This window comes from Chelonia mydas, chromosome 4 (assembly GCF_015237465.2).
Source record: "Chelonia mydas isolate rCheMyd1 chromosome 4, rCheMyd1.pri.v2, whole genome shotgun sequence".
Taxonomy (NCBI): Eukaryota; Metazoa; Chordata; order Testudines; family Cheloniidae; genus Chelonia; species Chelonia mydas.
The window spans coordinates 10,678,335-10,802,300 of record NC_057852.1 but is presented as its reverse complement, the minus strand read 5'-3'; the positions used below and the strand labels follow the sequence as shown (position 1 = coordinate 10,802,300).

The window sequence follows — 123,966 nt, the reverse complement described above, 5'->3', positions numbered from 1 at the left end:
GGCTCACTCCAGTCAGGTAGAGGAGAGCTAGGGGGGCAGAGGAGAGGAAGTATGGCTGAAGGGCTGGTTAATGAAGACACCCTCAAGCCATCGGTAAGGGAGCCCTAAGGTAAGGGTGAAGAAGAGAGAAGCGGGAGAGCTGTGGGGAAGTGGCCCAGGAAAATGTAGGTTTCAGAGTAACAGCCGTGTTAGTCTGTATTCGCAAAAAGAAAAGGAGTACTTGTGGCACCTTAGAGACTAACCAATTTATTTGAGCATGAGCTTTCGTGAGCTACAGCTCACTTCATCGGATGCATACTGTGGAGACTGCAGAAGACATTATATACACAGAGACCATGAAACAATACCTCCTCCCACCCCACTCTCCTGCTGGTAATAGCTTATCTAAAGTGATCACTCTCCTTACAATAAGAAAAGGAGTACTTGTGGCACCTTAGAGACTAACCAATTTATATGAGCATGAGCTTTCGTGAGCTACAGCTCACTTCATCGGATGCATACTGTGTTTCCACACTATGCATCCGATGAAGTGAGCTGTAGCTCACGAAAGCTCATGCTCAAATAAATTGGTTAGTCTCTAAGATGCCACAAGTACTCCTTTTCTTTTTGCGAATACAGACTAACACGGCTGTTACTCTGAAACTCTCCTTACAATGTGTATGATAATCAAGTTGGGCCATTTCCAGCACAAATCCAGGTTTTCTCACCCTCCGCCACCCCCCCCCCCCCACAAACTCACTCTCCTGCTGGTAGTAGCCTATCCAACGTGACCACTCTCTTTACAATGTGTATGATAATCAAGGTGGGCCATTTCCAGCACAAATCCAGGTTTTCTCACCCCCCCACCCCCCTCCAAAAACCACACACACAAACTCACTCTCCTGCTGGTAATAGCTTATCCAAAGTGACCACTCTCCTTACAATGTGTATGAAAATCAAGGTGGGCCATTTCCAGCACAAATCCAGGTTTTCTCACCCCCCTCCCCCCCCCCCCAAAAAACCACCCACACACAAACTCACTCTCCTGCTGGTAATAGCTTATCCAAAGTGACCACACTCCTTACAATGTGTATGATAATCAAGGTGGGCCATTTCCAGCACAAATCCAGGTTTTCTCACCCCCCCACCCCCCTCCAAAAACCACACACACAAACTCACTCTCCTGCTGGTAATAGCTTATCCAAAGTGACCACTCTCCCTACAATGTGCATGATAATCAAGGTGGGCCATGTCCAGCACAAATCCAGGTTTTCTCACCCCCCCCCCCCCACAAACTCATTCTGCTGCAATGTAGCAACTCTGGCAGTGAAAGGTTGGCTGCTACTATTAGGGTCCCTGGGCCGGAACCCGGGGTAGAGGGCGGGCCTGGGTTCCCCCCAACCTGCCACTACAGAAACACCTCCTGGGAGGGGAAGACAGGCCCCTGTAGGGACAGGAGGCTAAACTGTTTGGGAATAAGCCCATAGGGACAATAGAGACTGTGGGAGTTCTCTCACCAACCTCCTTGCTGGCTTATGATGAAAAGGGCTCAGTAGACTGTATCCCTGGCCCCAGAGAGAGAAGGGCTATGTGGAGGGTCACAGTGAGCCTCTGAGGCTAGCATAAACTGCCTAGAAGCGTGGGACCCACGGGGACAAGGACGGAGCTCTGCCACAACACCTAGAGCATGATTCATCAGAGTATTTAATTTGTACATGTACTTAAATGTTAGCGTGTGATTAAGTCCCATAGGTCACCCGTGGGAACCATAACTCTGAATTTCATAACTGTTATGTGACTAAATCTCAACCTTGAAGAACCAGTGGCCACCAAAGCAGGTTAGAGATGTGTCAATTACTATGGTATTTGGGATTTGTAATACTAGAACTGTGAAACAGGTCTGAAACATGATACCTGCAATTTTCAAACCTACTTTTCTCATTTGTTTGCCACATAAACCTTTAAAAAATTTTTTTGTCAGTTAATCCCCTCAAAAAGCTTTTCTTCTACTTTTTGCATTATGGATAATTTGATTATCAGCTTTGAAAAGTAAAACTGGAACTTGAAACCTTTTTGCCTCCATTAGAAGTGGCTCTAATTTCCCATGGAGCAGTTTATTAAGAGGGAGATTTTCAAAAGCACCTAAAAGATTTAGAAGTACTGCTTTCATTGACTTTCACAAGGACTTTTGCTTCTAAGGGTTTGTCTACACCACAAATAAAAGTATAATTGCAACACGAGCCAGCCACTAGCTTTAATCTACCTACCTTCAGGTAAAAACAACAGTGAAGATATGGCAGCAAGGACCCCGGCGCAGGTCAGCAACTCAAGTATATACCCAGAGTCCCTGGAGGGCTTGTACCACCACATTTTCACTGCTACTGTTACCTGCACTAAAGAGATTAAAGCTAGCACTGGTATGCCTACCTGTGTTACAATCACACCTTAATTTGTGGTGTAGACGAACCCTTAATCTCTTGTCTACATAGGAAAGTTTTACCAGTTCTGTCAATAGAGTTATACAGATATAATCCCCTGTGTAGACACTTCTTATGGTATAGGAATGCCTTATCTTGATTTAACGTAAATCCCTTCCAATGCAACATAAATTAAACCAAAAAAAGACATTGTTATATCAGAATAAGTGTCTACCTGGGTTATAGTGGTATGACAATGTTGATTTAAATTCACACCATAGGTTATACTTTCCCATATAGACAAGGCCATAGCTACTGTTGAAAACCTTGCCCCACGTTCACCTTTCTGGCCTGATTTTAGTGGTAGAATGTGCCCAACATTCTGAAGGTTTTTTATAAAAGGTTGAAATTGAAATGTGATACATTAAGGTCAAAATGTTCTAAAATGGGGGGCTCCTAAGTCTGTATGAAGTGCATAAGTAAGTGTCCTGATTTTCAAAAGTGCTGCAGACCTAGCAGCTCCCACTGAAGTCAATGGGAGCTGTGAGCCACTGAGCATTTCTAAAAATCGTAAATACGAACAATAAGCCATAGTTTCTCTCTGGACTTCAGTGGGGAACTAGTGCGTGCTCAGCACCTTTGAAAATTAGGCTTTTATTTAAGGGCCAAATTTTCAGAAAAACACAGCTCCCGTTTAGGCACTTAAATGAAGTGGCCAGATTTTTTTAAAAGATTCAGCACGCAGAAGTTCCCATGGTTTTCAGTGGAGCTCCTGGGTGCTGAGCATTTTTGAGAATCTGGCCCTGATTTAGGTGCCTAAACTGAATTGACCTCTTCTGAAAATCTGGCCCCAGAAGTAGATACTTAGCACTTGAAAATCTGGCCCTATTTGGCTAGTGGAGATTGCCAGTTACGATGTTCCCACCCATACTAGAGCTGTGGAGATAATCTTTATTATTTAGTAACTGGAGCATAACAAAGCCCTAAATGATTCCACAAAATATTTCCTGGTGCAGATTGGCTCCTTATCATATTACTTTCTTCCTGTTTAAGAGCTCTATTTGGGGTAAACGTATTTAAGCTCCTTTTACTTTTGCCTGATGCACAAGTGCTGCAAGAGCTTCTAAAGGAAAGATCAGGTGAGTAGCAATGGGACAGTGTGTGCAGTGGATAATACAGTAGGTTGACATAAACTGTACTTAATTATGAAGAAAAAGAAGTAATTAGTTAAAAAATATATCAGGATGTTCCGTTAGGTAAGAGATTTTTGCATGATTTTTTTCTGCAACTTTCTGTGCAGAAGTTCCATATTTTGTTTGATTGGTGATATAATTTTATATCGACTTCTTACAGGATCATCTCGTTGAGATATTGATAGGCAAACCAAAGCCCAGACCTTGCAACTGCATCTGTGCTTGCAGGCTCCAAAGCAGGAATCTGCCTAAGAGGAACCAGTTGCCGGATTAGGACCGAAGAAATCTGCCTTCTGGTATATGTGTATGTATCATCTCTTAGGGCTTGCTTACATGGGGAAATTGACCAGAATAGCTCCCAGTTTGGGCAGTCTATTCCAAACTAAAAGTCACTTTATTCTGGAATTATTAGTGGACTTTGTGAGTGCACTGATCATTCTAGAATATAGTGATTTTTATTCTGGAATAGAGTGTCCACAGTGGAGGCTATTCCAGAGTAGCCACTGCATAATGGTAAAATTAGTTAGTGGAAAATCAGGCACTGACAGAATAGTTAATGTTACAAGGTTTGTGGTGAACTGCGTTGGGTATACAAGTGAACCCCACTTGTCTACTTAATTAGTAGCAATTGAAAAACTACCTGTCGTTTATAAGAACTAGGTATGAATTCTGATGATGATGGTAAATGATTTTGATTTGGGATACACTGTACTGTTCCAGGACACTACCTTAATTTGCTTTAGACTCATGGATTTGGGAAACTTTTGTTAATTTAAAAAGTCTGAATATGAAAAAGGCCAACATTTTCCAAATTGGGGATGTAAAGTTAGACTCCTACATCCACATTTAGGCATCTAAATAACTGGCCTGATTTTCAGAGGGTTCAAGCACCCACCACTTCTATTAGAGTCCGAGAAAGCTTCATAAGATAATTATTTAGGTACTTAAGTAGGAACTATGGGGTTGAACTTGTGGTGCCTGTGTTTTAAATGTTATGTGTGAATTACTAGTTATGCTGCATGGTATTGGGAGTAACCAATATTCATGGGTGTTTACTGGGGCTCAGAAGGACATGGCAGTCAGAAAACATTGTTAAATCAGCCTCTGTACTAGATGACTGGAGGAGAGCTAATGTAATGCCTATTTTTTAAAAAGACTGCAGAGGTGATGTTAGCAATTCCAGGCCAGTAAGTCTAACTTCAGTACTGGGCAATCCGGTCAAAATGGTAGTAGGGAACAGAATTATTAGACACACAGATGAACACAATATGTTGGGGAAGAGTCAAGATGGCTTTTGTAAAGGGAAATCATGCCTCACCAATCTATGTCTTTGAGGGTGTCAACACCCATGTGGACAAGGGTGATCCAGTTGATGTAGTATACGTGGACTTTCAGAAAGCCTTTGACAAGATCCCACACAAAAGGCTCTTAAACAAAATAAGGAGTCGTGGTAAGAGGGAAGGTCCTCTCATGGATCAGTAACTCGTTAATAGATAGGAAACAAAGGGTAGGAATAAATGTTCAGATTTCCGAATGGAAAAAGATAAATAGCAGGTCCCCTAAGGATCTGTACTGGGTCATGTGCTGTTCAACATATTCATAAATGATCTGAAAACAGGAGCAAACAATGAAGTGGCAAAATTTACAGACGTTACAAAATTCAGTGTTGATAAGTGCAAAGTAATGCACATTGGAAAACATAATCTCAAATATACATACAAAATGATGAGGTCTAAATTAGCTGTTGTCACTCAGGAAAGATCTTGGAGTCATCTTGAATAGTTCTCTAAAAACATCCGCTTAGTGTGCAGTGGCCATCAAATGTGCAGCGGCAGTCAAAAAAGCTATTGTTATATAAGGAACCATTAGGAAAGAGATAGATAATAAGACAGAAAATATCATAGTGCCACTATATAAACCCATGGTACACCACTATCTTGAAGACTGGAACTGGAAAAGGTATAGAGAAGGCCAACAAAAATGATGAACAGCTTCCGTATAAGGAGAGATTAAAAAGACTGAAACTGTTCAGCTTGGAAAAGAGATGACAAAGGGGGGATATGATAGAGGTCTATAAAATCATTACTGGTGTGGAATGGGAATAGGGAAGAGTTCTATACCCCTTAACATAACACAAGAACAAGGGGTCACACAATTATATGAATAGGCAACAGGTTTAAAACACACAAAAGGAAGTACTTCTTCACACAACACACAGTCAACCTGTGGAACTCATTGCCAGGGGATGTTGTGAAGGCCAAAAGTGTAAGTGGGTTCAAAAAAGAATTAGATAAGTTCATGGAGTATAGGTCCATCAATGGCTAAACCCAGTGGTGAGCTGGAGCCGGTTTGCACTGGTTCGCTAGAACCAGTTGTTTAAATTTAGAAGCCCTTTTAGAACCGGTTGTTCCACGAGGGACAACCGGTTCTAAAAGGGCTTCTAAATTTAACCGGCCCAAAGTGGCGCCTTAGGCGCCAACTCCACGGGTGCTCCAGCCTTGGAGCACCCAAGGGGAAAATTTAGTGGGTGCAGAGCACCCACCGGCAGCTCCCCAGCTCCCCTCCCCTCCCCTCCTCCTCCACCTCCTCCCCTGAACGCGCTGCCCCGCCCCGCTCTGCTTCTCCGCCCCGCCCCCAGGCTTCCCGTGAATCAGCTGTTCGCGCGGGAAGCCGAGGTGGGCTGAGAAGCAGGCGGTGGCTTCGCACTCAGGCCCAGGGAGGCGGAGGTGAGCTGGGGTGGGGGGGCGAGGAGGGCCGCCAGCGCCGCAGCTGGTAACCCGGGGGCTGGGGCGCAGGGGAACCGCTCCCCCGCCCCAGCTCACCTCCGCCTCCCTGGGCCTGAGCGGGAAGCTGCTGCCTGCTTCTCAGCCTTCCCTGGCTTCCCGCCAAACAGCTGATTCACGGGAAGCTGGGGGGGAGGGGGTGGGGGGGCGCGGAGAAGCAGAGCGGGGCAGTGCATTCAGGGGAGGAGGCGGAGTGGAGGTGAGGTGAGCTGGGGCCGGGCACAGGGCGGGGAGCTGCCGCTGGGTACTCTGCACCCACCAAATTTTCCCTGAGGGTGCTCCAGCCCTGGAGCACCCAGGGAGCTGGCGCCTAAGGTGCCACTTTTGATGTGATCAGTGGGGGGAGTGGCTGCTCCCCCGGCTCCTCCCTTGGCTACGCTCCCCCGCCTCTAGGAACCAGAGGGATCTGCCGGATGCTTCCTGGGAGCTGCCCTAGGTAAGCACCGCTGGGACTCCCCACCTTGCCCCCTGGCAGGTGCCTCTGGCTTTTAGGGGTGGGGTGGGCACTCACTACAGTGGCCCATGAGACCCTCCTGCCTGGTTCTGGGGGCAGTCAGGGGAGGGGGGTGGATGGGGCAGGGGTCCTGGGGGGGCGTCAAGGAACGCAGGGGAGTTGGATGGGGCAGGAGTCCTGAGGGGGCGGGGGTGGGCAACAACCCCCTCGTGGGGTGAGGAGGGAACCCGTTGTTAAGATTTTGGCAGCTCATCACTGGCTATACCTCTGAGTGCCAGAAGGTGGGACTGGATAACCAGAGGTGGATCGCTTGATAATTACCCTGTTCTTAAAAAGAAAAGGAGGACTTGTGGCACCTTAGAGACTAACCAGTTTATTTGAGCATGAGCTTTCGTGAGCTACAGCTCACTTCATCGGATGCATAGCATATCGTGGAAACTGCAGAAGACTCCTTTTCTTTTTACGAATACAGACTAACACGGCTGTTACTCTGTACCCTGTTCTGTTCATTCCCTCCAAAGCACCTGGCATTGGCCACTGTCAGAGACAGGATACTGGGCTAGATGGACCATAGGTTTGACCAGCGTGGCCATTCTTATGTCCTTACGTACACAGTGATGTGTGTTGGTAGATAGCCAAACTATCAGTGAGTAAGGTTAAGATGGATCTTAGTGTGTTTCTGCTCTTCAGGCAGCTAATAGGGATGAAGGGTGGGGGCCCAGGTTACTGTGGGAGCTGCTGCTGGCTCTCCTTAGGGAGGAGGAAGCCCTCCAGCCGCCACCACTGGTCCTTCAGTGAGCAGGCAAGGCTCGCTCCTCCCTAACCCACCACAACTGGTGCTGCCACTCATGAGACTTTGAGGGGAGGGGGCTACCCTGGCCCAGTATTCCTCTTCTATGGGTCACCCATCCTCAGGGCAGAGGACCAGGAAAGTGGTGCTCTCCCCACCAGCCTTGGAGCACATGGCAATGGGAGGCACCAGCCCCTCCTCATTGCAGAGAGCCCTTTGGGGGATTCACCAACTCTGACCCCTGCTACAGAGGCCTCTCCCCACACAAGGCTCTGTGCTGTGGTGGCCGGTTGCCTCACCATTGCCAATAAGCATTTCTTGAATAGACCTTATCACACCGCTTGTAACAGCGCCACCTTCTGGCTGCCACTAGTGTCACCACATCTTTTTTTTTAAAAGCGGGGGGCAGGGTGGGAGAAAAGAAAATATTTAGACCAAAAGAAAAACCTGTGTTAAACTAAAGGTAAAGTTGCTATGGTAAGTAACACAAACATTAGAACAAATAAATACTAATCATGTTACAGATAAAAAAGCAAACCTTCACAGTCCTGACATCATGATATGCTTTCCAGTGGCCCTGCATGGGAAAATTAACAGGAGGCCAATCATCATACTTCCCTAACAAATTGACAAGTGAAGAGCATCATGAGACATTCCATACTTACCCTCATTTCCATGATTAATATTTTTGTCTGGAAATGCCTTAGTACTGCCACCGATAAAGCCAAAGTGTTAAATTCACCCCTATGCAGAGGGATCAACACAAGGCTCATGCACTCCTTAAGTTTCATTTGAAGCCCTATTTTTGAAGACTTAACTAATGGTTAGGGTTTCTACTGGCCCTCTTTCTCCTCAGCGGAAACTAACGATTAAAAAACAAGTGGAAAGAGAAGGGTTAAACAAGAAAGAAATACCATAACCCCTTCTGTCTTTTTAATCCAGACACCTAAACTGTTCTTGTGTTTCAGGTGTATCCGTCACCATACAGGTTTGGAAAACCCACTCTTCTGGAGCATGTCTGTTCGTCGTTAGGATACTGGTCAAGTGGCTATTCCACATCACTGAGAGACTGAGAAAGTGATTGAGAGGGAAAATTTTATTCCTATCCAGTCACCAAACCCACCATGGCTTTCGCCACCAGTGTGTCAAAGAAGCACATCCAATTTATAGCCTTTCAGGTCACTCTGATAGGAACGGTCTTCTGTGGGAATGTGCTTATTTGGCATACGGAAGCCAGTCACTGGCTAAATGTTAAGATCATTATACAGGAACTGATACGCCGAGAGCACAATGTCACCATCCTAGTATCAAATGCTTCCCTCTTTATCACACCGCATGCTGAGATGTCTGAGAGGTTTGAGGTGTACCCTGTGCCCTTCGGAAAGAACTACACTGACTCCTTGATCAAGGAGATTGTGAACTTGTGGCTGTATAACAGACCAACCACACTGACCTTCTGGAAGTTCTACAAAGAGCTCGGAAAGCTGATCAGCAAAGCGAATAAGATGAATAGACAGCTGTGTGATGGTGTGCTAGCCAGCCAGGACTTAATGGCACGGCTGCAGAGGGACAAGTACGATGTGCTTCTGTCCGATCCGGTGACTATCGGTGGTGACCTAGTTGCTCTCAAACTCGGAATTCCATTTGTGTACTCTCTGCGGTTCACACCAGCCTCAACAGTGGAGAGGCATTGTGGGAAGATCCCCTCTCCGCCTTCGTATGCACCCGCAGCCTTGTCTGAGCTCACAGACCAGTTGTCATTCAGTGAAAGAATAAAAAACATAGTGTCTTACCACCTACAAGACTATGTGTTTCAGAGCTACTGGGGAGAATGGGATTCGTATTACAGTGAAATTCTAGGTAAGCATTTCACTCTTTCATTCGTATTCTCACTGTTATTTAAAGTCTTAAATGATATTACATCCAAAAATCTATGTCAGAAGAATGTTCATGTGGCAAAGACAAGCACTTAAAAGTTAGGAGGTGACAGAATTAAAGTTGCCCCATACAACATCCGTCCGGCCCCACTGTGCATCTGCATGGTCATAACTGAGCCTTGCCCCCCACCACACTGTGGCAGAGCTAGGAATAAAATTCAGCTCTCTTAGGTTCCAGTCCAGTGCCTTGACCATGGGAGAACAGCCTTTATTATTATTTATTATTATTTTATTTTATTAATTGTTATTTGTATTACTGTAGTGCCTGGGAGGGAGCCCAACTCATGGACCAGGACCCCATAGGGTGACCAGATGTCCTGATTTTATAGGGACAGTCCTGATATTTGGGGCTTTGTCTTATATAGGCTTCTATTACTCCCTACCCACTGTCCCGATTTTTCACACTTGCTCTCTGGTCACCCTGGGACCCGGTTGTGCTAGGCACTTTAAGGACCTTACAATCTAAGCTTTCCAACTGTCTGTCTCATTTACTGTCCCGCTGATGCACTCAATGAGGTAGGGGTCCTATAGAACAAATTGCATGTGATTATGTAATTAAAGTGCTTTATAATGTATACTTACAAGAGAATAGATGAGAGACCAGGGTTTTATTCCCAGCAGTGCCAGAAGTGAACTTGTGTCTCCTGTGGACTACAGTTATCCCATCTCTAAAAGAGGGCTAATGATGCTTGTTTCTCTTCCAGCACATGGACACAATGACTAGCTCAGTAATAAGGGGTGTGAGGTAACTACTAGTGCCAGGTGTTGGAAGAGGTGACACTAGAAGTCCTAGTCCCTAGCCCAGTGCTGCTCCTAGACCAAAGGATGTTTGATGGGAGTATATAAGTGTAACCCACTGGTTCAGTGCTGTTATGTGTCCCCTTCAAGTGGCTGGTCCCCATAAGATAATAAAACCTACAAGTGCTGCTAGCTAATTGAGGTAGTTACTGTTTTAGCTCATGTGGTAAAGGTCTGTACTGTGGAATTGGAGGTCCTGGGTTCAAATCCAGCTGAGAAGCAAGCAAGCACATAATATTCCCCATTCCCTCTGTGCTTTTTGTTAGGTTCAGAGGAGACCTAGTGATGAACTCAGTCAGGAACCTTCACACAATGCTTGTGAGCCATATATCCATAGATTTTTAAGGCCAGACAGATCCCTTAGTCTGACCTTTGTCTATGGATCACCAGCAGTCCCTATGGCCTTTCCATAGCTCCTAAAAAAAAAAAAAAAAGCCTAATACCTTTCTGTATTTTATGTACCAAATTTTCTTTGTGGCCCCCGGCACAAGATGTCAGCCACAAAAGCACAGGGGTAGACATTTCACCCCTCACGAAGGGTGAGCAGAAAATGTTACAATCTTTTTTTTATTTTGAAAAGAGTCAATTTTTTAGTGTGCTGTTTCTTAGGAATCCCTAGTTCAACTGACTTGAGATTCTCCCTATGAAGCCAACCCTGGCCCACGGCACAACCTGCCAACATTCAGAATGAACTGTCATTGCTGGGGCATTTTTAGAATCTTAGTTACAGCCTAAATTATAGAGAGACTACTGCCACGATGTTCTAAACAACCACCATGGATACTCTCCTTCATGAACCGCTTCCGTATTGGGTAGCATTAACATGACCCAGAACCCAAGCCATATTTTCCCCTAATGGCAAGATATGTTAACTTTGGAGGCTCTTCTGTGATATAAGGCTCAATACAGGGGTAACTGGGTGAAATTCTCTGGCTTGTGTTACATAGGAGATCAGATTAGATGCTCTAATGATCCCTTCTGGCCTTAAAATCTATGAATATAGTGAAGATGACTTTCAAGTTTTCTCTGTGTCAGTGCTACAGATCAGTTGTGGATAAACGGCTGAAGATAAAATATACTCTGCCATTCCTTTCCAGCATGGGCAAGTTGGCTGGGTGAGTGAGAGGAAAATTCAGAGGTTCTCAGTGGGTATACTGAAATCAGGCATGGCTTTGTAACCAAAGCCCATACGTACATCACAGGTTAGTTAAAACCAAGCCTCTCTTTTCAAAACAAATTATGCTTACATACACTGCATCCGGTAATAAGCAATGAGGGCACTGCAATTTCTGTCATTTCACATAGAACCCTTGTTCTGAATTGTTGTCAGTGGAGCTAATCTGTGTTGTAACACTGATAATTTACTTAAATACTAATTACATATGATCAGTGGATGACATTTTAATAGGTTTGAACTGCACCTTCAACTCCCACTGACTCCAGTACCTGACTGAGCCTCAGTGCACCTTGCAAGATTGAGCCCTTAATGCTTCAAGAAAATGAACCTCTATTGTCATATTGCAATCTTGGCAGATCACTTGACTCACCGTGGTTTCCCATAGCTATTCCATTACAATATCTGTCTGCTTCTGTAGGGGAAGAATGGACAGAGAGAATGAAAAAGGAAAGAATGATCCAAACAGTACACATAAGCTGCAATGAAAGACATTAGGGCAACAACAATGCAACTTGGCAAGCAATGAGAAATATTGCCAGGCAGAAGCTTAGAAGCTATTTTTCTCTCACAGTGAAAGGGACTTCAAGTGATTTCTTAAGTGCAGAGAAAATAGGTTACCAGGAAAAAAGCTACAGGCTTTACTAAAGACTTTAAAATCCAGTCTACGGTACGTTACTGTCACCTAGGGGCATGAAGAAGAGCATACAGCTCTTATACCAAACATCTCATTGCATAGTCTAGTTCCATTTCAGGTACTTATTTGTCCTGTGTTACTATAGTATCTGAGCATCTCACCATCTTTAATGTATTTATCCTCCCGACACCCCTGTGAGATAAGGAAGTGCTATTATCTCCACTGTACAGTGTCTGGGTCACCTCAGATCCCAGGGGGTCAGGGAAAGGAGCTCAACTCCCCTTCCCCCAAAGGAGCAGGGGCCCTCAGATCCTGGCTCACATATGTGGGGCAGGGAGAGGAGCTCAGACCCAGTGTCAGAGGGGCAGAGTCCCCCAGGTCCCAGCTTGCACGGCGGCTGAAGGAGAGGGGCCCCAGAAAAGTTAGAGCCGCTTCTAAATTAGCTGTACTACTCAGGGGAATGTTTCCTAAAAAGAGGGAACCCATTTATCAGAGGCAGATAGTAGCAACAGGCCTGTAGCTCATTCTCCAATTTCTGCCAAGGGCATTGAACTTGGAGTGCAGTTCAGGTTCAATGGCCACAGCATGCCTCCTTCAGCCACCCAATTGCTGAGAGAACAGGCTACCTGCAAACCCTTTCTTTTCAGCAGAGCCCTGGTCTTGCTGCACATGTGTATTTCATTCTCTTCAGCAGGTGGAAGTGGGTGGGCATTGTTTGCTGCCAGGGTTATTTGGCCAGCCAATAACACGGAGGAGTCCAGAAGGATCCCAAGCTGCAGACCAATTTAACCATCTGAAAGACATCCTTGATCATTGGGGATGCTGTAGAGGAGGCAAGTTCTTCAAACCATTTCCCTATTTGTGTGTGTGGTCAAACAGTGTTGCTTTAGAGCTGTTTCATTCTAAGCAGGCTAGGTGCCTAACACCCTTTGAAGCTAAGGGGAGTTAGGCACTTGTCTAAATACCACTAGGCACCTAAGCAGTTTACGCACCTATCTGCCTCATTAGGCACCTAAATATCTTTGTAAATCTGGCCCTTATCTCTGATTAAAAGTCAGTGGGTGCCTAACTCCCTGTTGTGCCCTTAGTTTTAAAATCACATGGAACAGCAAGTTCAGTGTTCACTGCTTGTACCGTCTGATAGGGGGATCTGCAAAGTTATTCCAGGCTGAATAGAATTTCCATCCAGGTTTTCCAGAAAGAGATGGGTGTTTCGTAAATCATGGGATGTTTCTTACTGACAACATGAATTTTGTATGACTCACCCTTTTAAGGCGGATCCCTGTGTGAACACAGCCTTTGTCTGCTGATTCACAGCTGCTGCAGGGATGCTACATTTGCAGTGCATCTGCAAGATATTTCTTTGCCTCTCCCTGCTGACAGAGAATGTGCTTTCTGGGAAGGTGCTGGTGTGGCCTGCAGATTACAGCCACTGGATGAATCTGAAACTGGTGACTGAAGAATTGGCAAGCATGGGCCATAACATTACAGTGCTGGTCCATTCAGCATCCCTTTCTGTCAACACTACTTCAGCTTCCGCTCTTCATTTCGAACCCATTGAGGTTGGATTTACATCTGACGGGCTGCGATCACTGTGGGAAAAATTCCTGCATTTCTGGGTCTATGAGAAAGCTCAGGTCTCCTTCTGGGAAATGCATAGCACAATGAGGAGCCTCTCGCGTAGCATTTCTCACATCCAGAGGCAGATATGTGATGGGGCAGTAAAAAGCAGGAAGCTGCTGGAAAAGCTGCGGTTGTCCCAGTATGATGTCCTTCTCTCAGACCCAGTGCTTCCCTGTGGGGAGCTGCTGGCGGAGCTGCTGAGGGTGCCATTTATCTTCACCCTGAAGTTTTCCCCAGGCTTTGCATTTGAGAGACTATGTGGTCAAATATTGACTCCTCCTTCTTATGTGCCAGCTGCCACTTCTGAACTACAAGAAAAAATGTCCTTCTTGGAGAGGACTGAAAACCTATTGCTCTACTTCATTCATGACCTTCTGCAGCTCCTGGTTTGGAAGGAATGGGACTCCTATTATAGCAGTGTATTGGGTGAGTTTCTGTAAGTACTCACCCCTATTTTTGAAAGGGATGGGTAACATAAGGTGACAAAAAATGATTGAGTGCAGGGCCAGATCCTCAGCTGGTGTAAATGGACTTCAGTGGAGTGACACTGGTTTATATGAGCTGAGTATGTGGCCTTGTCAATGTAGAGGTTTCACTGGAGGGTAAACATCTGTATATCAGAAGTAGGGAAACATAATCAACGGTCTCTTTTCTCTGAGACAGAGGAAGATATTTGATGAGTCCATGGGGCTGCCTCTCCTCTGACACTGTTGTAACTCAGGAATGACTCTACTGAAGTCAACAGAGAGACATTGGCCTAAAACAGGGATAAATGAGGTCCAGGACCCTCTGATTACAGCAGCTTCATTGAATCCATTCCGACCTCTCTCCTCCTTCCCCTTCTCAGCCAGTGACGCTGTCCATTCTGATGACGGAAGTGTGTGGCTGGAATCTCCTCTGAAGCACTTGTTGTGAAGACCTTGCAGGAATGAAGACTCCTTTTGTTATATATGTACCGTGGTGGCACACATGGCTGCTACCAGTATGTTTCACCAAACCACAACTGGCCTGGAATGCCATTGAAAGAGAATAACAAGAGGATCCATGAGTAGTTCACTTCTAATTATTTTCTTTGTCATGGTGCAGCATTTCTTTAGAGCAGGAGGAAGCCATCATGCACATGGTTTGAACATTTGCTTCCTCAGTCAGACACTTCTCGTTTCTCATGTCAAATGCAGCACGGTCCGCCTCAATTATCCAAACTAGGGTCATGTCCATCTTTGGTTAAACCAACTTTGCACATAGACAAGCCCTTACACCAGAAACTCTTCAGCTATCTGAAATCTCACTTATCTCAGTTTATTCTTGCCTTCATTACATTCAGATAATGGAGGTTGTACCTAATTTTGAGACTGCGAGATACATCTGAGAGTATATAATGCCTATGAAGGAGCTGGAGCTGATGACTGCTATTGTTCTGTTGCTCTTCTGCATGGCTTCTTCGAATAGCCTCATGAAACTGCATTTATTTTCTTTTGGTGACTACTTACAATTTTAGGTCTGATTGACAGCCTGTTGGAAAGACTCCCATTGACTTAAGGCATAAGAGGGAAACCCTTGCATGAAGAGGATTAAAGGCTGTATACTCCCTGCATAAGGGGAATTCCCAGGTGGCCAGGTCAGCTGGCTTTGGTGCCCTTTTATGCCATAGAGTGATGGAAGGAGGGCATCAAGGAGTGAGAAGAGGCCCAGGGTATTTAACCCAGCCTAATAGCCTAGAGAGAAGCAGCCAACATAGGAAACAAGACAAAGCAGACGGAAGAAAAAAACCTGGTGAAAACAGAGGCCAAAAGAATCACAGGTGAACTATCGCAAATAGAAAGGGCCTGTCCTTGTCTTCTCTAGACTTTTGTAGCTGGAGATAATTGATTGACAATTAACTTGAGGTAGTTGATTGTCAGTTAACTTGTTAACAGGTAATTAACGTTTCTAAAGGCTTAGTGTGGACACTCCCCACTGCAGACAGGCTATGCTGATCCCTAGAGAAAAGAACAAGGCCGTGTAACATGATGAAATGTGTGCCCTGTGTCCACATCAGCCTTTACAAATCTGTTAATTACCTCAAGTTAACTCCAGGTATAAAATTTGGCCTGGTCTACACCAGCGGGGGGGACTCGATCTAAGATACGCAACTTCAGCTATGAGAATAGCGTAGCTGAAGTTGACGTATCTTAGATCAAATTAGAATCACTTTCTTCGTGTCCTCGCGGGGCAGGATCAACGGCCGCCGCTCCCCCATCGAGTCTGCTTCCGCCTCTCGCCCTGATGGCATTCCGGAGTCGACAGCAGAGCGAGCAGGGATCAATTTATCGCATCTACACTAGATGCGATAAATCGATCCCCGATAGATGGATCACTACCCACATATCCAGCGGGTAGTGTAGACATGGCCATGTGAAAGCAAACCCCTAACTGTACAGACTGGCTGTAGAAGACATGCTGTCACTTTCCTGGCTCCCCTATCACAGCTCCTATAGGATCTAGCACTGGAAAACAGTTACAGAAACCCATATGCTGCAATCCAGTTGGCAATGCATTTCTTTCTTTCTCCTTAATGCTCTTTTTCCTACAGTAAGTCAATATTATTTTTCTCGAGTCCCTACTCTATCTGGTGGCTAGTTCTTTCTCTGCAGTAGGGACAGTAGCAGTTTGTAAGAAGAGCAGTAATTCATCCAGAGCAAGAATTAATGTTAGTGATTGCTCAGCAGAGGGAGTGATTGGACTCGAATCTTGTTTCCTGCTGTGGATTGAAGCAGGCGATTCATACTGTCTTATCCAGGACAGGATTTTGTGCTAGCACAGGTTGATTTTTATTGCCAAGGTATTCCCTGTACTCTGAGATAACCAAGGTTAATCGATGTTGGAAGTTTTAGAACATAACCTCCTCCGTGGGCTGTCCTCTTACGTACTGGCACCTGGATCAAAAGAAGCAGGCAAGCAAGCAGGCAGAGTGGAACAGCTTACAAGGAAACGCAGCCACATGATGTGTGGGAAGTGTATGACAGCACTCTTTTTGGTTCTGGGCTCTGGCTTGATTTCAGGGTCCTGTGGGAAGGTGCTGGTCTGGCCAGCTGATCAGTCACTGGCTCAATATAAAGTCCATTTTAGAAGAGCTCACAGACAGAGGCCATGAGGTGACTGTGCTGTTGCCTTCATTCTTTCTGGGCACAGATCCCACCAGACTTTCCCCTTTCAATTTTGAGGTGATCCCTGTGCCATTCACAAAGGAGAATATGGCGTCCCTGAAGGAAGACTTTCTCCACATGTGGCTTTATGAACTGCCCAATTTTTCATACTGGGAGACCACTTCCAGGATGTGTAACTTAATATCACAGGTGGTGTCTTATAAACAAAGCAACTTGTGATTTGGTGGTGTGGAAGGAGGAGCTGAAGATGCTGAGGGTGGCTGCCTTCGACATTCTCCTCGCAGATCCACTAGTGCTGGGTGGGGAGCTAGAAGCAGAGAAGCTTAGAGTCCCATTTGTCTGTACTTTCCAGTTCTCTATGGGGAACACAGTGGAGCGGCTATGTGGGGGGGCTTCCAGCCCCTCCTTTGTATGTGCCTGCCAACATGGGCAGCCTGACGGACAGGATGCCTTAATGGAGAGGATGAAAAACATGCTCTTTTACGCTCTTCAGGATGTTCTGTTTCACCAGGTTTTCTGGAGAGAATGGAGTCAGTACTACAGCGATGTTTTAGATAAGGCTGCTCTTGTTTGCCATGATTGTGTCTTTACTGTGGGCCGCATTGTGTGAAAGGAAGCCTAGTCCAGTGGGTGAGGATTCCAGGCACCTGGCTTCAATTTCCTGGGCCAAGTGTAGCCTGCAAACTTTTGCTGGCAATAGTGATGTCCATCAGGGCTGTGAGGAGGTGTGATCTCTGCCGACAACTGTACTGGCACTAGCCCCTAGCATAAACAAAGTTGTATCGGCAAAACTGCCCTTTTACTTGTATAGCTTGTTTTGCTTAGAGGGGCTGGAATAAGCTACACCGGAAAAGCCCAGTTTTGCTGGTATAAGCTGCGGTCTTCTAAGGAGCACTTGCCAAGCTAGCATACTGGCAAAACACTCCTAGTGTAGGCCTGGCCTAAGGCACCTTTTATATCAGTCTAACTGTGTCCGCACCAGGGGTTGTACCAGTATAGGTATTTTGGTAAAAAATCACATCCCTAACTGAAAGTACATCAATACAAAAACTGCATGGAGCCCACACCTTAATCTCTCTGTGCTTAGTTCCCCAGCTGAACATTCTTGTGACATTTCCAGCCTTGCCATGTCTCTTCACAGCTAGAAAGGGGAGTGAGAAGAAAAAGCCTTGGTCTCAGTGCCCAGCTGTGCCAACTTCCTGCTCTACATGGTGCAGCTGAGAGGGTGGGAGGCAGAGGAGAAAGGGAAAGACCCTAGGAAACTCTGCTGGTTGAAAAACACAGCTGTTTCTCTCCCCTCCATAGATTATTCCCCAGGAGAGGAAATCGGGGCCTAAAATCATTCCATCCGTTTCTTTTGGCATGATCCTATAAGGCAGCCCAACAAGTAACCACTAGGCCTTATGGTGAAAGCACTGGACTGGGGAGGCAAGAGATCTGGAGTCTAGTCCCAGCTCCGCCACAGACTACCTATGTGACCTTGGGCAAGTCACTTCACTTCTTCATGGCTCCATTTACTATGGGTAAAATAATCCTGCCTCTCTCCCATCCATTCATCATCTCGCCTGTTTAGATGGAAAGCTTTCCTGCTGTATGGTTATACAGCTCCTAGCACAATGGGGCCTGATTCTCAGTTGGGGCCTCTAGGTTCTATTGTGACACTGGTAATAAGGTGGCTCACAATAGAATCATAGAATATCAGGGTTGGAAGGGACCTCAGGAGGTCATCTAGTCCAACCCCCTGCTCAAAGCAGGACCAATCCCCAACTAAATCATCCCAGCCAGGACTTTGTCAAGCCTGACCTTAAAAATATCTAAGGAAGGAGATTCCACCACCTCCCTAGGTAACGCATTCCAGTGTTTCACCACCCTCCTAGTGAAAAACTTTTTCCTAATATCCAACCTAAATCTCCCACACTGCAACTTGAGACCATTACCCCTTGTTCTGTCATCAGCTACCACTGAGAACAGTCTAGATCCATCCTCTTTGGAACCCCCTTTCAGGTAGTTGAAAGCAGCTATCAAATCCCCCCTCATTCTTCTCTTCTGCAGACTAAACAATCCCAGTTCCCTCAGCCTCTCCTCAGAAGTCATGTGTTCCAGTCCCCTAATCATTTTTGTTGCCCTCCGCTGGACTCTTTCCAATTTTTCCACATCCTTCTGGTAGTGTGGGGCCCAAAACTGGACACAGTACTCCAGATGAGGCCTGACCAATGTCGAATAGAGGGGAACGATCACGTCCCTCGATCTGCTGGCAATGCCCCTACATATACATCCCAAAATGCCATTGGCCTTGGCAACAAGGGCACACTGTTGACTCATATCCAGCTTCTCGTCCACTGTAACCCCTAGGTCCTTTTCTGCAGAACTGCTGCCGAGCCATTCGGTCCCTAGTCTGTAGCGGTGCATGAGATTCTTCCATCCTAAGTGCAGGACTCTGCACTTGTCCTTGTTGAACCTCATCAGATTTCTTTTGGCCCAATCCTCTAATTTGTATAGGGCCCTCTGTATCCTATCCTCACCCTCCAGCGTATCTACCTCTCCTCCCAGTTTAGTGTCATCTGCAAACTTGCTGAGGGTGCAATCCACACCATCCTCCAGATCATTTATGAAGATATTGAACAAAACCGTCCCCAGGACCGACCCTTGGGGCACTCCACTTGATACCGGCTGCCAACTAGACATGAAGCCATCAATCACTACCCGTTCAGCCCGACAATCTAGTCAGCTTTCTATCCACCTTATAGTCCATTCATCCAGCCCATACTTCTTTTACTTGCTGGCAAGAATACTGTGGGAGACCGTGTCAAAAGCTTTGCTAAAGTCAAGGAACAACATGTCCACCGCTCTCCCCTCATCCACAGAGCCAGTTATCTCGTCACAGAAGGCAATTAGATTAGTCAGGCATGACTTGCCCTTGGTGAATCCATGCTGACTGTTTCTGATCACTTTCCTCTCCTCTAAGTGCTTCAGAATTGATTCCTTGAGGACCTGCTCCATGCTTTTTACAGGGACTGAGGTGAGGCTGACTGGCCTGTAGTTCCCAGGATCCTCCTTCTTCCCTCTTTTAAAGATGGGCAATACATTAGCCTTTTTCCAGTAGTCCGGGACTTCCCCCGATCGCCATGAGTTTTCAAAGATAATGGCCAGTGGCTCTGCAATCACATCCGCCAACTCCTTTAGCACTCTCGGATGCAGCGCATCCGGCCCTATGGACTTGTGCTCGTCCAGCTTTTCTAAATATTCCCAAACCACTTCTTTCTCCACAGAGGGCTGGTCACCTCCTCCCCATGCTGTGCTGCCCAGTGCAGCAGTCTGGAAGCTGACCTTGTTTGTGAAGAGAGAGGCAAAAAAAGCATTGAGTACATTAGCTTTTTCCACATCCTCTGTCACTAGGTTGCCTCCAATCTTCCACTTCTTGTCAGCTTCTTTTTTGTGTTTAAGATCAGCAAGGATTTCACTGATAAGCCAAGCTGGTTGCCTGCCATATTTACTATTCTTTCTACACATCAGGATGGTTTGTCCCTGTAACCTCAATAAGGATTCTTTAAAATACAGCCAGCTCTCCGGGACTCCTTTCCCCCTCATGTTATTCTCCCAGGGGATCCTGCCCATCAGTTCCCTGAGGGAGTCAAAGTCTGCTTTTCTGAAGTCCAGGGTCTGTATTCAGCTGCTCTCCTTTCTTCCTTGTGTCAGGATCCTGAACTCGACCATCTCATGGTCACTGCCTCCCAGGTTCCCCTCCGCTTTTGCTTCCCCTCCTAATTCTTCCCGGTTTGTGAGCAGCAGGTCAAGAAGAGCTCTGCCCCTAGTTGGTTCCTCCAGCACTTGCACCAGGAAATTGTCCCCTACACTTTCCAAAACCTTCCTGGATTGTCTGTGCATCGCTGTTTTGCTCTCCCAGCAGATATCAGGGTGATTGAAGTCTCCCATCAGAACCAGGGCCTGTGATCTAGTAACTTCTGTGAGTTGCCGGAAGAAAGCCTCGTCCACTTCATCCCCCTGGTCCGGTGGTCTATAGCAGACTCCCACCACGACATCACCCTTGTTGCTCACACTTCTAAACTTAATCCAGAGACATTCAGGTTTTTCTGCAGTTTCATACCGGAGCTCTGACCAGTCATACCACTCTCTTACATACAATGCAACTCCCTCACCTTTTCTGCCCTGCCTGTCCTTCCTGAACAGTTTATATCCATCCATGACAGTACTCCAGTCATGTGTTATCCCACCAAGTCTCTGTTATTCCAATCACATCATAATTCCTTGACTGTGCCAGGACTTCCAGTTCTCCCTGCTTGTTTCCCAGGCTTCTTGCATTTGTGTGTAGGCACTTGAGATAACTCACGGATTGTCCCTCTTTCTCAGTAAGAGGCAGGAGCCTCCCTTCTCATGCTCTCCTGCTCGTCCTTCCTCCTGGTCTCCCATGTCCCCACTTACCTCAGGGCTTTGGTCTCCTTCCCCTGGTGAACCTAGTTTAAAGCCCTCCTATCTAGGTTAGCCAGCCTGCTTGCCAAGATGCTCTTCCCTCTCTTCGTTAGGGGAGCCCATCTCTGCCTAGCACTCCTCCTTCTTGGAACACCATCCCATGGTCAAAGAATCCGAAGCCTTCTCTCCGACACCGGGAACCATTTTGAAAGTGAATTGATCAAATATAACACTCTGGGCTCTAGTTTCTATTTTGAACCTTTTTATAAGAATGACAAAATGAGGCCTGATTTCGAAAGGGGCTAAGCATATGCAGGTCCACTTGACGTAAACGGAGCTGCCAGGGCTTATCAATCAGGTCCTGACTACTCTACGTTTTCGAAGAATGTGTTTCAAAAGGCCCAGATGAAGGTGTGATCAGGGCAAATACTGCAATGAACAATAAGTAGCTAGTTATAAGTGACTAGTGCTGTTGAAATGGAGACTTTTGGGACATCACCCAGTGAAGGTGCAACATACTGAGTTTCCCAGATGAGAAGGGGTAGCAGTGGAGTTGTTGAAACATTCATCTGGTTTTGTCTTTTGAGACTGTAATCTCTTTGGGGCCCAGCCTGCTGTCCTATGTGTCTGTATAGAATCTAGCATACATCAGGAGCTGCTGTACTGCAAATAATGCTGATATGCAAAGGGGGAGAAGATAAATCATTCCCCATGTGAACTCAGGTATAAAATGGATTCATGCTGGTTTGCTTTCCCTGGTTCGATAGGCTGACGTTGCTCACCAAAAAAAAAAGAAAAAATAATTTAAACCTACTGTTATAAAGTCACTAGTTGTTTGGCTCTTTGTCTTTATGTACAAAGAGTTTAAACTGTCTTTACAAAATAAAAAATCTAGACCAAAAGAGGTTTTCAAGAGTGTGTAAGGGATGTAGGAGCACAAGCACCATTGAGGGACTTGAGCTTCTAAATCCTTCGGGTGTTTTTGAACCGCTTCCCTCCTCCCCCCCCCACCCCGGGTTCTTTATTCAAATCACCTAATTACTTTTCTAGATACCAGTCCAATTTATTATGCTCATGGTAATTGGTTGTTTATTCTATGGTAGCTCCTGTGAACCACAGTCAAGGCCCCTGTGGTAGGCCTTGTACAGATAAGTAACAGAAAAGATAAGCCCTGACTCAGAGATCTTGCAATCTGGGTGTCAGACCTGATGTGAGAGGTGGACAAAACGGATGCATGCTATTGGGAGAATGAGGTAACAATACATTGACATGAGTTCAACAGAGAAGCGAAAGTGTCAGCTTGCCATATGCCTAAGAAGTGCCAGAGAGGAGTGATTTGTTGGCATCGTGGCAGAAGTAATTAAAACTTGTTGGAGTTTGATTTTTATCAGAGTTTTGTGAAATAAACTACAGTCAATATTATGAGGAAGCCGTGCATTGACAAGGTACCTGTGTAACCCACACGCCTCCTGGGTGTGGTGTTCTGTCCCATGTGGTGAGACCACTTCGCGAGATTGAGTCTGCTCTCCAGCCTCAGCTAACAGCCACGTGGCTTTTAGCTCATGCGGTAGAGGCTCATGCATTCAGCTCCAGAGGTCCCAGGTTTGATCCTGCCTGATAACGATGGAGGGGTCTGTCAGTGTTACACCTGCTCTGAGAATGGACACTTCCACGAAACTCTCTCCTCCCAAAGGCTTAACTGGTTGATCCAGGGCATTCCTCGAATGGCAGAAGAGAACATTAAGCTGAGAGACCTGGCTCCTAACCAATTTCCCTCTTAATGATAAAAGCAGGCTCTCATGTTCAAGGTGGAGTATGTCATGGCTGCTTTATTATCTCGAAGCACTAGCAGTATCATGCTTCGCAGTGTATGCAAAAAACTTTGGCCCTGAGGGTGCCCTAGTGATGGAGTGGGGTGGGGCAGAGGTAGAGGTGATGCAGTATCCCATGGAAAGATAATACAGTGATCCATGCCCTATCCTTCAGTTGCCTTCACAGCCACCTCCTCCCAGAGCCGGCAAAGGGCTCTCTGTGGGTCCAGGGATCTGCACGCACACACAGCTGGGGTAGGGTGATTAGGATTGTCCCACCATCAGCCCTGCAGTTTCCCAGAGAAAGATAATACAGTCCCCAGCTCTATTATCATGCCGCCCCTTCCCCACTGCGTGAGACTCCCCTTACAGGAGGGATCCTGGAGACAGCCGTGTTTGGTGGGGTCCCTGTAATCCTGGCTCCACTGCACCATGACTCTGAGTCCCTCTGTGGAAGTGCGGAGGCACAGGGCTTCCATGCAGATTGCCCAGGTCTCTTGCTGATTTGGTGAGATCCACGTGGCTCCTGGGGGATCATGGGGTTAGTGGGCTGCCCCATTCTGTGTGGGGCCATCCTCCACAGAGCATCTCATGAGAACCCGTTCTCCCTTTGCTTTGCCCTGGGGGTTTTCCCATAGGGGGAGGGGCAATCTGGCCCTATGCTTTGTGTGTAATAGGTGCTGGCCCGTGTGACATGGGGGCTCTGCAGCCCTGCCCCCACCACCATGGAGAAATGGGAAGCCAGCAAGAGCACTTCACTTGGAAAGCAAGAGAAGCCGCAGCAGCAGCCAAGTGGGCAAGAACTGCGACACTGTGATGTCCTAACGCTTCCTCTGCCTGCCCGTCTCCGGGAGTGCCTCCCACCTTTGCTGATTCTCCCCAGGGACCTCCTCAGGAACTACTCCTATCACCCAGCGCGGAGGCAGAAACCAGATGACCAGTCACACACTCACATTCAGGACAAGTGTTCCCAAATGCCGCAGACCCAAGTGGGTCTGTAAAACTATTCATCAGCCAATCACAAATCATGAATAAGTTGGTGACAGTGAGTCATGATTGGTGAAAGAAAAACCAGTGATTACAGGGTCAAGTCCTGGTAATAAGGGTCTGATCCAAAGCCCACTGAAATCAGTGGAAAGACTCACATTGATTTAGTGAGCTTTGGACTGGGGTTGTAGTTTGCAATTCAGAGACTGTAATTTTCCTGCAGATCTGGAAATGCACATTGTGTAACAATAGCTGTCCAGCAGAGGGAGCAGGTTGTTTTCACTCCTGCAGGAGAATCCATCAGTTTCATTCCGGAAGGAAAATCCTAGGTGATTCAGAACAGGATTTGGTACTGGCTGAGTCTTTCGCCACATATGGTAATTTTGCACTGAAATGACCTTATTCTTCTATCAAGATCGGAGTGTTCAGGATCCAGTCTTTGTGGGCCGTGCTTAGAAGTGTTTACACAGTGGACTTTGGAACTGAACTGAGTTCCAGTGAGAGTCGCAGACGTGCAGCCATGATTTTGAAGAAGTGGCTTTTGCTGGTGCTGTGGGTTCACATGAGCTGCTGGGGCTCAGGATCATGTGGGAAGGTGCTGGTCTGGCCCACTGATGGCAGTCACTGGCTCAACATAAAACTGGTGCTGGAGGAACTCTCCCTTCGGGGCCACAATGTGACTGTCCTGGTGCCTTCAACAAGTTTGCTCGTCGATTACAATGAGTCCTCTTCCCCATTTGACTTTGAGGTCCTGCCGGTGCCCTTTACTAAGCAGACCGTGGAAGCCCTGTTGGAGGACTTCCTGCATCTGTGGATGTACGAGCTTCCCAATCTATCCTACTGGGAGGGCCTGGTGAAACTGACGGAAAGCATGGCAGTCCTTATCAGGATGATCAAGCAGACCTGTGACAGTGTCGTGCTGAACCCCGGGCTGATAGCAAAGCTCCGGCAAGCGGGGTTTGATGTCCTAATCTCAGACCCTCTTTCTCCGGGCGGTGAGCTGATAGCAGAGTTGCTTGAAATCCCTTTTGTCTATACTTTCCGGTTCTCTGAAGGGAACACAGTGGAACGGCTGTGTGGGGGGCTTCCAGCCCCACCTTCGTACGTACCTGCCAGCACGGGGAGACTGACGGACAGGATGTCCTTCATGGAGAGATTGGAAAACATGCTCTTTTATGCTCTTCAGGATGTTCTGTTTCACCAGGTTTTGTGGAGAGAATGGAGTCAGTACTACAGCGATGTTTTAGGTAAGACTGCTCTTGTTTGCCATGATTGTGTCTATACCATAACATCAAAAATGTAGGGCTGCATTTTCTAAAAGGAAGGCTAATCCAGTGGGTAGGGTGCTACCCTGGGGCTCCAGACACCTTGCTTCAACTTCATGGGCTGTTACACATTTCCTGGGTGACCTTGGGCAAGTTACATAGGGCTTGTCTGTAGGTAAATTGTACTGCGTTAGCGATACCATTGTAGCTAAAATGGTACCACCCCTGGAGTGAGGAGGGATGTGTTAAGGTGTTTATAGCAGCATCGCCTTTTCCCATGTGGAAAGGGGAATAAGTTATGAGTACAAGGCACATTTCAGTCAACATCACTGAGTCCACATTAGAGATTATACTGGTATAGCTATTTTGTTTTGTTTTTTTAAAAAAAAAAACACCCAAAACAGACCTTCATGGAAATCGATGTACTGGTTAAAAACAAACAAACACAAAATACCTGTTTAGACAAGGCCTCGGTCTCTTTCTGCCTCAGTTCCCTATCTGTATATGGGGATACTAGGACTGCATTACCTCACAGGGTGTTGTCAGGACAAATACAGTTAACATTGTGAGGTGCTGGTCAGATAAATACTCTCATAGGTTGGGTTAAACCTTGTTGAAACTGGTGGGTGTATCAGTGCCCCTCATTCTGGATAAATGTAAAAATAAAAATATATAATAATTCAACTTCTTTATGGAACCAGATAGCTGAAACAGTTAGGGGCCTCTGCCCAAAACAAAGTCACATGCAAGGCTGGAGTAGGCGTTGTCATGTGACCCACAGTGTTCCTCTGTGATCTGATAACAGTCTTAGGGGCAGGGGATTCATTGGATTGGATTGTGTCAGAGAAGCTAGGAGAAAAGGAACAGAAAGCCAAGGAGACAGCTGAACAAGCCCTGGGACTGGGAGAATGGCCCCTAGGGGGAAAAAAGCTTCTATAGCGAGCTTTTTTGAGCAGAGTGCTGGCTGGAAGACACTGCATCCTGCTGTCTGATTCCTCCTGTGTTGAAGGAAACAGGGCTTTGTGTACTCTTTACAAGTAAACAGGATTGCTTCACAGATACCTGTCTCCGTTCTCAATTTCTCTTGCTAACGGAAACAACCCACAGGACCCTGAACTTTGGTTAACCGTTCAGGACAAAACATGGGACGCAGTTTTCAGGGAGAGAGCTTGTGAGCTGGCCTTTCTGTTGAACCAAGATGGAACAAATAATGGAAGTGCTCAGAGAAATTGAAGCTGGACAAAAAGTATAACAAGGCCTAAAACAATAGGAGACTTTGCAAAAGGAATTAAAGCAGCATCTAGAGTCTTTCCAGAATAGCCTGAGGGATGAGTTGTAGGCAGAAGTGAAATCTCGACTGGAGTGGCAACTACAAAGAGTCTGGACAGTCTGGAGTTGCAACACTCCCAGTTTGCAATAGTAAGACAGATCAGTGAGGTGATCAGCAACTTGACTGCCATAGACCAGAAGGTTTTCTATGAATTAGTGGAGACCAAACGAACTCTGGCCAATTTGGAACTTGCTAACAGAGATGAGCTGCAGCAAGGACTTCAGGATCTGAGAAATCACCTTGAAAAGAAAATCAAAGGGTTACAGACTACAGTGAAAGGTGGCCGCCTGGATGAGCTTGAGGAGTTGGGTAAGACCAGACATTAATGATAAATGCCAAGAAAAGGTGTCTTACAAATTCTTTAGGTGGAAATTTCCTTTAAAAATGTGGCTCAGGTAAAACAAATATTCACTGCAAACAAGTAGCTGAAGTAAAAGGTGCCTATGCAGAGAAGTAGCTGTTTCAGTTTGTCATATGCCTAAACCGTGCCAGAGACAAGTTATTTGTTGGCATCATGATAGAGGCAGTTTAAACTGTTTGAGTTTGTGAGATGGGTGGAGTTCTGAGAACACCCCACAGAGACGGCATTTGCCCTCAAGCAAGATAACGAGGAAGCTGGGTGTTTGCCAGCTACCTGCTCTGAGAATGGAAACTTCAACTCCCACAGGTTAATTGGTTGATCCAAAAATGGCATTCCCTGAGTTGCTGAAGAGAACACTGAGCAGAGAGGCCTGGTTCCTCACCACCTTCCCTCTTAAAGATAAAAACAGGCGCTCATGTTCAAGGCTGTGAGTGTGTGATGGCTGCTCTGACCTAGATGCACTAGCAGTATCGCGCTGGGCATTGAATGCAAAAAGCTCTGGCCCTGATTGTGCCCCAGTGATCCATGAGTAGGGCAGGCGAGGTGGTAAGGGTGATGCAGAGTTTCCCGTGAAAAGATAATATAGTGATCCATGCCCTATCATCCAAGGATGTATCGTTCTCTTCTCCTTGGAAAGAGGCCTCAGCTACATCCACAGCCACCTTCTCCACACAGTGCATTACAACAGTTGTCCTGCAGAGGAAACAGAGCCTTCTCCTGTAGGAGAATCCTAGGCGATCCACGACAGAGTTTGGTACTTGCTGAGCCTGTCCCCACCCACATATGGTAGTTTTGCATTGAAATGACCTTATATGAAGATTGGAGTGTTCAGGATCCAGTCTTTGTGGGCCGTGCTTAGAAGTGTTTACACCGTGGACTTTGGAACTGAACTGAGTTCCAATGAGAGTTGCAGACGTGCAGCCATGATTCTGAAGAAGTGGCTTTTGCTGGTGCTGTGGGTTCACATGAGCTGCTGGGGCTCAGGATCATGTGGGAAGGTGCTGGTCTGGCCCACTGATGGCAGTCACTGGCTCAACATAAAACTGGTGCTGGAGGAACTCTCCCTTCGGGGCCACGATGTGACTGTGCTGGTGCCTTCAGCAAGTTTGTTCGTCAATTACAATGAGTCCTCTTCCCCAATTGACTTTGAGGTCCTGCCGGTGCCCTTTACTAAGCAGACCGTGGAAGCCCTGTTGGAGAACTTCCTGCATCTGTGGTTGTACGAGCTTCCCAATCTATCCTACTGGGAGATCATGTTGAAAATGAAAGAATCCATTGAAGTCTTTATCAAGATGTCAAAGCAGACCTGTGACAGTGTCGTGCTGAACCCCGGGCTGATAGCAAAGCTTCGGCAAGCGGGGTTTGATGTCCTAATCTCAGACCCTCTTTCTCCGGGCGGTGAGCTGATAGCAGAGTTTCTTGAAATCCCTTTTGTCTATACTTTCCGATTCTCTGAAGGGAACACAGTGGAGCGGCTGTGTGGGGGGCTTCCAGCCCCACCTTCGTACGTACCTGCCAGCACGGGGAGACTGACGGACAGGATGTCCTTCATGGAGAGATTGGAAAACATGCTCTTTTATGCTCTTCAGGATGTTCTGTTTCACCAGGTTTTGTGGAGAGAATGGAATCAGTACTACAGCGATGTTTTAGGTAAGACTGCTCTTGTTTGCCATGATTGTGTCTATACCATAACATCAAAAATGTAGGGCTGCATTTTCTAAAAGGAAGGCTAATCCAGTGGGTAGGGTGCTACCCTGGGGCTCCAGACACCTTGCTTCAACTTCATGGTCTGTCACACATTTCCTGGGTGACCTTGGGCAAGTTACATAGGACTTGTCTGTAGGTAAGTTGTACTGCGTTAGCGATACCATTGTAGCTAAAATGGTACCACCCCTGGAGTGAGGAGGGATGTGTTAAGGTGTTTATAGCAGCATCGCCTTTTCCCATGTGGAAAGGGGAATAAGTTATGAGTACAAGGCACATTTCAGTCAACATCACTGAGTCCACATTAGAGATTATACTGGTATAGCTATTTTGTTTTGTTTTTTTTAAAAAAAAAAAACACCCAAAACAGACCTTCATGGAAATCAATGTACTGGTTAAAAACAAACAAACACAAAATACCTGTTTAGACAAGGCCTCGGTCTCTTTCTGCTTCAGTTCCCTATCTGTATATGGGGATACTAGGACTGCATTACCTCACAGGGTGTTGTCAGGACAAATACAGTTAACATTGTGAGGTGCTGGTCAGATAAATACTCTCATAGGTTGGGTTAAACCTTGTTGAAACTGGTGGGTGTATCAGTGCCCCTCATTCTGGATAAATGTAAAAATAAAAATATATAATAATTCAACTTCTTTATGGAACCAGATAGCTGAAACAGTTAGGGGCCTCTGCCCAAAACAAAGTCACATGCAAGGCTGGAGTAGGAGTTGTCATGTGACCCACAGTGTTCCTCTGTGATCTGATAACAGTCTTGGGGGCAGGGGATTCACTGGATTGGATTGTGTCAGAGAAGCAGATGAACATACCAGAGAAGCTAGGAGAAAAGGAACAGAAAGCCAAGGAGACAGCTGAACAAGCCCTGGGACTGGGAGAATGGCCCCTAGGGGGAAAAAAGCTTCTATAGCGAGCTTTTTTGAGCAGAGTGCTGGCTGGAAGACACTGCCTCCTGCTGTCTGATTCCTCCTGTGTTGAAGGAAACAGGGCTTTGTGTACTCTTTACAAGTAAACAGGATTGCTTCACAGATACCTGTCTCCGTTCTCAATTTCTCTTGCTAACGGAAACAACCCACAGGACCCTGAACTTTGGTTAACCGTTCAGGACAAAACATGGGATCCAGTTTTCAGGGAGAGAGCTTGTGAGCTGGCCTTTCTGTTGAACCAAGATGGACCAGATAATGGAAGTGCTCAGAGAAATCGAGGCTGGACAAAAGAAAGTATAACAAGGCCTAAAACAAGAGGAGACTTTGCAAAAGGAATTAAAGCAGCATCTAGAGTCTTTCCAGAATAGCCTGAGGGATGAATTGCAGGTAGAGGTGAAATCTCGACTGGAGTGGCAACTACAAAGAGTCTGGACAGTCTGGAGTTGCAACACTCCCAGTTTGCAAAGCGGGGTTTGATGTCCTAATCTCAGACCCTCTTTTGCCGGGCGGTGAGCTGATAGCAGAGTTGCTTGAAATTCCTTTTGTCTATACTTTCCGGTTCTCTGAAGGGAACACAGTGGAGCGCTGTGTGGGGGGCTTCCAGCCCCACCTTTGTACGTACCTGCCAGCACGGGGGGACTGACGGACAGGATGTCCTTCATAGAGAAGACGACAAACTTGCTGCTTTATGTTTACCATGATGTGTTTTTCTTGCATTTCTGGGTGGATGAGTGGAATCCGTATTACAGTGATGTCTTAGGTGAGACAGTGACTGGACAGACATAGCTTTTTTGCCCAGGCCAAGACTTTAGAAATTGGAGCCCTCAAGTTAGGAACTGAATTTAGGTGCCTAAGTGGCCTGCTTTTTCAAGAGAACTGAGCATCTTCACCTCCAAAGCCAGATACAAATATTGAAAGAAATTTTAGATGTAAATTTATTTTCACTGTTTGATCAATTTTTGCATTTCTCTGAGCTGGGACAATTAGTTTTATAAAAGTTTCTAATACATTTCACTTCCTGGTTTTCCCATGTGAGCACAGTCCTGCAGGGACCACAGAGGATTCCTTAAGGATAAGTTGTTTACATTTTAAATGAAATTTAACATCATAGAAACATTTTTACTGATCCTAGGTTTTGTAGAAACTTGTGTTCAGAAAGCCTAAAGTGTCAGCCAAACATGTCCTGGAACGTGGGCACAGTCCTGCTCCCTTTTTAATAAACAGGAGCTAAGCTTTACCACTGATCTCCAATAAACTGCCTCTGCATTCTTAGTCCCATTTCCCTGGGAAGTATCTAAATGAGGCCCGGGTCAAAGTTAAGCCCCCAATTCAGTGAAGTATCCCTACTCAGGAAGGGTGCTTAAGCATGTAATTTAACTTGAAGACAGTGGAACCTAAGCACATGCTTACATGCTTTCCTGAATTGGGGCCAGATTGTGATGATATCTTAATTACCTTGTATATTATAAGAATAATGTTTGTTTATTATATGGGTGATGTAAGAGGTGTGATCTTAAATACTCATTTCCTTGCTCGTAAGTGCTTGAGTTTTGTAATTGACATGAGAGGTAAGACCACTGCTCTCAGATGGCAACCTGATGACTTGATCCTGCAAAGACGAGGACCATGTGCTAGTTCCAGTGCAGTGAACAGGTAAAATTTTCAAGCACATTGAAGTCCCATTTTTGAAAGTGACTAAGGAATCGATTGGCAAAGGGAATTCAGGCGCCTAGCAGGATTTACAAAAGTGCCTCCATGAGTTTGTCCCTTTGAGTTTCAATGGGAATTAAACACCTAACCTGCCTAGGCACATCTGTAAATTCCACACTGCCACCTAGCTGCATCTTTAGGCACTTAAATACCTTTGAAAATCTAACCCTAAGACACTTAAGATATGTCTACACTCCAGTTAAAAACCCATGGCTGTTCCATGCCATCTGATTTGGGCTTGCAGGGGCTGTGGGGCTGTTTAAGTGCAGTGTAGGTGTTTGGGCTCGGGCTGGAGCCTGGGCTGTAGAGTCCTGTGAGGTGGGAGCTTTTGAAGTTTTTGCGAATTGAGACAACTTCCTTGGGTAAATTTGTATGTGCAGGCTTGAGGCCTACACTGGCGAGGCATGCATGAGCAGCACATCCTGCATTTCCTCTCAACATCTGTAAAAAGTGATCAATGATCAGAGCAAATTAAGGATCAGACAGAAGGCAGCCAATCATAGAATATCAGGGTTGGAAGGGACCTCAGGAGGTCATCTAGTCCAACCACCTGGTCAAAGCAGGACCAATCCCCAACTAAATCATCCCAGCCAGGGCTTTGTCAAGCCTGACCTTAAAAACTTCAAAGGAAGTAGATTCCACCACCTTCCTAGGTAACGCATTCCAGTGTTTCACCACCCTCCTAGTGGAAAAACTTTTTCCTAATAGCCAACCTAAACCTCCCCTACTGCAACTTGAGACCATTACTCCTCGTTCTGTCATCTGCTACCACTGAGAACAGGCTAGACCCATCCTCTTTGGAACCCCCTTTCAGGTAGTTGAAAGCAGCTATCAATCCCCTCCTCATTCTTCTCTTCCGCAGACTAAACAATCCCAGTTCCCTCAGCTTCTCCTCATAAGTCATGTGTTCCAGTCCCCTAATCATTTTTGTTGCCCTCCGTGGGATGTTTTCCAATTTTTTTCACATCCTTCTGGTAGCGTGGGGCCCAAAACTGGATACAGTACTCCAGATGAGGCCTCACCAATGTCGAATAGAGGGGAATGATCACATCCCTCTATCTGCTGGCAGTGCCCCTACTTATACATCCCAAAATGCCACTGGCCTTCTTGGCAACAAGGGCACACTATTGACTCATATCCAGCTTCTCATCAACTGTCACCCCTAGGTCCTTTTCTGCAGAACTGCTGCCTAGCCATTCGGTGCCTAGTCTGTAGCGGTGCGGGGATTCTTCCATCCTAAGTGCAGACTCTGCACTTGTCCTTGTTGAACCTCATCAGATTTCTTTTGGCCTAATCCTCCAATTTGTCTAGGTCACTCTGGACCCTATCCCTACCCTCCAGCGTATCTACCTCTCCTCCCAGTTTAGTGTCATCTGCAAACTTGCTGGGGGTGCAATCCATGCCATCCTCCAGATCATTAATGAAGTTATTGAACAAAACCGGCCCCAGGACCGACCATTGGGGCACTCCACTTGATACAAGTTGCCAGCTAGACATGGAGCCATTGATCACTACCCCTTGGCTGACAATCTAGCCAGCTTTCTATCCACCGTATAGTCCATTCATCCAGCCCATACTTCTTTAACTTGCTGGCAAGAATACTGTGGGAGACCGTGTCAAAAGCTTTGCTAAAGTCAAGAACAACATGTCCACCGCTTTTCCCTCATCCACAGAGCCAGTTATCTTGTCATAGAAGGCAATTAGATTAGTCAGGCATAACTTGCCCTTGGTGAATCCATGCTGACTGTTCCTGATCATTTTCCTCTCCTCTAAGTGCTTCAGAATTGATTCCTTGAGGACCTACTCCATGATTTTTCCAGGGACTGAGGTGAGGCTGACTGGCCTGTAGTTCCCAGGATCCTCCTCCTTCCCTTTTTTAAAGATGGGCACTACATTAGCCTTTTTCCAGTCATCCAGGACCTCCCCCAATTGCCACCAGTTTTCAAAGATAATGGCCAATGGCTCTGCAATCACATCCGCCAATTCTTTTAGCACTCTTGGTTTCAGCGCATCCGGCCTCATGGACTTGTGCTCGTCCAGCTTTTCTAAATAGTCCCGAACCACTTCTTTCTCCACAGAGGGCTGGTCACCTCCTCCCCATGCTGTGCTGCCCAGTGCAGTAGTCTGGGAGCTGACCTTGTTTGTGAAGAGAGAGGCAAAAAAAGCATTGAGTACATTAGCTTTTTCCACATCCTCTGTCACTAGGTTGCCTCCCTCATTCAGTAAGGGGCCTACACTTTCCTTGACTTTCTTCTTGTTGCTAACATACCTGAAGAAACCCTTCTTGTTACTCTTAACATCTCTTGCTAGCTGCAACTCCAAGTGTGATTTGGCCTTCCTGATTTCACTCCTGTATGCCTGAGCAATATTTTTATACTCTTCCCTTGTCATTTGTCCAGTCTTCCACTTCTTGTAAGCTTCTTTTTTGTGTTTAAGATCAGCAAGGATTTCACTGTTAAGCCAAGCTGGTCGCCTACCATATTTACTATTCTTTCTACACATCGGGATGGTTTGTCCCTGTGACCTCAATAAGGATTCTTTAAAATACAGCCAGCTCTCCTTGGCTCCTTTCCCCCTCATGTTTGACTCCCTCAGGAAATTGACAGGCAGCATCCCCTGGGAGAATGAGTCTGCTTTTCTGAAGTCCAGGGTCTGTATTCAGCTGCTCTCCTTTCTTCCTTGTGTCAGGATTCTGAACTCGACCATCTCATGGCCACTGCCTCCCAGGTTCCCCTCCACTTTTGCTTCCCCTACTAATTCTTCTCGGTTTGTGAGCAGCAGGTCAAGAAGAGCTCTGCCCCTAGTTGGTTCCTCCAGCACTTGCACCAGGAAATTGTCCCCTACACTTTCCAAAAACTTTCTGGATTGTCTGTGCATCGCTGTATTGCTCTCCCAGCAGATATCAGGGTGATTGAAGTCTCCCATCAGAACCAGGGCCTGCGATCTAGTAACTTCTGCGAGTTGCTGGAAGAAAGCCTCGTCCACCTCATCTCCCTGGTCCGGTGGTCTATAGCAGACTCCCGCCATGACATCACCCTTGTTGCTCACACTTCTAAACTTAATCCAGAGACTCTCAGGTTTTTCTGCAGTTTTCATACCAGGGCTCTGAGCAGTCATACCGCTCTCTTACATACAATGCAAGTCCCCCACCTTTTCTGCCCTGCCTGTCCTTCCTGAACAGTTTATATCCATCCATGACAGTACTCCAGTCATGTGAGTTATCCCACCAAGTCTCTGTTATTCCAATCACATCATAATTCCTTGACTGTGCCAGGACTTCCAGTTCTCCCTGCTTGTTTCCCAGGCTTCTCGCATTTGTGTATAGGCACTTGAGAGAACTCGCTGATTGTCCCTCTTTCTCAGTATGAGGCAGGAGCCCTTCCCTCTCGTGCTCTCCTGCTTGTGCTTCCTCCCGGTCTCCCACGTCCCCACTTACCTCAGGGCTTTGGTCTCCTTCCCCTGGTGAACCTAGTTTAAAGCCCTCCTATTTAGGTTAGCCAGCCTGCTTGCCAAGATGCTCTTCCCTCTCTTCGTTAGGTGGAGCCCATCTCTGCCTAGCACTCCTCCTTCTTGGAACACCATCCCATGGTCAAAGAATCCAAAGCCTTCTCTCTGACACCACCTGTGTAGCCATTCATTGACTTCCACAATTCGACGGTCTCTACCCAGGCCTTTTCCTTCCACGGAGAGGATGGACGAGAACACCACTTGTGCCTCAAACTCCTTTATCCTTCTTCCCAGAGCCACATAGTGTGCAGTGATCCGCTCAAGGTCATTCTTGGCAGTATCATTGGTGTCCGCGTGGAGAAGCAGGAAGGGGTAGCGATCCGAGGGCTTGATGAGTCTCGGCAGTCTCTCCGTCACATCGTGAATCCTAGCTCCTGGCAAGCAGCAGACTTCTCGGTTTTCCCGGTCGGGGCAGCACATAGATGACTCAGTCCCCCTGAGGAGAGAGTCCCCGACCACCACCACCCGCATCCTTCTCTTGGGAGCGGTGGTCTTGGAACCCCTATCCCTAGGAGAGTGCATCTCATGCCTTCCAATCGGCGGAGTCTCCTTCTGTTCCCTTCCCTAAGATGTATCATCTAGTCTACTCTCCGCATTAGCACCTGTGGAGAGAACATGAAAACGGTTGCTTACTTGTATATGCGTTGCTGGTACCCTAACCCCTAGGCCAGTGGCCCTCCCAACCAAGTCCCTGACCCTTGCAGGGCCTTAGTTAACCCATCTGAAAAAGATAAGGTTACTCACAATGTTGTATATATCTGTAGATCTCAACACACTTTAAAGATGTGGGTAAGCCCAATAGAACTCTTGGCCCAGCAAAGTACAGATGTACAGATGATTTGAGAGGTCTTTATAGTGTTGTCAGCTGTGGGCTGTTTTCCAGACTGTGTCTATGCAGAAATGAGAGCAAATGCCTCTATGATTATCAGCTACCCAGCAGGGGAGCAGTTTGCTGGGACTGCTGTTGAATTTATTGGCTCCTTTAGCAGAACAGTCAGGCACCCGGGACAGGATTTGGTTCTTGCAGAGTCTTCCCTGCCTTCCCACCACTCCCTGTCTCCAGTTAGGTGAGTTTTGTGTTCTGCAGTGAGATCAGTTGTTCAGGGCGGGGATGCCCCACGGGCTGCCTGTGGGGATGGTGTTACTAACTCGGCGTAGAGAGGCATTTAGGTCAGCTGAGCCAAATTTAAATGAAGACACTTCCACACTTGGGTTGATGCAAGGCAGCTTAAATTGACCTAACCGTGTAGTGTAGACCAGGCCTGAGTACCTTTCCCAGACCTGAAGGAAAGATCTGTGTAGCTCAAAAGCTTGTCTCTCTCCCCCATAGAAGTTGGTCCAATAAAAGATATGACCTCACCCACCTTGTCTCTCTAATATCCTGGGACCAACATGGCTACAACAACACTGCATACTAACTAACCTGTGTCATGATCAAAGTTTACTGTATCAAGGTGTCATGTGGGTGTGAAAATCCTATTAGTCAGCACTGCAGCTCTGAACAGGGCGGGACATGGGGCTGCATCATTGACAATCTTCATTCCTAGCTGTGATCAACGTGATTGAGACTCATTCCTATTATTTATCAGAGAGTAGCAGCTAGAGTGTCCCCTGTGCTAAGCCCTGGACAAACGCATAATCCCTGCCCTGAAGAGTTTGCAATCTAAGGCCTGGTCTAAACACACAGTTGTCGTGATTCAGCTAAAGGTGTAACTTTATACCAATTTAGTTAAACCTCTGTAACTTTGTGGAGCCACTTATATATGTAAAGTGAATCAGTTGAAGTGTACAGGCACCAGTTCAACTGAGAGATCTGACTAAAACAAGTTATAAGAAAGTCCCAGACACACAGTTGCACCATTTGAACAAACCCAATTTAAGGTAAATCAGTGAAGCTGCAGTGTGTCAGACTGAAGGATGGGAGGGGAAAGAGAGTTGAGGTCACCTGCCCAAGGTCATGCAATAGGTCAGTGGCAGAGGTGTGATAAAACCCAGGTCTCCTGAGTCCCAGTTCTGTTCACTAGGCCATGCTGCACTGAACAGTGTCCAGGAGTGCCAGGTCTCAGATGTAGGGCTGGTATGTTTCAACAGACTATGAGCAAGACTGCTCCCTCCTGGGCTAATTTTAACTCCCGATCTTTTGCTTGCAGGAAGGCCCACGACGCTGTGTGAAACGATGGGCAAAGCAGAGATGTGGCTGATCCGAACGTACTGGGATTTTGAATTCCCTCGCCCTTTCCTGCCTAACTTTGAGTTTGTTGGGGGACTCCACTGCAAGCCTGCAAAGCCTTTACCTGAGGTACCTTAATACGCTCCCTTGGTCTCGTCATCTGCCCATCAGATCAACAGCTGTTTGTTTCTCTGATTTCCACATGCAGAGTATGCCATATCCTGAGACGCTTGCTGAGAACAATGTCAGCTTTGGGCAAGAGAAATCTTATGCATCACTGCAATGTTGGATGATGCTCCATTGCGGATTGAAAATACAGGGCCAGTTCCAGAGCTGTGCTGATTTACACCAGCTCAGGAGCTGACCTGTAGTCAATTACCTGTCTGCCTGCTGGTGGGACAAGGTGGGTGAGGTAATATATTTTATTGGACCAACTTCTGTTGGCGAGAGAGACAAACTTTCCAGCCACACACGGCTCTTCTTCAGGTCTGGGAAACAGAAAGAGTCACAGCTAAATGCAAGGTGGAACAGATTGTTTAGCATAAGTAACTACCGCATTTCAAGTGACCATTTGAGGTGAAGTGGCCTGTTAACATCTCTCCAGTGATAGGGAGGAAAGGAAGGGGGAGAGGGGGTCATTTAGGAGGTTACAGATTGTTGCAATAAGCCATAAATCCAGTGTCTCTGTTCAGTCCATGGTTTTTAGTGTCTAGCAGAGTAATGAATTTAAGCTCCCAGGCTCGTCTTTTGAAAGTATTGGGCAGGTTTCTTTTGAGGATGAGGACTGAGAGCACAGATATGGAGTGATTGTTCTGTGAAAAATGTTCACCCACAGGGGACGGGGTGTTTTTGTCTTTTATCATTTTCCTGTGTGAGTTCATTTGAGGGTGTAGCGATTATCTGGTTTCACCCCCGTAGCTGTTGTTGAGGTATTTAGTGCACTGGATGAGGTACACCACGTGTTGTGATAGGCATGTGTAAGACCCACCTGTGGATCCTTACGGGGGGAGGTGGTAGTTAAGGCGTAGCAGTAGTGAATCTAGTGCTCAGCTTAAAAAATAAAAACCTCAGGACCATGTCAGATCATATTATTAGTTGAACATAAGTTTTAATTAATTCTAAGGAGCAAGTATCAGTTTAAATGCTGAAATATGCTATGGAAAACAGCAGTGGGGTAGGCCAAAATAATCAGAAAAGCAACAGCACTGTAAAAGTCTCGGCCATGACTCGCCAAAACGACCAATGATCTTGGGTGTCGAGATTTTTATTTTTATTTTGGTTCTCAATTGAGACACTTTGAAGGAGCCTGATCTTTCTGAATGTGCTGAGCATCTGCCTTTTAAGATGTCTCGAGCTAGGCTCCCAAACGCTGAGGCAGCCAAACTCACGAGTCGCTTTTGAAAATCTGGGCTGTAGTTCTTGGACGTGTGCCTATCTTTTCAATGACTTGGCCACTTCTTGGGGTTCAGACCTGATGTCCGTTCCAGGAGCACTTCCAATTCAAGAGGACAAATGTCTCCGTTGGTGGTGGAGACTGGGAAAAATGGAGCTATGGGTATTTATATTGCTCTCCTGTGACTTCAAGGCTTTTGTTGCATATCTGTCAAAGCTTCCTTAACTGGCATTCTTCCATCAGCTGTCTCTGAGTAACTAGTGAAATGACAGCTGTTGTTCTGAGTCTCAGAATAATGATATTGTGGTGGTATCACAACGTCTCTTCTCCTTCATGCATGTGCTTTACCATGAAGTCAAGGGAAATGTATCATTTAGATCTGAAGACAATCTTCCTCTGGGGCAATGGGATCTGATGGACAGGGTGCAATTATCTGGCCTTGGAAACTCATGGACCCTCCAGTATTTCAGGGGTGTCCTTCGGTGGGATATTGCTGCTGTGCCCGTGGGCCAGGACCCTGATGGCCTGTTGGGATCCTATAGTTTACTGAACACGTTTCTGATCTGTGGTCCATACCTGGTGCTGGCTACTGAGCTAGCTAGTTGTGTTGGGTTGAAATTCCAAGGTTCAGATGACTAGGCCCTGGTTCTTCTAAAAACCCTCTCTCTCCATGATCCACCTTGGCCTGAACATGAGAGGAGCTCACGGGAGCTGCAGGCAAGGCATTCTCAATGTAGGCCACCATCCCTAGAACCAGCTGCAGCCACGAATCTGTCTGACTCTGGCTAATTACAAACGGCAGGTATTAAACTATCCATGGGGAACTAGTCTTCTGGACAGATGTAGTAGCCTCCAGAATCATGGCATGTGCTCCCTAGTTTGAGGGCAACAGATCCGTTGGTCTGCACTCTGAGAAGTGCACCCAGAAACCAGGGAGGGGTGCCTCATTGCAGGTAATACAGAAATAAGTGAATTATTAATAACAATAATGATAACGCAGCAGCTCCCAGGAAATCTGCTGAGTCAGGCAGGAGACCACAAGTCTCACTTTCCGCTGTGGTGGTGTCATTTGCCCCCGAACTGCATAGTGCAGGGAATGGGTTTGTCCTGCTGAAGTCAATGGAATCACACTAATATGTTACAGCTGAGGAGCCATCCCTCTGCCTCTAATCTTTGGAGTCTTGCTCCTGCCTTACCATGCTTTGACTTGTTAGTTGTCTTGACCCGACTGGGGGGAAACAGTTTTCCTGTCCTGGGAATCTTTGAGATTTCAAAGCTTTTCTTGTTGTGCATGAGGAGGAGACAGAGCTTTGCAACAGTGTCTTGTGAAAAACCAGAAAGACTCACTAGCCCACTCCTGGTACGCGAGAGGCCCAGGGTCAAGGCCCTGCTCTGCCTGATTTCAGACTTGAACCTGACTCTCCTGTATCAGCCCTATATCTGTATGTCTGTAATCGCGTGACCAGACATGAAAGTTGCTATATTACAACAAAAAAACTTCAAATCCAGACTCCAGCGAGAAACTGTTGAATTGGAATTCATTTGCAAATTTGATACAATTAACTTAGGCTTGAATAGAGACTGGGAGTGGCTAAGTCATTATGCAAGGTAACCTATTTCCCCTTGTTTTTTCCTACCCGCCCCCCTCCTCAGACGTTCTTGTTAAACCCTGGATTTGTGCTGGAAATGGCCCACCTTGATTATCATACACATTGTAAGGAGAGTGATCACTTTAGATAAGCTATTACCAGCAGGAGAGTGGGGTGGGAGGAGGTACTTTTTCATGCTTTGTGTGTATATAAAAAGATCTTCTACACTTTCCACAGTATGCATCCGATGAAGTGAGCTGTAGCTCACGAAAGCTTATGCTCAAATAAATTGGTTAGTCTCTAAGGTGCCACAAGTACTCCTTTTCTTTTTGTGAATACAGACTAACACGGCTGTTACTCTGAAAACTTTCTAGAGTCCATTTTTATAGGAATTTATTCCTATGCCAGTCTATGAGAATTGCTTCATCATGCTGTTGCTGAATCAATCAGCAGATGGCACATTCCTGACGGCTCCGTGCTGCCAGATGTTATCTTGTTCTTTGGTTCTCCCATCCTTGAGGCTGTTGGGTGGATTCCAGTCTGCCCTCCGGGGGTCCTCTGGTTATTTCCACTTGATGCCTTCTTCAGCCAATGGACACTGGATTCTTAGGCTGGCACCTCCCTGATCATTCAGTTATTTTCCACACCAGGCATCCATCCACATACATCCTCTATCTCTATTTTAATCACAATTGTTAACAAAGAGGGATGAATACAACAAAAGGGCGGGGAGTCTCTGGGTGCTGTTTCTGTTGTTACAGAGTATTGCTTTGAGTCTCTCTGTGTGTGTGAGTAGTTGTTGTTGTTACAAAGAATTGCTTTGAGAACAGACTCTGTCTTAGAATGTACTAACACAATTAGCAGCTTGCAAGTTTCACACGGAGAGGGAGAGAAACAGTACCAAAAACCAAGAGACCTCTTAATTAGTAATACCCTGGAATTTAAACTATGGGAAATCAAACTCATTTGTGATTTTAATACAGAACTTCTTTAATATGATCCAACATAATCCCCCTTTTGACACTAAGATTTATAATCGTCAGTGTCAATTTCTATGTAGCCTATTCAAGAGAAGGTACTGTGAGGCAATTTGAGTTTGTGATTCCAATTCATGCCACATACATGATCCTAGTGATGTATCTTAACTACAAGGTTCTGGGGCAACAGGCAAGGTGAGGCACACCCACTTTTGAGGAGTCCATTCGGTACAACCTCTAGTGTCCAATAGCTTCCCTCCCTCCCCAGCCCACTGGCTCGAGGTCCAGGGTAGCCAGAAGGATCCCATGTGTAATATGGGGAGTGGGCTAACCTTTGTGATTTTAATACAGAACTTCTTTAATATGATCCAACACTGGTATGCGAGAGGCCCAGGGTCAAGTCCCTGCTCTTCCTGATTTCAGACTTGAATCCGACTCTCCCGTATCAGCCCTATATCCACCAGGCCATTCTAGGGTTGATGTGTTGTCTCTCCCCCCCCCCACCCCCACCCCCAGTCACTGGAAAATTCCCACGCAGCTCGCCTCTGGAACAGAGGTCTCTCCCTGAAACCTGCTTGGGCTGCGTTTTAAAGAGGGATGGTTTCTAGGATTCAGTCTCAGCATTAATTGTATTCTATCAGCGCATCCACACTGCATGCTGCTTCGGCGGCATGTAGCGTACGTACCCACGCAGCCCTCTCCACATGGGTACAAGGAGCAGGGTAGACGGTGAGGGACAGCAAGGCGAGTTCCGTACAGACAAGCCTGAAGGGGGTTTGTCTGTACCCCAGTACACTTCCCGCCCCCCCCCCCCCCCCGCCCCGTCCCATGGCTCTCTACATACCCAAGCTGTGCCTCCCACATCTGTATTGCTGTTTTTAGCAGCATAACATCTGGCCGCTGGAGCCTTCGGCGGGGGGAAGCAACAGGGAAAGGTGCCAGCTGCTCCCTGCTGCACAGCTCTCCCCTCCACAGGGAAAGGCTCTGCCCATTCCCCGTGGCAGGGAAAGGCTCTGGCCGTGGGGAAAGGCTCTGGCAGGGGCGAGGCAGCAGGGACAGACTGAGCCTTTCCTTGCCGCTTCCCCTCTGCCAGAGCCCTTTCCCTGACACCGGCAGCTGTGCACTGCAGCACGGATGTGGTGCACTTTTCCCTGCAGCGTGTAGCTGCATGTACGCTACGCGCCGATGAAAGTGGTGTGTAGTGTAGACGTCGCCTGGGTCGGACAGAAATGATGGCCAGATGGAACTGCTTGGCACCAACAGCTAACAAACGCTGACGAGAAAAGCTTTGTTAAACCAAGAAAAGGAGGACTTGTGGCACCTTAGAGACTGACAAATTTATTTGAGCAGAAGCTTTCGTGAGCTACATGAATCCGATGAAGTGGGCTGTAGCTCACGAAAGCTTATGCTCAAATAAATTTGTCAGTCTCTAAGGTGCCACAAGTCCTCCTTTTCTTTTGCGAATACAGACTAACACGGCTGCTACTCTGAAACTTGTTAAACCAGTTACCACGCAATCCCTTTTTTAAAGCTAGCCAGTGGATCATTATACCTGTGTCAGGTAGATTAAAGAACCCTCTGAAATAAGAAATTTCCCCATGTAGGTGCTTAGAGACCATGATCAAATAACATTTTAGCCTTCTCTTTGATAAGCTTTGTATTTACATAAACATATGTCTCTTGCCATGTGTATTTCTATTGACTACCTTTCACCTATTTCAATCTGAAGTGCATTGAAAAGTGGGTGAGAATTTAAAGTGATAGCTTGTCATTTTAAGGGGTTTCTGCTCCTGCTTGCAGACTACTCTGTAGGGAAGCTGCGGTCAGTCTGCAAAAGAGCCAGCCTAGGGCATGGTGGATTGAGTTGTGCCTCTCTCCCTGAGGTGCCTCTGTATTTGGTTGTTGTGTGTGAGATTTCTGGCGTCTAAGGAAAAAACAGTGTTACGCTTAGACCTTTCAGGTTAGAGTATTTTGGTTTTAGTTCATAGGTGGGCCATGAACAGAACACAACCACACTGGATGGTGTGGCTGCTTTCCAAAATTAAAAGGCTCTTGTCTCTCTTCAGGAAATGGAAGAGTTTGTCCAGAGTTCAGGGGAACATGGTATCGTGGTGTTTTCTCTTGGCTCAATGGTTTACAACTTAACCGAGGAGAAAAGTAAAATGGTTGCCTTGGCCCTCAGCCAGGTTCCACAAAAGGTCAGTTTCTGTAAATGATCTGCATTCCTGCCAACAAGATCAGCAGCACTGCTGTAAAATCCCTGCTTCCCTCAGGCCACAGCTTTCAAACTGCATTGCCTAAAGGTAGGCTCTTTACTTCCACTCAATGTAAGTGCTCTGATTTTTTTCTCTCTCTCCCCCCCCTGCAGCTCCAGTTGAAATCACTGGGTTTGGGGCTTGCAAAGAAGCAGGGTTGAGTCTGAGTGGTCACAGAAATTGAATTTATAGTATTTTTCTCGTATATGACTCACTTGAACAAAACCACGTGGGGTGAGTTCCCATACCAAAATGAGGCAGTGTGGACTAGTGGATAGAGAGCAGGACTGGGTTCCATTCCTGGTTTGGCCACTGGCCTGCTGGGTGACCTTGGGCAAGTCACTTCACCACCTGTGCCTCGGTTTCCCCATCTGTACAATGGGGATAATACTGCTCTCAGAGCGCTTTGAGAGATCTAATAAATAGTATAATACCCTATTACAAAAGTGTGTAAATAACTCAAGTGCTCAAAAGAAGCCTTGCTAAACCAGGGCCTGATCTAAAGCCCATTGAAATCAATGAAAAGACTCCAGTAGACATCAGTGGGCTTTGGATCAGGCCCCAGATTGCATTGCAGTGCGATAGTGCAGCTTGAACCACAGCTCGTGTATCTTCAAACATTTTCATTCAAGGTTCTTTGGAGGTACAAAGGGAAGAAACCAGAAACTTTAGGACCCAACACTAGGATTTATGACTGGATACCCCAGAATGACCTGCTTGGTAAGACTCTGTGCTGGAAATGTTCCTAGCTGAGCTTTTCTCAGTATTGACAAGCGTGTTCCCTCCCCACTTTACTCACTTCATTTACGACAAAAAGAGACTAGATTGCCCATTATACACACAAGCTAATCCTGTAACCAAATACAGTACCTCAGAGGTCACTTGGAGGCCAGGGTATTTAGTGTGTGTTATCTAGAGAGAGGTGCTTACTCAGCCTTAATTATACCCATGATGGTAGCAGAGCAAGGATAGGCTTCACAAAGGTACTTGGCGGTTCTCAGCTGTATGGACCGAAATAGCATTGCCCATAAAACCAGAGAGATAACATTGCTTTGTCCTGGGGCAACTACCCCTGGAATCAGTGTGTGTGGCTCCCCTAACAAAAACTAGAGTAAATACAAAGAAGGGCAGCAGAAGTGATGCAAAAACTGGAGTTACACTGGGATAAACTGGAGTACTGGGAGTGAATCAGGCCCGGTAACTGGTGTGTAGCATTTAAACATAAGTACCTAGAAGGCAGCCACTGCCTTTCCCTTCTTATTTGTATTTTACTGAATCTTTTTTTACAAAAATAAGGGGACAACGGGGGTATAAATAGAGCAAAGAGTGAAGGGAGGGGAAGGAAAGGAAAGAAAGAGGGGAACGGAGGGGAAAGGAGAGTGACATCTCAGTTTCCATCTGCTAGGGATTAGTCAAAGGTTTCAAAAAGTTTAACCAATTTGAAAATACTTGGTCTGAGGTCTCTCTTCTCTGAAACGGGACCCGCTCTTTAACTGCCAGGTCAGCAGAGCCACTGAGCCAGGAATCTAGCCGAGTAATTGGAGTCGTCTGGCTAGAAGCACGGCTCTAGAAAGCCGAGCTTTCTGTGAGTTGGAGAGTTGCCCAGCTGATGGGATAGATCCCAAAGCACACATCGGGGAAGTAGTTTTTAGGGAGGTTCTGTATCTATCATCATCGTAACCCTCCTGCCTACTTCTAGCCAAAAGGATTGTGTCCCAGGGCAGCCCCAGAACATGTGAGCCAGCGTGGCTCCAGGAGACCCACTTCTCCAGCTGCATCCAGGCACTGTAACCTGTGCGGGGATCGGTGTGAATGAAATACAACTTTCTGCCGGGTCAGCCTTAATCGTAGATCAATAGCAGAGTCTGTAATGTTTTGCAAGGTATTTCCCCATTGGCTAGGGTTGAAGCATGTACATACCATTATCCATCCCTAATGCTAGTCTGGAGTAATCAGGACTAGCCCCTTGTCAAACTAATCATTATTTACCTAGTTTGTACAAAATTGTTGCCTTCTTCCCTGGAATCTGAGCATTTATGTACCCCATCGTTCCTAAACGCTTCTCTCCTCCTATTCCAGGCCACCCCAAGGCCAAAGCCTTTATTACTCACGGTGGAACCAATGGGATCTATGAAGCTATCTACCATGGGATTCCCATGGTTGGGATTCCCTTGTTCGCTGACCAGCCGGATAACATTGTTCACATGAAGGCGAAAGGAATGGCAGTCGAGCTGGATTTTAACACAATGCAAGCCCAGGATTTAATTGATGCATTGAATATGGTCATTAACAACTCCAGGTGAGTTCAGTCTCTGCCTAATGGGACAGGGTTGTAGTAGCTGTGTTGGTCCAAGGATACTATCTGAGCCTGCAGCAGCTCCTGGAAGGTGTGGTCCGGAAATCAATTTCCCTCACATTGTATTTTGTGATCTCTTTGGGAAAGATCGCTCTGAAAAGGCCTTGGAGCAGCCCCTGAGATTGTGTAGTTTTCTGCTCCCTTCTTGGAGCAAGTTTGAATGAAGTCACCCAGCCAATTTCCAATTCACACATACGACGGGCAAACTTCTTCTTGGCTAGTTTGTGACACTGAGTCTTGGCTTCCCAACTTACTACCACTGTCCATAGGGACCAAAACCCTTAGCACTGGGGGAATTCCACCCGTCTCAAGCTGTGAAACACCAGATCTGGAGGGAAAACCCTGCAAATTATCTTCCCAGAAGTATTTTTTGCAAGGGAAAATGACAACAGAAAAAGCTGGACGCTAGGAATGTCTTGTGGCGAACCCTCTGAAGAAGTCTCATTATGTAATAGCAAACTGGAGCTAGCTTATCTTTTCGGCTCACTTTAAATCTTGACTCAGGCCATGAGACTTGACTTATGTCAGCCCTCACTGCAGTTATTAAATCGCTTGTGTGCGCGCACACTTGGCTCCTTGAGTCAGCAGTGCGCGTCCTCACCAGGAGCGCTTGTATTGATTGCATTGTCAGTGCGGGGCATTGTGGGACGGCTCCTGAAAGCCAGTAACAGTCACCGTAAGCAATGCATCGTCTGCACTGACACTGCGTCGCCCTGATGACATCGACCATGACTCTACACCGCTCGGGGAGAGGCTGTTACTAAATCAGCGTAGAGAGGCACTTACGTCGGCGGAGCCAAATTTAAGGGAAGACACTTCCACAGCTAGGTCAACAGAAGGCAGCTTACGTTGACTTGACCCTGTAGGGTGGAGCAGGGAGCCTGGCAGCGACCCCTTTGCTTGCTAGTTGCCCCATAGAGTAGCTGTGTTGGGGAAAGCGCTGTTTCAGAATAACCACCATGTCACTTTTGTTCCCCCCCGATTCCTTCAGCTATAAAGAAAATGCAGTGAGATTATCCCAGATTCACCACGACCAGCCCATAAAGCCTCTGGACCGAGCTGTCTTCTGGATCGAATTTGTCATGCGCCATAAAGGGGCAAAGCACTTGAGACCAGCAGCTCACGAGCTCACCTGGTACCAGTATCACTGCCTGGACGTCCTGGCGTTCTTGCTCACCTGTGCAGCAGCTGCTGTTTTCATTGCTGTCAAATGCTGCTTGTTTTGCTGTAAGAAATGCGGTAGGATTGTAAAGAAGAAGAAAATGGAGTAGATTTGCTGTTCCCATGGGCCTGGTTCAGCTTGTTCGTGGTCCTGTTGATCTAGGCACATGCTTGAAGTGAGGTGCATGCTTTAATACCATGCGTAGCCAGGGCTGTGTTCTGATGAAGTAGTATCAGGAAAGTTGCGCATTTAGCGAATGTGATGTTTACAATAACTTTCTTTTGGCTTGAGTAAGAATGAATACTTAGCTGGATCCACCAATCTGACTTCTTCAGTGATTACACAGGGACTTGTCAGAGGCTAACTGTGGCAATGATTTTCGAAATGTAACTTTCTGGAGACTTTATTTTAAAAGGACAAAGCCCAGCTGTTTTAGGTCCTTTGCTGTGTCTTCCACCTGCAGGTATTAAAGTTGATTTGCCCACCCTGCGATCTGTGAGAGTGTGTCCTCACTAGATCATCCAGAACCAAAGTGTCCATGTGTCTGTTGGTATGGCTCCTGGAGGAGCAGACACTGACTAGTTCGGAGCTCAGATAAGCGATCTGATGCTCCTAGAAGATGCCCGCCAGAAAGGCCAAGACTTCTGAAAATAGCCATCTGCCTGTAGGTTCCTATGTCTATATTTAAGTGTCTTAATAGATACCCTGATGTTCGAATGTTCTGGGCATGCAGCAGCTGCTTCCGACTTCATTGGGACAGGCTGGGTGCTCAACATGTTTGAAAAATCAGGCTTTTTAGCAACCATAGTGAGGATTGAGGAATTGGATTTGCAAAGTTAGGTGTGCTGCTCCCATTGAATTTCACCAGACTCCCTTGGCCTCCTTCCAAAATCTCAGCCAAAGAGAAGAACTTCACGTCCCATGTCTGAAAGCCTTGTCCAGAGTATAAAATCGGAATGGTTGGTGTCGTGATATGGAGGCTCCAATCATATCCCTTCTGCATTGTGTCTCGTGAAAAATCTTTCCAAAGTTTAATGAAACTTTGCCCTGAGTTTTATTTCTTTGGGTGAAGACACAATTTGATGGTTGAGAATTATAGTGCTGGGAATTCAGTAGGCATGTGCTAGAGTGTGGGCCCAAGAAAGGGGGTGGCTGTTAGAATGGCAGGGAACTCTCTATGCAGGGAAAATCACAATCTCAACAGTGTAGAAATCCCAGGGGTCAAACCAGTACACAAGGGGATCCAGGAAATGGCAGAATAACTCTAGAGGGGTTTTATGGGAATCTAGGTCTGCCCCCTTTGCTCCATAGTATCCAGTGCTCAGCCTCCAACCCCTGGCCCAGAGCAACCCAGCAAGCTGAAGAAAGAGCTGCTCCGTCCAACCAAGGTGGGGAAAGTGACTGGGTGTGGTGGAAGGCATTCCACTGTGTCCCATCCCCTCCATACACCATGCATGCATTCTTCTGGCCTGCTGTATTGGGCTGCCCCATGCTGCAGGACTCCCTCTTCCCAGTGGTCCCTCTTCTGTGGGGTGTGGAAAGTTAGCCTTAGGGCACATGGGCTCAGTTCATCCTGCTCGCTGGCCTCCACAGCAGAAGCAGCAACTTGCACATCCTGACAGCTGCCAAAGCTCCCTGAAGACTCACATTAACTTCAGTGGGCTTTGGCTCAGGCCTTAGCTCATCGTGCCACTAGTAATTCCCAAGCATCTGCTGCCATACACAGGAGTGGGTCACCTGTGCTACAGCATTCCAGAGCTGGTGGAGAGGACACCTGCCTAATACCAGGCCTTGTGGCTTCATTGGTCTGTAAGAGGTTGACTTAAAATGCTCCACTCCTGGAAACACCAAGTGGAACTGCTAATTTCCCTCAGTAATTGGAAAACTTATTATCTATATAGTGGGCCAACTCCCCAGCAGCTATAAATCCCTATAAATTGTTCTGTTGAGCGCCATGAAGCTGTGCCAATTTTATAACCGTCAAGGATCTGTCCCATTTATGATCCTGTGGTTTGCAGTATTGCGTGGTTGCTACAATAAGCTAGCCACCAGATCGTGTTTAAGAATGCTTTTAAAATTGCCTTTGTCAGACTTGGGTTGCATTTGTAAATGATCCAGTGCCTAATGAAAGGCAGCTGACATTTGCCTGCAGACAAAGCTGCTAGAGAAAACAGTAAGGTTCTTCCTTTACTGCATATATTTTGTTGCCCCACACAAGCTTATTTTATTAGCACTAATTTTTGGAGCTGGTTGTGACAAATCTTAAGCCTTCGGTTAGTTCAAAGCTATGTAAACCCTTAAATATAGACGATGGAAAAATGGCTCTGTTCCTAAAAGCTAAAGCTTTGATGCTAAACTGAAAATGGGACACTTCAATGTTGGTGGCGATTTAGGAGAATTTAGAATCCAGGGCCTACCCTAGCAGATATGCTGAGTATAAGACACACTAATTTGAATGGTCACGTTTCTGAGCATACACTGAGTATACAGAAAAATACCTAAATTGGTCATCAGCTATTGATACTAGAGTTATGTGATCTATCGAGACTCCCCTTGTAGCTGCAGTGCACAGCTGGTGTAAACTGCCCTATTGTAATCACTTGGGTGGAGCTAGGCCAGTTCACACCAGAGGATTAGGTCAATTAGCTATTATAAAATGTCTACAGAGAGCTACAGATTGCATAGGTCTGTGCTGGAACTCTGCAAAAATCTGTGCCCCTGATCCTGCAGTGAGATGCATGCAGGCTGAACTAAGTCAGTGGGTACTGCATGTGCCCTAGGGTGTGCCCATACAGGCAGCTGGCATGAGCACAGCCTTGATTGCTGACATATAAAACATTCAGAGATTTGATACTGGGAAATATGAAGCCAAAGTAAGTTAGCCAGACCTGCTTGGAGGGCGGGGGAATGGGGGGCAGGAGGGAGAGTTTGTGGAAAGTATCACTGAGTTTTGACCAGCTGTAGTCTTAAGGCAAAACTGTGAGCCTACTCCATTAAACCCCATTATCATGACCCTATCCCTCCAGGAAGATCTCTGCATGAGTGAGGGCATGCACTTTATTTGAAGGTAAAAGGTCATACAGATTCAGGCTCTTGTGTAATTCAATGCTTGTTGCACTGGTTGAATGAGCTAGCTCCCTTCTGTGTGCTGCTTTAATACCTCTCCATCGCCACTGCTGCTAACCAAAATATTTGCTGCCTAGTGGATAGAGCTTGGGTTGATTTGTTAATAAAAGCAATTCCTATTATTGAGTGTCAAACTGATTCAGTCTATGTACGATTTCTTCTACTAAAATATGCAAAGCTTAGGTTAATGCACATCAGTTCAAGTCAAGGAATTCAGCTGTAGAAGAGCCCACAGTAACCTGCCTTGCAGTTTGTGCAGATGGACTGCTACCCACAGAAATTACCATGCACAGTTGCAGCCTTACTTGACCAAGTTATTTAAAAGTTTGCCGAAGCAGGAGACAAACACAGAGAGGAAGTAGGAAAAAACTGAAGATGGACGAGGACAAGTATGTGGAGACAAAAGAGCCGCCTTCTTCAGAAAAACGTAGCAAGTTGAGTTCTCGACTCTTGCACAAGCCTGGCTCCAAGTGAAGGAGCTGAACATGTGAAATCTGGCCATAAACCTGCTTGGCTTTTATACTCCAGCAAGTCGCTGCCTCATTGCTACTGCCATAATTTATTCTTCTTAGGATGATGCACACGTGTGCGTGTACACACACACACACACACACACTAACTATAATTTGCCAGTTACTGAAGTAGCTCTGCAAGCCATGGTTCAGGTGACAAATTAAGGTGAAGGCAAATTACAGATAGCTTATGCATGGTTCAGCACTGTATGACAGCTGTAAGAGTCTAAACTTGCTAGGATCCAGAAGGTTCCTGCCAATGTAGCTTAGGTTGACTTACCGCGGTGTCTACACGGCGCTGCGTCGACGAGAGATGCTCTCCCGTCGACTTCCCTTATTCTTCTCGGGGAGGTGGAGTATCAGGGTCGACCAAAGAGCATTGATTTTGTAGGTCTTCACTAGACCCACTAAATTGACACCTGCTGCATCAATTGCAGCAGTGCTGATCTACCTGTAACTGTAGACATGGCCTAAGAATAATACATTTCAACCTAAAAGTTAACTCAGTAAAGTGAGAACAGGGAAATGCCTCTAACTGCATGCAGAGAAGAGTGGTTTTTTCCAGTGAACTCAAGTTGTAGGTTAGCTCTCTGGTTTTTACTATTCCAAGTTTAAATTCAAATCTGTCCTGTTCAAGAACATTTACAATACAGAAGTCAATGAAATATCCCATGGCATTTGCTATGGCATGTTAAGTAGAGGCATTCCTATGTTGGCTCTGCACAGTGGGTGTGCGCCCTGTAATTTTGTTTGGATTGGGCAATTGATTGACATGAGGATGGTTTGGATCTCTCTTTCACTGGAGTGGTGTTGAGACTGGCACAGGGCTAGGACATTAAAACCAGATTGCTTCAAATCCATGAGAGTAATTCTCCATAAGTTAATCGAGGGCATAGTAGTTACACAACTCCCCCACGAAAAAGAAAAGTATAACATTTTAATCAATTATTTTGTTCTGGTTTAATCCCCAAATCCATGAAACTCCTGCAGTGATTCAGGAAGATAGGACTATAAACCTACCTATTCCAATAAATGTTAGGCCGTGTCTACCCTACTGGCTAAACTGACACAGCAGTGATTGATGCAGCGGTGTTCATTTAGCGGGTCTGGTGAAGACACACTAAATCGATCTGTACTCCGCCACCCCAAGCTATGTCAACAAGAGAGCATCTCCCGTTGACCCAGCGCAGCGTAGACACCGCTGGAAGTCAACCTAAGTCACGTCGACTTCAGTTACATCATTTACGTAACTGAAATAGCGCAACTTAAGAGTTCCAGTGTTCGTGTAGGCCAGCCCTTAGTTTTGGTGATACTGAGCCCCAGCTTGTATCTGTTAAGGACAGCTGCCTGAGTTGAATTTCACCCATTGGAAATATCTTTACTGAGGAGGGAAAATAGGTAACTTCTGAATACACAGGCCAGCCTTCCTAGAACTGTTAGCAAACCTGGAAGCCTTTAAAATAACAAGCCAAACTAAAATTTCAATGGTTTCAATTGTTACCAATTTATTATTATTATTATTATTTTTTTTTATAAAAAACAGTAGCAATGTAGAATACAGCCACATTTTCTGCTTCCACACACGCAAACTGTGACCATTCCAAGCAATGTGTACATTTTAGAGAGAGGCTAGACAACAGCATGGACCAGAAGGTTACTGAACACAGGAAGATTTTTAAAAAGATTAAAAATTAGCTATCAATAGTGTCTTCTTAATATTGCTTTCATTATCGAAGACTGACAAAACACTCTACAGCGAAGGGGTTAGAAACCAGGAAAGCAAAAGGCTGCTACAGCACTGCCCCACGGGCAAAGCATCACACTTCCATCGGTGCGTTACCTGATAGCAGCTTTTTTTCCACTGAACCATGTGAAACGACATGTAAGAAAATAAAGCAAAAAAAAAAAAATTATGGCAGTTATCCATCAATATTTAAAAAACCCTAGGATGAAGTCACTAGAAGTAGATGAACACTTATTGAAAAGGAACCAATATCTACATTCTTAACTGTTTCCCATTCTCCAATAAAAAGGTCAACTCAAATATCAACTTTGTGCATTTTTTCTTTTGGCTGATTGAGTTTTTCCAGTTCATAGTTTACTGCATGCTTGGAACAAAGAGGGTCATTGTAAAACCTTCTACACAACAAACTTTAAGTAGACAGCTGAAAATAAAGTGTACTACTTGTAAACACACAAAAAAATACAAGCTTTGTTGTTCTGTTTCAAATGACCACTGGTTCCAGATGGATTATCTTCTATATCTGCCTCTTTCACCCCTGTCTCTGTCCCGCTCACAAATTCTCTCTCTCTCCCTTTCCCGATCCCGTCCCCGTTCTCTGTCTCTCCTGTTGTCTCTGGGACGATCGCGCTCCCTCTCCCGCTCTCTCTCACGAGGTCTGCTTCTCCGACCACTGACCACTGCTTGTGTGCGACGCAGAAAGTCATCTACCCTCATATCATAGTCGTGCTGTGAAAGAGAAGGACAATGCTATTTATTTAATTGCCCAGTCTGAAAGTCCCAGCACTTCACCCATCCACTACTAGGGCCTTTTGAAAACCCAGGATCAAAAGCAGCGGATAATAAGAAACTTTAGCATAAACTTTTTCATAGCAGTGGCACAAGTTTCCTCCCCTCTCCAGACAGATTCCAAAAAATCCTTACTGATTTGGACTTAATTTCAACCAGGGAAGTGTACGCATTGACAGTTGGAAGCCTTCCACAAACCTGGGCCAAGAAATGGTGGGACTTGTGCTCCTAAGTCCCTCGGGGGGGTTTCAAAAGCACCCAAAGCCTTGATTTAGGCACCTCAGTGACCTGATTTCAAAAGTACATTTAGGAGCCCAGCTGTAAGGCCAAGATGTTCAGAAATAAGAAACCTCCTGTATGTTTAGGTTCCTAACAACCCCCAAATTCCTCCCATTCCTACTTCTGCCGGTCCACTGAGTTTTATTAGGATATTCACATTTTGAATATGTTTAGGTTCCTAACAACCCCCAAATTCCTCCCATTCCTATTTCTGCCGATCTGTATGATTTGCCCCTTCTCCTCTGCTGTCATGTACACTTACTACTCGTTTGTCTCGGTATCTTGCATCGTGTGGTACAGGGTGGTGTCCTGAGTATGGAGGGTGAGCTTGAGGTGGAGGAGCATGGTGCTGATAATAAGGGTGATGGGGAGGCTGTTCCATAGCTGGATAGGGTGGCTACAATGAAATTAAAGGCTGTTTGTTGAACACTCCGAGATACAGTGCGTATCACCCGTAAAGTTAGGGTTACAAGTACAATTTACCTGCCACTCTGAAGGGAAACAAATACAACATTTAAATATATTCTCCTCTGCAGGTGGACTGTGGTTTAAAACATTATCTTGCATACAGAGTGATTAGCAGGACACTGCAGAGATTCCAACCAGATCTTCTCACTGAACTTCAGCTACCAGCATTTATTTAAAACTATATCCCAAAAGCACTTAAAGATACTCATCTGCATGCCTGACAAAGAGAAATACTGTGAACACTTCAGCTTTCATGAGTTCACTAGGTGTTGTACTGGCTACCTCATACAGGATGGAGTCATGCAGACAAGCATATCCTGGGCTGAGTGAGTTTTCAAGGCCGAAGCACCTGTTATTCCACTGAGTTTTACTAGGATATTCACATTTTGAATGCAAGGCCTATTCCACAAGATAAAAATACACAGCCAAAAAGCCAGAAGCTAAACTGATTATATATATAAAAAGAGCAGCATTTTGGCCATTCTCTTCCATGTCCCCCCATCCTCAAACAAGCTGCTTCCCTTCAACTTGTCGTACTTCCACTCCCTGCATCAGCCAGGCCATTCTCCCATAAATAGTCACCACAGTGTTTTGCTTGCATAGTGATTCCAAATTGAACTGCTTGGGAGGACTGGATTCGAGTGTAAATGCGTATTTAGCCAGCCTGTAGAGACGGGAGGGGTAGACGGACATGGGTCACAGAACTGAGTTTTCTCTGAAGAGCTATTCCCTTCCTGCAGTCTGAGTGTACCATTTGTTTAAGTATTTTTGTACGCATTGGCTTTTTTTTGTTCAGCTAGGAGTGAGAAGCCATGGGGGCATCTTTGCTGCTGGCAAATCATTTGACAATTCCCAAGTACAAGAGTCACAGCAGAGATCATGCTATAAATACACAAGTGTTATTGAGAAATAACCGCACAGTGACTATCCAACTCCAGACACAGCCAGAATGCAGGGAATGGGATAACTGAGAATAACTAGTTATTCCTCAGTAACTGCAGATCATTCCTGCCCTCCAATTGGCAGAGAACCCCATCTCACTATAACAAAGATAGCAACTGGTACATTATCGTGCACTCAGCATATGAATAATAGTTTGCTAGTATGTGTATTTGTTTGCTGGTATGTATATTCAACTGAATACACAAAGGAACAAAAAAGCCAGTGCCATAGAGCAGCATATCTAACCAGGACCATGCTAAATACACTCCAGTGCTTCCTAGATGCTTTACTGCCCATGCCAGACAACTCTTGCACTGTACCAGAGTGTATCTTCTACCATGCAAGTTCCCGGTGCCACAGACCCGTCAGTGGCCAGTTTCCCTCCTGCTGTATTCCTATTCAACCTTCTTCAAATATTGATGGATTACTGGTCTGATCACATCCATTATAGTGCACTGGAAGGAGAGTTCTGTTGTGATTTTTTGTTTTTTTTTTATGAGAACAAATTTCCTCACTTTTTTTATGCATTCAAACTAAGCTGGATTCCTATGTCCTAGTACATATTAGGTTGTCAAGACAGCTTCAAGATACAAATATGTTGTTTGATCACTGTTAGTGAGAGTGATTACAATATCTTGACATTACCTACTGTAATTCGCCCCATTCAATTTTGTTTCCCTGCAACACTTCATAATTTACTGTACACAGCAGAAGTACCTGGCACTTTACTAACAGAGTACGAAGGCTGAGAGCAGCTCAGGAAGAGCAGGCACATCCACATGGTAATGTGGGGGTTATTTTCAATTAGAAAATGAAGCTGAACAAGACACAAACCATTCCTTGCCATGGTGGCGGTGGTCCCATGCTGTGGAATTCCCTCACGTAATCATTGTAGGACTACAATGAAAGAGAACAACATGAACATTTGATAACAACTTTGGAAGTGCAAGAAGTTATGTTAAAAACAAATGCATCAACCTACCCCATTTAAAAACACATCTCGGCGAACTCCTGAAAATCGTCTGTTGGGAATAAGATTTGTAAAACTCAATCCAGGTGATTGATATCAACAAGTTACCAGGACATAAAAATGAATAATATGAACACATCTTACCTGTCTACTTCTTGATACCTGGGATCCTTTATATACCCTGTTCAAACATCAAGCAATGTTATCAATCCAATTTACCATTCACCATAACAATCCTAAATTACAGTCGTTAACATCCACCCTTCCACTGCAACAACCTCCTCTTACACGTATGTTCTTGTATGCGCTGCTGTTCTTATCTCACTTCAGAAGTGCTTGCAAAATAGTTTCTACAGACTTACAGCGGGTCTTTGATAGTAAACGAATGGCATACAGAAAAGGGCATTCCAACGTTAAAGAATGGATAAATACACTCTTATGAGCTTGCATGCAGTACCAAAAAAGAATTGGGAAGGGGATATTTCTGCAGACAAGGACTAGACTGAATTGCTTGGCAATGCTCATGCACTTGATTATTGGCATGTATTGATTAACTGGTCAAGATTTCTACCTATTAACTGCATGTCCAATAGACAGGGTTAATCTGCACAGCTCGATGCAACTATTGATGGAAGTTTCTTGAGAGATTAAAAATTAGGTCAAAATTTACAATGGATTATGATGGCACTAGTATAGTCTTAAAAAATGAGCAATTGGCACCTCTCGCTTTAAGCAGTTCCACAAAAATCATTTGTAAAAGGTGGAAGGAATCAGGACATAGTAAAGCATTTTTGCAGTGCTACAGAAGTGATTTTTTAACTTTAATTCTCAGCTGTAAATAATGCTCTTGGAAGTTTGACTAATGATGACTGCACTCTATTAAAGTAACTCTTCTTTGAAGAAATCAGCCTCTGAAGTCTATTCAAACTGGACACTGAAATATAAGCAGGCTTTTTAAGGTTTAGAAATCTACTACGGAAATAATGCATTATACGCAGAAGTACACATTCCATTAAGATTTCCTGGACTGAAGTCTGTCCTGTCCCAGCACTGCCTTTTTCAGCAGCAAAGGTACCCTGGTAATACTGCAATCTGTGGCTGTTGCATTTACACTGCTGAAAAAGCTATTTTATTTCTGAAGACCCTAACTTTTCCAGCTGAACCTCCTCTCCGCCCTGCCAGTGGACCACTCTTGGAAAGGAAAAAAAAAAAAAAAAGCATGAGGACTCTCTGACCCACTTTATACCAAGTTTTTAAAAGTTTCTCTGAAAACAAAATGGGAACTTCTAGTACCATCCCACACATGACTTATGGGTCATGGGGCCCCAGTTGTGAATCCCAGTTAAAAGTCTACAAAAAATGGTACAAAAAGTTCAATTCATTGCAAATAAATGCTTGTCAATCACCAATTTAAATTTGAAACCAATATAAAGATTATGGAAAAAAGTTAACATGTCTATCATGGCCTATTTCTTCAGCTTTTCATTGAAAGTGGTACTTTGATAGTTCACCTTCACGATTAAGTTTCAGGTTACTGTTTACGGGCAAGAAAGGCGCTCATCATAGAAATGAAACTCTCCCACCATTTAGGAAGCAATGGAGTTTGAAATGGTTATTTTAACTGTCTGGGTTACCACCTAATATAAGCAGGGTGGCCCAATTACTCTATGACTACTGAAGAATTTACACTAAACTTAAGGTGGGATTTTCAAGAGGGCTCAGCACTGGCCTAACTCAGCTCCCAGTGAAATAAGTGGGAGATTTACCATCAACTTCAATGAGAGGAGAGGTAAGCAATGCTGAGGGCTTTTGAAAAATCCCACTCTAAATCCTAGTCACATATTAAAAGCTCAGTAGACCTGTATGAATTCAAAATTCCATAATAAAAATGCAAATACTTTTACATTTGTGCACATGAGATATTAACCTGGTCTTTGGTGAAACTCAGGGGGATAGTCAATCCTTGGTTTCTTTCTGCTGTTATGAATATCATAATCCTCTGGTCGACGCCTATACAAATTAGACATTAGAGATTAAACAAGGTTGTTTGGCGCATTCCTCACAGCAGCATCCCCTCACAGAAAGAAAAGCACCATGAGCTGGCCAGGATCTCTGTTTAGAGTCATTCAGAACTCAGTCAGCTTTACATATGCTTCACAGTGTCAAGAGTTTATAAATTTAAGCATTAGGTTTAACTTCAAATCACCAAAAGCCATACTCTATGCTAGATAAATACACTTGACTATTGCTTTTTAGGTATAAACAGACTGACAGTAAGAGAGGAACTTGATCCAACCACAGCTTAATATCCAAAGAGAATATTTAACAAGCTGATCTAAAACAATCTCTTAATTTACGCTTTAACACTATACTTTCCACTTTACCTCTTAATTTAACCTAAAAGAATTAGACAAAAAAAGAGACTCAGTAAATCTGATTAATCAGTCAAACTGACAAATCTAATATTGTTACCTCATTTGCAAAGTGTTTTATCCATTTTACATGGACACCTTTTTGCTAAAATTTGTTAGCCACAGGGCAGACAAAGCTTTTGTAAAATGAAAGCCTCTTTCCAGGTACATTTAAAAATAAATGTGTGCATCATTTGCACACATGCCTCTTTCACCGTTAGCTAGCTAACTTCATTGGACTAGAAGTCTTTTTGGATTGTCACTGACTTATCACTAAATTACCAGTTTAACCTCAGTTCCTTCTAAGGAAGGATTAATTCTAAAAACTCTGAAGCATCCTAAATGAAATAATTAGAGCTCTTGTCTAAAGACTGTTCTGTTGCTGATGTGAAGCATTAAAAAATCTGCAAGAACTTCACTCATGCTGGGGGAACCCATTTTAAAAGCAGCTCCATTCCAGTTATTGGCTTGAGTTAGTTCTTCAATAGACTTATGCTGGTCATTAGTGCCCCTCCACCAAGAAAATATATAGCATTACAGTGGCCAATCACTTTTTAGTATTAGATTGTTTTAAACATTCTGAATTTTCCAGCAACAGGTATAGTTCCTTGATAAAGGATTCAAATTAAAGTTCCTTCAAATCAGTTAACCATTTTGCAAACTATACCAGCTGTTAATAGCTCTACTAATTGACCTGTTTCCATAACAATCATTTCTCCTCCCCCTTCCCACTTTCTAGTTTTTAAAAGCCCACTTTACCCAGTATCAAGTTTTTTTTGTTTTTTTTTAATGAAAGCAGATTCTTCACCCTCTGAGCAAAAAACCCAAAAACCAAAGCAGTTGCATCTACAGCAAAATCAGATTAAGAAAAATAAAAGCTGGTGTAAAGAATGAACATACCGCTTTCTTGTAGTTTTGAGAGTGCATTTACGACCGGTATAAAACATGATAGTAACAGTTCATATAGTAGTCCAACTACTGACTTTAAGCTGTAAGCCACATACATAAATGGAGGCCCTGGCAGGCTTGAGAAGGTGTGGTGGTGTTATATGTATAGTTTGCAGTCCATTGCAAAACCTTCACTTGTAAATACTTTATTGCACTGGAAACCTCTTAGCTTAACTTCAAAAGCCATCTTGGTGCTCAGTCCTTTAAAGCCAAAAATATGGGGGCGCTGCCAGGTTTCCTCCTACCTACTCGTTACAGTGTCCTTTTTTAAGCTCAAGGAAATGGGGACTCTTGTTGGGTATCTGTACCTACCACAGGATGTTTCCGCAAAGAGGAAACTTAACCAAAGGTTTCAGCCCAAACCATACAGTCTTTAGCAGGAAAAAAAACTTTAGATTTATCTGTAAGCAAAGTGGCTACACACAGGGAAAAGGTGTTTGGTAGAAGGGCTTATATCAGTTCTTTGCAAAGACTTCTCCAATTCTGTAACAAGTTATACCCCCTTTTCCTGGTAAATGCTGTTAAGTTCATAAAGCAGTGATCAATAACCATGTCGATCCTCTAAAAACACTTTAAAGTCCACAGGTACTGCCAACATCTGGAAAGGTTGTATATACAGACACAGCAACAGCCATTCTTTTTGGTTTGTTGCCGGGTCTCCAAGGGCCACTCGATCCCCTTTGGAAAGAACCTACTGTTTTCAGAAGCTCAGCAAGATGTGTGAATTCAGTGGTTACATGTTAGAGAATATTTGGCAATGGGGTTAACACATCACGGTGATACAATTTGAAATAGTCCCAATAATGCTCCTCTTGAATATCAAAATTATTTAAATATTTTATCCTCAAAATGAGGCGGCATCTTCTGCAAAATTATAAGTGATCCTTATAAAAGTCCCATATTTGATAAGGCTTATCCAGAGACACACCTGAAAGAAAAGGCTTTTACAAGATATTAACATATTTTGGCATATAAAGACTTCCTCTTCCTCCATCTAGCCTGCTCATAATAAATCCAAGCTTACCTATGGCTGACATTACATGTTGTGTTATCTGTATAAAAGATCTAGTCTAAACTAGACAGCTTTATTTATATAAGAACTATTTTTCTGCAAAAGCAAAGATCCCCATTTTCCTCTTGAAATATGATAGATCGGGGGACAATGTGAAATCCTCAATGAAGCCACAAACTCGTCCATGCAGCTTGATTTGAGGATTTTCTCTCTTCTTTATCGCAGGGAAAGCTTTTGATGAATCACATTCCTCCATCACGTTATTCTGATACATGTGCCTATTATCAGTCCAAAGAACGTTTCTAACCTTCCCACATCCCGGACTGGTTCTCGACGGGATGGACGTCCTCTTGATCGGGGCTGTGAATGCATTCGTCGCTTGTGCCGCATTTTATGAATGACTTGATACAAGTCAATGCTTTCATCAGGAGGGAATAGGAGACAAAGCTGGGTTCCACATTCAAGCTCAATTTCCTAGAATTAGTTAGAAGTTAAACAGTGATTTACAAGCTGAAAACAAAGAACCTCTCTCATTAATTACTTTCTTTCTCCAGGTACAAGAAACACTTTGAAAAGGAGACCTCAATCCCACAAAATAATGAGCACAGTACAGTTTTTATTAGCTTCAATGCTTTGGGGATATTTAGCATCATCATAAAATAGCCCTCTGCTGGGGACACAATACCTTCCTAATGGACATCCAGGTCAGCTTCATTTCATTATTGTTTAAAATTGAAAGAGTTTTTTGTAATCACATAAAATTAAGGAAAATAATCACCACGTACCTTAATCAGTTTACACTGTAGTCTGGAATATATGGATGATAATCCCACAAGCATGGTGAAGCAGATTTATTTTCAAGAATTAAATGTTATCCAAACTCAGTGGAAGAGCCAAAAGCAGTTTGTGAAACTGAGGTTTAATTTGTGTAATTACTGTATATTATGTTTCTAGCATATAAGGCAATTTGTTACAGCTAACTTAAAGCATACATTTTAATTACGTTACCTGAATATACTGGAATATGTTCTCCAATGGTTCATTAATTTCATATAATCATTTTAAAAAGGGGATTGACTGCAATTCTTCCGACAGTTAGGGGGACAAAGTATTTTCGTTTTAAAACATTTGTTTAGCCATTTAAAGGGCAACTGTCAAAGAATCAGATAAAATTCCTTTAAACAATATTAATAAAAATTTTAAAAAGCATACTCTGATTTGCACTGTCCATTTGCTTTTTGTAAATTATTAATTTTAAACAGTAAAATCGGATAGATAGTTCTACTGCCTCTAGAGTCACTTTTACTTTGTTCCTATGTACAAGATGAATCGCGTTTGGATCTACCACACTGCAGGGGAATATTTAACCCGCAACACCCCCGCTCAAAAAAAAAAATTGTTTTTTTTAAACTAAATAAAAACCATTCATGTTGATTTTGAAGAGCGTTTTTAAATAAAACCTAAGTTACTGGAGTTGACAGTGTCCATTTCAGTGTATTCTCGAATATTTGTTAGAACTAAGAGGTACCAGCTTGCATTTTAAAGGTGTGCCTATTATAATGGTAGAATGTGTCAGAAGAAACTTAATACATAAGGCAAACCCAGTGCAAAAGACAGAATTGAAAGCACCAGAACTTGTTCTAAAAAGCACAATACTCTACTACAAAGTGAAAGTTATAGCACCACAAACTTAACATAAAATTCGTTACACTGCAACTTTGAAAGTTTGTTAGCACCAACTGCTGCTCATCACATTATATCCAGACCAAAATTGCTGATAATTTGCTTAACCTAACTGATAAACTTACTTTTGCAATTCTGCTCCCTCTCCAGTACTATGAGCAATCAACCTTGCCCAACATATGCCCTTGTCAACGAAAGCTGTACTGCAAGAGCTGAATAGTTATAAGAGTTTAAAGGTTATCACACCTTGAGTAAGTTTATCTAAATCATGTCTTTTGTTTCACTTTATTACTAAAGGCATTGATTAAAAAAATTGACAAACCTGTCCGTCACGTCCAATCTTTACTGGTTTATGTTCATTCCAAGGATTGGTCAGGTGAGCAGATTTAGTGAAGGGTAATTCACGCCTAAATATGCAAGTGGTATCATTTATAGTTATTTTGTCTATTTAGTTTAAAAAATGCATACAATAGGACAACATTAATTTGCTGTACTCATTAATTTGCCCTATGACATGATCCTTTGAGAATTACTGACTTAAAAATCCATGCATTTAGATATCTGTATTTCAATATTATGGAGTTCAGAATATACTAGTCTATTTTACAAAAAAAACCACCCAAACAATGTTAGCACGGAGACCTCTCACTACAGCACTCTATTTAACTTCTGAGGTGATAAGAGCACATACTAATTTATAAATGCTGGTTAGCAAGGTTCTCTTGTATAGATAAGACTATTATCGTTCACTGTGCTACTAAATAACAGAAGTTCCAACTCTGACATACTGCCGCCTAAAATGCTAACACATATAAATCTGGTAACGTTCGAGTTCTGGTGGGTACAATTCTCTAGATTTTGTCTGAGCCAAGTGGAAGTAGCATTACATCTTTGAGGATGCATAAGATTATTGGATAATCACTGGAGGAAATTTCCTACAAGTGCTCCCAGAACTTGATCGTCTTGCTTATGTTTGTTTTATGACCTTTTAGTAGGCATGTCCCATCACTTTACCTACTGTTTTACATCAGATATGCATAATTTATTCCATCCAAAAAGGAGCATGTATTCCCCCCGACCTGGCCTTCATTTTAACAAGTTTTGAGGCAGTAGCATCTTTCATGCTTAGCCAGACCCCATGGTACAAAACACTTCCCCTCTGAGTTTTCATTCTGCTCTCCAGGGCTGCGAGTCCAGAACATTTCAAAGGAACACTGTTTTATAAAAGGAAGATTTTAAGGTAACTGCAAACAAATGCTTGTAATTTATTAGGCTACTAAAAAAAAGGAAGTGCTCAGTTAAAAAAAAATCCTTGTGTAAAATGTTTAGGACTATGCAAACAAAAAGCAATTGCTATAGCAATCTCACTTATAGGAAGAAGTCCCAAACCCAGCTATAGTAATAATGGGGCAGATTTTTCCCCACTGAAGTGAATTTCAGTCAGATGGAAATTTTCAAAAGGGGTGCAGCCAAACAACAGATAGAATGTATAAATACTACTATTTAAATGAACAGAAATATTTACCTGCAAATCCAGTCAATTTTAAAGACACCTCCCAACATTTTAGCATTCATTCCTGCAGGCAGAACCCAGTGTATTGGGGATCCTCCATGATGGGATTCAGACGAGAGCCTTGCAAATCCTAGAGGAGTTGAGATAGCAGAGGGTAACAGAACAGCTTCTTTAAAAAACAAAACCAACACCACGCCACACACATCAAATGTTACTTTTATTTACCTTGGAATTTTCCACTTTCTCTCACAGAAAATATTAAAATAACACTTCTTGCTGCTCTAAATGCAGCATTAAGCTTCTTCTCGTTCACTGGAAGAGTTGACCAAACACCCTACAAAAAAACCCAAGGGAAATGTACACAAGTCAGTCACTGCAAGAAACTATTCATTAACTCAATATTTTAAAAGAGATTTAAATGGGGGGGGGGGGGGGAGGGAGGCCAGGCTAATGGTCTGGAAGAAAATACTGTGGGGCAGCTGTATTGGAGACCTAGTGGTATTGCCAACCCCAGTGTTAAAAAGTCATGAGATTTAATAATTAAAAAAGAAAAAAGGCTCATGTTTAAGCCAATGTGTTGGTTATTTGCCTTCTGGTTTCTGAGTTTTTAGGGTGTACCCAGGTCATCTTTTCAAGTTTTTCCTCTGCAAAAATGATAGTGAGAAACTTAGTTTATATTTTAAAGAAGATCCTCACATAAAGCCCCACCTCCTGGAGTCAGGTTAAGTTTAACACAAAATATCATGAGACTTATCATAATTTTTAAAAAAAAAAAATCAAATCACAAGATTGGGCAACACTGGGATGACAGAGCTGAAGGATACTGTAGAAAAGCCATAGTTAATGTCAAGGGGAGAGCTCTGCCTGCAGAGTGTTTCAGGCTCTATGCTTCAATTACTGGCACTGAATGCGTTACAGACTAGCCCATGCCAAAGGCACAGAAGAACAGTTACTTTACATATAAAGACTGCAAGTAAAGTAATAGTGCTCAAGAATTTGAGCAGTGAATGTGCTGTTGCCAGCTCAGACAGGAAGACAACATGCTATTGTGGCTTTATTCTCCCAGCAGAAAAGCAAAGGTGCCAAGCACCCACAGCTATGACTTTCCACAGTCCAAGCCCAAAGTTAAAACCCTACTGCAAAGGATTTAATTTTAAGCTTCATTTGATGGTTTTACTTTTTCAATTTTAGCACAGTTTAATTAAAAAAAAAAAAAAAGGGGGGGGGGATAGACCTCCTGCCCCACCCAAACTGGGTAACATATTGTACTGACTTTTCCCTGTATTTCCTTTCCACATTATTGCCAACGTGTAACATGCAAATACAAACTGCCCTATCATCCTCTATGTACGTGGAAAGACAGCTGAGCTGCCCGTAGCAGCACCTCCTTCAGCCTAGAAGGGTGATCTGGAGGGCAGGCAATAGGGTGGCCAGAGAGATGCACCATACCCACCTCTTACCAGACATTACTCAGAGCAGACACATCATAATACAGCCAGAGACTACAGTTCTGTGCCCACCCCTCCAACCCGGCCTATCACATGGGTGTAGTTGAACTTCCATTTTAAAAAGGGAGGTGGAAGTCTCAAGGGAGCTGATGGCTTCAGAAGCCATAGCAGTAAAAGACCCTGTTACCAAGAATTAGTGATCCAGCCCAGTGCCCTATTCTACAATGGGGCACACTCTGCCCCTCAAATGAAATGGTGAAAACCCTTCACATGGAACTCCACACAAATTTCTCTCTGACAGGAAGCAGTGAGGAGGCCCAAACTTATTTCCTTTCTGAACTGTCTTGCTCCCCGCTCCACCCTCATTGAGTGAGGCTACAATCCAGGATGTATTTTAACCCCTCACTGAGTAAATGGTAAGTTGCCCTGCAAGAAAAGCAGACTAAACAAACAGGAAAGGTCAAACTTGGAAGCCTAAAACTAGGCACCTAAATAACATGTGGTCTGATTTCACAGATTCCGAGCACCCCAGCTTGCATTAATTTAACTTCAGGTACTAAAGTTTTTAAACTGATGAAGTGTCCACATATACACAAGTCAGCACCCCTTTACAGCTGTTGAAACTAACTGCATTAAAATGAAATATCCTCCAAAACAAAAATCATGATATACTACACATATCTAGCAATGGATGGAACTATGCCCTGAATAAATTTAGTAACCGAAGAGAGACCGTGTGCCACATTTTTCAAGAAGTTCTGACAGATTAAGCTCTTTCAGGAAAGGACTTCGTTCTGTGTTTATTTAGCACCTAGCACAATGCCTGGTCCATGACTGGGGCTCCCAGGAGCCACAATAATAATGATAGTATTAATATTAAATACCCCATTTTTCCCCTAGATTCAGACATGTTTTTAAAAAAGTTATATTTGAAATAAATTTCTTGTAGCAAGTCAAATGTTGCTCCAAAATGAAGTTACTTACCTGTAACTAGAGGTTCTTTGAGATGCGTGGTCCCTACCTGTATTCCACTGGGGGTTATACGCATACACCCCATGTGCCTGGAGCTTTTGAAACTAGCATCTGCCCGTCTGCGCATGTGCCCTTGCTTCGCCTCATGGTTTCAACTGAGGCAATAAGGGGCGGGGTGGACTGACTGTGCCTTCAGTTCTTTCTTCAAAGCAAAACAAACAGATCTGTGGCAGAGGGGAAGAACGGTGGGACTGGAATACAGATAGGGACCACACATCTCAGAAGAACCTCCAGTTACAGGTAAGTAACTTCCTCTTCTTCTTTGAACGATAGTCCCTACTGTATTTCCCCGAGGGTGACTGACAAGCAGTACCTAGTCAGGAGGAGGGTGCAAAGAAGATGACAGAACCGTGGAACAGAGAACAGCCGCACCGAACGAGGCATCTGCGGCAGAGTCTTGCACCAGGGCAAAATGGGGAAAAAAAGGTAAAGGTATGCACTCAACTCCATGTGGCTGTCCTACATATGTCCATGAGTGGCATGTCGTGAAGTGCAGCCATTGTTGATGCCTGTGCTCTCACAGAGTGGACTCATACCTCAAGGGGTGAAGACAGCGCCAATAACTGATAGAGCATGAAATCCACTTAGAAATCCTCCGAGTGGAGATGGCCTGCCCCTTAATCCTTTCCGCTATAGCGTCCAAGAGTCCCCAAGGGACTTCCCGAACGGCTTAGTCCTCTGCAGGTAAATGACCAGGGCCCTACAGACATCAAGGGAGTGAAGGCATGTGGCTTCGGAAAGAAGGCCATACATGTATGGGTTGGTTGAGCTGAAAGCAGGAAACCACTTTTGGCAGAAACTTGGAATGCAAGCGCCGGGAAACTTTGTCCTTATGGAACGTGGTGAAGAGAGCGGGGAGGTCGGCCACCATGGCCCCTGGTTCGCCTACCCTTCTTGCAGAGGTAACAGCTGCCAGGAAGACAACCTTCACGGAGAGAAGAAAAAGGAAACAGGAGGCCAGAGGTTCGAAGGGTGAGTTCGTCAGTGCTGTGAGGACAAGGTTGAGGTTCAGGGTAGGGCTGTCGATTAATCGCAGTTAACTAAAAAAAATTAATCGCAATTAATCTCACCGTTAAACAGAATACCAATAGAAATTTAAATATTTTTGATGTTTTTCTACATTTTCAAATATATCGATTTCAATTGCAACACAGACTACAAAGTGTCCAGTGCTCACTTTATTTTTGATTATAAATATTTGCACTGTAAAAAAGAACTTTCAATTTACCTCATAACAAGTACAGTAGTGCAATCTCTTTATCATGAAAGTGCAACTTAAAAATGTAGTTTGTTACAGAACTGCATTCAAAAATAAAACAAATGTAAAACTTGAGAGCCTAAGTCTATTCAGTCCTACTTCTTGTTCAGCCAATCGCTAAGAGAAACAAGTTTGTTTGCATTTACAGGAGATAATGCTGCCCACTTCTTAATTACAATGTCACCTGAAAGTGAGAACAGGTGTTTGCATGGCCCTGTTGTAGCTGGCATCACAAGATATTTACATCCCAGATGCGCTAAAGATTCATGTGTCCCTTGATGCTTCAACCTCCATTCCAGAGGACATGCGTCTATGCTGATGACCGGTTCTGCTCGATAATAATCCAAAAGTAGAGTGGACCGACTCATGCTCATTTTCATCAGAGTCAGATGTAGGCCAGCAGAAGGTTGATTTTCTTTTTTCTGTAGCTTCTGCATCAGAATGTTGCACTTTTAAAGACTTCTGAGAGCATGCTCCACACCTCATCCCTCTCAGATTTTGGAAAGCATTTCAGATTCTTAAACCTTGGGTCGAGTGCTGTAGCTATCTTTAGAAATTCCACATTGGTATCTTCTTTGTATTTTGTCAAATTTGTAGTGAAAGTGTTCTTAAAACGAACAACATGTGCTGAGTCATCATTTGAGACTGCTATAGCATGAAATATATGGCAGAATGCGAATAAAACAGAGCAGGAGACTTATGTCTCCCCCAAGGAGTTCAGTCACAAATTTAATTAATGCTCTTTTTTTTTTTTAATTAAATTAAACGAGCATCATCACCATGGAAGCATGTCCTCTGGAACGATGGCCGAATCACGAAGAGGCACATGAATCTTTAGCGATCCGGGATGTAAATATCTTACGACGCCAGTTACAACAGGGCCATGCAAATGCCTGTTCTCACTTTCAGGTGACATTGTAATTAAGAAGTGGGCAGCATTATCTCCCGTAAATGCAAACAAACTTGTTTCTCTTAGCGATTGGCTGAACAAGAAGTAGGACTGAATAGACTTTTAGGCTCTCAAGTTTTACATTGTTTTATTTTTGAATGCAGTTCTGTAACAAACTACATTTTTAAGTTGCACTTTCATGATAAAGAGACTGCTCTACTGTACTTGTTATGAGAGAAATATTTTTCAATTTACATCATTTTTACAGTGCAAATATTTGTAAGCAAAAAATAAAGTTAGCACTGGACACTTTGTATTGTGTTGTAATTGAAACCAACATATTTGAAAATGTAGAAGACATCCACAAATACTTTAATAAATGGTATTCTATTATTGTTTAATCGCACGATTAATCAAGATTAATTTTTTAAAAAATCACTGACAGCCTTAGTTCAGTGGAATGAATGGCAGGATACGAGGCCCTTCCAGAACCTTGCAGTTAATATGTGAGTGAAAACCAAGTGCCCTTCCACAGGACTGTGGAAAGCACTAATGACGGCTATGTGTATCTTGATAAGAGCTGAGAGTGAGTTCAGATACTTTCAGGGACAGGCGATAGTCCAAGAGAAGAGGAACGCCCATGGCCTCAGGGGCAAGCCCTTTCTGCATGACCCAGGAGGCAATATGTTTCCACTTGGCTTGGTAGGATCGCCAAGTGGATTCTTTCCTGCTACTTGTGAGGATGCCTTGTACTACCGATGAGCACTCCCGTTCGAGTCAAGATGCCCATCCAAAAACCAGGGTCTCGAGTGAAGCGTCTGTGGATCAGGATGTCTGATCCTGCTGTTATGTGATAACAGCAGCTCTGGGAATGTCAGTATCAGAAATGAAGTATGGTTTGACAGGTGGAGAATAAGCGGAAACCAGAAATAGAGAGGCCAGGACAGGGCGATCAGGATGACAGTCGCGCTCTCCCCCCACGGAATCTTGGGGAGGACCGAGGGCAGGAGAGGTAGGGGAGGGAAGGCGTAATTGAACTGGTCTGACCAGCAGATGACTGGGTGTTCTTGGAACAGGCTCCGAGCCTGCCCTGGAAGGAGTGCTGCCTGCATTTGGTGCTGGCATGGGAGGCAAAGAGATCCTTGGTCAGAGTCACCCAACAGCCGAAAATGTCTATGACCACGGAATTGTTTAGCTCCCATTTGTGGTCAGCCATGAAATTCCTGCTGAGAGCATCCAATCACGTTCTGAGTCCCTGGGAGATAAGCCACTGAAAACAGGATACTGTGTGCGATGCTTCCACACACAGCGCTGGTGATCTTGTGCCCCCTTGCTTGTTTATGTAGTAAACAGTGGCGATGTTGTCTGACATGATGAGAACATGACAGGAAGACCTGAGGAGCAGTGGTGAGCCTGAACGGTAGAACTCTGTATTGCAAGTGCCAAGGGCCCACTGTAAAGCTCAAGAACCATCTGTGGTTTGCGTGGATATCTATGTTGAAGTAAGCATCTTGCTGTATACCACATGCCTCTTTCTAGCAAGATATGATGGCTGTGAGAATGACCACATAAAACTTCGGCTTGCATATGAAGTGGTTGAGACCACAGAGATTTAGGGTTTGTCTCGTTCCCCGCTTTTTCTTGGGTACCAGGAAATAGGTGGGGTAGAACCCTGGCCCTGAAAGGTCATGCAAACAGGCTCTATCACCTCTCTCTGCAGGAGTCAGTCCACCTCTAAGGTGAGGATACTATTGTGAGAGTGGTCTAAGAGGTGGGACTGGGACGGGGGGATGTGGATGAGGTAGCACTGTGAACTTGATCATACAGCTATGTTGAACATCATACAGGACCCACTTGTCCATTGTTATCGCACTCCAGGCTGGCAGAAAGTGTGCTAGACAGCCCTGAAAGGAGTGGGTTGTATGGACTGTGGGGTGCAAGGTGGCTCATGGCTCTCTAACTGCACTCAGAATTATTGCTTACATGAAGTTTGAGTGTGTGATGTCAAAGACTGTGCTGACGGACCACGCAGACAGGGCCGTTGGGTCTTTTGACACTTATGGGGAGGCTCATAGTGTTGCTGATGGAAGAATTGAGGAGCTCTGTGCCATTGTGCAGGAGTTGGATGATAGAATTTGCACAGGGGCGTATAAATACCCAGTGATCATAGGGTGGCTCTACAATCTTTGAGGGAGTGCAGGGAATCATCAGTCTTCTAGCTGAAGAGGTGATATTCATCAAAAGGGAGATCCTCAATTGTGTTCTGCACCTCCCTTGGGAAACCACATGAATGCAGCCAGGATTCCCTCCCCAAGACGATCCCTGTGACCACTGCGTGAAGATGGGTCCACCGAATCCACCATGGCCTGAAGCGTTGTCTGGGTGACCAGTTTGCCTTCTTTTAAAATACCCTGGAAGTGGGCATGATACTGCTGGGGAAGCTTGACTGCAAAGTCCAAAATTGGTCATAATTCAAAGAGTCATATTTTGTCAGTAATGCCAAGCAATTAGAGATGCGAAACTGAAGGCTGGCTGAAGAAAAGACGATCTAGGAGGTCCAATCTCTTTCTTACCCTCCTTGTCGGAGCGGAAAGTGGGTGTTGTTGCCTGGCCCGTTTAGTAGCAGCCTGAACAACCAGGGAATTGGATGGGAGGGGGATGCAGGAGGGGTGAGAACGCAGAAACTCAGACCCTTCATTGGTACATAGTATGTTTTTTGTCTCTCTTTTGGGGTAGGTGCTCAAATGGCCTAGCTGATCAGGAATGCCACTCTGGATGGTACTAATACACGCAGAACATCAAGTAACTGATGTTGGCTGTCCTGCACCTCCTCCACTGGAAGCAGTCACTCCTCCAGGGCAGCAGTCACCCTATGTAACAGTTCCCGGAATTGGTGCTAGTCGTTCGGAGGGGGAGGAAATAGTCCACAACACTGCCACATCTGGAGATGAGGGAAACTACTCCGGATCCAGCGGATCCGGGCTAACCAGTGCATCTTCCAACCCCAGGTCCAAACATCTACTTGATGAGGGACTCCTCTTGGGCAGATCAGGAAGGTTCAACAGGTAGATATTTGGGCTATGACCCCAGTATGGGCAACTAGGAGGATCTTGTGGTTGCTGCAGGGGTCCCCACGGAGTGGGGTACCAGTAGCTCCTGTGCTGAGGAAAGGGAGGATATTGCCACCTAGCCATTGGAGCTTTTGGGCATTCATGCCGACAGAATGTGAGAGGCAGATCATGTGCTCCATCTGAGTCCTCAGACACTGAGGAGTCAGATCCTTGTTCGAATGGTGGTGCCGTCAGAACGAGCGGATCCGAGTGAGTCGCAGGGATGTGCTCAGGAACATGACCCGAAGTCAGCAAGTACAATGCAGAAGAACAAGGTCTCTTATGAGGCAAATGAACTGGGAGACACGGCAACGTCACCTCATGCAGGACCAACAGTTCATGAGATCCAGGAGCTGACTTGAGCCTCCTCAGTGTCAGTGGCATGCATTCCACAGATGGACCTGGGGATGGAATGGAGGACTGCCTCGGAACCAACAATTCCTGTGACTTTGGCAGTACCGATCCAGAAAAGATACGTGGCTCTGTAACCGGGATTGGTGGATCCTGTGTTCTATGCAACTTCTTGTTGTGCTTGTGAGCCTTGGAATGTGCCACTTCTCCATGCCTGGAACTCATGGGGAATGCAACGATATTCTTGGGCTTTGAGGAAGAATTACTGCCATGCTTATGCACACGTTTCCTTGCCTCACGGCTAGGTCCCCTGAACGGGATCTGTAACGCTAGTACCAGCAGAACTGGACTGGAGCTCCACTTTAGGAGACATGCTCCTCAACCGCTCAGGCTGATGTACCGGGGTGGTGGTGGTGGTGTCTTCCCCAGCCTGGATCTGAGTGCGGCCTCATGGCTACCTCCATGAGGTGCTTCTTGAGGTGGAGAATCTGGCCTTCCCAGGTATGGGCTGGAAGCAGAGGCAGATACTGCACCTCAATGCGACGTGCAGATCTTTGGCGTAATCCAATACCCAGGCATGGGGAGGGAAGGGGAGAGGAAAGGTGGGTAGCTGGTAAAACAGCATCCCAAACTCCTTAAAATCCTAAAAACTACTTCTAACACTAAAACTGCTACAACAGTAACAAAATACCTACTATAGACAAGAGTAAAACAGTCTTTTCTCTGTATTTAGGAAAATGCATCACAAGAGACGAGAGGACAGAAAAGGCTCCAACTCAGACAATGCGGCGGTGAGAAGGAACTGAGGGTGCAACTGGTGTGCCCCGCCCTTTTATCACCTTGGTTGAAACCATGAGGCGGAGGCAAGGGTGCACATGGACCAGCAGACACTGCTACTTTCAAAAGCTCCAGCTCAGAGCGCTTGGTGAATGCATATAACCCTTAGTGCAATACAGATAGGGACCATCATTTGAAAAAGAACTTTTCCTGACTGACTTCCTGCATGACCATACTCCAAAACACAGAATTATAGGACCGGAAGGGACCTCAACAGGTGATCTAGTCCAGTACCCTGCACTCAAGACAGGATTAAGTATTATCTACACATCTGAATACACAAATACTAAACTGATTCTTTAATACAACAGCCTAAATTTTTCTTTTGCCAAAATTTAATATTAAGAGAATCTTGACCCAGAAATAACACATCAATTCAGGCAGTTTTTCATTTGTTTTACTTGGAATTACATACAGATCAAACTCTCACCATGTACTGAAAGAGGTATATTTAGGGGCCAGAATCGGAGATGCCCCTGGCAAGGGAAGAGAATAACTCAGGTGGCATAAAGTTGGCTGAGCCTGCTGCCATGCCATCCATCACCAACTGCGCTCTCGATATCGGAGGCGTCTCAGTGGTGGATAAAAAACTACACTCCAATTCTCATCTGGTATACAGTCCTTAGTAATTACAGCCAGCCAGCATAAGTTAAGAGCAGTCAAGGAGCTGCTCTAAGTTGTCCTGGAGCCAGAGCAGCCACAATTTGAGAATTAGGAAGCTAAAAATGGGTTTGCAATTTTGGCACAGGAGATAACATGGGCTTGAGTGTCAGTTCCTTTCTGTACTAAGTTTCGTGATAAAAAAATCAGTTTCAAGAAAAGTTGGACGTACCTTAGCTTTGGCAAGTGAAACATTTTCATGGTTGTTACTCTTGATGAGAAAAAATCTTGCATCTTGGAGAATATATTTAAGTTTACTGGTTTGGTCTGAAAAACAAAATTTTAAATAAGCTCAAGTTTAAACTTTTAAAAATTATTTCCACTAGGTAGCGGGTGTTTATTTTTAGCCCTCCCAACCGCTATCTAAATCAAGAGTTAAAACCTTCCACCCCCAGCTTCAACCTCGAAGTCTATGCCAAAGAGCACGCAATGCCAAGCTTTTATTTAAAAAAAATAAAATAAAATAAAAATTAAAACATAGGTAACTTCAGATAAAAATCAAACAAAGCCTAGTGATGTTCCGATATACTTGTATCCCAGCTTACAGCGCCAGGATAGGTGATGTGAACCATTTGTATCGGCACTGTTGAATAGAGTATTGTTAAATACATTCTCCTTTTCAAGTAAAAGCATCTCATTGCTACTTTGCTGCTCCTGCAAGAAGCAAATAATTGACATTTTTTTGCACCTCTGATGACATGCAAAAATAAATCAGGATGGAGATGCATCACTGTTTACACTCACAAATCAAGTATTCAGATTGTTATATCGGAACATTACCACTTCGACATAACATAATGAATGGACAGAGACAATGGCTCGTGATGGGGCATGCATTAAAAATTCAAATTTAAATGATACCTTTTTGGACAGCACGAACGGAAGATGATAATTTCTCATGCTTCTTTTCTGAACCTGTGTTTAGCCAAAGTACATTTGTTCAGATTGAGCCTTGATAGAGATAAGATACAATTTCTACAGCCTTGTCACATACAATTTTCATTCATGACAAATTATTCTTCCTGGCGCGCACCCACACACACAAAAATACTGCTCAATGTGCACGAGTGTTTTGTTTTAGTTTTTTGGGTTGTTTTGGTTGTTTTTTGTTTGAACAGTTTCCTACTCAGAAAACTAGTCACTGAATCATCATCTTCCAAGTTTTTTAAAAAAGTGAAAATTCCACTTAAGCAACAGAATAGCATTAAAGTAACAAGAAAGCCTACTTCCCCAAAATTATCCACACAGAACATGCCAAAAGTCAATACAAAATTAATTAAAAATTAAGCTGCATACCCCACAAATTTCTACAGCGTTCACATTTCAAGATTTGATATAAGTCAGCATGACAGGCAGTAAAAAGAAAAAATACCTGCATATGATTCTGATGCAGAACTTCCACTTCTATCAAAAACAATTGGAGAGATACCTCTAGCTCTCTTCCTTTCCTTCTTTTTCTCATCTAAAAATCCCCAAACAAAGATAAGGAGTACTGTAAATATCACACATGGAAGACAAGAATGGGATGAAAGTACTGGCAATAGATAAATGTGATTTGTGATAACTACAAGATCTAGGTTTCTGTCCTAAGGCCCCTCCTCAAACATCATGTACAACAAGTATTTACCCTAATTTTCAGACTTGTAGTTCATGAGGGAAAGGTAAACAGCAAGAAATCTGCAAGTTCCATACAAAGTTTAAGATACAGAAGTGATTCTCTAGGTTTGGGGCTGCTTTAGTTCTTCTCTCCAATGCTTTAGAAATTTACGGTGACACCAAGTAGAAAAATTGTGTTGTGACCAGTGACTCTGCTCCTTCATGCTACTCTGTATCTGAAAGCTCAGAAAAGTGATAACAGTAATAATAATAAAAAACCACTGGGGCACATTGTCAACAGGTCTCTTTTCCACTAAAAGTTAAACTATACCTCAACTTTTTTCCTGGGAAAAAATTACAGCTTCTTTTATTTTTTAGGCTGTTCTCATTCTCTAACTTCAAATATCAAGGCTGGCCCACTTAACCTGTGTCTAAATTAATCAGGAGGACCAGCTATGAAGCTCTCAAAACAAGGAAGCTACATGACAGGATGTAGCAAGATGGTAAGCATGCTTCTCATCAAAAGCAAACAATAAAGAAATGCCATGAAGTGATCTCTCCACTGAGCCAAATTATATTATATGATCTTTTTCAAGACTTCATCCAACCTTCCAAGTTAGTCTATAACAAAAGAACCAAGTAATCAATAAATTTAGCAACACCCCATAAAAAGGGCTTCATTGAGTCTTAAATTCCAAGAGGAATTTAATATTAATGAAAACGAAACACTAGCAGAAAAAGTGAGAACCAGACATGGTGTGCAGGCAGTTGCCATGCAATTTTCTTAAGTCCCTATTTCCCCTGTTAGGCCTGGTCTACACTGGGGCGGGATGGATTCACCTAAGATACGCAACTTCAGCTATGAGAATAGCGTAGCTGAAGTCGACGTATCTTAGATGACTTAGAATCACTTACTTCGCGTCCTCGTGGCGCGGGATCGATGGCCACCGCTACCCCGTCGACTCCGCTTCCGCCTCTCGCCCTGGTGGAGTTCCGGAGTCGACAGCAGAGCAATCGGGGATCGATTTATCACGTCTACACTAGACAATAGATTGATCACTACCCACCGATCCGGCGGGTAGCGTAGACGTGGCCTTATTCTGGTCCTGGACTCCTCATCATTCCAAGTTGTGCGGTGTTTTCTCAAATAAATGAGAACACTACATGCATTTTTACTAAGACCCAGCCATCTTATGTAGCTCTCACCTTTGGAGAAATTGCTAAGGCTATAGCCTCACTATTCCACACATCTAGATTTATATTGAACTTCTTGCCATTAACTTTAAATGATAAATCATAAGCGAATCTATAAAAGAAGTAGTGTCAAGTAGTACTGACTGCAGTAGCTTTAAGCCAAAGCCAAAGCCAGTTCATCTACAGCAATCTGATCCTAGTCTAGTGGAAAGTCATTATTTCCAGGCAAGCCTCAGTGCTAATGTTCCATTACACTGTCTTACTTACATTCACTAAAAAAAAAACAAACAAAAACAAAAACAAAAAAAACCACCTGATGACCAAAGTCAAAGCTAATCCTCACTAGTGCAAGCCAAAAATAAGAAGTCAAGTTTTAAATCTACTGATATTTCAAGAAAGTGAGAAAAACCAGATATCAAGTAGTATAATAAGAAGCAATCTACCTGAAGCATCCGAGCCAGAACCAGATCTGACTGACCCATCTGTGAAGGATGCGGATTCAGAATCAGAATCACTGGCTTCACTTCGTGTGTCATAGTCATTTCCTTCCTTCTGATCTCTCTCATCTTGTTCATATTCTTCTTCCTCCTCCTCCCCTTCTTCTTCTTCTACCTCTTCATCCTCCTCCCCTTCATCATCTTCCTCTTCTTCCATTCCTTCCTCCTCATTTTCTGTGTTCCCTTGCTCAGAGGAACCGCTGCTGCCAGTCTCATGTTCTGAGCCATATTCCTCAGAGTTCACCTCTTCTTTAGAAGAATGGCTGGATCTGCTCAGTCTTCGATCTACGTCGTGCCTAATTCTCTGATGTTCAAAGAGAAAATCAATCAACAGTCATAGAACACATTGTCTGGATGCACAAAGTGCCTTAAGAGAATGCGCCTTATAAAAGCCTCAAACAATTGTTTTATTTCTAAGGCTGCAATAACTTTTACTACCTCAGAACCATCTGGTGTGGAAGACTTTGCCCTTCTGTCAACATCTTTTCTCCTCATGCAAGTCTTTTCAAGTTGTCCTTTATATGGTTCCCTTGAACTGCCGCTTGACATACGGGTCTTTCGATCATCTGGGCGCTTGTTTCTATCAGACCTCTGATATTCCTCATTCTTGTACTCCGACAGTGGCTTTCCTTTTGTACTCACCATTCTTTTATTATTGCTAACTGATGAGCTAGGCGGCTTTGGCATCATTTGCCTTGATGAATGCATAGAAGGCTTCTGTCTTTTGCTTTCAGCACTTTCCATCCTGTCACTTTTTCTTTTTGATCCTTAAATAAAGACCAATAGAGACCAAGTTCAAAGTTATTTTACACATCAGATTAGAAGACTTTTTTATGTTTGATAATATTTCTCCTTAAAATCAGCTTTGTCTTAAAGTTGAGCTCTCTTAAAAATAATTAACTCTTAAAATTAACTAACCTTTCAAAGCACTCTTAAAAATAATTAACCTTTCAATATTATAGCATTTTACAAATACTAAGTCCTTAACCTCCCAGTCACATTCATGTTTTCCATACTGAGAGACAGAGAAACTGATGCCGAAAGGCTAAGTGACAAGCACAAGGCCAAACAAGTTACTAGCGAAGCTGGGACTGGAAAAAGAGGACTTCCTTCTTCCTACTCCTGTATTCAGTTTACTAGACCAAAAAATAATTGGTAAGATTATTTCTGCTATATCTGCAGAAAACCCAGATTCACAGTGATCTTCAGATAAAGAGAAGCCCTACTTTATTATGTTTGTCCATAAAGTCAGAGATTACATTATAACGCAGTTGCACAAAAGCCGTTTGGGATTCCATTACCTGGGTTATGAATATTGTCACCTTGCAGATTTTAATCATCCTGCACTGTAAAATTTTGCTGTCTACTTTTTAGCAAGATATCTGAGTAGTAAAGCCACGTACCCTTTTTCTCATTTTTATCTTGCTCACTATCAGGATTATACAGCTCATCATCTTGGTCTGGAGCATCAGTCAAAATGTCATCCAGAACATTCAGTTCACCATCTGAAAATAATATACATAAATTACAAATACTATTGACAATAATCCATTTTGAAGAAATTCTCTGAAACACTGTTTGTAACCAGCATTAGTTTTTATAATGTCATTAAATTTATGAATGCATTAACAAAGTAATGAAACTTAATAGCTTTTCAATTTCCTCCTTGACTTTAGCTTCAAGTGTCAACAAAATTCAACATGAGAGTACTGTAAGGTGAGAGCATCAACCTTTATGAGGGTAAAAGTTCGGATCACTTCTGTGATATGGTCTCTGCCAAAAAGAGAAGGATTATGGGACTTGCAGTCCAAATGTCATGGGAACTGCATGCTGAACAACAAAAATTCCAGACCAAGGAAAGCAGCAAAGGGAGAACACACAGATGATAGAACTTAATGACTCTGTCAAGGAGACTGGGGAAAGGCAGGAGGGTTTATCTTGTCAAAGGGAAAGTGCTTAAGGAAAACACATGCAAAAGAAGCCTGGAGAGGAGCCAAAGACCTGTTTGAGAGCCCTACATGAAGAGGAGTAAAACCCTGCAAAAGAAGGAAGTGTCTACTGAGACCCTGATGACGCTCTGGTCACAATTTTGAACTCCATTAGCTGGGGTCACAGACACCGGAGGCTTCCCTACCAGGGATACAGCCTTTTGCATCTGAAAGTTCTATAGGAACTAAGCAAGAAGGGAGGCTGTCTGAACAGAGTGAAACTAACAAAGTATCAAGGGGTCACTGGAAGCTGGGGTCAAGTTCCCAGCATGCAGCTTTCTCTATCCCATAACATCCATACCCCATAATTCACACTTTTATTTTAAAGAGAGACCCCACAAACCCACATGGCACTGTCCACCCTCTGACTGAAGGATGAAGTCTGCACAACTCTGTATAGTCTCACAAACACTGCAAATACAGGACGCATGATTCTCCAGTATCAGAGATGCAGGAAGAACAACAACAATGGAGGACATGATGATTTTTTCGAGGACAGACTGCTGATGGACATAGTGAAAAACAATTCAAGGCTGTTGGTGGCATTCATGAAGCAGCTGCAGATGGCAGAGCTCCAATTCTGGGCCCAAGAAATTAGCACTGACTGGTGGGATCACATCACAATGAAGGTCTGGGATGACTAGTAGTAGCTGCAGAATTCTAGGATGCAAAAGGCCACATTCCTGGATCTGTACGCAGAGCTCACCTCTCCAGTGGATGGAGAGCAAATGAGGCAGTTCAGAAGCGAACGATGATTGCACTATGAAAGCTTGCAATGCCTGATTTCTACTGGTCAGTGGGAAATTACAGAGTTGGAAAATCCTCAGTGGGGGCGGTTTTCATGCAAGCGTGTAGGGTCATTAATCACGTCCTGCTATACAGGTCTGTGACTCTCTACAAAGTGCAGGTCGTCACGGTTGAATTTGCAGCAATGGGGCTGCTGCACTGTGGTGGGACAAACAAACAGCATGCCTATCCCTATTTTGGCACCACCACCTTGCCACAGCATACATCAACAGAAAGGGCTTCTTTTCTGTAGTTTTGCAAGTCTTGGTGGATCACCTGGGATGTTTCACTGATATCAATGTGGACTGGTCAGGGAAGGTGCATTATGCTCGCAACTTTAAGAACACAAGACTGTTCAGAGAGTAGCAAGCAGGGACATTCTTTCCTGACTGATGGATTACCACAGGCGATGCTGATATACCAGCAGTAATCGTGGAGGACCCAGTATACCACATGCTCCTCTGGCTCCTGAAGCCATATACCAGCCACCTTGACAACACCAAGGAAAGATTCAACTACCAGCTCAGCAGGTGCTGAATGACAATTGTGCTTTTGAAGGCATGTTGGCATTATTTATTCACTGCGATCCAATCTTGTGAGAGAAATACCTCAATAGTGATAGCTGCCTATTGTGTCCTGCATAATATTTGTGAGGCAAATAGGGAAAAGCTGCTGTCGGGGTAGACAGGAGATGGAGCAACTGTCTGGGGAGTCTGAACTGCCAGACACAATGGCTATTAGAGGACCTCAATGTGGAGCTATGAAGTTGAGGGAGGCTTTGAAAGAGCACTTTAACAGTGTGATGTGACAGATTGTGCTCTACATGGCCCTGAAATTCTGGGGCCTGTTTAGAATTGTGTAGTGCTTGGTGTACATTTACACCCCTGTCATACAATGAACCAATGAATTATTCTGTTCTCCTCTACCTTTATACACTATTTCAGTTTCAGTGAAAGCGTATTATGCGGTGCTGGCTGTAGATTTATACATGATTAGGGTGTTTTCCTGAACCTAAGAGATCTGTGGTGCTGTACACTTAAAAGTATTGAGTGCTCTGAGTTCTGCTATACATTCTGCAGAGCATGTGGTGAACGAATAAAGATGAGGAGTACTTGTGGCACCTTAGAGACTAACCAATTTATTTGAGCATGAGCTTTCGTGAGCTACATCCGATGAAGTGAGCTGTAGCTCACGAAAGCTCATGCTCAAATAAATTGGTTAGTCTCTAAGGTGCCACAAGTACTCCTTTTCTTTTTGCGAATACAGACTAACACGGCTGTTACTCTGAAACCTGAATAAAGATGAGTTTATCTTCAAAAACAGAAATGTATTGACTAACGAAAGGAGTGAAAAAAGTGCTAAAAACGACAATACAATACAAATTTCCTACGTAAATTAACTAAATGCAACTTTATATTTAGAATGACGAACAGTTTTGTCCATTTCAGTGCAGAATTTTAGCAACACGTACACCAGCCAGTGCCTTGAATGCAACAGTAAGTGACAGACATCCCCGACGCCTGCACTGCATCCGAAAGTATCTGGAAATATCTTGCCTCTTTCCCTTTGCAATATAAAGCTTGATAGACATCTCTGCCAGAAAGGACTAGATTTGCTGTACTCACTCGTCCTCAGGAAGATACTGAGTGCATTCTGGAAGGAAATGGTCTGGGGAAGGTTTTGGGGAAAGACTGTACAGTCCTACCAAATAATGCTGAGGACTCCTGTGTTTGAGGCAATCAGGAACCAAACAGAATCAGAAGGGTCCTATTCTCCAAAACTAGCCTGTGTGTCTATTTCAGAAGATTCTGAACTGCACAATAAACAGAGGTTTTGCTGCTTGGGGTTAACAGGTTTGCAACTCTTCCATTTCTGAGGAAAAAGAAGCAACACATTCTGATTCTGTCCTTACCAGACATGTTTGAATCCAAACACATTAGTATAAGCCCTTGCCCTCTAGGGTAGGAGGGGTGGAAAATGAAAATATAGCCTAGCTTTACTCTAGTATTTTAGATACCCTTTTGCCAAAGAAACTCCCTATGTCCTCAAGCTCTAGTTACTATGTATTAAAAGTCTGACAGAAGCACACATTTGTATCTATAGGCACCTATGCCCAAGACTGATATTCTTGCTGCTGTTACCAACAAATGACATGAGAACCACATACCTAGTTGTGTAAATGCTAATAAAATCTGCCAGAATTCTTTGTGCTTTTCCACAAAGCTATAAGCCCTCTTCCATAGCTTGAGCTGCACTTTGTCCAGAAAGGACAGGTAGCTTACAACAAAATCTGTTGCCACTGTAGCCCAAGAAAACATTCTTCCAGGGACATCTTAGTACCGTAATTCTCAGTCGAGGGAAGCCAAGCAGCAAGTCTCAGATCTTAGCCCTGGCCATAGCTCACTGCCATCAGGCTTATGGTGAAGCAGCAGCATCCCCAAACAAGTTGTATTTCTGCTTAAGTCACTTTAGCTATATCCACAGTCGAGTAAAGGTGCTATCACAACTCCTTTACCAACTGGCTCAGAACTGGGTGCAGGGGTATTGCAAACTTAAAGGATGATTGTTCCAAGGTTAGATCTTTCAGGAAACCCGCAGGGCTGGACAGGAACCAAACGATAATTGGTGACTTTAGTCATCTATTCTAAAATGTGTGGAAAAGTTTATCTTCCAGGGGAGTTCCTTGTCTTTCCTCTGTGGATGTACATTTGGTTCTGAATCTCCAGTTTCCCGAGTAGCCAAAGAACACTTCTTCTGTTCAACAGAGCTACCTCAATATGTATGTGAATGAGGGATAGCCAGCACTGCCAAAGCAAGTGGTGACACCAGCTGCCCCAGTAAACTACAAGTAGTACCACTGATAAGAATCACCACTAGCTCAGGTTGCATCAAGACATGTTTCAGATACTCCTATGGCACCAAGCTTTCAACCAGCCCTAGTATAGGACACTGCTTTGAAGCCCTGAGAACAGTTAAAAAGCCCATAATATAGTCAAAGCAACCTATATAAACCACATAATCAGCCTGTCTCCTAGGATATGCAAGCTCCCCCACCCCATGCAACCCTGCTATTCAGACAGTGATTGCTGCAGGCCTTGTGTGTAGTAACTGGTAGGCAGAGAATGAGCAATAATGGTTGTAAGTTTGGGTATATCCCTAGCGAAGCACCAAAAGGGTCATGTCTACACTAAAAAATTATGTTGACTTAAGTTACACTGACATACAGCCACCAGAGTTATGAAATCGCTTTTGCAGGTCCACACTACGCTCTGTCTGTCGGTGGTGCATGTCCTAACCACGAGCATTTGCACCAATTTAACTGTCCGTGTGGGCCATCATGGGATGGCTTCTGAAAGCCAGCAACACTCAATGTAAGCAAAGCAGTGATTACATTGACGCTGAGTCTACTTAAGCCAGGGGTGGGCAAACTTTTTGGCCCGAGGGCTACATCTGGTTATGGAAATTGTATGGCAGGCCATGAATGCTCATGGTTCCCAGCCAATGGGAGCTGCAGGGGCAGTGCCTAGGGCAGGGGCAGAGTGCGGAGCCCCCGGCTGCCCCTACACATAAGAGCCAGCGGGGGACATGCTGCTGCTTCCAGGATCCGTGCAGAGCCACAGCATGTGCGGAGCAGGTCAAGCCCCAGACCCCACTCCCCGTCGGGAGCTCAAGGGCAGGATGCGGCCCCGGGGCCATAGTTTGCCCAGCCCTGACCTAAGTGCTATGAAATATTTTCTGTTATGAAAATATTTCTTAATGCAGCTTTTTGTGGAGATATATTTTCAGAGCATCAGACTTACAACCACAGCATTATTACAGTATACCCATGAATGACCGGCAGCTTAAAGGCCTGATTAAACTAATACTTTTTTAAAAAAAATAATTCTTACATATGTTACCGTGTATCAGAGCATTAAAACTAGAAAAAAAATCAACACATTTGCTTTTTGCTCAGCACTGAACAGTAAAAAATGAAATTAATCAATTTTTCTTTGCACTCATCACACAGTTGCTGTAACATTTGGTTTGCAAATGCTATGGGGAATATATAAAAGCTTGCATTTACAATTCCTAAACTGAGGGAATATATTAACCTGGCAATGTACCTTTTTACATACCATATCAGCAAGTACACATGCACACGGCAGTAAGCATCATCAGAGCACTAGGTACTATCATATTGCAGTATTGGTTCCAAAAGGCAGAAAGCAGATAGACATACACCAGAGGAGATAGCACAACTGGAGACAGAGCTCACAATTCCCTTCTGATGTTTGAATGTGATGTATTAAGTAATACTAATATGCACACATAGCTATGCTCTCATTGTCATTACCATCACTATGTATACCCATGCTCGTCCTTTGAACAACACTAAAGAAATCAGAAAGAGAAAAGGCCTGTTAAAGTATGTAGCTAATTCTGCCAACCACGGGACTGTTCCCTGTGGTATACTGCTTATAAGAAAACCCCAAGAATTACAAACATCAGAATTCTGAACTGATCAGTCAACCGCACACGTCATTTAGAACCAGAAGTAGGCAATCAGGCAGCAGCAGAGACAAAACAAACAAGAAACAAATATAGTACAGTACTGTGTTAAGCACTCACGGAAAATAAAGGGAAAATTTAAAAGTAAAGATTTGATGAAGTAAGGAAACTGTTTCTGTGCTTGTTTCATTTAAATTAAGATGGTTCAAAGCAGCATTTTTCTTCCGCATAGTAAAGTTTCAAAGCTGTATTAAGTCACTGTTTAGTTGTAAATTTTTGACATAACAAATTGTTTTGTTCAGCGTTATGTGTATTTCAGAGTTATGAACAACCTCCATTCCCAAACTGTTCATAACTCTCAAGCTCTGCTGTACTACTTTGGCTGAGTACAGTTTGAGATGTCCAATCTAAGTAATGTAATACTTTGGCCTAACTTTGGTGGTTGGGTTTAAGTATGGGGGTACTGTTGGTGGCCTGTGATATACAGGACATGAGACTAGATCAGGGATTCTCAAACGGGGGTCACCAGTTATTACCTGGGGGTCACGAGCTGTCAGCCCTGTGCCTGGCTGTGTCACAAAACGGCAGCCCACATTAAATTAAAAAAAACCCTGTTTTAATTTATAAAGGGGGGGGGGGTGTCATACTCAGAGTCTTGCTGTTTGAAAAAGGCTGTTGCCTCTACAAGAAGTTTGAGAACCACTGGAGTAGATGATCTGGTGGTCTCAAACTCTATAGCCTCTACTGAGGACTCTACCATTTCCCTGATATTTAGTACATTTCCCCCACTTTCAGTAATCCTAGTATATTTCTCCGTGGTGCTGCAAGTCACTTTGAGGACAGCTACAAAACGTATAAATATAAGACGTCATCTCTAAGTTGTTACATGAAAGGGCCTCACAGCAGCTGTAGCTCCTATGTTGGAATCTCTGCACACAAGAAACCCCACTAGAGAAAAAGAGAGCCCTAGACACGGGCCTGCAGACCAGCTGCCGCTCCCCACCTCTAAGGCATCACAGCACGATGGGGTAATCTGACAGGCATATAAAGCCAATAAGTGGTACGAAGCTTAAAAGTAGTGGCTATTCCCCCCTCACAGCAGTAACATGTTATACAAGTCTAACAGAGCAAATTATGTATACAGCCCGCCCAAACGTTTAACAGATGGATCTACATCCAGTTCCTTCATCCCGATCATACAGTTGACGCTTCAGAAGAAAATTAGGAAAGATTTTTGTAATTAGTTTCATTTATTCTGGTAAAACCAAAATGAGATTTTCCACATCCCTCCCCTCCACCCCCGCAGGGCAGCTGACCCCTCTCCCAGCCATTCCCCCCCACATCTCTTCTGCCCCCGCAGGGCAGCTGAGCCCCCTCCACCCCCGGCCCCCCACATCTCCTCCATCCCCCACAGGGCAGCTGAGCCCCCTCCAGCCATTCACCCCACATCCCCCCCTCCAAGCCCCCCCCCGCAGGGCAGCTGACCCCCCCCCTCCACCCCCGCAGGGCAGCTGACCCAGTCCCCCCCAGCCAGTCCCGCAAACCGCCCACCCCCTTGCCGTGAGGGGCCCCCTCCCCGACGCAGGGCAGTCCGGAGCAGGGATGTCCCCCCCCCCAGAGAGGCCCGTTACCTTTCTCCTCCCGGCTGTCCGCCGCCATCCCGCCGCCGCCGCCTCCCCTCAGGGGCCGGCCGCCTCGCGCTCTGCTCACAGCGCCGGCGAGGCGGGACGCCGGGGGGCGGGGCGGGGCGCGCGGCCGCGCGGAAGAGGCGGGCGCGGAAAGGAGCAGGGCTGCGGGGTCTCGTTGCGGGCCGGGCCGCCGAGCGTCTGGCTGGAGAGCCCCTAAGATGGAGGCTGCTTCCTGCGTGCAACAATCCCCCTCCCACAATGCACCGCTTTGTTTACGCTTCTGGCGTCATAATGCAGACTGCGTCTGACCTCATCGCGCAGAGTCCGCCCGGAAGGGCTCGAAGTAGATCAGGTGGGGCAGGCCGTGTCACGTGACTCCGCAGGGCGCCCTCGGCCGCCGCCATCTTGCGCCTGGGCGGGGTCAGCGGCCCGCCTTGCCAGACGCTCCCCCCCACCCCTCCCCAGGCGCTCCCCGCCACAGAGGACCCGGACCGGCCCTCGAGGAGCTGCTGGGCCGGGGGCAGGAGCGTTGGGGCGAGCGCGGCGGCGGCGCTGGTTGTCTGGGCCGGACGTGCCGCGGGGGGGGAGCGCAGAGGGCGTTAGCGTGCGGGAGCCGGCTCGCGCCTGTCCCCGGGGGTCGCCGCCCCTGGCTGCGCAGCCCCCACACCCCCCAGAAATGGGCTTTAGCCCCCTCCCGTCCAAGACCCAGCGGGCTCCCCCGCCTTGGTAGAGCTGCTCCCGGGTGGGGGGACCAGGCGGCAAGGGTGAGAAGCCAGGACGGGGGTGGGGGGGTCTTAGGTGCCTATATAAGAAAAAGCTCCCCCTCCCCCCAAGTCGCGACTGTCCCTATAAAAGGGGGACATCTCGTCACCCTACTCGCCACGCCACTGTGCGAGGCGGGATTTTGCAGACGTTAACGTGCGCGCAGAATTCCCGCCCCCCAGTAATGGGCTGCAGAGAGGTTGGCCACCATGGGGCTGCTGCGCCTGGCAGAGGCCAGCTCACAGATAGAGGGTAAGGCTAGGGGGAGGGAACTGAAGCTGCCGCTCCCAGCACATCCTGGAGGAAGGAGGTGGTGGTGCGCAGGAAACTGTGCAAGCTTGGGACCCAGCATCAGGCTGTTTCTCTTTCTGGATCCCTGGGCTCTAGCAGGGTAGAGGCTGGGGCTGGGGGTTCCCACAGCTGGCGTCTGGCAGGAGAGGCGGTCTGGGCTGGGGGTGTGTGGCTGGGCTTTGGGGAAAAGGGGGGTGTAAGTGTCTGATGAGCTCCCCCCCCCCCCCGCCCCAGCTGGGATCTGGGGGGTTGAGGAGGCAGAGAAGCAGGAGCTAAGTTGCCTTAGGGGTTTCTTTAATTCTCTACTCCTGGGGGAATTTTTGTGCTTGTCTGTTGTTACAGACATACTTGCTGACAGGTATTTTGAAATAAATTACCAAAATAATTGAAACTGGTGTGATTATATAGTGTTGTTTTGACAAAATTTGCAGAATTTTAAAATATTGTGCGCAGAATTTTTAATTTTTTGGTGCAGAATTCCCCCTGGAGTATAGAGCACAGGGCACCGCTCCATCATAACGTGGGGCTGGGTAGGTTGCATGGACAGGCCTAGGCAGGCTGCTCCCCTCTGCGTCCTCGAGGGAAAGGTGAGAGAAGGAAACTGTAAGCTAAATAGCATAACAACTGGATAGAAATAAAACTATAAGTCAGTGGTTTTCAACTGGTGGGCCCTGGGACACTTAGGGAGTCCACAGACTAAGATTTCTAAAGGAGTCTGTACTGCCATTCAAAATTATTTAGGGTTCTGCAAATAAAAAAAAGTGTTAAACCCCTGCTGTAAGTATTATTCAGAATGTTATAAAAAAGATTATACAACCTGCCCCTACACACATACTCCTTCCCTTGGTGAGCACCACCACCTTCAGGTGATTGTCCTCACCAACAGCTCTGTAATTTAATATGTCTAAACTGCAGTTAGACACCTGTGGCTGGCCCGTGCCAGCTGACTTGGGCTAAAGGGCTATTTAATTGCGGTGTAGATATTTGGGCTGGGGCTGGAGCCTGGCTCTACGGTCTTTTTTTGAGGTGGGAGGGTCCCAGAGCTCGGGCTGCCTCCTGAGCCTGAACATCTACACTAAAATTAAGCAGCCCCACAGCCTGAGTCAGCTGGTATGAGCCAGCCACAGGTGTGTAATTGCGGTGTCGACATACCTGAGTCACACCGTCATAGCTATACTGGCAGAGTCGCCTGGTGTAGATGCAATGTATGCAGACAGGAGGACGTCTTCTTCTGGCATGGCTACATCACCTCCCTGAACGGTATTATCTAAGGTGACAGAAGGCAGCTTCTGTTGGCGTATTTGTGTCTACACTGGAGGTTTTGTTGGCATAGCTATGTTGTCTAGCGGGTTTGATTCCCCCCCCCCCCACCTCTGACAGACATAGTTATGCCAGCAAAATGAGTCGGCTAATGTATGCTACTTCTGGAAAGTTTAGTAAGACCCATTAGTCCTCTACAAAGTTTCAGTGACATTTAAATAGCTTATCTCATTTAATCTTCTGCCAGGGATAGTAATGTCATAAATGCTGGGTTAATATGAATGAGGTTTATAACAGTAGTAATCCACCAAATCTAACTGCATTTCCAGAATCAGCAGCATTATCCAGCCACAGTCCCCAATGACAGCCTTATCTTTCAGTGGGAATTTAATTAATTAATGCGTTATTTTCCTCTCTCTTCCCTACTAAGGGAAGTAATAATATGTTAATTCAGTCCAAATGCCAGTTGTGTTGCTTATAATTATTTTCTATACCTGGTGACGAGATGTATCAGTACTTACACATTTAGGGAAGAAATTGCTGAAAGATTTAGTCTCATTAACTTCAGTGGAGCTATGCTGATTTACACCATCTGAGAATCTGGCTCATCAGCTTACATGGTGCTAAGCCTATTTACTCCAGCTAAGGATTTGGCCCATCATGTTTCTACTTATGTTAATAGCAGTAATGACAGTAGAAAAGGAAAACTAAATAACCAAAATTACTCTTCTTACACCCTTACACCATAGGTTATTTTTTTATTATTTATTTATTACAGTAGTGCCTATGAGCCCCATTCATGGACCAGAACCCTATTGTGGTAGGCACTGCACAAACATGCCACAGAAAGATGGTCCCTGCCCCAAGGAGTTGATGTAAGTACTATCTGCTTCCTCCTTGCACAGAAAATCAAAAATGTACAGTACATTTGTTGCTATTAAACTCCATTTAAGTTGGAGCGCTGTCCATTTACAGCAGCAGAGAATTTATCCGTATTTTGCAATATTCCAAATTCTGGATCCTTGATGTAAATTGGTGTAGCTCCATTATAGTCATTGGGGTCAGATTCTCGGTGTAAATCAGCATAGCTCTACTGAAGTCAGTTTACACCAGCTGAGACTCTGGCCCTGTAAGTGCATTGTAGGAGAGGAAATGTCACAAACAGCAGTGTTATGAAGTGGCTGAAACTGTGTTAGGGTTGATTTAAAACCTCACTGAGATTGGTAGGTGTGAATACTCCCTTCAGTTAACATAACTGTGAGGATAAGTTGATCAAAATCCTCCATCTAAGACAAAATGGTTATGTGAGCCTGCCCAGGACTTTTGGACTCTGTGGGCGGAGAGTTTTTTGCTGAGTTATTGTTTCAGGTAAGGATGTCTGTATGTGGGGAAAGGAGAACACAGAACCACAGAGAGGTCAGCGTGAAGAAATCCAAGCAGAAGCCTGTGAGCATGGCATGACCCTGATATAAACCTTGAGAGAAGTTCTGGGTCAGGGATGCTGGCTGAAAAGAAGTGTGGGCCTGTAAGTTAAAAAAAATATCCCTTTTGTTTCTTGTTCCTTCCACCTTTGGAGAAGCAGGATTTTGTACATTCCTGGTAAATGAATAAGAATGAATAAAAGAAAATACCTAACTCCATAAACAATTTCGACTCCTATCTGAAATATCTCTAGGGCCCCAAACTTTGACAAGCTACTTGGATAAAAAAGGACAAAAAAAGCAACAATAATTTTATCTGAACACAGTAATTTTCATGGTTCCAATTCCCCCAGCTAATATAACTGGTGTAACCCCATTCAACGTAGCTACACTGATTTATGACAGTAAGCATCTGGTTTCATATTTTCAGTGGTGATCACTGCAGTTTTCATCATCGTTTTCTTTTGTCACATTTACAGTTGAATAACTAAATTTAAAAAGAAAGGCTGCTATGAATGCTGGCCCTTTGCTATCTTGGGGGTCTCTGTGGGTATGTCTACATTGTAATAAAAGACCCATGGAGAAGGCACAGCTGTGGCTGGCTGGCATTAGCTGATTCGGACTCATGCTGTGGGGCTAGAAATTGCAGTGTCAGCGTTCGGGCTCAGGCTGGAAGGGGTGGGTGTCAGAGATGGCGTCCAGCCTGAGCCCAAACATCTACACTGCAATTTTTAGCCCTGTAGCATGAGCCACACAAGCCTGAGTCAATTGACCCAGACTCTGAGACTTGCCACGTTTTTAATTGAAGTGGAGATGAACCCTGTTATGCATTTGGGGCCCTCTGCAGTTGTGCCACGGGATTGGGGAGATAGTGTCTCCTCCCTGGCACCTCTGTCAGGTATTTGCCTTACACTCCCCTGTGCACAAAGACCCGTGCTTGCAACAGTGCTAACTTTTCCACAGGTATTTACTAGGAAACCCACTTTGTCCCAAAATTTTGTGTCTGGCGCACTGTGTAAAATATGCCTTTGAAGCTCAGAACACTTCCCAGAGATTACACTGATCATGTCTCCCACCTAGAGAAGTTACAAACAATCCCACAATGGCGCATACATTTTGCATTTTTAATACAATGGACTCCAAAGCTACTTAAACTTAATTTAGTAAGGTTTTGCAAACATAGTGCAGGAAATTGCCGTATCTGTCACAAATGCATTATATCCAGTTAATGGATATAATGGGTTGTCAAGCGATTAAAAAAATTAATTGTGATTAATTGCGCAATTAATCGCACTGTTAATAATAGAATACCATTTATTTAAATATTTTTGGATGTTTTCTGTATTTTCAAATATATTGATTTCAATTACAACACAAATTACAAAGTGTACAGTGCTCACTTTACATTTATTTTTGATAAATATTTGCACTGTAAAAAACAAAAGAAATAGTATTTTTCAGTTCACCTAATAAAAGTACTGTAGTGCAATCTCTTTAGCATGAAAGTTGAACTTACAAATATAGAATTATGTACAAAAGATAACTACGTTCAAAAATAAAACAATATAAAACTTTAGAACCTACAAGTCCACTCAGTCCTACTTCAGCCAGTCGCTCAGACAAACAAGTTTGGCTACAGTTTGCAGGAGATAATGCTTCCCCACGTCTTGTTTACAATGTCACCTGAAAGGGAGAACATGTGTTCACACGGCACTGTTGTAGGCGGCATCGCAAGATATTTACATGCCAGATGTGCTAAAGATTCATATGTCCCCTTCATACTTCAGCCACCATTCCAAAGGACATGCGTCCATGCTGATGACGGGTTCTGCTCGATAACAATCCAAAGCAGAGCGGAGCGATGCATGTTCATTTTCATCATCTGAGTCAGATGCCACCAGCAGAAGGTTGATTTTCTTTTTTGGTGGTTCGGGTTCTGTAGTTCCCGCGTCGGAGCGTTGCTCTTTTAAGACATCTGAAAGCATGCTCCACACCTCATCCCTCTCAGATTTTTGACGGCACTTCAGATCCTTAAACCTTGTGTGGAGTGCTGTAGCTATCCTTAGAAATTTCACATTGGTACCTTCTTTGAGTTTTGTGAAATCTGCAGTGAAAGTGTTCTTAAAATGAACAACATGTGCTGGGTCATCATCCGAGACTACTATAGCATGAAATATATGGCAGAAGGTGGGTAAAACAGAGCTGAAGACATACAATTCTCCCCCCAAGGAGTTCAGTCACAAATTTAATTAACGCATTTTTTTAATGAGCGTCATCAACATGGAAGCATGTCCTCTGGAATGGTGGCCGAGGCATGAAGGGGCATATGAATGTTTAGCATATATGGCATGTAAATACCTTGCAACGCTGGCTACAAAAGTGCCATGCAAACGCCAGTTATCACTTTCAGATGACATTGTAAATAAGAAGCAGTCAGCAGTATCTCCCGTAAATGTCAACAAACTTGTTTGTCTTAGCAGTTGGCTGAACAAGAAGTAGGACTGATTGGACTTGTAGGCTCTAAAGTTTTACATTGTTTTGTTTTTGAGTGCAGTTATGTAACAAAAAATCTACATTTGTAAGTTACACTTTCACGATACAGAGATTGCACTTCAGTACTTGTATGAGGTGAATTGAAAAATACCATTTCTTTTGTTTATCATTTTTACAGTGCAAATATTTGTAATAAAAATAATATTTTTGTACACTTTGTATTCTGTGTTGTAATAGAAATCAATATATTTGAAAATGTAGAAAACCATCCAAAAACATTCAATACATTTCAGTTGGTATTCTACTGTTTAACAGTGCGATTAATTGCGATTAACTTTTTAATCACAGTTATTTTTTTTGAGTTAATCGCGTGAGTTACCTGTGATTAATCGGCAGCCCTAATTTTTACATATGTCCAGTACAGATGATGTAATTTATTGAAGGCAGTATCAGTTTAGATTTGTTGCTTCTGAGGCAGATCTCCAGACTCTGGATAAGTTAAGTTCTGTGTAGGTTGTCTCTAAGGGCTTGTCTGTGCGTAAAAGCTTGTACCACTTTCTCCATATATTTCTCTCCGGAATAGTTAAAGTGGCACAACTCCCTAGTGTGGCTGCAGTTATATCAAGATAAAAGTGTGGTTTATTTCTATACAGGAAAGGAAACAACTATACCAATATAAAGCACCTTGATTCTGGTATAACTGCCTCCACACTAGGGCTTTTACTGGTATAATTATTTTGTTTAAAAAAAACCCACACCCCCCCCAAGCAAAATAGTTATACTGGTAGCAGGCCTATGTCTCTCTTCGAAGTAAACTAAAAGTGTGTTGGGATTTTCTATATTTTACTAATCGGGTGACTTGGATTTTAGAAGTTCAAGGAAAGCTTAGAGAAATACAAACTCGCTAAAGACAAGACCTATAATTTATGAGGAGATGTACGGAACAATCTAAAGGATTTGAACTCTCCATTTCTCTTTACAATTTTTCTCTGACATAGGTTGAATACCTCAGTCTTGAAAAGTAGAATAGGATCCCATCATTGTATAAAAGTTTGTGTTTGTTATGGTTTTAGAGTAGCAGCCGTGTTAGTCTGTATCAGGCCCAACAAAGAAAATAACAGAACGCCACTAGCCATCATCTTCAGCTCCCAACTAAAACCTCTCCAACGCATCATCAAGGATCTACAACCTATCCTGAAGGACGACCTATCACTCTCACAAATCTTGGGAGACAGGCCAATCCTTGCCTACAGACAGCCCCGCAACCTGAAGCGAATACTCACCAGCAACGACACACCACACAACAGAACCACTAACCCAGGAACCTATCCTTGCAACAAAGCCCGTTGCCAACTGTGTCCACATATCTATTCAGGGGACACCATCATAGGACCTAATCACATCAGCCACACTATCAGAGGCTCGTTCACCTGCACATCTACCAATGTGATATATGCCATCATGTGCCAGCAACGCCCCTCTGCCATGTACATTGGTCAAACTGGACAGTCTCTACGTGAAAGAATAAAGGGACACAAATCAGATGTCAAGAATTATAACATTCATAAACCAGTCAGAGAACACTTCAATCTCTCTGGTCACTCGATTACAGACCTAAAGGTTGCAATATTACAACAAAAAGACTTCAAAAACAGACTCCAACGAGAGACTGCTGAATTGGAATTAATTTGCAAACTGGATACAATTAACTTAGGCTTGAATAAAGACTGGGAGTGGATGTGTCATTACACAAAGTAAAACTATTTCCCTATGTTTATTTCCCCACCCCCCACTGCTCCTCAGACGTTCCTGTTAACTGCTGGAAATGGCCCACCTTGATTATCACTACAAAAGGTTTTCTCTCCCCCCCGCCTCCGCCCCTCCTCCCCGCTCTCCTGGTGGTAATAGCTCATCTTAAGTGATCACTTTCCTTACAGTGTGTATGATAACACCCATTTTTTCATGTTCTGTGTGTATATAAATCTCCTCACTGTATTTTCCACTGAATGCATCCAATGAAGTGAGCTGTAACTCACGAAAGCTTATGCTCAAATAAATTGTTTAGTCTCTAAGGTGCCACTAGTACTCCTTTTCTTTTTGTATTTGTTATGTCAATCCCACACCAAACCAAAAGATGGCAGCATTTCATGTTTGATGTACAATTTAGATCACAAATCAGGGTGAAGCATCAGATTTTCCGAGCTGTAACATTTAAAAAAACTCCAATATGTTGTAATCTCTATGTTTAAAAAAAGAAAAGAAAGTTAGTACCCATTGCCTAATTTTTATTGCCATGTGGGCACAGGTGGTTTTTGACAGGTAGGAAGTCCCATAGATAGATAGATAGATATTGATATTTTTTGAAGTTCAAGTAGTCTTGTCTCTCCCAGAAGTGGGGAGGGATGTCATATCCTTCTGTTAAAGGCATCCACATGCTGATCTCTCCAAAACCAGTACACAGCAGGGCTGTGGAAGTTATTCCACACCCTTCTTCTGGTGCAGGATTGTTTTTCTGAAGTATACGCAAAAAGAAAAGAAGTACTTGTGGCACCTTAGAGACTAACCAATTTATTTGAGCATGAGCTTTCGTGAGCTGTAGCTCACGAAAGCTCATGCTCAAATAAATTGGTTAGTCTCTAAGGTGCCACAAGTACTCCTTTTCTTTTTGCGAATACAGACTAACACGGCTGTTACTCTGAAACCTTTCTGAAGTATGTCTGCATATGAGTCCCAATTCAGCAAAACACTTAGCACCTGCTTAACTTTAAGCACCCGCTTAAATTCCATTGAAGTCACTAGGTCTTAATCTAAATTAAGCATAGGATTAAGTGCTTTTCTGAATCAGGCCATGGTTAGTATTTGATTGCTAACTAGCCCTGTGTCTAGAGCTAGATTTATGCAGCATTGGACTTGGCGGGGAGGGGGGAAGATGCCCACCAGAAGTGAGGTTGATTTCCAAATGTCAGCTTTGTTTCCTTTCTTCTGCTGGTGACAGTGAAAGTGGGGTTACAGTTGAACCACCTAAATTATCCCCTGCCTCCTTCCCACTGGATTGATGCGAATGTTGCCGATAAAAGGTGCCACATATCTGCTGGAAGACACAGATCTCCCTTCTCAGCTATCACCTCACTTGAATGTACACAAACGATTGTCCTATGGGACACAAGCAGACTGTCTTGCACAATTACGGTTGGGGTTAAAGAATAGGATCAGGAAGAGTGGTTAGTTGAATGGTACAACGGTGGATGCTTTCATTAAACAGAAGGCCCAACCTCAACTTATCCTAAAATAGACAAATATCACCTAACGGTAGCCAAGGAGGGTATTCGTTTGCAATGAAAACTTGTGTCCAGAACTAGAAACCACTTTTCCCCTCTACGTACTGTAAATTGATGGAAATATGTACAATGAAAAGGAGCTGATGAATACAGATAACTTTAGCCCCTCAAAACTGGAAGCCCCATACAAAACAAGATTGTCTCATGTAATTTTGGGAAATTAAGCATAGGTGACATATGATGGAAATGTGAAATTTAAAATTTTCGGAGAGAGGGGTTTCTGGGAAAAAAGATGGGGTTCCTCCCTTTCCAGGAACACAAAGCTCCAGAGCCAGATTCCCAAAAGAACTCAGTACCCAAGAAGTCACATTTAAGGCAAGTGGCTGAGCACTAGCTGTCCCCAGTGAGAACAATGAAAGCTTCTGAGTGCTGAGTCCTACTGAAGATCTGAAGTAAAGGTTTGTTGGATATCAGATCTGAAATCTGTCACTGGTACAGGACTGAACGTTGTAACTTGGGCCAGTGTAATTTGGGAGAGGGAAATTCCTCATTTGGGGAAAGAAAGCAGCATTTTTTTGGCAGATTTATTTGTAAAAACCATTGACAGTTGCCCAGAGGTCTGCAGTGTTAGAAGCAGTCCCAGTTGAGATGGATTAGTGAGCAGACTTCAGGATAGATGGTCAAACTTGCAAGATAAACACAATTTATTACATGGCTCTGCAGCATGTGTATGGAGCGTGCATGTATGTGTGCATTCGTATGTACCGCAACAAGTCTTGATGTTGCAACAAAAATGGGAATCACAGCAGCATGGCACAATATGCCAGGCATCTCCATATCAAAGTGACATGGCATACATACATATTCACTTAAGTGTGACAGCCTGTACCCCATGCTCACCCTTTTATAAGATTATGATAAATTTTGTACGAAGTATGCCTTGTGAGGTATTATTTGAAAAGTCATAATCTGCTGAATATCATTGTTCTGTTGAACTACGTGTAGCAACACTACATGTGAAGTTATAAGATCCTACTGTACGATTGTAACTGAAATATGCTGTAATTCTGGGTAACACCCACAACCTAGTTTTTCAGAGACAGACATACTCCAGCCAGGTGGTAAAGGGCCATTGCCTGTTTAACTGGCCATTCCCAGCAGGAGGAAAGTGTAAACAAGAAATTTTCATTTCATCACAGGGACGGGTGAAACCTCATGTCCACAAGAGACTGCTTGTCGCCTGCACCTCTGCTTTGGGTAATCCTCAAAGGAGGGAGAGGGGTATAAGAATGAGAAGCGCCTCCAACTCACCTCTCCTCCTCCCTTCTCTCTATTCGTGACAGCAATGAATACCTGAAGGACACTGAAGCAAGGGGACAGGGGTCACAGGCTGAAAGGAATTCCAGCCTGTGAACTGTTACAATTTATGGTGAGAGAGAGATATTTTGCTTTTAAGTTCACTTAGCTTGTTAAATTAGGTGTTGGCTTGTGTGTTTATCTTTTTATTTTCTTTGTAACCAGTTCTGACTTTTATGCCTTATTACTGTAATCACTTAAAATCCATCTTTCTGTAGTTAAGACACTTATTTTAGTGTTTTATCTAAACCAGTGTGTGTTTGGATTGAAGTGTTTGGGAGCCTTCACTTGAGATAACAAGGCTGGTTCATAGTCATTTTTCTTTGATGCAATGATGGACTTTCTATGAGCTTGTGCTGTCCAGGAGGGAACTGAGCAGTACAAGATGCGCATTTCTGGGGAACAAGGCTGGGACTAAGAATTTGTGGGTGTTGCCCTGCATATGATTAATGAGTAGCTAGGTAGTAGCACTCAATACTGTGTAGCTGGGAGCAAGTTACATGTTGGAGGCTGTGTGAGCAGAATCAGGACCGGTGGCTGTTCACCAGCAAAGCACTGTAAAAGGCACCCCAGACTAGAGAATTAAGGGAGCACAGCTGTTCAACAGTTCAGATTATATCCTGGGGAATGTCACACTCAGTCATTGCGTGCGTGATAACCTCTGGCTCCATCCACATAAAAGATGTCTATCAGAGGACATTTCACTGACATGCATGTCACATGTCACAGAATGTGTCAGGAAACTGTCCTATTGCATGCTGTTTTTCAATGCCTGGTTCCCTCACATATGTGGCCAGAGCCTCAGGTGATGTAAATCCATGTAAGTCAATGGAGCTATGCTGATTTGCACCAGATGGGGACAGAGTCATAGAATCAGAATTTAAGGCCAGAAGGGACCACCAGATCATCTACCCTGTCCTCCTGTACATCAGAGGCCATCAACACCACCCAGCACCTGCACACTAAACCTAACAATCAAAATTAGACCAAAGTGTTACCGCCCATAGGAGACAAGGCTATTATGTGCCACAGACAGAAAGTAGGAGGGACCAAGGTGCATCAGTCCCCAAGGCCCCTGCAATGGCAGGGAACATAAGAACGGCCATACTGGGTCAGACCAATGGTCCATCTAGCCTAGTATCCTGTCTTTCAGAAGTAGCCAATGCCTGGTGCTTCAGAGGGAATGAACAGAACAGGGCAGTCATTGAGTGATCCATCCCCTGTCATCCACACACAGCTTCTGGCAATCAGAGGTCAGGGACACACAGAACATGGGCTTCCATCCCTGACCATCTGGGCTAATAGCCATTGATGAACCTATCCTCCATGAATTTATGTAATTCTTTTTTGAACCCACTTATCGTTTTGGCCTTCACAACTTCCCCAGCAATGAATTCCAGAGGTTGACTTGCATTGTGTGAAGAAGTACTTCCTTTTGTTTGTTTTAAATCTGCTGGATATTAATTTCATTGGTGGATCCCTGGTTCTTGTGTCATGTGCAAGAGTAAATAACGCTTCCTGATTCACTTTCTCCTAGCCATTCAATTGTATAGACCTCTTTCATATCCCCCCTAGTTATTTCTTTTCCAAGCTGAAAAGTCCCAGTCTTTTTAATCTCTCCTCATACGGAAGCTGTTCCATACCCCTAATCATTTTTTTTTTGTCTTTCTCTGTACCTTTTCCAATTCTAATATATCTTTTTTGAGCTATATTAGAATGAAGTGAGATACATCTAGATACTCCAGGCAAGTGACCCTCACCTGCACACTGCAGAAGGTTAAAACCCCCAAGGTCCTTTGCAATCTGACCTGGGGGAAAATTCCTGACCCCACATACACAATCAGTTAGACCCTGAGCACATGAGCAAGAACCAGCCAGCCAAGCACCTGAGAGACAGAATGCTTGGTGCCACATCAGAGCCTTGGCCCTCCCTGCCCAATGTCCCATCTCCAGCTGTGGCCGTCCCTGATGGTTCAGAGACAGGAGATTAAAAAATCCTCCCAGAATACACTGGAAGGGGGAGGGGATGAATTTCTTCCTGACCCCTTATGGTCTCTGGCTGAAATCCTAAAGCATGAGCTTTAGGAACATAACACATAAACGAGAAGTGAGCCCAGGGCTGTTGACAAGCAACCCTGTTCTACAATCGCATTCATAAATTTGTCCAGCCTTCTCTTAAAACTAATTAAGTTCTTTGCCCCCACAACTCCTGTTGGGAGGCTGTTGTAGAACCTCACCCCTCTGATGGTTAGAAACCTTTTTCTAATTGCCAGCCTGAGTTTGTTCATGGCCAGTTTATATCCATTTGTTCTTGCGCCAACAGTGTTCTTTAGCTTAAATAACTCTATGGGATCTGGCCCACTGACTTCAATGGACTCTGATTTACACAAGCTATGGATCCGGTGCCTAATGTTCAACAAAGATGTAATGATTTACTGTGTCCATTTGCCTCTGGTTGTGGTGTGAATAAATATAAATAAGTAAATCAGCAATAAGTAATTTCCATCTGTCTCTGAGCATCTTCGTGGTAAGAGCTTACTTTCTGGGTATCTCTGGGGAACATAGTTTGCTTTTCCGGTGGCTTCTACCCTGCAGGAGTTGGATAGCACCTTTCATAAATTGCCATCCCAGTGTCATGGAGTCTGTGAAGGGAATGGCCATGATCCTGTCAATAAACTTGGTTTCTGAGCACGACACTGAAAATATGTCTTATGACTATTCTGTCTCGTAACTTCATGTCTGTGGAGGTTGTTGTACATCAGACAAGGGGAGAAGGATCTGTTGTGCAAGGCATGACCCTGATTTTGTAAGTAGAAACTCCAAAGCAGTAGCATCTGTTACAGCAGGGATCAGCAACTTTTGGCACGCAGCCCATCAGGGAAATCCACTGGCGGGCCGGGACAGTTTGTTTACCTGCAGCATCCACAGGTTCAGCCAATTGCAGGTCCCACTGGCCGTGGTTCGCCGTTCCAGGCCAATGGGGGCTGCGGGAAGCAGCGTGGGCTGAGGGATGTGCTGGCTGCCGCTTCCCACAGCCCCCATTGGCCTGGAACGGTGAACCGCGGCTAATGGGAGCTGCGATCAGCCGAACCTGCGGACGCTGCAGGTAAACAAACCATCCTGGCCCACCAGCGGATTTCCCTGATGGGCCGCGTGCCAAAGGTTGCCGATCTCTGTGTTAGAGTGATGCAAAAAATGCACCTTTTGGCCAAATCACACGCCACACTGTAAAAAAAAAAACCTAAAATTCTCAGGAATAAAATAACACCAGCAGCTGCGGGTGGAAAGAAAACACCAACACCAGTTATCAGGGCATCATGTTTTCCTGAATTTAGCTCTCTGGTTCTTTACTGGGAAACATGGGCAAATTCTTAAAGCTATGTCTCCTTCCATGTTGCACTGAGACAAATCCACCAAGGAGACAATAGACAGATGGGTGTATATTAATGGGGGGAGGAATGGATGGATAGATAATTTATAATCTTTGCGGATTTTCTGAAATCACATTGATAACCACCAGAAGGTTGCAAAACCCATCTGTTTGCACAGTGCCTGGCACAATGGCATCCTGGGGCTGCTAGACACGACCACAGTAAATAATGAAAATAAACAAACATAGAATTTGGTGTTCCCTGAATAGGGAGACCATAGCCAATGGCAAATGCAATTACTGAATCCAGCATGGGCAGCAGAAAAAAAGCCAGTGTTGTCAGTGAGATATATCTGGCACTGATCCGAATGCCAGCTAAAAGACTCTGTGCAGGCAGGCCTGGGAGTTTCCTGGAAGTTGGAGCAGCCATCACCTGATGTGTCTCTTGCTGAGGCCTGTCAGGAGATAAGTGTCAGGAGAGACGACAGAGGGAAAAGGACAATTATTGCATGGGTTAGGAAAGAATTCCAAGATAGCAACCGGTGGCAGAGATGGATACAGGGAAATCCTGGCCCTATTGAAATAAATGGGTTGTCATAAATATAAAGGGAAGGGTAAACCCCTTTAAAATCCCTCCTGGCCAGAGGAAAAATCCTCTCACCTGTAAAGGGTTAAGAAGCTAAAGGTAACCTCGCTGGCACCTGACCAAAATGACCAATGAGGAGCCAAGATACTTTCAAAAGCTGGGAGGAGGGAGAGAAACAAAGGGTCTGTGTCTGTCTATATGCTGCTTTTGCTGGGGATAGATGAGGAATGGAGTCTTAGAACTTTAGTAAGTAATCTAGCTAGGTATGTGTTAGATTATGATTTCTTTAAATGGCTGAGAAAATGAGTTGTGCTGAATAGAATGACTATTCCTGTCTGTGTGTCTTTTTTGTAACTTAAGGTTTTTCCTAGAGGGATTCTCTATGTTTTGAATCTAATTACCCTGTAAGTTATCTACCATCCTGATATTACAGGGGTGATTCCTTTACTTCTATCTACTTCTATTTCTATTAAAAGTCTTCTTGTAAGAAAACTGAATGCTTTTTCATTGTTCTCAGATCGAAGAGTTTGGGTCTGTGGTCACCTATGCAAATTGGTGAGGATTTTTACCAAACCTTTCCCAGGAAGTGGGGTGCAAGGGTTGGGAGGATTTTGGGGGGAAAGACGTGTCCAAACTGCGTTTCCCAGTAAACCCAGTTAGAGTTTGGTGGTGGCAGTGGATATTCCAAGGACAAAGGATAAAATTAATTTGTACCTTGGGGAAGTTTTAACCTAAGCTGATAAAAGTAAGCTAAGGAGGTTTTCATGCAGGTCCCCACATCTGTACCCTAGAGTTCAGAGTGGGGGAGGAACCTTGACATGGGTGTTTTTCATTTGTACTTCAGTGCAGTCAGAATTTCAGCTATAGAGTTTGCCCCATTCTTCCAAAGACTGCTTGCTTCTTTCTAGTGGGGTTATGAGCCGTGGTCCAAAGATAGACCCTGCCTGGGCAAAAAGGTGGTCTGGGAGTTATCCCCCAATATGTGAACTAGGAATATCCCCAAATTAGTGCTACAAATGCCTGCTGTCTTCAAGGACAATAGCAGGACAACAACCTACTCTTAGGCACAAATTGTTACTTTGATTTTGCAGTGTGGCCCTTGGCCTTCAGCTTCAGGGCATGATCTTTGTCTCTCTACAAAGCACCTAGCCTAGTACACTATGCAAATTATAAATCACTATAATAGTTATGATTGAGCTACAGTACAGCCCAGTGGGTAGGATACTGGATTGGGACTCAGGAGATCTTTGGTTCTATGCCTGGCTCTGTCATTGACCCACTATGTGACCTCAGGGAAATCACTTCCCATCTCTGCTCCCCCCGTCACTTTGTGTGTCTCTTTCTATTTAGATTGTAAGTGTCAAGTTGTCCCACAGTGACTCAGGAGCATGGATAGCAACCTCCGGGCAGACTGTTAAGAACCGTGGCACAAACCTCAACTTGAATATGAGTCCTATACTTAGATGTCACAAGCCAATTATCAACTGTAAACTCCTCAGGCACTATAACAGCCTTAACTTGTTTCAGAGTAGCAGCCGTGTTAGTCTGTATCCGTAAAAAGAAAAGGAGGACTTGTGGCACCTTAGAGACTAACACATTTATTAGAGCATAAGCTTTCTTGAGCTTCAGCTCACTTCATCGGATGCATACAGTTGAAAATACAGTGGGGAGATTTTATACACATAGAGAACATGAAACAATGGGTGTTACCATACACACTGTAACAAGAGCAATTAGGAAAGGTGAGCTATTACCAGCAGGAGAGCGGCGGGGGAGACCTTCTGTAGTAATAATCAAGGTGGGCCATTTCCAGCACTTTACAAGAACAGTAGGAGGGGAAATAAACAAGGGAAATAGTTTTACTTTGTGTAATGACACATCCACTCCCAGTCTTTATTCAAGCCTAAGTTAATTGTATTCAGTTTGCAAATTAATTCCAATTCAGCAGTCTCTCGTTGGAGTCTGTTTTTGAAGTTTTTGTTGTTGAAGAATTGCCACTTTTAGGTCTGTAATCAAGTGACCAAAGAGATTGAAGTGTTCTCCGACTGGTTTTTGATTGTTATAATTCTTGACGTCTGATTTGTGTCCATTTATTCTTTCACGTAGAGACTGTCCAGTTTGGCCAATGTACATGGCAGAGGGGCATTGCTGGCACATGATGGCATATATCACATTGGTAGATGTGCAGGTGAACGAGCCTCTGATAGTGTGGCTGATGTGATTAGGCCCTATGATGGTGCCCCCTGAATAGATATGTGGACACAGTTGGCAACGGGCTTTGTTGCAAGGATAGGTTCTTGGGTTAGTGTTTTTGTTGTGTGGTGTGTGGTTGCTGGTGAGTATTTGCTTCAGGTTGGGGGGCTGTCTGTAAGCAAAGACTGGCCTGTCTCCCAAGATCTGTGAGAGTGATGGGTCGTCCTTCAGGATAGGTTGTAGATCCTTGATGATGCGCTGGAGAGGTTTTAGTTGGGGACCGAAGATGATGGCTAGTGGCGTTCTGTTATTTTCTTTGTTGGGCCTGTCCTGTAGTAGGCAACTTCTGGGTACTCTTCTGGCTCTGTCAATCTGTTTCTTCACTTCAGCAGGTGGGTATTGTAGTTGTAAGAACGCTTGATAGAGATCTTGTAGGTGTTTGTCTCTGTCTGAGGGGTTGGAGCAAATGTGGTTGTATTGTAGAGCTTGGCTGTAGACAATGGATCGTGTGGTGTGGTCTGGATGAAAGCTGGAGGCATGTAGGTAAGTATAGCGGTCAGTAGGTTTCCGGTATAGGGTGGTGGTTATGTGACCATCGTTTATTAGCACCGTAGTGTCCAGGAAGTGGATCTCTTGTGTGGACTGGTCCAGGCTGAGGTTGATGATGGGATGGAAATTGTTGAAATCATGGAGGAATTCCTCAAGCACTTCTTTTCCGTGGGTCCAGATGATGAAGATGTCATCAATGTAGTTAACTTGGAGTCACAGATAGTTTCCTTAGATACTCTGATCCGTCTCACCACCCAGATGAGCCTGCCTTTGTGATAGATGGGCCCTGACAACACAGTTCCCAGCAATATTCGGGTTACTGCCAGTCCCAAAGGTCCGGTCACTTATCCCAGGTCAGTTGCTCCTTAGCTGTCCACTGAAGACAACGCTTGTAGCCGATCCTATAGTAAACTATCTTAAGATTTATTAATAGGAAAAGGAAATGAGAGTTATTTACAACGTTAAAGCACATAAACATACATACACAAATGAGTTACAGTCTAAAGTTTCAAAGGGTAACAGAAGCTTCTATAATAAGCACACGCTATATGTCCTTCAGGGCTAACCCAGCCTGATCAGCTAGGGATCTCTTGCTTACGGCTAGAAAACCCTGCCCTCCAGAGTCCAAGGAGTACAGAAGTACAGTTCCTTTTTGTGAGGGGTTTTTGATTCCCTTCTCCCCTTGTGCTCTAAGCTGCAACTTCAGCTGATGGGAGGAATCAGCTTGTATGACTCATCTCATGATGGGGGAGAGCAATCAGCAAAGTCTTTTGTCCTCTCTGATGTTCCACAATAGTTCATCTGGTGCTGATGGATCTTCCCTGTGGGGCAGGACATAACACCTTCTGTGGGAGACCAGCATCTCACACTAGTAAATGTCTCTCTCCTATCTGGTGATTTACACGGTGACAGAGGCTTACAATGCAAACACTCAAATATTATCTTATAATATGGGATACAGCTGTTATAAGTGAGATTAATGCGGGCAGCAACTTAGACCCATACCATAAAGTCTAAACACTAAACGCATTCTGCTAATTCAAATACCCGTATTAACAATACTAAACACACAGGTGAGCCAGACGGAGTCCAGCTATGTATTTGTCAGTATTCAACTGAGACCTGGGGACCTTGGCATGAGCTGGCGCCTGCTCTGCCAGCAGGTAAGATCTATGGCACAGGGATTGTCTCAAACCACGTTTCTACAGTGCTTAGTACAATGGGGTTCTGATCTCAGTTGGGGCCTCTAGGAGGTATCATGATATAATGATGATGGATCATTCAATGCACAACCCTTCTTCATAAATACCAACATCAGTACATTCCAACAGATCGATATATACGTAAAACCACATTCACTTACATGCTTTCTTTAAAAGCAAGGGAATTAGGGTCTGTTCCCTGCCTGTACGTGACACATTCCTGCTTATTTCATTCTTCATTCTACTATAAGAATATGAATGTGACCTGAGATGTCAAAAGGGCTGAGGACTGAGCCCAGAGACAAGGCGGCAGACATGTCCAAGGGCACAGGGACAGGCCCTGTTAGATCTTTTACCCTAGAAGGGGTTTGTTTGTTCATGTGTTTGACTCTGTGACTTAGCCGGAAGGCTGAGCCCCCGAAGACCTGCCTGACGAGGGAACCAGCTGACGGAGCACCAAGAGCAGAGAGAGTGCGGGGTGCACCTGGCTGATAGGAGGCGCTCACGAGAGGCGAGTGGCCCCCGTCACAGGGCCTAAATATGGATGTAAGAGCCTGATGTGTGAGATTTCACTGGAGATACTACATGGATGAGCTTGGCCCTTGCAAAAACAAATGGCTATGTCCCCCATTGCATACAGACTGCTTGGGGAGAGTCAGGAGCCTGGAAGTGTTAAGTGAAGGAACGCAAGTACCTGGGAACAGTCTCACTCCAGCACACCCTTGGCCTATCTAGAGTGCTGGCCTACCTTTTACTGTGCCCAATGCCAGCCGCTTAAGAGGAGTGTATAAAACCATTCTGAAATACTGCGCCACAGAAGAAACTTTCCCTGATTTCACCTCATGGCCTGAAACAGGCTTACTGAGACCATCTCTAATATTATCACTCTATCAAATTATCCTTTGATGTCAGTGGAGTGATGCCAGCTGGGAACTGGCCTGATGTTCGTAGCCAGTGATACAAGTGTCTAACTCTTGGTAAATATTACAGAGCTATTTGTCCCACAGTGGGGTGCTATTTTTATGCTATAGAAAAATCCATTTTAAACCTACTAACTTCTTAATTTCATCAAGTGCCCTCACCATATTTAGGGCATGCTTCATTTTTAGTGTGCTTGCCAAGGTTAACAAATTAACCCTAGTGGGCAGGTGAGTAAGTTCTCATCGCCATTTTACAGGTGGGGAGACAAGACACAGGAAATTTATTATAGCTGGAGGTCTATTGACAGCTATAGTTAAAGCAGTTTAAGCACTTAGCGTATAAACCTGTGTCCTTAGTAACTTCTACCTGTGGAGCCAAATCTTTCCAGAACTGGCCTCTGTCCATGTGTGACTTTGGAAAATTTTGATCTAAAATGGTTCAATCACTCAGATATGTAGGCCTCCTTTTCACTTACCCTCACGCCCCTCTGGCTCTGGATATTATTAGCTTTTAACTATACACACAGCAGGTGAAACTGACAGTGCGGAAGTGGCCCACTGCTGCCAGAGCCTTGCCTACACCAGGGCAGTTGGTGGTATGGTGACCCTAGGGGGGATTTTACATAAGTGCCACCCTGATAGCACAGCCCCTCCTGGTGCTGAGGAGACGCACCCTCCTGTAGAGGAGTCTTGCTGCCCGTTATATCTTGCTTCTCCTTGTCTCCTCTCGCAGGAGGTGAGATCCAGCCAGACCAGGTTAGAATTGGTCAAAGTTTTCAATGAAAAATGCCAGCTTGTCAGAACCCAAATCTTCCCCAGGAGTGTGTCTTGGACAAACTTGCCTGGCTTCCTTCCAGCACGCTTAGCTGGCTGCTGGGATTTTGAGGCAGAAACTGAGCTTTGTCCAGGTCTAGTTCTGGCACTGCCATGTAGTTATGCAAGTAGGAGCAAGGAGTGCAGAGTCCCCTGTGGTTACACCAGAGGCCAGTGATTTCTGGCTAGAGGCGCCAGTTCCCAGGCACACCTGTAGCTTATCTGGGTAGTGAGCCAGAGTTAGTTTAATCTAATAGCTTTCCCTCCTGGCTCCTACTAGAGCAGGGGTGGGCAAACTTTTTGGCCCGAGTGCCACATCTGGGTGGGGAAATGGCATGCTGGACCATGAATGTAGGGCTGGGGTTGGGGTGCGGGAGGGGGTACGTTGAGCAGGAAGGGGCTCAGGGCAAGGGGTTGGGGCAGAGGAGGACTGTGGGGTGTACGAGGGGGCTCAGGGGAGGGGGTTGGGGTGCAAGACGGGATGTGAAGGGCGGGAGGGGGCTCAGGGCAGGGGTGCAGGGAGGAGTGCGGGAGGGGGCTCAGGGCAGGGGGTTGGGGTGCAGGCAGGGGACTCAGGGCAGGGAGTTGGGGTGCGGGGTATAGGAGGGATTTGGGGTGCAGGCTCCAGCCTGGCGCTGCTTACCTTGAGCGGCTTCGGGGTGGCAGCGGCACGCAGCAGGGCTCAGGCAGGCTGCCTGCCTGCCCTGGCCCGCACTGCTCCCAGAAGGCTAGCACCACGTCCCTGTGGCCCCTGGAGGAGGGGGCACAGAGGGCTCTGCGTGTTGCCCTCATCTGCATGTACCTTTCCTGAAGCTCCCATTGGCTGCAGTTCCCTGTTCCTGGCCAATGGGAGCTGTGGGGGGCGGTGCCTGTACAGGAGGGCAGCATGCAGAGCCCTCTGCTCCCCCGCCCCCAGGGGCCGCAGGGATGTGGTGCCGGCCGCTTCTGGGAGTGGCATGGGGCCCGCGGCGCCACGTGGAGGCAATCTTGCATGCCGGATCCAAAGCCCTGAGAGGTTGGATCTGGCCCGTGGGCTGTAGTTTCCCCACCCCTGTACTACAGGACTCTGCATTTCCTGGCAGGAAGTTGAGACTCCGGCTCTCTTCCCTGGCCCAGCCCTTCTGCATAGTGTGTGCATACCAGTGATAGCTGGCTTGTGAAAGGAGGATGGGGATCAATGGTTAGCGTGCTAGTCTGTGACCTCAGAGACCCTGCTCTGCTGACCACTTCTGTGACCTTGGTCAGATCACTTAGTCTCTCTCGGACAAAGATCACTTCCTTACCTTACAGACGGGATTCTTGTGGAAAAGCTGCAAGTTGGTTTCTATTTTGAACCCATCTTTTGTCAAAATGGTGGGTTTTCTGTTTGTTTTCTTCCAAAAAACCTAAAATCTCAAATAGTTGTTGTTCTGCCACTGAATGCAACAAAGTGAACAATGCCCAGCCCCAAAGGTTTTGTTTTTCCACTTTGACTTTGCTATCCTGACTCTTCCAAATGTACCTAAGAATTAAACTGACTTTGCCAACATTCTTTGTCTTTTTCCAAAGCTGAACAATCTTGGAAATATTAGAGTAGCAAGAAGGCGGGGGGAGAAAAACGACGGAAAAAAATTTATTTCTTTCAGTGGCCAAAAAAAAAAGTGGGGGGAGGAGGGATGATAACCAACACTCAAAACACAGGTTTTATTTCAGTGAAAAACTAGAATCTGTTTGAAAGATTTTTGTGAAAAAGCCATGTTACGTTATTCAAATTAAAAACGTTAACCAGATCTTCTAGGCAGGGACAGATTTGGGGGCAGAAATGGGGCACAGAGAGCTGGGAGGCAGAGACACAAAGGGAGGGAGTTTGGAGGGGTTTCAGATCTTAAGAAAGGAGGAACAGGCTGAAGCTACAGTGGGGTCAAAGGGGGAACTGCCCAGGGGTGGGCGAGAAGCTACTTCATAGCTGCCACATGGGGGAACAGCCAATCAGCCTCTAAAGACATAAAAACAAGAAGCTGATTTTCCAATTCCTGGTGTCTGCAAATATATGCACATTTAGCTATCTAGGTAAATTTATGCTGATTTGATCAAGGCTATTTAAAAGCCTCGTCTAGGCAGGTCTGTTTATGCGTTAGCAGTAATAACCCAAAGTGACATGTTCAGTCAGCAACAAGCTTTGCTTCCAAATGTAGCAAGACCAGTGGAGCTGGCTGGACATTTTTTGACAATGTTTTTCACTGTCAAAACCTCTTGCCCTTGAATACAAGTAATTTCACCAGGTGTCCCATATTCCGCAAAGGGAAATACCGTCACCCTAGTTTTGACAAACTTCAGTAGGAAGATTTCTCAGGTCCAGGATGGAGTGTTGAGGGGGGAGAGAGAGAGACTTACTGGCCCACCTATCTAACCCAGAACAGCCAATAATGCAATGGTTGGGACATTCATGTGGGATTTGGGAGACCCAGGTTTAAATCCCTAGAGACCAGCAGTACTAGCTTATTGGAAGGGGAAACTTCCAAAAGCGCCCAGGTGTTGACTAAAGGTAGTCCATTGGTTGGCTATATACTTGTGTTTTGATATTAAGAATGTTCAGGACCAAATAACCAAGTTCAGGCAAACTTATTGTCTAAAGACCAAGCAATATGGTACAGGAAAGAAAGTTTAAAAATCACTAGTCCTTCCCAGAAGCGCATTCTCAATGTGTTCCCCTTATACAGAAGGTGTGCTTCCCAAATGCCCCTGTAAACGAGCCATCTTTTACAGCATGGCTTGTGACCCTGGCAGGCCAGCCAACCTGTGTATGAGCCATAACAACTTAAGAGGCATTGCAACTCTGATCAAGAGGATCCACCTGTGACGTTGCACTCCATAATGTTTTATGGAAATATGCTTATGAGTGTAAATATGCTGTAACTGGAATATGCTTTATGCAAAAGGTCTCTTTATAATGAGACCTTACAAGCTTATGATCTACTGAGTGTGTGTATGTACTATTTCTATGTCTGGAATTAGGAGAAGCGGATATAAATTTGTGTTACTAGTGTAAACATATTAAGTGGAAGGCATTAAGGGTGCTTCAGAATCAATGACCTGTCAATGGCTCCATAGGTGCCAACTGCGTGGGTGCTCCGGGGCTGGAGCACCCAAGGGGGAAAATTAGCAGGTGCTCTGCACCCACCGGCAGCCAAGCTCCCCCCTGCCTCCTCCCTTGAGCGTGCCGCAATCCTGCTCCTCCTCTTCCCTCCCAGAACTTCCGCCCGCCGGGGAGGGAGGGGCAGGAGCGGGGACACAGCGTGCTCGAGGGAGGACGTGGGGAAGAGGCAGGGCAGGGACTTGGGGAGGGGGGTAAATGGGGAAGGGGCTGGGAGTAGAGGGGGGTCGAGCACCCACTGGCGGGAGCAGAAGTCGGCTCCTATGAATGACTCTGTTTACTTGCAAACCTTCCGGGGTACGTGTGGGCCAGCCCTAGAAGAATGGAGACTAGGAGTCTCACAGGGCATATAAACATGTCACCTGATACTGGAATCCACCTTAAAACTGGTGATTTTCCATTTAGAAGGACGGGTGGGGACCCAGAGTGACAAAGGATTCCCGCCTTGTGCCAAATCTATAAAATGGGGTGGAACAGAACAGAGGAGGTTCCAGTCATGAGAGAACCCCTAGTTTCCACCTAAGATATCTGCTGGAACTAACAAGGACTGTACCAGGGGAAAGGATTGGACCCAGGCTAGGAAGGAGTCTAGTCTGTGAAAGAAGCTTATTGGAACATCTGAGGGTGAGATTTACCTGTAATGAGTTTCTTAATGTATTAGCCTTAGACTTGAGTGTTTTGTTTTATTTTGTTTGGTAACTTACTTTGTTCTGTCTGTTATTACTTGGAACCACTTAAATCCTACTTTTTATACTTATCAATAAACAAAAGTGGAAAAAAAAACCCCAGAGTAAGTGATTAATACCTGGGGGAGCAAACAGCTGTGCATCTCTCTCTGTGTTTCAGAGGGCGGACAATTTATGAGTTTACCTTGTATAAAGCTTTATACAGAGTAAAACTGTTTTATTTGGGGTTTGGATCCCACTGGGAACTGGCTGTCTGGGTGCTGGAGATAAAAGCTGCCCAGCAGGTTGCCTGGTTAAAGTCTGCAGCTTTGGGGGCGTGGACCAGACCTGGGTCTGTCTTGCAACAGGCTAGAGTGTCTGGCTCAACAAGGCAGGGTTCTGGAGTCCCAAACTGGCAGGGAAAGCGGGCTCAGAGGTAATCTCAGCTCATCAGGTAACAGTCCCAAGGGGGTCTCTGTGACTGAACCCGTCATACCACTTATTTATAGGTATCAAAGAAATGTTAATTAGGCTAGCAATCCCCAGCTCGTTCACTTTGTATTGTTAGAGAATCAAAGAGTAAGTGATTAATGTGTCTGTTTACCTGCATCGTATTAGAAATCTAACGTGATCTAATTAGCTTGTAGATGCTAAATCCGGTTCCTGTTTTATAATACTTCATTACTGCAGTCTGTTGACTAGGAGATCAAAAGGGGATGTTATTTCAATGGGACTTGTGGTGCAATAATATTATTGTTCTCATCTCTCCTCCAGATCTGTAATGCCATGTAGTAAACCACCTGTGAACTGTCTTGATAGTTTGAATGGCTATTGCTAAAGATATTGTCTGAGAGAGGACCCATTTTATAGAGATCACAAACTGTTGGCTCCACGTTGTGGAGTTGCCTGTCAGTGCCCAGCCTGCTTCAACTATAAAGGAAGCCTTGGGCCTGATCCTTGCATCTCAGGTCTGCATAAACTTCAACAGGGAAGGTCTAAGCCATAGGACTGAGGTCTCCAAGTAGTTACTTGGATTACCCTAGAATTCTCATGCAAGAACTCTAACAGATTCTACAGCTGAATGGCCTGTTGGACTATAACCCATTGAATTGATTCCAGAGAGACTTTTGCAAGCCAGCAGATACAGCATCAATGCTATGATCCTGATCTCTGAACATTGAAAGTCACTTGTATGTAGATGATTCCTTAACCATTTATAATCTCTTCTTTTTTTCCTTTTTATAATATATCTTAGATATTTGAGTAAGATCTGAGATTCATATTGACCTGAAGGTAAATGTCCGATCCTTTGGGATTTGGTGAATAGGGTTTTCAATAACCTCTCACTATATTAGATTTGGTTGTCTAGATGGGAGTCAAGGGCTGGAATGCCTAAAGGGGCCTGTGTTTGGCTTCTTGGTAACCAGTAAGGTACTGCAGAAGCTCTTTTGTTACTGGTTTGGTGAATCTAATTATAGAATAAACCACCAGTTTTGCAGATTGTCTGTCCTATTTCTTGCAGTCTGCCCTGAGTGTGGCATCAGAGTGGTCCATCCAGGCACCTGGTCACAAGGTTGTTCACTGTCACGCTACTTAAAGCTTAAGTTTCACCAGCCAACTTGTCCCAGCTTTGTCTGGTGCCTTCCTGTAACTTCCCACCTCTCATTTGGAAGATTAAATTCCAAACAGTGAGGGGCATGAAAATACTCCCTAATACAAAGCATTTCTGCATCTTGCACTATTTCCTGGTACTACATTGTAGCTTTGTTTCATAAGACTAGTCCATCTAGCTTTGGACAGTTTCCATATTTGACTAAGCCACATACTGAGCTATACTTGTCTTGGGGCATTATGGGATATATAAGTGAGCAAGAATAAGCATAATCCAAGTTAGCATGGTGTGATAAATGAAGGGGACGGGCGTAGCTTTCTTTTATGGACACCCAGCCAGCCAGTAGCTATAAAATCCCTCTTAGTAGCTGTTCTCTAATCGCTCTACCTGTAAAGGTTAAAAAGTCTCACTGCTATGCATAGGTAAAAGGAAGTGAGTGGGCACTTGGCCAAAAGAGCCAATGGCCCAAGGCTAGAACTTTTTAAAATTGGAAAATGACTCCCCTTTTGTCAGTCTGTGATTGTTCCCCTGGAGAAAGGGCAGAGCTATGCTGAAATAAACTTGGACCAGGTATGAAAAATAATCCGTATCATACCTAGAAACTACTCATTTAAAACCCCAGATATGTAAGTAGATCAGGAAATGTCTAGGAAGATGCGATTAGGTTTATTCCTTTTATTTCTTTATGGCTTGTGGATTCCTCTGGGCTAACCCCAGGTGCTTTTGTTTTGCTTGTAACCTTTAAGCTGGACCTCAAAAAAGCTATTCTTGGTGCTTAATCTTTGTAGTTTTTTTAAATCTAGCAATAGCCTGAGTTCCCAGATGTATTTTTCTTTTTTTATTAATTTACCTTTTTTAAGAACAGAATTGGACTTTTTGTGTCTAAGAGGTTTGTGCACATGTTTAAATTCTCTGGTGGCAATAGGAAAAGCGGATCTTAAACATAAAAAAGAAGCTTACAAGAAGTGGAAGGTTGGACATATGACCAGGGAAGAGTATAAAAATATTGCTCGGGCATGTAGGAAAGATATCAGGAGGGCCAAATCGCACCTGGAGCTGCAGCTAGCAAGAGATGTCAAGAGTAACAAGAAGGGTTTCTTCAGGTATGTTGGCAACAAGAAGAAAGCCAAGGAAAGTGTGGGCCCCTTACTGAATGAGGGAGGCAACCTAGTGACAGAGGATGTGGAAAAAGCTAATGTACTCAATGCTTTTTTTGCCTCTGTTTTCACTAACAAGGTCAGCTCCCAGACTGCTGCGCTGGGCATCACAAAATGGGGAAGAGATGGCCAGCCCTCTGTGGAGATAGAGGTGGTTAGGGACTATTTAGAAAAGCTGGACGTGCACAAGTCCATGGGGCCGGACGAGTTGCATCCGAGAGTGCTGAAGGAATTGGCTGCTGTGATTGCAGAGCCCTTGGCCATTATCTTTGAAAACTCGTGGCGAACGGGGGAAGTCCCGGATGACTGGAAAAAGGCTAATGTAGTGCCAATCTTTAAAAAAAGGAAGAAGGAGGATCCTGGGAACTACAGGCCAGTCAGCCTCACCTCAGTCCCTGGAAAAAGCATGGAGCAGGTCCTCAAAGAATCAATCCTGAAGCACTTACATGAGAGGAAAGTGATCAGGAACAGTCAGCATGGATTCACCAAGGGAAGGTCATGCCTGAGTAATCTAATCGCCTTTTATGATGAGATTACTGGTTCTGTGGATGAAGGGAAAGCAGTGGATGTATTGTTTCTTGACTTTAGCAAAGCTTTTGACACGGTCTCCCACAGTATTCTTGTCAGCAAGTTAAGGAAGTATGGGCTGGATGAATGCACTATAAGGTGGGTAGAAAGCTGGCTAGATTGTCGGGCTCAACGGGTAGTGATCAATGGCTCCATGTCTAGTTGGCAGCCGGTGTCAAGTGGAGTGCCCCAGGGGTCGGTCCTGGGGCCGGTTTTGTTCAATATCTTCATAAATGATCTGGAGGATGGTGTGGATTGCACTCTCAGCAAATTTGCGGATGATACTAAACTGGGAGGAGTGGTAGATACGCTGGAGGGGAGGGATAGGATACAGAAGGACCTAGACAAATTGGAGGTTTGGGCCAAAAGAAATCTGATGAGGTTCAATAAGGATAAGTGCAGGGTCCTGCACTTAGGATGGAAGAATCCAATGCACCGCTACAGACTAGGGACCGAATGGCTAGGCAGCAGTTCTGCGGAAAAGGACCTAGGGGTGACAGTGGACGAGAAGCTGGATATGAGTCAGCAGTGTGCCCTTGTTGCCAAGAAGGCCAATGGCATTTTGGGATGTATAAGTAGGGGCATAGCGAGCAGATCGAGGGACGTGATCGTTCCCCTCTATTCGACACTGGTGAGGCCTCATCTGGAGTACTGTGTCCAGTTTTGGGCCCCACACTACAAGAAGGATGTGGATAAATTGGAGAGAGTCCAGCGAAGGGCAACAAAAATTATTAGGGGTCTAGAGCACATGACTTATGAGGAGAGGCTGAGGGAGCTGGGATTGTTTAGTCTGCAGAAGAGAAGAATGAGGGGGGATTTGATAGCTGCTTTCAACTACCTGAAAGGGGGTTCCAAAGAGGATGGCTCTAGACTGTTCTCAATGGTAGCAGATGACAGAACGAGGAGTAATGGTCTCAAGTTGTAATGGGGGAGGTTTAGATTGGATATTAGGAAAAACTTTTTCACTAAGAGGGTGGTGAAACACTGGAATGCGTTACCTAGGGAGGTGGTAGAATCTCCTTCCTTAGAGGTTTTTAAGGTCAGGCTTGACAAAGCCCTGGCTGGGATGATTTAACTGGGACTTGGTCCTGCTTCGAGCAGGGGGTTGGACTAGATGACCTTCTGGGGTCCCTTCCAACCCTGATATTCTATGATTCTATGATTCTATGAAAAACAAAGAAAATCAGCTTTCTCCAGAGGGGGGTGAAAGGGCTTGGGAATTCCTTCCTGTGGGGTACCCTCAAGTGCACCTTCCTGGGCTCTCAAAGGGGTTCTGCACTTGGGTGGTGGCAGCATTTACCAGTCTAAGGTCAGAGAGAAGCTGTAACCTTGGGAGTTTAATACAAGCCTGGAGGGGCCAGTAATAACTTTTAGAATCCTTGTGGGCCGCCCACCTTCTGCACTCAAAGTGCCAGAATGGGGAATCGGCCTTAACACATGGTAACTGAACACGTAGTACCTATTAATAGCTACAGAGCTCCTGGGTGTGAAAGTCTATGTTGACCTGAACTGTAAGTATAGACATTTGCTGAGTCTGGAAGTGTGCTCATTAGAAGTTGAGCATAAGCTTTCGTGAGCTACAGCTCACTTCATCGGATGCATACTGTGGAAAGCATCCAATGAAGTGAGCTGTAGCTCACGAAAGCTTATGCTCAAATAAATTGGTTAGTCTCTAAGGTGCCACAAGTCCTCCTTTTCTTTTTGCGAATACAGACTAACACGGCTGTTACTCTGAAACCTGTCGTTAGAAGTTGAGGAGATTTTCTACTAGCACAACCAGCATGGGTCTGTTCTAGGTACTTGTCTGTGTCCTCCCTGGGAAAGGATCAGGCAGTTAGAGGAGGTCAGGTGCAGCTGGAAAAAGCTTTCTGTGAGTTTCTCATTCATCCTGCTGAGGAAAGGGCAAGGAGAGGAGACACAGGCAATTGTGGGCGAGGATAGCTGTCCAGCATCGGCATGGATGGAAGATTACATGGAAGGGAGTGCAAATGGCTGCCACCAGGTGAATCTTGGTTCCAAAGAGAGACCTCATTAAAGCCAATGGGTGCCAAGCACTGTTTCAGACATAACAGAAGGAGCAATTAGCACCTTTCCAGTAGTAAGAGCAGCTGCAGGCAATGGGGGGACTAGCAAGCAACAGACTTAGGGTATGTCTACAGAGCAGCTAGAACACCCCACACTGCAAGGTCTTCTGGGCTCAGGCTGAAGCCTGGGTTCTATGTCTACACAACCCGAAACAGCCCCACGACCTGTGAGCCTGAGTTGGCTGGCATGGGTTAGCTGTGGGTTTTTCTTTGCTCTGTAGATATGCCCTGAATGACCAATCAGACCATGGCTTTGGCTAAAACAAGAATTTCAGAAATGCGAGAACCCCCTGACATCTTGACATAACTTTTTATTTTGGGGAGCTGGATTCACAAGGGGCGTGGGGGTTAGGCACTAGTCACACAACTGGTGATGGTGCAACCTCACAGCCTTTAGCTCAGTGGTTAAGGCCCTCACCCGGGAGCCCCACCTTTGAATCTCTGCTCTGGAGCAGGGATTGGATCCCCGGTGTTCCCCTGCTTCTCCTATTAGCGCCTGAACCACTAGGCTAGATAATTGTTCTATGTTTCTGGCCCAATGATGATACGAAGTGGAACAGCTTCAAAAGAGACAGAGATCTGCCCCATAGTCTGGAAGTTAGGGAAACTCATCTGGGAGTTCCAGTCCCTGCTCCAGAGTGGGGAGCTGAACCAGGGGTCTCCCACATCTCAGGTGAGTGCCCTACCCACTGGACTAAGGGTGGCACCAACTCAAGCTTCTCCCTTTTTGTGAATCCAGCTCTTCATTTCCTTTTGTTTCAATGAATACCCCAACCAAACTTTTCTGACTCTTCTGATTTGCAGAAAAATTCAGTTTTGGTTCAACCTGAACCAATTTCTGCCCCCTCCTCCCCACCCAAACTGCCGTTGAACTGAACCATCAGCATAGCTGTAGTTGTGGATGTGATTCCCAAGGAAGCATCATGACCGAGCTCCTTGGGCACAGAGCTTGTTAGACAGGAAGACTTGAGGATTTCTGAGCAAGGAAACAATCTACTGTGTTACAGGAAGCAGGATTTTGTGTCTCTTTTGTAAATAAAATTACACCAACAATATACCTGATTAGTCATTGATTGTTTCTGTTATGAACAATCCTGAAGACCTCCAATAATGGCTAACGGCTCAGGCCAACGTGATCCTTGCCTTGAAGTAGGTGCCAATGATTCCTTAAATGTCAACATGGAGTGAGTTAGCACCCTCTGAGATGAATGGGGCAGGTTGCACCTCTTGGAACTGCTGTTTCTCTCTGCAAACTCAAGCAGATATCAGTGCACCAATTGAACCCTGTTCATGTTTTTACAGCCGTAAGGGCTGGAGACTTATCTCCTTTTTAAATGGAGAGCCCAAGTGATAGAGAACAATGCCTATGCCTGTCAGAACCATCAGGCACTCCTGCAGTGTCCCACGTGTTGGGAAATGCTGGGAGATAGGAGGCATGTGCTTTTGTTGAATCAGGGTCACAGAGCCAGGCAAGTGCTCGACTTGCTCACCAGTAGAAGTTGGCGCCTATGCCACTCGGGTGCTTAAAGTTAAGCATGTGCTTAGTCGGGGCCAAAATGCTCAGCACCTTGCAGGACATGAAGGAGTCGGACTGGATGGGGTGGCAGGTTGGGAAGGTACTCAGAAGCTGAGACTGTTACCCAAAATTGGGCCAGCTAGGAAGCTTAGGGAGGACTAATGACCCACCAGAGTTTGGCAGAAAGCAGCACGTTTATTATACTGATAGCTAAGCTCAAAAGAAGGGGCGGGGGGGGGGGAGAGGAGTGTCACACTCACACTTGCATATTCAAGCTCCCAGGACAGGCACGGCACTGGAGATGTCAGGATCCTTCAAGGTAAGTGTCCCACAGCGCAGCGATGGATGATGCGATGAAGGTAAGTCTTCCTGAGGCACGATGGAATGTAATGCAGCAAACCACTGGCCAGGCGGTTCGGGCAAAGGGCCTTCACGGGAGGTAAAGCTTGTGAGTGCACTCCTGAGCACATGGCCCCTTCCCCTTTTAAGGACCTGCTCCTCATGGCCTGTGACTAGAGATGACTTGGCCACGTCTGGTTGGTCACACTCCACCTCAGACAGTGTCCATGCACTGGGGGTGTGAGCACTGCCTAATTAGAGTCCCAGACACCTTGTCTACCTGGGAGCTCTTCTGATCTTCCAACTCTTCTGATCAACCAGCCCATTCATCCCACAAGCATTCCAGGAGGGAGGGGGAGTGGGAAAGCCACTTCACAGGTATTCAAAGAGGGAGAGGAGACAAAATGGAGGGGAAGGTGTAACAGACCTTTTGCGCATACAGGTTATACAGAGCACAGTCATACAGATCACTGCTGTTCCTACAGCAGAGACCACCATGTTTGGTGAGGGCATATGGAGAGTTCTGAGGGCAGCAGCCAAGTAGAGCACGTAGGTGGGAGGAAGGGGAACTGATGCTGGCACAGCAATAGTTGAAGCATGCTCTGGCAACGGCTGTGTCATGGGGGACGTGAGTAGTAGCTGAATATACAATCCTGACATGAAAATATTCTGTCTGTAAAATTATCAGTGTTCAAAACCAGCACTGAAATATCCTGGGAAGAGACCCATGGACTTCTCTGCTACATGGCAGAGGCCCTGATTCGGGGAAGCATTTAAGCATGTGCTTAATGCCAACTGAAGCCAAGAAGATCAAAGCTCATGTTGAAGCACTCCTGAATGGGAAGTGGCACAGAGGTGAATGTTTTCCTGGCAAATATACTCAGTGCTGGCTTGTTCAACAAAGAATGAGGAAATAGAGATAGGATGAAGTATGTGATAAAAGTGAGGCAGATCGTTATTGCTTAAGAATCCAGCACTTTATAGACAGTAATCAGCAAGTTAACTTCCCTGCCTGTTCCCCCCGCCCCCGGCTCCCGCGGCAGGTGGCTATATAGATCATCCCATGCTGGGATGTGGTGTGAGAAGGGGTCCCCAGATAATTAACTTAAAACTAGGAATGGTGCTGCCCTAGCTAATGGCTGGAAAGCAACATGCACATTTCCCAGATGCTTTGAAATTGTTATGGGAATACATGTCAATGTATTGCTTGCACAAAATGCACTTTCATTGCCTTACTATCAGCAGGGTCATCCTAGGTCTTGTCTAAACACAGTTACATGGCTTTAGCTATACCCTATAGTTAAAGCTGTACAGCTCTCCCTAGAGGGGATGTAGTTATACCCCTATAAAAATGGCTTATCCCTGTATGAGTGAGAGGGGAAATAAACAATCCCACCATAATGCACCTTTATAGCCATATAATTATCCTGCTAAAACACACCATAACCAAAACAGCTATACCAGTACAAAAACTGTGCAGATGTGACCCTAAAACACCCTAAGAAAATACTGATGGAAAGTATATGACTACACTACCCGCTGGATAGACCCCCTGAGCGCTCTCCCATCAACTCCTGTACTCCACCACTGCGAGAGGTGCAGGCGGAGTCGGGGGGGAGTGGCAGCAGTTGACTCACCGCAGTGAAGACACCGCGGTGAGTAGGTCTAAGTACGTCGACTTCCACTATGTTATTCACGTATCTGGAGTTGCATAACTTAGATCAATCCCCCCCCCCCACCCCCCCAGTGTAGACCAGGGCTTAGAGCGAGAAACCACTCACTTTTCAAATGTTACTATTTCTGCTCTTGGAAACTGCCTGCTGGATGGAGGTGTTATCCACACTAATAATGAGTGTTTCTAGTGCACTAATTAGCACTGTAACTAATCACAGCCCAGGGGCTGAGAGCTAGCAGGGAGGTGGCTTGAGGGAAGTTAGTGAGATGGACCTCTTTGGAATTTTGAGAGATAATGCTGTTTCATTAGGGACATGCAGAAATGTTACACGCTGTGCAAGGCAGCCATATTAAGACCTTTGGGTTGGATGGGTTTTACAAAGGAGCCTAAGGGAGTTAGGTGTGAGCATGGAAATCAAGTAGTACTCCTGTAGGTGTCTTTCAAAAGGCTAGTATTCCCCAAACCCCAATGCTCAGTCATGAAATCAGCCCCCTAAAACCATGAGATTAGCTTAAAACTCTTGATTTAAAAAATAAATGTTGGGTTCCTTTTCAGTTGTATTCTGGTTATCTGAGTTTTTAGAAATCATGCTTGTGAGCTCTTCTCCGTAACCATGTGGGCTTGAACAAAAGTTCACTTTTTTATTTTAAATGAAGCTGAGGTTCTGATGTAATCACTCGATCCCACAAACTGGGGCCTTAAAAAGAAAACAAACACACAACGTTGTGAGACTTAAATCTCAGCGTCACAAAATACTTGTTTAATTGCATCCAAAGTGAATAGAAAAACTGTAGCACCAATGAGCTCTAGCCCTAAAAATCTGAAAGCATCAGGATGTTTCTCATTTTTCTTTGGGGTTTCAAGAATGGTCACAAGCTGACTTGTAATTGAACTGCAGCATTGTAGTAGCCATGCTGGTCCTAGGATACTAAAGAAACAAGGTGAATGAGATAATATCTCCCTAAGAAGAGCGCTGTGTGAGCTCAAAGCTTCTCTTTCACCAACAGAAGTTGGTCCAATAAAAGATGTTACCTCGCCCACCTTGTCTCTTTCTAATGGAATTGCGGTTGGCTAGGCTACTGTCTCTCCATCATAAACCTACAGAGTTAGAACTGGATCCATGTTCCTACAGGTCCCTCTGCCTGAGATAAAAGGTCTCTGTGATCACTTAACTGGAACCAGCTCCTGGGAAGTGTCATGCTCACAGAAATATGCTGGGCCTGATTCTCCGTCACCTTTTATGGTCACTTACACCCAAACAAAGTGGGTGTAAAACAGTACCTGGCAGAATGGCCCTGTTGTACAGCTGTAACTGACTAGATCAGGCAGTGGAGAACCACAAAAATAGTGCCCGACACCACTCCCAGTGAAGTCAGGAGTGAGGCCCACATCCTCAAAAGTATGTAGGCACTTAACTCCCATTGATTTCATCCCTTCTGAGGATCTGGGTTGGAGCCCTCAACTGATCAACAGCAAATAACACTCAGCTTTATTTAATCGCAACCTTTGTCCTTCAAATGTAGCTGGTGAATGAGTTTAAAGACATGGCAAGACTGAAGCGTCAGTTAAAAATCACCCTAGATTTTGTATTTGACTCGCTCTAATTCATGAACCACTTAAGTTGGTAAATTGGAAACAACTTGATGAATTTTCTTTAAACATTGAAGATCAATTTTCCTTTCGGAATACTTCTGCTGATTCCCAGGCCAAACCAGCTTTCAGACACGTTCTAGAGGGGTTCGACTATGGCTTCGTGATGGAAGCTGGTTGTAACTATAGCTATGGAGTTGCTACTACCTCTTGCTTTAACAGCCATTAGTAACAACAGCCACACCCTGTTGTTCCAGTCACCTGAAATAAGATGGCTTTTCACCAGCAAAGGAAGACCTTTTGTCTGTTTTAGCACATGAGTAATACGCTGGAAGAGACAACACCCAATATACATAATAAGCAAAGCAATCACATGAAACTCAAAACGAAAATGTTACGTTAAGGGTGTTCCCAGGAACAATAGGATAACAATAGCAATGCGTTCAAAGTATGCCATTCAGTGGCATGGCTCCTGTAAGATAGTAAGGCACTGAAGTGAAGCTGGAATGACTTATTAGCAAAACCCAGTGGTGTGATTTCCTTGTATCACATTTCTTGTGACATTTTTCTTGTATTTCACAATAGAAATGAGTTAGTTCATTAAATTCATCTAGAAAACATCTCTACCCCATGGCAATTTAGCATATTTTCAGAGTACCTAGGGACAGTGTGAGCTTAACTACATTTCTCTTTGGAGACTTATTTTATCTGATAATGTTACAAACAACTCATGAGATCACTGTACTGAAGCAGATTATAAAGAAAGATACGCACTTCTCTCCTTTTTCTTTTCTTTTTCTTCCAGTTGTTACCTTTGTGATTTAACGGTACTCGGGTCTTGATCTTGCAAACACTTTTGAACATGCATCGCTTTATGCACCTGGATCCTCAGGTGGTGTTAATCCACATCATGGAGCTCCACTGACTACGATGAAGTTATTTCACATCAGCTGTGGAGCTGTTCCTCTCTATCAGTTTCTGATTCTGTGAGATATGTGGTTCCCTTAACACAGACAATTGACTTTGCTGTAGTTATGAATAGTAGTCTTACTCCCCAACAATGGCTTTGACAATAAAGAATCAGGCCGTTGGAAACCCAGAAAAGGTTACTATGTAACAGTACTATTTATTGTAGCCATTTACGTATTGTGATTCTGGTGGCTAGGGGTAGCAGAGACTTTTGAGTCACCAGGTCTTCTGAAGGTCACTAGCCGATGTTATGATGACATACCAATACCGTAACGGATTGCGAATGTTTTAGCTTTCTTCACTAATCTTCAGCAGTTTGCAAGTCCGGGCAATTCCATGTAACCTTAATCTCTCATTTAGGGAAGGATGGCAGAGCATCAGAAGTTTCCAATCTGTACAATCTCATAGCAGCTCTACGGGATGGATCTTGTTTAGGATTATCCTCTGTGAGAGAGGCTGATCAGCAATGTCAGTGACTCAGCTACACAGCTAACAAACCAAAACAATGTATTCTTGAAGGAGAGGAAACCAACACATGATCGGGGTGCTGGAAATTTTTTTACACTGGGGGTGCTGAGAGCTATTGAACCAAACTGTAAACCCTGTATATGGTGGAAACCACTTCAAGACAGGGGGTGTGGCAGTACCCCTCATTCCAGCACCTCTGCCCATGAATCAACAACCATCAGTATGTCTTCTGCTGACAGCATCATTCCTGCTCTAAGGCCTGTGTGTGTGTGAGATTTTTTTTTTTTTTAAACCAATTGAGATAACCAGAGCAAAGTCCCTGTGGGTACTCTTTAGTTCAATGTAAACATGGTTTATTTCAGTTCATGTCTGTAAATGTACAGGCACAAGCCTAATTACTCTAATCAGTTGTAAACTGATTAGTATGCCCACAGAGGGGATTGCACCACTTTAATGACATTCCCATGCTTACTTAAACTGCTGCAATTTCTGTATGCAGACAAGGCCCAAGACAACACCCACGCCCTGATTCTCCCCATCCTGCACTGTGCAGAATCACATAACCCTTTTGCAGAGTGACAGCCGGCTGTGTGGGCCGGATCCTCAGCTGGGGAAAAGTGAGAAGGCTCCATTGTCTGAAGTGGGACCCCCCCATGCGTTTAAAGGTGTGTGCACAGTATTGGAGCCTACGTTTATGGGGGCTTCATGTAAAGTGGACACCTGTTATAGTCACTAGAGTATAAACTCACTGGGACAGAAACCCTTCCCATAGCTGTTTGTACAGTGCCTGACCCAATGAGGCTATCCTGAATGGAATGTGTCGCTACCTACCAGTGGGTAGGTCTACACAGCAAAGAAAAACCTTGCCTGTCCAGCCGACTCTGGCTCGGCCTGTGTAGACTTCCGGGCTCTGGGACCCTCCCACCCCACAGGGTCTGAGAGGACGGGCTCCAGCCCCAGCCCAGCAGTCTACACAACAATGAAATAGCCCCACAGCCTGAGTCTGCTAGCATTGGCCAGCCGCGTGTGTCTAGCTGCTCTGTAGACATACCCAAAGTGGGATATGAATTTGTGATGCAGGGTGTTTAGTCTTAAAATAGAACGATCCACTCTGAGCAATGTGAGATGGGGAGGGTTTCTCAGGGCCTGTCAATTTGGGGTTGAACTGGCACTAGCATAGTTACCGAAGTGCAATCCCCAGAGTAGGAACTCTGCAGCCCTGTCATGCTGGCTTGCCCTGGTGCAGCTTGCCCTGGTTACCACCTAATTTCACTGCACTGGGAGGTCGCACTGGTGTAGCTACATCAGAATAGAAATCCTGGGTTCCAGCTAAACTGGAACTCTAACCTGGGCATTGCTCTTTGCAGGTTTGGTCCTGACTCTGCCAGCTTCTGTTGCCTGTGCTGGGGTTAAGTGGGTGTCTACTCTATGTACTCCGAGTCATCCTCACTAGTGAGCTGGATACACCAATTGTTTGCACACAGAAAATGCACTAGTAAACCTGGCTGGATGAATGTTTTCTGGCAGCATGAAAAACCTGTTTGCTCGCACTAGCTCTGCAATGGCATTGCTTACAATAAAGATGCATCTATTTCTGAACAGTTTGTACTTTATTAACAGCACAACAGAGCTATGCGCACAGAGGGCAAGACGCTTGCTGCCAGTGCATCACTGTAGTGGGGCAGTCACCCTGCTCTGGCTCGGAAAGGGTTAAAAGCCAGCCCTTGGAGAGGCCTGGGGCTGAAAGCAGCTGAGGGAGGCTGATTGGGTTGGCAGCTGCAGGTGTGGCCACACCCAATTAGGGTCCAGCTGGCCCTGATAAAAGGGCTGGGAGCTAGCCAGGGGGGAGTGTGGCTTTCTGGTGGTGTGGGAAGGACCTGGCTGATGGCTAGAGAAGGGTATCTCAAACAGACCAGAGCTCTGGCCAGGCGAGTCCCCAGGCTGAGGCCAGGATAAAAGGGCCTGTGGAGGTACTGGGGCTGCAGTGGTTCAGCCAGGCCAGGAAAAGGCAGCAGGTCCAAACCCCCTTGCTAATGATGAGCAGCCATTGTAGACTACCGTTTGCCCCTGAGAAAAGGGGCTAGATGAAGACTGGCAGTTGGTCACTGAGGCAAGGTGGGCTTCAGGGAATTGGGGTTCTCCAGGGAGGGGAGGACCCCTGAGTGTGGGGTACTGCCGGGGGCAGTGCCTGAGCAAAGGGGCGCTGCGGGCCAGGAGGGTTGTAGGGCCTGAACTAAAGTGTGGTGTGGAAAGGAGAAGCAGGCGGCAGCAAGGGAGACATTGGCCAGCAGGTGGAAGCGCTAATTCCCAGACCCACCAGCGGGAGGTGCTGCGCTGGTGGGTGCGTGCTGTGCTACAATCACATATTACAGCGTATGGAATCGGAATAGGTTTGGGGGGAGGGGATTTTTCCCCTCATGGAGTGGGAACAGATATAAAGGCGTGCTGGTGTCCCGGTCAGTTTTTCATGATTGGAAGCGAACGGTTTTGCTGTGAAACATCCTGTGTGTGCTTTCTGTTCCACTGTCTTTGGGTCGCAAATGCAGCTCTTGGGGATTAGCTGCCGTCTGTCCTGCTCCTCTCAGGTCTACCTCCTCTCTTCCAGCAAGAGCCGGACAAAACTTTTCAGCTGAAACTTGTTTAGCTGCAAGTGCAGACTC

The 123,966-nt window shown here is 44.9% G+C and overlaps 2 protein-coding genes and 1 long non-coding RNA gene across 11 annotated transcripts in view; 2 read left to right on the top strand and 1 right to left on the bottom strand.

The window, feature by feature from the left end:
* The first annotated feature begins 3,450 nt into the window (after positions 1-3,450).
* On the top strand, positions 3,451-50,126 carry LOC102936292 (UDP-glucuronosyltransferase 2A1). Of its 6 annotated transcripts, XM_027826596.3 has the most exons (8): positions 3,451-3,535; positions 3,750-3,893; positions 8,585-9,476; positions 37,127-37,275; positions 43,172-43,303; positions 43,993-44,080; positions 45,440-45,659; positions 46,708-50,126. In XM_027826596.3, the coding sequence occupies exons 3-8, from the start codon at positions 8,741-8,743 to the stop codon at positions 46,985-46,987; spliced, it is 1,605 nt and encodes a 534-aa protein (XP_027682397.2). In that variant the 5' UTR covers positions 3,451-3,535; positions 3,750-3,893; positions 8,585-8,740; the 3' UTR covers positions 46,988-50,126. The 6 variants fall into 6 exon arrangements, with proteins under 6 accessions (XP_027682397.2, XP_043400362.1, XP_027682396.2 ...); XM_043544427.1 differs by lacking the exon at positions 43,172-43,303 and having other exon boundaries at positions 3,500-3,535; XM_037896606.2 differs by lacking the exons at positions 3,451-3,535; positions 3,750-3,893; positions 8,585-9,476 and adding exons at positions 24,476-25,397; positions 28,112-28,763.
* Positions 50,127-51,995: 1,869 nt separating this feature from the next.
* On the bottom strand, positions 51,996-85,301 carry YTHDC1 (YTH domain containing 1). 4 transcript variants are annotated; one of them, XM_037896605.2, is made up of 17 exons: positions 85,041-85,298; positions 77,548-77,649; positions 76,787-76,911; positions 76,091-76,448; positions 74,230-74,319; positions 73,719-73,772; positions 73,030-73,124; positions 63,498-63,606; positions 63,285-63,402; positions 62,082-62,166; positions 60,384-60,550; positions 57,633-57,715; positions 55,850-55,886; positions 55,718-55,757; positions 55,570-55,632; positions 53,588-53,722; positions 51,996-52,986 (listed from the first exon to the last, which is right to left on the bottom strand). In XM_037896605.2, the coding sequence occupies exons 1-17, from the start codon at positions 85,066-85,068 to the stop codon at positions 52,768-52,770; spliced, it is 1,908 nt and encodes a 635-aa protein (XP_037752533.1). In that variant the 5' UTR covers positions 85,069-85,298; the 3' UTR covers positions 51,996-52,767. The 4 variants fall into 4 exon arrangements, with proteins under 4 accessions (XP_037752533.1, XP_037752531.1, XP_037752532.1 ...); XM_037896603.2 differs by having other exon boundaries at positions 76,583-76,911; positions 85,041-85,297; XM_043544426.1 differs by having other exon boundaries at positions 52,910-53,457; positions 53,546-53,722; positions 76,583-76,911; positions 85,041-85,301.
* Positions 85,302-123,179: 37,878 nt separating this feature from the next.
* The window catches only part of LOC122465571, a 10,619-nt gene continuing 9,832 nt past the window's right edge, over positions 123,180-123,966 (top strand). The window contains exon 1 of the long non-coding RNA XR_006290508.1: positions 123,180-123,421. This is a non-coding gene — a long non-coding RNA (uncharacterized LOC122465571). The remainder of the gene's footprint in view (positions 123,422-123,966) is intronic.

Excerpts from the sequence above, each read along its gene's own strand:
- YTHDC1 (XM_037896603.2), bottom strand. The coding sequence starts at position 85,068 with ATGGCGGCGGACAGCCGGGAGGAGAAAG. Across the intron at positions 77,650-85,040 it reads GGACAGCCGGGAGGAGAAAG|ATGGTGAACTGAATGTTCTG; the intron begins GTAACGGGCCTC and ends TATTATTTTCAG. Across the intron at positions 74,320-76,090 it reads TTCTGGCTCGGATGCTTCAG|ATGAGAAAAAGAAGGAAAGG; the intron begins GTAGATTGCTTC and ends GGGGATTTTTAG.
- LOC102936292 (XM_037896606.2), top strand. The coding sequence starts at position 24,678 with ATGATTTTGAAGAAGTGGCTTTTGCTGGTGCTGTGGGTTCACATGAGC. Across the intron at positions 37,276-43,171 it reads CTGCAAAGCCTTTACCTGAG|GAAATGGAAGAGTTTGTCCA; the intron begins GTACCTTAATAC and ends GTCTCTCTTCAG. Across the intron at positions 44,081-45,439 it reads ACCCCAGAATGACCTGCTTG|GCCACCCCAAGGCCAAAGCC; the intron begins GTAAGACTCTGT and ends CTCCTATTCCAG.